The sequence below is a fragment of the Podarcis cretensis genome (assembly GCF_951804945.1).
Source record: "Podarcis cretensis genome assembly, chromosome: 10".
NCBI classification, from domain to species: Eukaryota; Metazoa; Chordata; class Lepidosauria; order Squamata; family Lacertidae; genus Podarcis; species Podarcis cretensis.
The window spans coordinates 38,398,800-38,515,288 of NC_137179.1; the positions used below are offsets into that span (position 1 = coordinate 38,398,800).

Below are 116,489 nucleotides of genomic sequence, written 5' to 3' on the forward strand. Positions count from 1 at the left end.
GCGCCTTAGCCTCCCCCCCACCCCTCCCCAGGGAGACGCTCGTGGCAAAGTCAACGACCCGGAGCCCGCCGGGCCTCATCAAACGCCTCAGCCCGACCCACATACGTCATGGAAACAAGCACGTCAGGCAACTCCGACCAATAGCGGGAGGTCGGGGAGGCGGAGAAAGCGGCACGCACCGCCCCTTCGGGCGCCAGTGCCAATAGGAGGCTCCGCCCTTTCTCTCCCCCGCCTGCCCCCCCTCACCCGTGAAGGCGCCGCGCCTTCAGACCCCCGCCTCTTCCTCCAACCCAAGCGAGACCCTGTCACGTGACGGGGACCGGGGAGAGCGTGTGAGTGAGTGTGTGAGGGGGGGGTCGGGCCGGTTCGGAACCTGGTGGCTACCGTCGCTTTGGGGAGGAGGGCTCGCCTGAGGAGAAGCGGGCGAAGGGACTAGTAAGTGGCCGACCCTCGCGGTGGAGAGCGAGCTAGCGAGCGAGCAGCGGAGAGGGAGAGCGAGCCGGGCCGCCTGTGGCTGGGAGGCGGCGAAGGCAGCGACTCCCTCCCGCGCGGCATATGGCTCGGCGAAGGGAGCCGAGCGCTGCCCGCACGCCTGCCTGCCGCTGACTAGCGAGGGCGAGGCGCTGCTGCTGGGGAGCTACCGCGGAGGGCGGGGCAGGGCGCCCGGCTCCCTCCTCCTCCTCCCCCTCCCTCCTTCCTTCCCTCCCTCGCTCCGGCTGCTGCTGCTGCTGCTGCCGCCACCTCCTCCTCTCTCCCTCCCTCCCTCCCTCTCTCCCTCCGTCCCCTCCCGGTCTCAGGCGGGCTTGGCTGGGGCTCGCGCGCTCTGGGGCGGGGTGGGGGGACCCTGTGCAGCAGGCAGGCACTGGAGGTGGAGGCGGCGGCGGCGGCGGCGCTGGCCGCGTGTGGGGCTTGGCGGCGGCGGCGGCGGCGGACCCTGAGGTAAGAGGCGGAAGGGTGGGCAGCGTGCGGCCGGGCAGCCCGAAGAGAGGACGCGGCGAGGGCGTCGGACGGGGCACCTCCGGAGGCGCAGGTGGCGAGGCGCCGCGGAGCAGCGCAGGTCAGGCGGGCTGGGGGATTAGCCTGCCGGAAGGAGGCGGCCGCGGGGTAGGGGTGAGGGGCAGGAGACCTGGGCCCTGCCCGCGCCCCTCCTTCCCACGGGGAGCTCACGCCGGCCGCCTCGAAGCCAGGCGCGGCGTGACCTTGAGGGCAGCCCGGGAGCAGCGCCTCCGGCCGCCCGCCCGCCCGCCCGCCGCCTTCTCGCCGGGCCGGCAGCTGGGCGAGGGAAGGGGAGAGAGCTCTCCCCTCATGCCCCTCCGCTTGGTCAGCGTTCATCTCCCCGTCCGCCGACGCGCGGCGGCGGCGGCGGCTGCTCTTTAGAATGGGCCGCCGGGCGCCCGTTAGGTGAAGGTGCTTCTTGGTCCCCGGTTTGCTCTGCCGGGCTAAGTAGCCGGGATTACGCCGCCGCCAATGCACGGCATTATCATCCTCGCCAGTCTTGAGCTTCTATTTACCCGCCCTGCGGGGCGCCCAGCCGCCCAGCCAGCCTCTCTCCTCTTGGGGAAGGGAGTCGGGAGCCGGAGGCTGGCGGCCGAAGGTCCTCCTGCTCCTACCTGCTAAGCCTGACTTCTTCCTTTCAAGTCGGGGGTTGTGGTTGGGAATAGAGCAGAATGTCAGGTTTCTCTCTCTCCCTGCACGAGCCCCTCTGTGTGGTTTATCACGACGTTAAAGTGATTTACTAATGGCTTAGTTGCATGTGTCGCTTATGAACATTTTGGAAGCGCCCTCGAACGCCGCGTGGGCCGGCGAGGCTGACCAAAGCAGCCTCCCCGGGGCAAGCGTCTGTATGTGAGGAAGGTGGCGTTAGGATTTATCCCATTTCATCGAAAGTTTTCGTGACCCTGTCTTCTCCGCCAAGTGGTATTTCTAAGCTTTGGATGTGACCACCACGTGAGTTCATGAAGATGCCTTCACGGTGCCAGTAGTGGGATGAGGTGTGGGATTGAGGGGGAAGAATGCTGCATGTACTTCATAGGAAGAAAGCGCTGCCTGTTTGCCACTCTACTACCTGCCCAAAGGGAACTTAGATGGGTGACCAGGAATATCTTCACATTCATCTTCCAGACAGCTGGCACGTATACTTCCTGGATGTAAAAAGTTGGATATAGTTGGAGGAAAAACTTTTGTGAGCATGAGCAACTTACCTGGAAACTAACTGATAAACGTTTGGAGTATCTGACCTTGTTGTTGCCAATTTGTACCTACTGTAACCACTCCTAATGTAGAAGACTATGCTGGCAAAGATCCAGTTTCATTAAAACAAGGTAGGAGGTTCCTGGTTGAAGTACCTATCTCTTCTTGGTCTGCGGATTTGATTAAATTCTGTTGTAAGAGTCTTGAATAATGCCATTTTCCCTTGTGCTATACTTATCCCCCCACCCCCACCCCCACCCCTTTGAGATCTTTAAGATAACTGAACTGCTTTGCTCGCATTCTACGAATGCAAGTATAGGAACTCAAGGTATTTGCTGATTCACAGAGTAGTATGCCTTGCCTTTTATCATTGTAAATCAAGCTTAGGTTGCTCATCCATTTAAGAGTTGGTGGCTGAGACTGGGAGCCTGCAAGTCCCTGGTTGAAAATTTATCTCTGCCATTAATTCACTTGTTGCCCTTAAAACATGCCTCTATTATTGTAGTCTCAGCCTACCCCCTGCCAAAGATATATGAAGTATGTGAGGTTAATAATTCTTTAGCAATTTCCAAAAGAAACAGAAATGTAAAATATTACTATGCCATAAAGCAATCTTCCTCAGTGTGGTTCCCTACAGATACTGCTGGACTACAATCCCCATCATCTCTGACCATTGGCTATGCTGACTGAGGCTGATGGGAGTTAATGTTGGATGAAATTCATAGGCCAACACATTGCGGAAGGCAGCCATAGAAACTGGGGATAGATATGACGCTCACATAGTATGTGTATACAACCAAATGCAGATCCTGTGGCAATGAGAACAAAGCCAAGGGTGTCAAAAGGCACAGTGTAAGGGTTTAGCATCACTATGTAGAATTTATATTCATACAAGAGATACCATAGGAATACTAGAAATACACACTACATCCATACCCTATGTAGTCTCTTGGTCTTGGTCAACACCCACCCACCCACCCACCCATTCGCAGTTGATCTTAAATACTAATATTTAGTATTTTTCTTATAGTAATGCAGGCTAAGTATGAAAAAATAATCACACATGGAATAAGTACCTTTCAGTACCTTATGGTCCTTAACATTTTAGAACTTCAGTTCCAATTGTAGAAGTCTACATGATCATCAGATCAGAATTGACAGTATTTATGGCATAGTGGATGCAAATAGAAAAATGCGTTGAAATAAAAGATGGATCAAACTGCTTCTGAATTAGGTGCTGATCTATTTGTAAAACAGTTTCTTGTGTGGATTGATGCAGTGTTAGCAAAAACCTAGATGGCTGTCTTTATGGAGAAAGAGGAGCATAGCTATGTGTGTTGATGCTCTGATTATGACAAGGGGAGCATTTCATATTATTAATTAGCAGTGCCCCTTCTAATATTATAGTACTACTTTTTCTTAATAAGCTTATTGAGTTTATAACATTGCGTATTGGGGTCCCTCAGTTGTCTAAAGGAGACTGGGCTTGATGAACCAGTAATCTAACTTGGCATAATGCAGCTTCCTAAGTTTCTACAACATATTTCCAATATGAAACCCCATGACTGTTTCTGGTTAGCATGAACTCACTATCTTTCATCTGTCAAAGTTTAAAACTCAGAATTAGCAAGGTGCATGGTGTGTTTCAAAAATGACACATAAGCTACATGAGATCTATACTTATCATCTCTATAGTTATTTCTGGGCAGTACCACTGGTGTTGCAAATACTTTGTACTAAAATGTATGTTACCTTGCAAGTTGTATTTCTATTAAAATCAAGCCAGAGGGAAGCAGATGCCTTTGCATTTTGCTTCTATTTAATGGCTGTGTTCCACAGACTATAACTGCAACTGAATACGCTGAAATCCCATCCTTGTGTATTGCGAAATTAAGTAATAGCAAGCAGTCATTGGTTGTTGGGTTTGTAAATATAGATTATTTTAGGTGATCTGTTCTGAAATGGTTGTAGCAACCTCATTTATAAATGCTTCACAGGTGACAACTTGAGTACAGTGGCTCATTCCGAATGGTTTTTGACATGAGATTAAAAACAGATCTGTTCACAATGAATTGAAATTCTGTTTTTTGAAGGAAAAAACTTCTAGATTTATCTGTTGTGTTCAGCAATATTTCTTTTGAAATACTTTACTCATGCTACAGTTAGTCTTGGTGTGAAGATAGCAGGTGGTAAATCTTGTAAGATTCTAAAAACCAGCAAAAGTGACTCTCATGAAGATTTAAACACTTTATTATTGGGCACACATGTTGGTAGGTTATTGTCCAACTGCCTCAGGATCCAGTTTCTAATAAAGGCAAGAGACAGTGTTTCTTCTTGGATAGTTGGTAGTGATTGGACTATATATTTTAGGTGCGTGGTGCAAAAGATTAACCCTGTACATGTGAAAATACTTGTTTAATGGTTTAGTTTGCCTGCTGATAAGGCATGCTGTCCCTTATCCTTTGCATAATAAACCTATATATATAAACACACACACACATGGGTATGTGTGTGTTGCAGGTTGTAATGGAGACTTTTCGTTAAAATATAAATATTTTGTATGCTAATAATGGTTTCATTTTACCTTGAACACTGGAGTTTATGGGCATACACACCTTATACAACTGGTGATAGTAGTAGAAAGTACTTGCTATCCATGTGTGTTTGGATCTTGCAAATTGTGTCGTAATTCTATGTATGGTTACCTTGCAGTAAGTGCTATTGAATTACATTAGGAATTACAGTGGTGCCTCGCAAGACGAAAAACCCGCTAGACGAAAGGGTTTTCCGTTTTGGAGGTGCTTTGCAAGACGAATTTCCCTATGGGCTTGCTTTGAAAGACGAAAATGTCTTGCGAGTTTTTCCGACTTTTTCCCCCTTTCCCCCCCTTTTTCTAAGCCGCTAATAGCACTAATCCGCTAAACCGTTAATGGGCTTGCTTTGCAAAAACCGCTAGACGAAGAGACTCGCGGAATGGATTCTTTTCGTCTTGCGAGGCACCACTGTACGGTACTTCTGAGTGAGCATACATAGGGTTGCACTGTTGTGTAGTTTCTATCTAGGGAGGAGGCAGCTTATCTAGCACCAAAGATCACCATCATGCTACATATTATAAGTATAAAAGCTGTAGCTCTTATATTTCATGTAACTTCCATTTATCAGAGCTAATGAATACCTTATATCTAATCTGAACTGCATATTAAAATGGTGTGTGTGTATCTGTCTGTCTGTCTGTCTCAGTCAGCCATTTTGGATGCTGGCAAGGTACTGGATGCTGGATCATAGTAATAATAGCTGGCAGATCTTGTAGTCCAAAAGAATGGATCCAATGTTTAATCAAGTAGGAGCATAGGTTTGGGGTACTTTTAGAGTATAAGACAACTTACGGTACCGGTCATGGGCCTATAACGCTTTAAACATGGTTGGGACCTAGATAGTTTCCCCCCATGTACATAATAACCTCTTATGTTATGTGCTCTGCACTCTTATGGAAGCCTTTCTGAACTAAATTTAAATGGGTATACAGACACACATTTGTGGATCTCATTCATTTGGTACCTAGTTATGCTAATGTCTTGCCTGTTCATTCCTGATGTTGTAAAATATAATCTCAAATATACCATAAAATTGAAAAGCAGAAGTTGACAGGCCTTGCAATAGAAATGCAAATACCTTCGGAGTTCCTAACTCTGCCTTTTAAGTTTTGAAGCAACACTTACCAACTCCCTCCTTCACTTAACAGGATTCTTTCTCTTTCTCCCAGCTGCCTTTCTCTTTTCTTTTTACTTGTACCTCATGTTGCCCCACTTCTTCTGTAGAGCTGCTGCCCATACCTTTGCTTCATTTCTAAGTATAGAAAACATATTCTGTTGCTGGCTGCACATATACTCTCTTGTACTCCGGGATTTAAAGTGCCAGGAGTAGTTCTTCACAGTGATGGAGCAGTGTGCAGTTTTCAGCAAGCAGGTGAGTGGGAAATTGCATGGCTGTGCTAGGTGCTTTCATCCTGGACATCAATTCCTGTCTCCAAACTTGTGGTCAAGATGTTCAAGCAAGTAGATGTTCATATACGTTACCATGTCCATGTGGCATAATATATCAACTGTCCAGGAAAACTCATGTCATACACTTGTCCCCAGGAAACCTTTTGAGTCATAGATCAGACCGCCATCTCCAGTTGTGATGCACCTGATGCTTTGGAATAGGAAGAGACAACCCAGAGCACTGAGGGCTATTTTCATTTTTGTTAAAAGAGGGCTGCACAGCTATTTTAATTTCAGAACAGTCTGTGTCTGAATACAATTCAGTCTGCCAATCTTTTGCACATAACAGATTCTATCTGTACTCTTACCTATTAAAACATTCTCTCCCTATATTTCTCTCTCCACACATTGGAGCATGCACACTTTTCTCAACAGTCTGTTGCCATCTCCTTTCTACCTGGGGTCTCTGTGCCTCTACCTCTAATCCTTCTTTTTTCTTTGCACTCTGTGGCACTCTCATGTTTCCATACCAGCAGGTTTTTCTGCACACCCTTTCTGTTTTCCTTTTTTTCTACCGCAAAGTCTATCTGCACCTGCATCTTTTAACATTTACTCTTTTTTTTGTTCACTCTTTAATGTGCTACTCTGAGAGCTTGCTACCCATTTTTCTTTCTTGTACATCTACATCGTTGTTTATATCTCTGTGGTTCCATTGGTTTCTTCACTCACATATTTAAATCTATCTTTTCTAGGGTTGCCAACTGACCAGACAACCCATGCTGGCCTGTTTTCAGCCTTGAACAGCAGCTTCTGCAGAATCTAGTGAACTAGGCTGAATATCTTTACAGCATGCAAATAAACAATGGCACCTAATAATATCTGCCTTTAAAGGCACAGCTAGCCTGAGCAGTTGAAGAGCTAGAAACCCTACTTTCCCAGAATGGCAGATTAGACTTCCAGCAGTTCACATGGTGAGATCTTCATATAACAGGTAGAGCACATAGTTAAATTGATTGGTTGAAACACAATGGAAAAACTGATGCCAACTCTACTGAAAACTCTGAGCTTGGAGAAACACAAAACATAACTGAAGTGTGTTGATATGACACTGAAGCCTGGCTCACAAATAAGACTGCAAACAATGAGTTTTAGAATCTCCCTGGCAGTCCAGGGCTGTACATATCCAAGGAGTGGGATGTAGTTGGTTTGCATGATGTACATTAGGCAGGTTTTGCCACTGAAACGTGTCACTACACCCTTCCTAAGAAAGAGAGAAGGCTTGGAGAGTAGATCTTGCTTGGGACCTGTGGGTTTTAATTAATGTATCAGATAAGAATATTAGAACCTTTTTTCTCAGATCTGACAATCTTGACGTGTAGTTGTTTTGAGACATCACAAAAATGTTATACTTAAAGTCTTCTCTGATAACCCAACTATCCATTTGTGTCCAGTTAAAAACTATTGTGCCTGCCCCTTTTCATTTTCTCTAGTCTTTGAGGCCCTCCTAAGTCATACCGAGTTATTTCCTGCTTCAGTGTGTCAAGTGACTGTTCAACCATGATTTCCAGGTAGCCTTTGGCGAGTTGCTGTCTAATGCTCTTTTTCTACTGGAAGGCATCATGGAACAAAGCATATTTTGTCAGTATGTTGCATTTTCCTTTCAAAAGATTCCAAAGATCCAGAGACTGATGACAGATCCCTTCAATCTGAAGAAAGTACAGTAGTACCTCATTTTGTGACCGGGATCCATTCGGGAGCCCCGGTCGCTGGCCGAAAAGGACGCAGGACAAAGCGCACACACGCGGAGTGAATTGCGCTTCTGCCATGCGCGAAGCGCGATTTAGCACTTCTGCACATGCGCAAGTGGTGAACCCGGAAGTAACCCGTTCCGGTACTTCTGGGTATGCCACGGACGTTCAACGGAACAGGTGCTCGACGAGGCAGACGCTAGCTGAGGTACCGCTGTATCTTTCTGCAGACATTCACAGAACTTTTATTTTGCATGATAGCCAGCCACTATATGTGGTTGTCCTGGTGCCTGTCAAACATCAGCAGAGGCTTGTGGAAAGGGAGAGGCATTTTATGTGGCCGTCATGCTAAACTCCTACAGAAGGCATATGCAGCTTTTTACTGCTTTTTGCAAAAGCTCACCACAAACAGTCCTGCTTTCCACTATGTTTCTGCAGTTCATGGGTGGTGAAGGCAGAGGTGATCTTTATTAAAGGAGTGAGTTGAACCTTTCATCTTGCCACCTAATCCCTTACATTTTGTATTTTTCTTTAATAAGGTTACAATAAGCAACTTTTCAGCTTTAGCACCTCCATGTTAGAATACTTGTCAGTGGCTTGGTTAGCATATCACATTAAACCAGTGTTTCCCAATTGGACTACAATTCCCATCATTCTTGACCACTGGTCTTGCTATGTAGGGATGATGGGAGTTGTAGTCCAAAAACAGCTGAAGACCCAAGTTTGGGAAACACTCCATTAAATCATGGTTGGATGCTTTCCCTAAGGAAAATGCTATTTTATTCTAAGTATTTTGAAGACAGATGAATTCTGTTGGCTATATACGCTTGCACATCTTAAATTGTAGATGGTTAAAGTTTTTTGTGCTGGATTTTGTAATCAGGCTTGGTACTAAGGTTGGTTTTGTGTTGACTGCTACCTGAAAGGTGCTTCAATGACCATAAAATCTAAATTGGCAGTTTGGTCAATAGTACACACACCTGCTAAGGGCATTCTGACTACTGAGAGACTATTAAGTGGTACCAGAAATACATCATTAAAAACAATGGGTTTTTCCTTGTTAGCAAATTTATTCATACTTCATCTATTGACAAGTTCATGACCAACTATGATTGCTTTAATTGGGTTACCTGCCGTATACTATACATTTGAGAAAGCCGAGTCAGACATTTGGCCATATGTACATTTAAAATACTCAGGTTTCCACATGCCAGTTTAAAGCTTACCACTCCAGGGTTAGAGACAATATACCTCTGCATACCAGTTGCTGAGAACACAGCGGGGGGGGGGGGTACTATTGCACTTGGGTTCTGCTTGTGGATTTCACATAGGCATCTGGTTGGCCACTGTGAGAACAGGTTGCTGGACCAGATGGGCCTTTGGCTTAGTCCACTTAATAGTCAGAATTTCTACAAACGTACATGTATCAGTTATCATTTCTATCTCAATGTTCTCATGTATAGAAAGGAATGCCTCTGTATTGTATTTCTTGTACAGTATTTATAGATGATTGTAGTTAAGTTGTATACAACATGTTTAAATAGAATAAAGATGGCGCTGTTACTTTCCTTGCAATCGTAATTTTTGTTTAAGAATGCTGTTTATGTTACGCATTCGTTCTTTAAAATCTGCAGATTAATTGGAGGTACCTTTTAAATTTAATTGAACAACTATTTAAGGTTGTAGTACAATTTATACTGATTTGAGGTGATGTTTGTCTCTGACATCAGGGCCACTTAACACCTGCGAATCCTTTCATAACTCTTTTGTCTCTGACTTGCAGCTTAGTGTGTGAATTACTTCTGTTGAATTACTTTTATTGAAAAATAGTGTTTGAGGTGATAAGGGAACACTTCAGCATGCATTGCTTGATGTTGCAGTAATAGTAATGTACATGCATGTGTTGCTTGCCCTTAATCTCTTTCAGTCTTTAAAATGGCTTTTCTAAAATCAGACTAGTGTAGTCTGAGGAAAGAGCGTAGAATACCTGGGTAGGTATCAAATCCTGCTCCACTGTATTATCATAGCACACCTGTGAGTGATTTAAAACTTCTGCTCGAATCCTTATGCACTTTGTTTGAATCTTGGTTGAATAGCAACTTTTTGGAGTACAGGATGTGGCTTCTGTAAGAAAGGGAACTAGAAAAGTGTGTGTATTTGCAGCCATAGCTCAAAGCTCATCAGTAGTAGTAGGTACTTGAAAAGGGTTTCTTTGACTATACACCCTGTTGAAGCAGAAGTGAAATTTAATTTTGATTTAAACTGGATGGCTGTACCTTAGGGGTAGAAGTTTTCCTCTTGTCAGTACAAACATTTAAATAATTTGGGCTCTTTTTGACTCAAAAAGCTGTAGTTTAGAAGTGGTTTGGAGAAAGGAAAACTACCTTTCATGTTGAATGGATAAATTAAAGCATTATGGAAAGTTTCTGTGTTTGAGAGGCTGGTTAACTTTATAAACTTTGGGTAGGATACAAGTATTTTAATTGAAGGCTGCTTCCCTTTTAAAAGCAAGCAATCCCCTTCCTCTTTGTAGCACAAAGCACTCCCACCCCCCATTGCTATGCCCAGTGTATCACTAGTTCCCTCTGCCCCTTTCATTCCTACTTTCCTCAATGCTACAATAGATGGGTAGCCTTGTAAATTGGTCAAATATTGCCTATTGTGTTAGAGTGTTTTTAATAAGTTATGTCATAAAGCAAAATGATTTTTCTACCTGGAGATCTGCACCTTGTAGTGGCATAATGTGATGGAAAAGATAGGTGTAAAACCTGCCTGCTCACCAATTCAAGAAGAGTCTTGTGTTACATGCATTATTTAGGTGTAGGTGATCCTTTCCCTGTACAGTAGCACCTTGGCTTACATTACCCATGGTAACGTAAAATTTGGGTTGCGAAAGCGGCAAACCCGGAAATGTTTCGCCGTGCGTGCATGCACAGAAGCGGTCCCTCCAGTTGCGGAAACCTCGGGATCCAACTGGAACTCTGGAACGAATCCCGTCCGCAACCGGAGGTACCACTGTACTAGGTCGATAAACATGTTTAAAAGCCAACATATTTTTTTAAGGGCTGTTAAGTTTGCGGGTGGCGCTGTGGGTTAAACCACAGAGCCTAGGACTTGCCGATCAGAAGGTCGGCGGTTCAAATCCCCGTGACGGGGTGAGCTCCCGTTGCTCGGACCCAGCTCCTGCCAACCTAGCAGTTTGAAAGCACATCAAAGTGCAAGTAGTTAAATAGGTACCGCTCCAGCGGGAAGGTAAATGGCGTTTCCGTGCACTGTTCTGATTTGCCAGAAGTGGCTTAGTCATGCTGGCCACATGACCTGGAAACTGTACGCCGGCTCCCTTGGCCAATAAAGCGAGATGAGCGCCGCAACCCCAGAGTTGGCCACAGCTGGACCTATAATGGTCAGGGGTCCCTTTACCTTTAAGTTTGCTCTGAGGCCCTTAGGATAAGAAATGTGATGTGTTTATTTCATTTTAAACAAAACTCCTTGTCTGTGTATCACTGATAGCTGCAAATAGTTAATATCACAGCTAACCTGGGCTCATAGCGTGTCTTGTGGTTCTAAAGTGGTGCTTTAAATTCTTGACCATTATTGGATAGTTATGTAATAGTCAAATGACTAACCTGAACTTCAGGCCTTCTGTCTTGAAGCTCACTGCCCACTGAACCTCCTTGCTGTAGTTCCAGTGTTCGTCACACTGGTTTCCAGCCTTAAAACTACCTGCTCTGCACAACTGTCTCTGCTTCTACTGCCAACAGCATGCATGTCTCTGGTCTGTAGGCCTAGTGTGAAATCTTTCTCTCAAGTGTAGCTATATCTTTCCATATGGAAACTGCACTGTTCATGAACACTTTTCTCCTGGCAAGTTTTTCCTAAGCTTCCGGATGTTTGCAAACATTCCAGGTCATCACAGTACTCCTTTAATAGTCGGGAAGGGGTAATGGACAGCAACTGCTTTTAGTATATTATGGCTGTGTTTTAGAACCTGCTTCAGTAGTACAAATGGTGCTTAAATCAATATAGTAATTGCAATCTTAGGAAATGGAGACAAATGATGCCATCTAGTGAGACCTCATGTTTTCAGCTGAAGTCAGTAACTAGACTGTTTAATACTGGTATTCTGGCATGAAACAACATTCATTCCTACAAACTTGCTTGTTGCAGGCAAATCTGCTTTTAGTAACTTTAATATTTAGGTTGTGTATGTATGTGTGTGTGTGTGTGTGTGACATCTCAAATGTAGAAGCACTTTTGAATGTAATCTTCAGATTATTAAACAGTGGAACTTTTTAAACATTTGTACATGCACCAATGATGTTGCTAAGTTAATGCAATAATTTTTTCTTCTGATACTTAAGTAGGTGGGGAAACTGATTTATACAGCGCTGTGCGGGTGACGCTGTGGTCTAAACAACTGAGCCTCTTGGCCTTGCTGATCCGAAGGTTGGCAGTTCGAATTTTCACAACAGGGTGAGCTCCTGTTGCTCTGTTCCAGCTTCTGTGAACCTAGCTGTTTGAAAGTCTACCAGTGCAAGTAGATAAATAAGTACAGCTATGGCGGAAAGGTAAATGGTTTTCCATGCGCTCTGGCACTCGTCACGATGTCCCGTTGCACCAGAAGCGGTTTAGTCGTGCTAGCCACATGACCTGAAAAGCTGTCTGCAGACAAACACCAGTTCTCTCGGCCTGAAGCGAGATGAGCACTGTACCCCATGGTTGCCTTTGACTGAACTTAACCGTCCAGGGGTCATTTACCTTATTATACCTTATAATAGGATATTTGCACAGGAGTCTTTAGCTTTATTTCAGTCTTGACATTTTTTTCACTCAGAAACTGAAATATTTTGGTTGGTTTTTTTCTAGTTCTGTATACAGGTATAATTGGAATCACAGGAACCCGTGTAGTCAAAATACTTGCACAGAAGTTGGTAGCTGGCTGCAGTTCTTCACACCCCCTTGAATACTACTGTGAAGATTTTCCTGGTCTTGTGTGTGGCTTTGAAGGGAATGTAGGGCAGCCTTCCCCAAACTGGTGACCTTCAGATGTTTTGGATTATAGCCCCCATTAGTCCCAGAGGAAAAACCCTGAATTGCACATAATTGTGTTGACTTGGAGTTCCCAAACTGTGACTTTTTGCTTAAAGTTAGTGAAACATTTTAAAATGCAGCCTTTGAGGATCACTGCCTCTACATTGCTGAAGTTTCATAGTACAGTGGTACCTCGGGTTACATACGCTTCAGGTTACAGACTCTGCTGACTCAGAAATAGTGCTTCAGGTTAAGCACTTTGCTTCAGGATGAGAACAGAAATTGGGCTCCGGCGGTGCGGCAGCACCAGGAGGCCCCATTAGCTAAAGTGGTGCTTCAGGTTAAGAACAGTTTCAGGTTAAGTACAGACCTCCGGAATGAATTAAGTACTTATCCTGAGGTACCACTGTAGTTTGAAGGGATAGAAAATAAGCAAAGAAATGAGAAATGGATTAGTACTCTCTGGTGGTGGTTACTGATCCACACGTAAAGAAGTAGAATACTTCTGATACCACACATCCTAAGTATCTAGCTGGGAAATAAGCCCTAGCAATATTTATCTATGAGGGTTTTTTGGGGGGGTTATGTCTGTAAATTAAGCACAGGGGTCCAGTCCCAAGCACACCTGCCTTTCCTGAAGGAAAGATGAAGTGGGGAGAATGCATTGCTGGGCATTGATCATAAGGGACTGACTTTGTGGTTTGGACCTGTATCGCCAAGGCTGTTGGGGTACCTGCCAAACTAACTCCAGCATTTCATGCTTTGTAATTAATAGGTGGTGGTTGTTTAGTTTTTATTCAGTTCTGCGACTTTGGTGCTGAGACTGAGGCTTTCTTCTCTCATTGTGCTCACCAGTCAGCAGAGTCACACTCGCCTTGCTGAATGTGGCCAGCAGTTTTGTTGATGCCTTTCTTAAGGATTCATATTTTGAAAGCTTTCAAAAACATCAGTGGAACTTGTGAAACGTTAAGGTTTCGAATTCATGGCATGTGCTCATTTCACATGACAGATACGTTGGTGTCCTTCAGTTTTATTATGAGTTGAAATATATTGTACAACAAGTAACAACATTTCCCATACAAATTAAAACAAACAAACATAGTGTTAAACATTCCATTTTCTACACATGTCATCCGTTATAAGAAATCTTCTTAAAAGCTTTCTGTCAAGTAAACAGTGTGTGTGTGTATTATAAAAGTCATTTCGTTACCCCAACCTTTATTTTCAAAAATATACTATACTGACTCTGATCATGTTAAATCATGTGTGTTTGCCAGTTCTCTGTAGGGAACATGTGCAACAAGCACAGAAATGAACTTCCTTCCCACATTTCAGCCCATGCAATTTATGTCAGTGGATTGACAGATGGGTGGGGTTTTTTTTGAGGGGGTGGAATAGCCTGTAGGGGCTGCAAGACCTGAGGCCTGCAGCCTGGAAATTCTCCACTGCTGCATTAGTTGTTGTTAACCTTCTGTTTGCTTTCTTTGGTATAGCAAATGTAATTAATTACTTATAGTTCCCAAGTAAATAAAAAAGTTCTATCAACTATTTTATTGAAATATAAGAGGTTAACAGGATATAAGGTGCTCACAAGAAGAGTTAATGAAAATTGTTACCAATGTCTTGATTTAAAAATAATTAATAATGATAAATTAATCTAAGGTGGTACATCATAGAATCATCTATTATAAAATCTACTTATGTTATTAGTTATATTAACTTCCCACAGAAGTAATAAGAGATATCTCTAGATCCGTTTCTAAAAAGAGAAAAGCCTTATGTAATCTCTTTCAATACCCTGATTTTACTTGAGAGCAAGTAACACTCTTCAGGGTTGTGGGGAGAGTACTTCCTATTATCCACCATTTCTCAGAAACCAATGTATCCCAATTAAATCTTGCATTGATGCAATCTCAGAAAGTGGAGAAGAAAAACACCAATAACAAAACAGAACAAGGCAATCCAGGAAAATGCAGGTGTTCACCTGGTGGTGAACATTTAACCCATGATCAAGGTGTGTGGGAGATTGTTTTGAAGAGGTGTTGTTGGGAAGGACCATGCAATCCTATTCCTATAGGCTGTTTCTCAGACCTTTACCAAAATGCCTACCATTAAAGACATAAGAACCCAAACCAAAACCTCATCTGGTTCAACATCTTGTTCTCACAGTGGTCAGCTAGATGCCTATGGCAAGTCCATAAGCAGGACATGAGCATCACAACATTCTCACAGCAGCTGTTAGTTAGAGAATTGCCACCTCTTGATACTGGAGATACTTGATACACAGCTATCATGGATAGTAGCTCTTGATAGCCTTATGATCCAAGAATTTATTTAATCTGCTTTTTAAAGCCAACCAAGCCAGCGGCTGCCACTCTATATTATTGTGGCAAATTCCATATCAATAATGTGCTACATATTGCACAGTCTAACTAGGTTCTACGCAGAATAGACCCATTGAATTTGACAACCCTAAGTTACTTACTTTTTTTAATTTCATTGAGCCTACACTGAGGAGAACTGTCGTTGGATGCAGCCCTAAATCTGTACAACCTGTGCACAGTATAAATGTTAGCCTTACAGGTATGCAACTTTATTCCGCTGTTCTCTGGGTTAAAAAGTTCCATCCTACATTATATCCAATTAACATTGTTTGGATCTATTGACACCATGTTTTTGTAGCTCTTCCAGTATGGTCAGGGTACATGAAAATCATGTGTCCTCCAACAAAGTGGAAACAAAGCTGAACTTGAATTTTCTTGCCTCCAGTGTGTTCAGCACTGTTTACTGTGTCTTAAAATTAGACCCTCTGTAATACTTGTTTTGGGGTGGTATTTAAAAGGGTGATACAAAATGGCTGTGTTTACAGTTAGAACTTGCTAGGACACCTGTTCAATGCTTGGTTTCCTTCTTTGTCCTAGTTGCAAATACGACACTACAGCTCATCCTGTTTTTAAGCTCCTTAAAAGCCAGACTAGTTACTATACAGAATTCCATGTTGCTGTCTTCTGTTATCACTTAATCAAAATTAGCCTCTGCAGACTGCCACTTGAGTGTGGGAAAGGTGGATGAAGAGAGGGGAAAGAGTTAAATAGTCTCTCTAGCCTTGGCAGTCTGAGCAGAGAAAGGCAAGAGGATGGGGTGTTGGGGCGGGGGGGGGGGGCTTTTTTTTTTTAAAAAAAGTGGAACATTGTAGAGGAAATCTACATAGAACAACATGCAACATCTCACTCTAATCCTACCATTAGTTGCCTATAGAAAAAGTCTCTTGCTGTGATAAAATATAATGTTATCACTCTTGAGGTTATGTTTAAATCTGGTACAAACAACACACTTGTATACATGAATTTACTGGCTGCTGTTACCACTTGAAAATATTGTTTAGCTTGGTAGGAAAAAAATAGGAAGTCCCCAACACAGAAGTTTTAAGCTGTACTGTAGTGTAAAATTTCATTGATAGAAATAAGACACTTATCTGAGCTCTTTACGTTTTCCATGGTCAGAATTTTACTTATCAACCTGTTGGTGTCACATTGGACACACATCCATAGGTGGATCCTGATTACATCAGTAGCTGTGTATCACTGTGAAGGGTAAAACAAGGCCAACCTTCAGCTCTAGTTCAGAGGTCACCTGTTCATAGTGATCACTTAAAATATTTCTTGGAAATTAATTACTAGATGCTTAGATGCTATTATTCTTTCATGCTTCATCGGTTTACAGATGTTGCCTTTCTGTCTCTGACTCTTTTGTGAGTTTAGAACAGTGGTTCCCAACATTTTTTTCTGTGAACCACTTGGAAACTTGCTGAGGGTCTTGGCAGGCCACAATGGGTTTTTCTACCAGCTGCAACAGTTGTAATGCATTGTGTCAGATGCTGTATGATTTTTAATTGTCTTTTAATAGCTTGCTTGCTTGTTTGTTTGTTTGTTTGTTTGTTTATTTATTTATTTTGTTGTAATACAGTTTTCATGGAATTTAATTATACAATATACAAGTATTGAAAGAAGCAATAGAACACAATTGTAATCAATGCAAATATTTAATTCAAGGGATGCATATGGAACAGAAATGGGTGGAATTTATTGAAGAATTTGTCTGTAGATGGGATTGGTTGCAAAAGGCAAGACATCTGTGAAGCGGGTGGGAAAGGACTGAAAAGACTTCTACTCAAAGCACTCCAGATGTAATCTCTGTTATCTGCAAAAATCCCTTTAAACTTGTTATTATTTTCCCCTGCCACTTTCCCCTTCTAAACATAATTGGAACTTGGCTCTCTTTCTCCCTACACATCATCCTGTAGCAGTTCCCATGCCCCACTGAGGTCAGTGGTAGATATGCATAGGGTTACAGCCTTAGAAGCTTGATCTCATGCACTTTTATTCAAAAGTAAGCCTTACTCTTCTGTGGCAATTATAATCTGAGTCCTTTCTTCATGTGCCGCTTCCATGTGAGGTCTGGAGGGAAGCAACATGAAAACGGGCTTTTTTCCTCAGTGGTTCCCAATTTGTGGAAGAAGAAGAGTTTGGATTTGATATCCCGCTTTATCACTACCCGAAGGAGTCTCAAAGCGGCTAACAATCTCCTTTCCCTTCCTCCCCCACAACAAACACTCTGTGAGGTGAGTGGGGCTGAGAGACTTCAAAGAAGTGTGACTGGCCCAAGGTCACCCAGCAGCTGCATGTGGAGGAGCGGAGACGAGAACCCGGTTCCCCAGATTACGAGACTACCGCTCTTAACCACTACACCACACTGGCTCTGCTCACACTGGAATGCTCTCCCCACCGATGTTCATCTGGCACCATCATTATATATTTTTAGGCACCAGACAAAACGTTCCTCTTCAACCAGGCCTTTGGCTGATTAATATTCTGTGACTGCCACATCCTTGGTGCACAGGCACATACTCCAGAAGAGGGAGCGGGTGGAAAGGGCTACCGGAACTGATGTCAGTTGCTACTGCAACTAGAGTTGGAGGACTGGGTAAAATATGTTGCTACCTCTCCTCTGCTCTCATCCAGTAACCTTCCACACTTCGAAAATGAAATCAGTTTAGAAGGAAGGGTGAATGTGAGAGAAGGGGAATGTGAATTGTTCCACTAGCCACAGAAGAGTTGGGTTGCAAAACAGGTTATGCCTCCAACAGCATGCAGTGCAAAGCCTTAGAATGACTGAGGAGCTGTTGCTCCCACAGTTCTTCTCAGTCACAAAGAGGACCAACAGCATGAAGCTCATGAACTATAGTTTGGCAACCACCTTTTAGAACTTTTGAGTCATTTGGTTACTATAGCAACAGACATGGTGCAATTAAGATGCAGTTTACATAAAAGCGCAACCATAACAGTCTATAAAATTTCATGGACTAGCTAAAGTCAAGATGAAGCAAAGCTATGTATCATAAAACAGAGCAATGCACAGAACAGAAAAATAACAAATTAAGAGTCAAGATTCCCCCCTATGAATTACCTGAGGGAAGGCATTTCGGAGGGTATTTCAAAGGCCTACTTCTGACTTTTCTTCATATGGCAGTCTGCCAATAGTGAAAAGACGTCTCTGAAAATCTTAAAGATTGACTTGATCTGTATTGGGGGAGGTGGTCTGGCCTAATTAAAACCAAATTTGAAATTAGTATCTTTAATTAAATTGGCAAGCTGTGTAACGTAACTGGGTTTAAAGCAGGGTCAAAGCTGTAGTGAGTGGCTTCTGCAATTGTTTTGAGTTTAATTCAAAGGGGAACTTGTAACCTCAGCTTTATAGCCAGATGGGATTTTTGTAAAACTATTAACTTATAACTATTAGAAAATAAAACATGATGAAGAAACTTCTTTTCATTTTTTGTTGACTAGATCACAAACCCACTTTATTTTGACATTTCATTCTTACCAATAAGTTTAGAATTTTGTGTGTGTGTGTATTTGCATGTCCTGTATATTGCTGAAATCTACCCACCCTCAAGGGAACCTCTTGGTAGGACAAAAATACCATAGAACGTGTGTGCTCTCTCTTACTGGCTTTTCAAAAGTTGGTAACTAAATGTTCAGTTTATGCTGTGGCATATATTTACAATGATACATAATAGGTGACATCAGTGAGCTTCAATTTTGGTTATGCTTTGGAAGTTAGGAGACAATATATCTAAATATATATCAGCTAATAATATATGCTAACTAAAGCATAATAGAGAAGTTTTGTTAGTAATAAGATGAAGTGTCAGGTTGTTCAGTTTTGCCAATTGTAGTATTAGGTTTCAATGGAGCTTGGGAAGTTAAAGCTGTGTGCCAGCACTTGTTCGCTTCCACATTTTTAAAGGATGAAAATTCTTTAGAAAGCTGTGTACTTTTAAGATTTATATCCACTTGCTAATAGAAATCTAATCCTTCAAACCTGACTGTGTGCTCACTGTGCAACACAGTGCCCTTAAAACAGTTGCTATCTGCTCCCTCCCAGATGGACCTTTTTTATTTCTGAGGATGTTCAAAACACTCAGATGACTTTGATTCTAGTTTCTAGGAGTACATGAAGTCCCATTGGCAGGTGCTGTTCATTTTGCTTAGCATATGTGAAAAAGTTCTATTTTCCCATCTTGTGCAAACTTAATTCTGGGAAGGCAGTGTTCCTTTCTCCCCAGTTGAAATACAGGCGCCCACAATGGCTGAATATTCTTATATATTATCATCACAGAATTTTGCTGTTGCCAGCTCTGTCTACAAACACAGCTATCTTGAGCATCATTTGATGGAAAGGCAGAATACAGATCCAGCAAATAAATATATGATGTATGTATGAGCTAAATTGTACACCTCTAGTGAACGTGTGTTGAACTATTTGGGAATGTTATGGCTTGTACTTTTGTATTACTCATAGTGTAGTGAGAAGATTATTGGATGCTGTAAAACAGGCTTCCTCAACCTTGGCCCTCCAGATGTTTTGGGACTACAATTCCCATCATCCGTGACCACTGCTCCTGCTAGCTAGGAATCATGGGAGTTGTAAGCCAAAAACATCTGGAGGGCCGAGGTTGAGGAAGCCTGCTGTCGAGTCTCTTTCTCTAAAATAGTCTGAAGCGTTTGTCTGAACCACTTAGCTTTATTTGAATTTTAACATGTTGCCATTGACATCCTCTAAAAGCTGTTTGGTAGCTACAATTACAACTATGTGATACCTGTGCAGCTGCTCCCTGTTTTAACTACATTAAGCTGTAAAGGAGCGTGCATTACTCAGTTGATTTACAGATGAATGACTTGAAAAGATGCCTGCACTTTGGTATGGTATAGAAATTAACTTTTGTATTTTTGTCAGTTCTTGAATAGCCATGGTAAAATGTTTGATCACTTTAATGCGTTTTTGCTGATTTCAAGGCAATCAGTCAATGTACCTGAGAGTAATTGGATGTGTTTAGATGACCATATATATCTTGACTTAAATCACTGTGCCCTGGTTTTGGTTTTTCAATATTGGAGCTATTATTTGCATTGTATATGCATGGACTGTTTCTTGTGGGAAGGGATATATAATTGTTTGTTATATGTAGTTTTAGAAACTGGAAGATAAAGAAGTTAAACAAAAATATTTTTAGTTCCAAAGCTGGTAACCATTGCTTTCTGTTTCATGAAATATTGGACATTGTTTGACTGTAGTTGGTTGAACCAGCCCAAATGGATAATCTGGCAAGTCATTTGTTTGGAATGAGTGGGAACTTGCATGATTAACTTAATGGAGAATAATTGGATAAGTCAACATTAAAGTTGTATATGTTGCAACAAAAAAGCTGTGTGTAGAAACTACTTGCATTTAAACGGATTTCTCCACCATGCATGTTATTGCTCAGCATAAGTTCACAAAAATTGAAAATACTCTGCATACTGTTTGGTACTAAATTGTAATACATCAATTGCCTGAGAATACCTTTCTAACTAAAGCTTTCCTGTCTACCTACTGCAAGAGTTAACTATATTAGAGTGTTTGGTAACTACTGCGAAACGAAAATCCTTGTGCTGAAGGAACCGTGACTGTAGATCTATGTAGAATAGTAATTCAGATAAACATGCTAAATCATATCTGCATCAATTCAGAAAAAATGGTAAACCCACATTGTGATGCCTTGTTGGATTTTAAAGTCTAGTAGTTAAGTTATATTGTTCCAGGACAGGGGCATTTTTGGGTTGTTCATGGGTAAATGAGTTGCAGAGGTTCTGAGAGGCAATGACAAAACTGGTGCTGGATGAGAAAGGTTATTTGACCCTTATATACGTCAGTATTTATAAATTTCCATCTTTTTTGATGCAGAAATGGAAATATTTTTGTAGCTTGCTTACCTAGCATTTGAGTGTTTTTCAGGCGGTATTGACAACAGTGTTATCACTAAGTTTAGCTTTCAGTAATGTGACTAGTTGAGAGGAGATTACTGCACATTTTCCAAGTACTTCTGTTTTATTAACCTTGCTGCTTTGAGCAGACGCTACACTGGTATTCTTCCTCCAGGTAATCTTGATTCTGACTAATGTGGGAAAATATTTTAGCACCATAATAGAAGTGGTATATACCATAAATATATAGAATAAAATTCACTTAGTTGGATTGAAATGATTGCTCTTGGTAGAGGGATATAGTAACAGATGTACAGATGAACAGGGAACAAGATTATGGGTGACAAAAATACTTCATTTTGGATTCTTCAGGCTTACTATACTTTTTGAAGCTCTAGTCTGTGATTTTTAGGGCTAGAAACAAGTTAAAATATTAAAGCTCAATATTTGCAGTTAAAAGAATGGCAGTATAGTGTACCATATAGACATACAGAATGTAGGCAGCCAGCTAACTACTCTTGTAGCCTAATATGGATTTCGGAATTACTATATGCTACCATTTTTCTTCTTTGTTTTTGCTTATCACAATCTTAAGTCTTCTAAAGCATTGCCCATTGAGACAAATGCAGTAGCCAAAAGTAGTGCTTAAAAAGGCAGCAAAAACCTGAAGTGCTGGTGCACCGTATTGGTGAGTACTGTCACGGAAAGTACTGCTTACATCTTGCGCCTCCTTAGATTTTCCAGGAGCCTTGATCTGAGTACCAGCATCTTTGGGAGATAGTCATGGGATTGAACGCTTGGGTCTAAGAGTTCAATTTTGCCTTCACATAATTAAATTACCTTTAGGCTAGGATTCAGCAATTTTCAGTAGTGACCAAGAATGTAACTGTCCTTGCCCAGTAAAAAAAAAAAAGGTTACTTGGGCCTTCCTGGTTTGCTTTCTGAAATGGAAGCAGATTGATTTCAATCTGAAAACCTTCAGAAGTACTATAGGAGTCTAAACGTTACTTGGTGGAATAATGATTTCTTTATCGAGCACTTCAGGTTCATTTTGCCTTTGTAAATACTTACGGGACAATGAAAGATGTACACAAGTTTATTAATTTTAGTAGTGTTGATAATATCACATACCTCATGTCACCTTACTGTCTGCACAAAATAGATTTGTTCCATGAAACTGCCATGCTTCAGTAAGAATGATATAAGTGGCACCAAACGAAGGAGAGGTTATATAATTCATTCTATTAAATTGGCCAATGTTTACCAAATTTATTATTAAATTTCTATACTGCTCAGTAGTGGAATCATCAATAGAAATTGATTCATGTTTGGAAGTAATGAATAGGCTCTCATTTTTATTTTTATTTTTTTGTTGAAGTTGGCTGAAAACACTAATTGTGTTGAGACTGCACTGTGGCAGTCTTAAATGTTAATAAAACATTGTTTAAACACTTGTTGAGTAAGCAGTTGCATTTAGTAATGCTAGAAAACTAAGAAGAAAGCAAAACTAAGATACTATCTGACGGCTGCAATGTGGCGCTTCACAGATTTGTAAGGACTTTTGAGCTAATTAGATTTAAGCAAAGGCTTTCCTAAGATAATCACTTTGGGAGCCTTCTCTGGAGGAAGGCTGATAATGTGTAGCTGAAGGTCAAACCTACATAGTATTCTCCAAAGATTAAACTGTGGGTTATGAAATGAACTATTAGAATATTTCAATTCCTGAATGTTTCAAAAAATATTTTGCAGCTCAGACACCGGTGGTGGTGGTGGATGTTAAAAGCTTTTACTTTTCACCTACTTGTGATGGCACATTACTTCTAAAGTCAGCAAAATAGCATGTTGTAGTAGTACAATTCATTTGGGGAACACAAAGTTTGATACCTTTATGTAAGCTTGCAGCATGTTGTCATCAGAATTGGCGATATTGACAAGATGTGAAGCCAGGGTCTATGGATAGTGTCTGGATTCTGGTTAGCCATGAAATATATCTTGATTAAAATGACACTGCTACAAATGAAATTAGTCATTGCTTTTAAGGGGATCTCTTTTATCCCTATGTGGGAAGAGAGACATGATTTTAGAAGGGTAGTGTTGAACTTTAAATATAATATTGTTAACGTGCAGAATGTATGAGCTAGTAAGGCATAGAGGCAACTTAAGTATTCTAAGTCCTCAATCCTCACACACAGACGCACACTTCATCTCCCACCTTTGGGGGTTCCAAACTGCTACATCACTAAACATGTGCTACAAAGTCGACCTTGAACACCCTGTATCTTCCCCCATTCATACTTTATTACAATCACCTAGGTTGAACATGGATTCCTTAGAGTCCATCAGCAGAACTGTGTACACACTTCAAGAGATAATTTGTTGGCTCCACAGCTAAAGTAAATTCTCTCCAAAATAATAATTTCACAGCTGCTCCTGGTGTTTCTTCCATACTACCAACTGCGCAGTAAAGGCCAGCACTGTGATATTTGAGCAGAAATTCCTGTCACATATGCAAATATCTCTCTGTTCTGCATTAGTGTATCACTAAGCAAACCAGCTAAAAAGTAAACCTTTTTTGCTTTTTCTTTGACTTATGCTATGCTACAGTGTCAAAAAGAAAACAAATTACTGTTGTGAGTGGAGTAGTCTGGGGTACTTTCCAAGAGGTGGATTACTCTCAGTTGGGAACTATGTAAGGCAGCTTAAGTGACATGGTGTGGGCACTACCATCTCTGTGCCACCACTTTTGTCTCTCAAATCCTTCCAGATGAGATGCAGTAATACATTGCTTTAAAACATAATCCTGTTAAAAGGAGTAGTAAACTCCCCTTATACCTTGTCGATGACAATGGGGCATAATACCTAAATGTGCTGCGGAGGAGATCTATCTATCTTTCATAGCTGTGTTGCTCACACTTCTTTTTACGCTGCCTTATTACATGGAGACTGTATTTTTAGCTACCATAGCTAATGGTCATTGCTAAACCTCCATGAATATGACTTACCATTTTTAAAATAACAATAATAACAATATTTTTTTAAACTCTGTAAGTTCTGCAAGTATTGTTTTCCTGTCCTGAGCCTACTGCCAGTTAATTTTATTTAGTGGCCCTACTACTTCTGTAACCTTATAAGCCTTTTCCATGTACCCCCCCCCTTTTAGGTGTCTCTTCTTCAAACTAAACCATAGCATCCTCTTCAACCATTGTTCAGTGTAAAGGTACTGTAATTCATTGATAATTTTATATGTTCCTTTTTATGAACATAGAACAAGAATTGTACACAGTATTCTTAATGTGGCTGGACAGCACTCATCTAATGGCATTATGATATTATCTGGCATTTTAATTGCTTTCCTAATCATTCCCCAAACTGGATTTACTTCTTTCTCCACTGCAGCACATTAAGTTGATGTTTTCAGTGAACCTTTCAAAATCTTTTCCTGGGTAGTAAAAAAATCAGTTTTCTTGATGCGTATGTAGAGCTATTTTTTATTGTTTTGCATACTTTTGTCCTTTTGATCATACACTCTGCATATTTTTGTAATTTCTTGAAAAAATGTTAGATGCCTCCAGTTATATCGATGCTATCAGGCTGTCCCAATGTTGTTTTCGATCCCCAGAATCTTTTGTGAGCGCTGCGAATAAAGGGGTATTGATGACTGGTTATATAACTTGATAGCCATTACTGGGTGATCAAAGTTGCTTTCAATGTATTCATGAGCCAATCTGACACATTTGGCTGCCCTTGTATGACTTGTTGTGATCTCTAGTGGCCAATAGGAATGGAGTTATACTTAGAGAGAAATGTTATTCATCCCCACATTTAAGGGCTTGAGATATCAAATAGTTAAATCTGAATACAAAGGGCATTCTGTTAAAAAGTGTGCCAAGTCCTCTACTTTGGGGCATCCAGCTGGGCAATTTCTAGCCACACTATATTGAGTCCCATAGTTCCTTTCACCATCGTCAGCTGAAAGGATTAATCAGCTCATGTGAGCAAGGGGGCACTTTCCCAGGAAGAGCGACAAAATCTTTATATATTGTATTGGAGCAGCACCCAGCAGTCAGTTCCATAGTGGTCTGAAAATCGACTTCAGTCAAGTCATCTGGAGAACTGAGCACAGTTGCAGCCCATCATAATCAAGTGGGCTGATGAAAAGCCCAAATAGTAAAAAGTGCATACATCATAGCTTCTCAGGAATACCTCCTCAAATCCTCAGATACCAATAAAACCAAATTGAAGCCAAAAGACTGTCTTAAGCCAAAAGGTGATGGCCACTTTCTGGGTAAGCATTCCCACTGAATGAAAAGCCATCTTTAATTGGGCAATTTCCTTAGAATTGTTTAGGTCCTTAGAATAGATCTAGGTACCCCCAATATTTTGGATAAGAACTTATGTTGCACTGCTTGCAATACTGCAATGTGTGAGTGGGCCCACATGAGTGTTCCATACAGCATCCGGGAAAGTAGTGTTCTCCTTACAAAGCTCAAAAAAGTAGCTCCTGTCTTACCACCTGGTCCACAATTGCATACATAAAACCAGCTAAGCACATATAAGGGACGCGGGTGGCGCTGTGGTCTGAACCAGAGAACCTAGGGTTTGCCGATCAGAAGGTGGGCGGTTCAAATCCCCGCGACGGGGTGAGCTCCCATTGCTCGGTTCCTGCTCCTGCCAACCTAGCAGTTTGAAAGCATGTCAAAGTGAAAGTAGATAAATAGGTACCGCTCCGGCGGGAAGGTAAACAGTGTTTCCGTGCGCTGCTCTGGTTCACCAGAAGCGGTTTAGTCATTCTGGCCACATGACCCGGAAGCTGTACGCCGGCTCCCTCGGCCAAAAAAGCGAGATGAGCACTGCAGCCCCAGAGTTGGCCACGACTGAACGTAATGTTCAGGGGTACCTTTACTTTTAAGCACCTATAAATCAACTTAAAAACAACAGCAGCAGCATTTACATATATAAAATCAATTTCAAATCCAATAGAGATACCAGCTGGTATTACAATCTCCACTTAGAAGGTTTGTTGAAAAAGGAAAGTCTTCAGCAGGTGCTGAAAATACAATAGAGATGATACTTGGCTGAATTATATTTGGAAGGAGTCACAAAGGTAGTTGTTGCCACTCTGAGGACCTGATTCCAGCATCATGCACAACGGAACTCTTGATAGGATGGTATCTGTTGATTGCTGTGAGAGATTGATGTTGTGAGTGGTGTCTCTTCTTAGTATATGGCAAGTTGAAAATGTTGAAACATTTGAATCCTTTTGCATTTCTGCTGGGAGGAAGGTTTCTGGAGTTAATTTTAAGACTGATTATATCATATATGTTGTTCAGAGGTAAAATAGCTTGAAGACTGCCTTGCTTTGGTTAACGTGGCCTGTAAGTTAGTTGTTATTTACATAGCATGGTGGCTTATGGTAGCTAGAGCATGTCCATAAAGCAGGGGTCAGCAAGGTTCATCTTGCCTGGGCCAGATCAGTTCTGCGGAGATCCCTTCGTGGGCTGGATCGCGTGCGCACATGAGCACCCCCCCCCCTGTGATTTTCGGTGTCTGTGCAGACGCGATTTCCGGCACCGCGGAAGTGAGTCCCTGCTCCGCTCTGCACCGGTAGCTCAATTTGGGGTGGCTCGTGGGCTGGTCAAACGACCTCTGCGGACCACTTCATACCCCTGTCATAAAGGAAGCTCAGTCCTGACTTCAGCTTATAGCCAGAAGCTCAGGATATGGGTACAACTGAGTAAGCTGAGTGAGTGTGCTTTGGATCTGGAAAATCTCAGTGTAAAAGTATCTCCATGTTGTCCCCATTGAGTACCTTTAATTAATATTTTCAATTTAATGTAAAGTTATTCAAGTTGATACCAAGAAAATTAAACTGCATGTTGGTGAATGGTGAGACTAAAAGATTTAAAGGGTATATTAATTTGAGTCTTAAAGCGCCCTTTATTCAATTATCTTACTACTAAGAAACTTGAGCATTTCATTTCACCACCTTAGTGCTGCATTTGTTAACTCATTGAATTATTATTTATATAACACCATTGGTATGCTTGGTACATTCTGATGATTGAGAGGACAGATCGAGAGGCATTTACAATTTAAAATTTTGGCACAGTGGAAACAGGAAGAGAGGCAGGGCAAGCAATAAAGCAGTATGTAAGAGGAGAACCAGCAAGGGCAGCATAGCAGAGACCTATGGCTTAAAGAGAATAGAGAGTGTGTGACCAACTGATCAAATGATAAAGAAAAATGAGGACTGAAGATTTTGCTTTAAAGAGCAAAAGAACAGTTTTAGTGGCATGCAAAGAGTGAAAACCAGATGGGGGGGTCAAGAGTAGATTTGGAAGGGAAGTCAAAAAGTTCAGAGTAAACAGGCAAGCATATTCTAGAAGTTATGGAGGCAAAGGAAAAGGGGACTGGGGTGATGTGGAGAGGGAAGATGGCCTAAGGAGTGTTTTTATAAGGGAGAATGAATGCAGGAGGGAAAGAGCCAGAGGGCAAAGAGCTTGATTATGTGGACAAGAGGAATGATAATGGTAAGGGAGATAGCAATCAGGAAATGGGAGGACAGAGGATTAGTTAGGTGACTATAGTCAAAATAGTGGGTAGAGGGAAGAGTAGGAAGATGGGCAACTGGTAGGGGGCAGGAAGGTAGATTGGAAAGCTAGTTTGGTATTGAAGCCTCGAGGAGGCAGAGTTTTGGTAAGAGAACAAGGAGTGGATGGGTAAATGATGGGGTAGGCCTTGGCAGAACATCAGAGGTAGAGAAGATGCACTGTTTATCAGAAGTGTCATAGATGCATAGCAGCAGCTTAGCCAGATGCATAGCAGACAATAAAAGGCTGTGATGCTTCTGTGAGCAATGTTGAATCTTGTTGCTATGATCTTCTTTCTTTTGCAGATTGTATTCCCCTTTCATTTGGATTGGAATGAAGGAACCAACAATGGGATTGCACTCAAGATAACACTCCTGGAAAGGGTATCTAATGGCTTTCATCTTTTTTGGTGGTTTATATCTGCACTTTTGATGGTTTTCATATCTGAAGGATTTTCCTTTTGGAAATATTTCAAATAAAAAAAAATTGTTCCTCCTTGGAAATAACTTCTTCCTTGAACGCTATACATCATGGGAGACATGGCTAACAACTCGGTAGCATACAGTGGTGTAAAATACACTATAAAAGATTCCAATCATGGAGACTTTGGCATTACACTTGAAGAGCTTCGTGATCTTATGGAATTGCGTGCTGCAGATGCTTTGCATAAAATACAAGATTGCTATGGAGATGCACATGGAATCTGTACAAGATTGAAAACTTCCCCAAATGAAGGTAAAAATCTCAATTCAAAAAGTTACAAAATGTGTGTTCATTTATATGGGAAATTTATATTGAAAAATATTTAGGTCTGTATAGATGCATTCATTGTTTGCCTAAGATGTTTTACTGGCCAGTGACTGAAATTCCTGGCCTGGATCTACTATATATATATATTTTAAATTGTCTGTACATTTATACAATTGGACACCACTTAAGAGATAGTAACAAAATTTGGGACAATAGTTGTTGAGGTAGAAGAACATAATACATTTGATGTAAAATTTGACATTTTCATTTTTGGTTAGTCTTTTTCGATTGTACCAGGTTTTTAATAAGATGTTGATTAAAGCCTGCTGTTATCTTCCACATTAGTTTACAAGAAGTTTGTGAAGTTACAAATGTTAGACAACTTAAGGTGTTGTACATAAAAACTTTGTAGAAATATATATCTCAACTTCCTTGAATATTTAAGGTTAACCTAGCACAAATGCCTTGCAGCTTGCAGCTGTAACTTAAATCAGCTGTACTTAAAATCCACTCAGAAGTTACATCTTATGCTATGTCAATATTTAAGGGAATGGTTGTTAGAACAACACCTAGGGTTGTTGATAGGAGCTTCAAATTAAATCCTTTAAATCTTGCGTGTCTCCATGTTGGTAAAGGTAACAAAGTAAAATGAGCTGTTAAAGCAGTCTTCTGCAGCCAGGTTGGGACTAAAACTCCCATTAGTTATGCTGACTGGGACCAATGAGAGTTGTAGTCCTAAACCTCCAGAGAGCACCAGGTTTGGGGAAGGGGTTTCCTTGGAGCAAGAGGCACATGCACTGAATTTGAGGAAAACAGTGTTTATTTTTTTCAGTCTAGGGAACTTGTGTGTGTAGGCAATGAAACCTTAGTTTGTGGTATGTGTTTAAATATACTATTTTAAACATTTTCTTTCAAGGAAAAAATAAGATAAAGATTTAAATAAACCATTCAAGATACTGAGATGGTGCTTTTCTGCTAAACCTTTGTTTCCTGTGGGAAGGGTTTCACAACTACCCAACTTCTTAATATGTAGTAAAGCAATTAATTTGTCCAATGCCTATCCCAGCCTTTCCATAATTAGCAGGATTTGAAATGACTTTATAATTGGCAATTTATGTTTGGGCATTAAACAAGTTCTCAATGGGTGAAGACACTCAATGCCATCAGGTTAAGATCACTGTTCTTGTTTTTGAAATTCCACCAGTCACTAGTTCCCCCCCAAAAATGAGGAAACCTTTTATGTGCAATATTGCACTTCCAGCAATCCAAATGTTTTTCTGTAAACACTTCTAGTTTCAGTTGTGTTAATATCAGTTGTGTGCCATGCTGGATAACATTTTAACGTTCTTAAACTCATTGTTCACAGACTGCCTTGTTTCCCCTCAAAATTTGTGGAATCTGAAACTCCCTAAATGAATTTTGTTTGGGGCTAGTAGTCTGTATTACTTATTCAGAACAGCCAGAAAGACAAGACAAATGCAAAAGTGTTAAAACAGGTACTTTGTAAATCACAGAATTATGAAAATGAGCGGGCATATCTCTGAGGTGTGCTTGTTGTTTTTCTTGGAGCAGAGTGCCTCCAATGAGATATCTCTAATGTTTGGTTGAAAAGAATTTTGTCTTGAAATGTACAGGCACCAAACTCTGCAAGGTAGTATCTGTTTCCAGGTTCTAGCACCCTGCAATGCTTAGGTATCTTTTGCTAAACCCTTTTATCTCTATTGAATGGACCGTTGCTTTTGATGGTATAGTAGCCTGAAGGAAGAGAAGTGTTTCCTTTTTTCTGCTGCTAATAATTCCTTCTTGAATAATTCCTTCCTGTAGCAGGAAAAAAATGTAGTGATTGCTGTTCCAGCTTTTGTATTTTTCTTCCTTTTCTCATTAATCATTGGAGCAGAATTTTGAGACACAATGTGATGAATAAATATTGCTCCATTAAGTTTTATATGAAAGAGTAGGACAGGATATCCCAGCTTGCAGGGATTTCTACATTAAAAAGTGGGGAGAATCCTTTTTTTGTGTCTCTAATAATTGATTGGAAAATAATAGAATGGAACTTGTAAACTCATTTCAATAGGGATACAGAGTCTGGCCTGAATTGTGTTAAAAATATCATCCATGTTGGATAAGAAATGATTCTTGTGAGAGGGCTGTCAACTGAAGCTTTCAACTGAAGAGCTATTTAAACACCCAAGAAGCTTTCAGTAGTCATGGTGAAGGTTACCCAGTGAGTCTGCAACTTGCTTCTATATGTACTACACTCATCTTGAAATGTGGATGAGTATGAGGTCCAGTTGAATAGTATTGAAATACCACAGATGGGAAGTGATAAGATGTGTAAGGGAGAAACCTGGACTTGTTCCAGCTAGTACTGAACTAATGAATTAGCAGAAATGCAGAATCTGGCTCACTGAATGACTTGCTGAGTGATCCTTTCCTACATGAGAAGGATTAGTTCAAAGGTGAACCATGTAGATCTAATTGTTGAGGCCAGATATACAATTTCCGCTATCCTTAAAATAAAAATGTATTTGAAGCTTATGTCTTGGCCCTGCCTATTATTGCACTGTGGGCTTCTGTGTAATATGTAATAGAGATGTAGCTTTGCTTCCTCCTGATGTTCAGCATCTAGGTGGGTGTTGCCATGTTGTGCATTGTGGTTATAAAAATAATTACTTTTGTATTGGGAAAACAGAAATAGACTTCTGCTTAACTCTCGTGTTTGTTGAACTCAAGTTTCTTAAGTGACTAGGAATTTCAGCATATACTGGAATGATGTGCTCCAAAACAAATGCTTGACTTTCTTGGGAATTGCTTTGTTTGGACTCTGCAGCACATATATTTGTGGGGAAAACTCAAATAAAACCACTATTAGTCAAGTAACACTGTGGGTAGGAGAAATCTGCAGCTATCTTTTCTCCATGTTAGAAACGCCTACAGTAGAGTTCCACTTGATAGTGATACTGTAACTTCTAGAAAGCATAGGACATAAAGAGTCCTATTCCAAATACCAAAAGAACAACTGTGCAGCATATACTTAAGGTGTTTGTAGAATTACGTAGCAAAAAGGGATTTGTTAAGTGATGTATAGATAATGAAATTGCTCTAAAATTGTATTTTTCTTTTTAATATTTAGGCTTAAGTGGAAACCCAGCAGATATAGAAAGGAGAGCAGCTGTGTTTGGAAAGAACTTTATACCTCCTAAAAAGCCAAAAACATTTCTTCAGTTAGTATGGGAAGCACTACAGGATGTTACATTAATTATATTAGAAATTGCAGCCATAGTATCATTGGGCCTTTCTTTTTACCAACCACCAGGAGGGAATGAAGCATGTAAGTAAAGAGTTTGTTTCTTTATACTTGTGGTACCTCAAAATGTATTTCAGAGTTTGGGTATTGTCTGCCAGTTTATGTATTGGTTATGTTGTTGTTTATACCCTTCTGTCTTGGGAGACAATGGAGGCATGTGCCTTTGTGGGTGAAGTCAAACATCGGAAAGTTACAGCAGCTGCTGTGGCTGTAGGGACTGATATGGAGGAGACATGTTTGGTTGCAGCTGGGGCAGATGAAAGTTGTGCTGCTGCAGATGCAGCATGGTGCTTCTTTTCTTTTCTTTTCTTTTCTTTTTTGCACTCCTCCCAGCGGTCATTCCTCCTCTGGTGTGGTTACATGACCTGACTGTCTGTCTCCAGGCACTGCGGTCGTCTACAAGAGATTCCCACATGGCAGGCTTGATGTTGAGCCTTCATGTCTCATTTGCAGTAATCTTTGTATTGCAGAATTGGTCTGCATGAAGCCATTAAGTTGTTTTATTGCTTCATATTATAATTGCTTCATAGTACAATTGTATGATAAGCAAATTCTGGTTCAAGTGCTGAGTAGAATGACTTCTAGTCAGCACTTGAACCAAATATTTAAAGTTCTGTCACGATGTATTTGCTAAGAGATTGTTGTAATTTTGAGGTATACTCTTTAATTTCCCTAAATATAAGGTGTACTCAGATTTCCTTCCTGGAGCGAACCTAAGCTCATGCTCTCTCTTCCTTGCTCTCATCAAGAAGGAGAAATGTAAATACAGTGGTACCTTGGTTTAAGAACAGCATAGTTTATGAACAACTTGGATTAAGAATGCTGCAAACCCGGAAGTAGGTGTTTTGGTTTGTGAACTTTGCCTTGGAAGCAGAACATGTTCCACTTCCTGTTGAGTATGTTCCATTTGTAAATTGAGTCCTGCGCTGCTATGGGAAAGCATGCCTTGGTTTAAGAACGCTTTGGTTTAGGAACGGACTTCTGGGATGGATTAAGTTTATAAACCAAGGTACCACTGTAGTTAAATCGAAGAATTGGAATACAGGAACTTCTGGCTCTCACACTGAATTATCCCTTGAGAAAGGAACCAGAGCAAGAGAAGTGGGGGCAGGCTCACTCCTTACCAATGAAAAGGGGAGGCTTTTTTACTTGTGGCACCAGTGTTGTAGAATGCTCACCCTGCTGAAATAAGAGAAGCCCCATAAGAGAACACCCAGTATTGGTGTTCCATCAGTTCCTAAAGGCATAACACTTGAGGCAAATATTCCCCTGAACAGAACTTCTGATCGTATTCTTTTAGCTATATTTTAACTGTTCAGTTGTTATACTTTTTAATGGGATTGCATGACTGCATACTTTAAGAATCTTTTCATGCTCCATTCAAGTTGTGTTGTGCATTGTAATTATGTATAAAATTTATAATTGATATTTTTAGTTGTAAACCGCTTAGGAGCTTTTGACACAGAAGCAGCATATAAATAAGCACTACTTCCTGTTCTTCCAGTAAAAAGCAAATGTTGGCATAAAACCAATCTCCTAAATTGTGGGTCTTAACAGTTTAACAATTGTACCAAGGCTGATACATTTTTTTCAGTATTTTCCACACTTTAACATGAAATCTTGATGACAGGATAAGTGTCTCCAAGCATGCAGTGAATGTGCACCATAGACTCTGTTTAGAGATTCAGATTTCAGAAGTTACATGGTGACTACCATGGCAAAGGCTGGTGCGCTAAATATGACTGAACTGGCATGCTAGTAGTTCAGATAAGTCATCTTGTCACTTGTCCTTTTAAAAATTAACTGTTGCCCTTCTTAAAATCAGTGCCTACACTTTTTTCTCTTTAATCTCTTTTGCCTTAGATTATGGTTTAGAAGATCCGCTAAACTGAGCTTCCTACATGTCTCCAGCATCTTGCATTTCTGTACATACCTTTATTTTGTGTATTGTTAGATATGGTTGCTTTTTTCCTGGGGTGGGGTGGAGTGGAAGTTGTGCCTAGCCATGTAGCTCTAGAGAGTCCTCACAGCTATTTACAATAAAGCATAAGCACTCCTATTAACTTGATACAACCATGCCCAGGCATCAGAAATCATCCTAAAATGCTTGCATTGTATATTGCATAGCAACAGCAGCAGCAGGCAAAATGTTTTGCGGGGGCAGGGGGGCTGGCAGTATTGTTTTAAAGCCCACTCATTGAATAAAGGCCTTATTTTGCCACAGATCTGAAGGGCAGCAGTGGGAAAGGTTTCACCCTGTTTCTAGAAGAAGAGACTATGACTTCGGCACTGGGACAGCATGCAGTAATACTGTTGAAAAGAAACTACTGCTCATACATTAATCTGGTCTCAGAATATGTTTGGAATAGGGTCGCTCCTGACGATTTTTGGGTGTGGGGAGAATCATTTCCTTAGGTCAGTTGTGAGGAACTCATAGCCCTCCAGATATCATTGGACTCATGCTCCCATGAGCCCCAGTCACTATGGCCAGTGATCAGGGATGATGTTGTTATAGTCCCACAACATATGGAGAACTACAAGTTTTCTACTGCTACTTTGGGTAATCTGGACCAAAGCTATTTACAGCTTTAAAGGTTAAAACTAGCACTTCAAATTGTGAACTGAAATAGGTTTGAAGTCACTGCAGTTGTGCCATTACAGGTGCGAATGTGTTACCAATGGCTATGTAATGCACTGCTGCTTTTGGAACTAACTGAAGTTTCTGGATGTTATCTGAATGCACCCATATGATGGCCTAGTTTAGACAATCAGATAATTGATTAATAAATCTGGATGTGCACAACCATCATGCACTCAAATGTACCCCTTTTGCTTCCACTTCTTTCTTTGATCAAGTGGAAAAACAAACCAGGCAGCTGCAGTTAACCATGGCTTTCCATTATATGTGAACCAAGAATTATGGTGTTAGTGACCTCTGAAGAACCCAGGATTGGATCACATGAATGGGCTATATGAGATTCATGCATATCCTGACTTTCTAAGCCAGGATTTGATTAAACGTGGTAACAGAGTCTACCCTGATGGTTATCAAAGCATGTTTGATGAAGCAAATACTGTCTTCTATGAGTGGGTGTAGTTGGCCTACAAACCTAAGAAGGTATAAAGCATTCTTGGCTATGGTGACTAACTGAGATTCTAGGAATAGCATCTCTTGCATGCTATTCAAGGAAATTAAGTCCTCTCCAGAACTGCTGGTTCCTACATCTGTAGGAGCTATCGTCAACAATAAAATCAGTCTAGCCTAGATTTCTTTATCATTTATTATTCCTTCAGTTCCTTTTATCATGCATTCAGTTGTTATCCATAGGTACCATTTAAAGAATTTAGTACCTAGTGGATCTACCAAAAAGGAGAAATAGGATGTAATTACCCCCCTTTTTCATATTACAGTATCTCTCAGTTGTTTCATGTAAATTTTAAAAAGTATGACAGAAGATGGAACTTTGTAGAATATCATACAGCATACCTCGCTCCGCAGCTGACTCCTGCCTGATAGGTATTGAAGTCACTGTAATAAAGTGTAACTTCTAAGCCATGACTTCGCAGGTTGTCTGTCACACTTAGACAGAACAACAACATACGAATTTATCAAAGCAGAAGTTGTCTTAAAATTAAGTAGCTCAGGCTTCATGTAGGTTGATTTAAATGGTTTCTCTCCTCCCTCACAATTATAGTTCAAGTACTGGATTCTTGCATTGTTTTCTACTATATTGCAGAATACGGGGGAAAGTATGGAATTTAACCAATAACTTGTTTATTTGTTTTCTACCTAAAATTTTTATTACAAAAATTGAAATTAATGGACCTAACAATCATGCTCATTAATTTAAATGGGTTTATTCTGAGTAAAACTTAGTGAATATTACCCTAAAGTTTTTCCCCATAAACTAGATTGTATTTATCAGCTGCAGCCACCCCCCCCCCCCGCTGGATGGGTTTGTTCTTTTATATGGAATTAATGATGAAACAAATTTTGGTGTGTGTTGTCTTTGATTTAAGGTTCTGAGAATGGTGATTTGTTTCCTCCACCAACCGCTATGGCAAGTGATCTGACTAAATCATGCAATGTCAAGCATATCACTGTGCTCTTAATGCCTCTCAGGAACAGTGTTCTAAAGGGGGGGGGAGATGAGAGAAATCTGTTGTATTTAATTGATAAAACACTACCTAATTTCTAGCTGTTCCCAATTACGTAATTTGATTCTAAGGCCGCTTGTTTTTGAAAAATTCAACTTGTAAAACACAATGAGCCTTAGTTTAACAAAGGCTTCTCAGACAGCTGAAATGCAGCCTTTAGAGTTTAATTGGAAATTTGAACAATCTTTCAAATAATTTTATAATTTAAGAATAATTTTTAAACTTAAGAATGCCATAAACAAAAGGGGAGTGAAATCTGGATGGGGTATTTCCACCCACTCATGCCACTGGACAAGAAGATGCAAATGAGCAGAAGTCATCTGATTGGGCCAGAGGACCTCTCCCCAGTTCACTTCCTGCTTAGCTGCACTGCAGGACATCTGTTCCCCACCCTGTCTTTTTACTAAGCCAGGGTGGGGTAGCAACTGGATTTTTACCCTTTCCTTTGCTTTTATTTTACTAACCCATAGTGTAAGTGAACCTCACTTAGGCCATTGCCAAAAGGAAACCAAGGAAAAAGCATAGGCATGGAAGAAATGGGCCAGATGATGTCCCCAGCAAATAATCACAAACAATAGTAAAGCTGAAATGTGTCACCACCTCATTTGCAAGAGCAGGGAAGGCTATCATCATAATTAAACCTAGTGAATGGATTTGTCAAAACCTGTCCTAGCCTGAGCAGGTGATCCACAAGTATACTGTGCTGAATGGTTTCAAAAGCTGTGAGATCCAGGACAATCAAGTAAAAATTTCTTCTCAGGTTGACCCAAAACTCATTTATTTGCAACATTCCTGTACTGCCAAATAAAACATTTCTTCAGGCAGTTCACACAAGTTAAAACCATGAAGTTGGTTTTAAAATAATAAACAGTTAAAACAGCAACATAATGAAACCAGCAACAGAAAACAAATAGTGCAACACGTTTCAGTAATAAAACAAACAAAGAAAGCCTGGGAAAATGAAAGGTCATTACAAGGTGTTGAAAAAGACCACAATGTAGGTAAACTCCTGGGGGTGGAAAGTTTCCATAATGGGTACCACTACTGCAAATGCTCTTACCCTTGTGGCTTTCACTTCAGCTGATTTGGCAGGGACATATAGAAGTGGGCCTTCAGGTAATGATCCTGCAGGTAATTTGGCTCTAAGCCACTTGGGACTTTAAATGTTAATACAAGCACTTTGAATTGAGCTCAGAAGCAGACGAGAGCAAACCCCACAGGAAGTTATCAGAACATGGATGACTATAGCAAGACTATCTTTGTCCGGATAATATCATAACTGGTATATCATTCTGAGCTGATAAAAAGGTTCTCTGAACTACCAAGGATGCATGTGCATTAAGAGACAGTGCTGGATCCAGGAACACCCTCCAGACTGTGCTTCTGTTCCTTTGGGGAGAATGCAACTACCTTCAAAACAGATTGTGCACCACTCAGCTTGTTGGATAGACCACCCACTAATAATATGTCTGTCTTGTCTAGATTGAGCTTCAGTTTATTGCCTCTTACCCAGTTCATTACCATGCCCAAGCACTGATTTGTAATGTCCTTCCTAACCTAGTTTTGATAGAAAGGAGAGAAACAACAAGAAGTCATATGTATATTGGAGACATCCAAGGCCACACCTACAAATAACCTCAGCCAAAGAGTTCCAAACAGGCTCAAGACTGAATTTTAGAACTGAAACATGACTAGCAGTTCTCTTGTTCAGGCATTCCCATCATTACCCTATCCTTGGGCAGAAAGTAATCTGACGTGGATGATGTGTTTAAACTTTGAACCAGATATACATGCACTGGAAAAAGATAACATAATGAATGTACTGCCCATCAGTGTACCTTTTATGTCAAACTATTGCCATTCTTCTCACATCTAGAGTTCTGCATGAATCATTTAATAGATAGTTGGAGAGTTTAAAAACATACCCATTCTCTCTCATTTCTTTCTTCTTTGACATCAGTTGAGTCAGTTCTTTGAGCTAAATAGGACTATCCTTTGTCAAAACTTCAAAATAGACTTAATCCACAAAAATGAGTAATACTGACGTGACCTCCACTAGTGGGGGGGGTGTGTGTGTGTGTGTGTGTGTGTGTATCAGACTTATTCATGGTGAATATTTTGCTGCAAAACATGAAAACTTAACCACCTCTCTAATTTGTTATATACATTCTTTTTATCCTTGGCTTTAATCTGTTAGAACCTAGAATATATTATTGGACAGAATGGATCAGACTCTTATCTTGAAATAAATGGAAGAGATTCAGGGGCGATGTTCTTGGTTGATCAAATTTGCTTACATATTGATCCATAAATTTTGTAGTACTCTGCCAAGAGTTGGTCCCCATCATGCTACCTTTTTATAAGCCCATAGCTGCTAAAAAGTGAATATGGGAATCTGTTACATGCAACGGAAAAGGTAGAAACTTTAAATCCTATGATCACAAGAAAAGAAATTTAAGTATTGATGTAAGCTCTGCTACCAGAACTTTTAGTTATGGACTAGACTAGTGGGCAAAGGTGTAAGGCCCCTGTAGTGGGCAAAGGTGAAAGGCAGGGAAGCTCTATGCAGTGTGAAAATCCCTCTGTTTTTCCCAGCCCACTTCTGCTTTAATTGTTGAAAGCTCCAAGCCCAGCATGAGAAGAAGGGGGAAGTTTAAGGATATTTCTCCAGAAACACCCACACACCCTGCGTGGGCATAGATACCTTGGCTGTGTACATACCAGAGACTTAATGCACATGTGTGTCACACGGATCTGATTGTTCCGTGTGTGCTTTTGCTGACATTCATCTACACATTTGAACTCTCTTAAGTATTTTTATTGTCTACACCAGTGGTTCCCAATTAACTCTGTTCTGCAGACCCCCTGTTTTTGAATAGCCAAGCCATGGACACCCTACTTTTGAAAATGTTATGGTAGTTTTTGTTATGTAAATGGTGCTGTGGACCCCTTGGGGTCCGCAGACCACCAGTTAGGAGCCACGGGTATGCACTAGTGTGGTGTGCTTGATAGGATGTATTCTCACTGTGAGTTGTTGTCCCCTCCCCTCAATTAGTACTTCCTTACTTGTCTCAGAGTTCCAGAAACCTGAGGTCCATTGTGGGTATGTGCACAGGTAATTGTTTACCTGTGCGTTGAGTAATTTTATTTTTATTATTGAGATGCAAGTTTTCCCATGTACTAAACTTGAACAAGCTGTGAGTTGAAAAGAATGTCTGTTGGACCACAGTGGAAACACCAAATTATATTGGGGGGAATGTGGACTGCCACTTGGATGACGACTGAATAATGTGGATGACATGAAAAGTATGCTCATGTGGAATGCATTGAATGCACTTTAAACTGCTGTGTATATATAACCCTTGTGGACTGATACATTTAATCTGAATAATCCTATAGCACTTGTAATATAGTGGTAGGATACCACTGTCATGGTAGCCTAATTGCAGCCACATAATAAGAACATTAACCATATTTTTAAAACTCAAGCTTTGTTGTAACCTTAGGAAAGCTGTCAAAGCTAGTGTGCATTTGATATGGGGCCTAAGTCAGTATTATTGGGTTTCTTGTGTAATAAAGTTTGGATGATAAATTTCAGTTTTCAGATTAATGCAGAACAATATTAAAATTTGAGTATGCGATACTGATTATTTGTTTACTTTTTCCAGTATGTGGAACAGTAGCAGCTGGTGAAGAGGAGGATGAAAGTGAAACAGGGTGGATCGAAGGAGCTGCAATTCTCCTGTCTGTCGTTTGTGTGGTATTAGTCACAGCTTTCAATGACTGGAGTAAAGAGAAACAATTTAGGGGATTGCAAAGCCGCATTGAACAAGAGCAGAAGTTTACTGTCATCAGGGGTGGCCAAGTCATCCAGATACCTATAGCTGACATAGTTGTTGGTGATATTGCACAAGTAAAATATGGTAAATATACTTATTTATGATGTCATCTCTGGTAACTTCTTATTGAATGTATTTTAAAAGTACCATTTGGGCTCTTTCTTTTTTAGGTGACCTTTTACCAGCAGATGGTGTACTTATACAAGGAAATGACCTCAAAATTGATGAAAGCTCACTGACTGGAGAATCTGATCATGTTAAGAAAACATCTGATCGAGATCCTATGTTGCTCTCAGGTGAGTGATCAAATGATAGTGAAGAACTGGGCATGAGGTATTTTGGAAACTGGACAAAGTTTCCTACTTCAAGAACTAGGTTATGTGAAACACTGTCTTTCTAGGTGACATCATGCTAAGATCTAGTACTCTTATGTATTATGTATCATGCTTTTAACCTTCTCAGGGCTGGAAAGATGGGTCTTAACAACAGGTAGGATTTCAGACATACAAGCATCCTTTAATGTGATTACTTTAAGCTAGTGTGCATCGCTGAAATGTCTCAACTTTCCATATTTATTAAACACTGTTCATAGGGTAGTTTTATTAGACTCTAGTAATATGGATGTGGTGACCCCCTGAATTAAGTCAGCATGCCCTCATTTAGCTCCTCATCAATGAAATAAAAGATGAAATTATTCAAAGCCTGAAGTGAGTTATATTGTTAAGACTGCAGAAGTACTGCAGAGTGTTCCAGCTGACAGAATTCAGTTGTGCAAATAGGCAGCTATTGTTTTCCACTATACCCCAGAGACTATGCAGATTTAAACTTTATTGCCAGTCTCGAATTAACTGATTCACTATCTTATATAGTATAGCCATGAACAATAACAAACTGAGCGGTCTCCTGAGCATGTTGCTATTTCTCAGTGGCCCTGTTTGGCTATATATCTGTCAGCACTCACTACCTGAGTTTGCTGTTGGTGATACTTACAGCTGCTCAGTTCAGTGCACTTGAGGTAGATAGGCATTATCTTTGCAAGACAGTGTATTTACAAATCATTTGAAAAATAATGGATTTTATTAGAATGCTACCCTTAACTAGCCTAATGGGGCTTGTCAGAGTGTGTATCATGGCCTAAGATTTAAAGTATTCCAGTAGAAACTCAGATGTGCTCCAGATATACAGGACTGATTGCAATATTTAGATATATTAGCGGCTTATGGGAATGCTGAAATGTGGTCTTTTCTTTGGAAGTTGTTTTTTCCTTTTGGAAACTTTCTTCCCTAATCAACTTGATATCATGCAACACGTTATTATAATACATGAGTGTGTTAATAGTAAGAATGTTATGTTCTGTCTAATGCTACACTGCAGTTTTGTATAACTGTAATAAAATGTCTTATAAAAAGCAGTTCTAGTGTAAAGGACTTTACTGGAGAGCCCAACTTAAAATCCTCCAGGGGCCACTTTCGTTTATTAACCCAGCACGACTGCATGGCAGCTGCATTAACTACTAAAAAGCATTTTTTGCTACAGTTGTAACTCTGTTCAGTGCATTCTGCTAATCCCTTCTTGGCTTTGCTCCCATAGTACTGTTTCTTCTTTCTCTGACCTCTGTTAAACATCCCTCCTTCTCTGTGTGCCCCATAGCACATGCTGTGTCTTCACCACTACAAGTGTGCAGCCCATCTGTTTCCCCACTTGCAAGTGTCTGCATAACATGTTACCAACTCATTTTTCTCCTTTCTGTACCTCTGCAGTTCACAACCCATCTGTTCATTCCTTTTCTTTCAGCATTTGCTCCATTTCTTCCATTTCATCTCACCCCTTATGTCTGATCTATTGTGATTGTGCAACAGTGCACAATACTTTCACTCCCCTCAGCATATGAATTGCTGGGAAACAGGTGGACAAGGCAGCCTGGCTTGCTGGCTAGATCACTAGAACAAAACTCTGAATCCAGGAAGGGAGGAATAATACAGGCATAATATGGCAGATTTACTCCCATCTTACTTCCAGCTTAGATAGGCCTTGGCTATTTCTACAAATGTGGAGAAAGGTGTTTATACAATGGATTTTATTTTATTTTGAGAGAGATATCCTTTCAGAAGGTACATCTCCAAGAATCTCAAACATTTCTTTCAGCTGCCCCATCTCACATTTAATACCCCCCCCCCAAAAAAAAAACCCATAGGGAATGGGAAAGTAGTTAAAGGAGAAATTGGTAGACAGGTGCAGTGGAAGCGCTCATCTTTTCCTGCACCTTATCCAAAGCAGTTTTGGGCTACTTAAGGGTGCCCCACTATAGTGCTGGCAAGGAAGGATCAAGTGCATGTGCCTTTGGTTCTTGGCCACATTCTTAAAATATTGTGGTCAAAAACCAGAAATGGCTACACTAACTTTTCATTCCGAAATGTGTGTTTAGTGGTTCTCCTACAAGAAGAAAGTACAGTACAGCACTATATTTTACATCAAGTGTGGAGAATCTTTGGCCCTCCAGATGTAGCTGAAATAATAATAATAATAATAATAATAATAATAATAATAATAATTTCATTTCTATAGCGCTTTATATTTTTAAGAAAAAACTCTTACAGATATTTACAGCACAATAACATATTAAACAAAACAATCTAGAATAAAACATAAGCAACACAATTAACAGGAAACTAACATCATAGATTTGTAGCGTTGGAAGGGATCCTGAGGATGATCTTGTCCAACCCCCTGTGATGCAGGAATATTCAGCTGTCCCAAAGATGCATGAGTTTTAGTGTTGCACATCACATTGTTTGTAATTTTGTTGTTCAGTAGATTGTGCAACAGCATTCCGTTGGTGCAAAGCATTTCACCAGTGGAGTCACTTTAACTTAGTGTTGCATTGGATGCATCCCAGTGCATGTATGTGTGCATGTAAACTTGGTAGGCATGCATCTTATATAAGCACAAATGTAGCCCACATGTGGATTGCACAAATCCTGCTCACCTGCCAGCTTATTTTTCTGCAGCCTGCCCCCCATGTGACTTTCCTTCAGCTAGATTTGCATAGGAGGAGCTTGGCTGGGGCAGCAATAGTTGCAGGGGGGTTTTCAGAATGTAAAGGGTAACTGTTCTGGGTTTACTTGTGCACTCCTTTACTCCTAAAATTGCACACACACCTATTCCCGAAAGATTGTTAGGCTAAATTGGGAGTAATCCTATGTATGCTGCCCTGAGAATGTAGTCGAAAGGTGGCTATGAAAGGGGGATATAAATGCAATAGTGCCAGTTTTTAGGCATTTACCAGTGATCTTGCACATCAGCTGTATATTGGCTAGCCAGTAGCTGGCTGTTGGTAGGCACAAAAATTTCTAATGGCTATAGTCTGTCTTAATGGTTTTTATTGGCTTAGCGTTTCTTGGGTATTATAAAACCCTTTACTTCTTTATATTTTCTGAATATCCTTTATTGATCAAAGGTGTGTTTCTGCTATAGGAAATTAATGGAAGTATTGTAACAAGTTTCTCGCTAACTTGTAGCTGAAGTCTGTCTGGAACTTTTCATGAATATGAATGCGTTCACATTTCAGGTACTCATGTAATGGAAGGTTCTGGACGAATGGTAGTTACTGCTGTAGGTGTAAACTCACAAACTGGAATTATCTTTACCTTGCTTGGTGCTGGAGGTGATGACGAAGAAGAAAAGAAAGAAAAAGAGAAAAAAGACAAGAAAAGTAAGCATGAAGTTTTGGATGGACTTTAGAGATACATTTTGTAGTTGGCTTCTCTTCTGTAAGTATGTCTGCAAGTGGTGTTGACCATGCAGAATGACAACATAGGCAGGTACAAAATAACTACATAGAACTCCTGCTTCCACTTAGTCCATTGTCCAAGCGGGTAAGTTTGAAAATTAAATAGTCAATTTTGTCTCTGAAGTCTTTCAAGTTAACATTCCCAACTTGCTTCTGCTGACACTTCATTACTCACTTAATACAATCACTCAAGTGCTCTTAACAGTATCACAAAAATAGGATGTGTTAAGTGAGGCCTGTCTGATATTAGTAAACTCCATAGATTATAGAGTGTTCACTCTTTTATACTAAAGGAAAAAACATGAATGGTTTTTTTTTTTTATTTGAAGAAAGGCCATATCATTTGTTGTGTCCCTTTTGAAGTTAACCCTCTCCTCTAGCCCCTGAGTTTTTTTTATTCTTTATTTTGCAATACCTATACAGGTAGGTATAATACCACAGCTGCCATGGAGGACAGTATTCAGATATTGTTTAAAATTACACTGCTTCACCTGGAAACTGATATTCACCTCTTTGGTGCACCTCATAGATGACCTGGCTCTAGCTCAGAAAAAGAATTTTTTTTTAGTGTGAACCTAATCAATACTGAGAAATCTCTCTACATTTGCTTGAATTAATGTCAAACTCACCTTTACTAATCTTGATATGTCAGGACTTGCATTAATAGCAATACTATAATGTGAGGAGGTTCAGGGCTGTATGCACTCCATGCTTGTACTGGGTAAACCAGTAAAAGGAGTAGCAGAAGCATTTCTTCTCATTTCATTTGAACTATAGCTATAAAAGAACCTCATTTGTTATAATCATCCCCCACTTCCCCTGTTCCTCATGAATACAGTAACAACTCCTTGAGTTTGGGGGTAGAGGAAGATTTCAACTTTTGAGCTTATAACTACAGTGGTACCTTGGTTCTCAAACTTAATTGGTTCTGGAAGTCTGTTCCAAAACCAAAGCATTCCAAAACCAAGGTGCACTTTCCCATAGAAAGTAATGCAAAATGGATTGATCCATTCCGACTTTTAAAAACAACCCCTACAACAGAAATTTAACATGAATGTTACTATCTAACAAGACCACTGAGCCATAAAATGAAAGCAATAATAATGTTCTGTACTATAAAATAAATAAGACAGTATTGTAGATGATAAAAATTAAAATTATTATTATTTTCTTACCTGCACTGATGATAGTCATTGTTTGGATGGGGGACTTTTATCCATTTCCGCAGTCACACAATCAATCAATCAATTAATCAATCATAAAACGAAAAACAAGCCACAGTCACAAAAATGAAAAAGCCACACAAACAAAACGCAAAAAATAGCAAAAACAAAAGCACCAAATATCACCTCAGAACACTGCAATCAGAAACGGAAGGCTTTAATTACAATTGGGGGGGACTTAAATTAGTTGTGCAAGGGTAAAACGGGATAAAAAACCATTATTACGATGAGGGGGGGCTTAAATTTGCCGCACAAGGGTAAAACGGGATGAAAAAATCCTTAATTACTATGCAGGGGACTCAAATGAGCTGCACAACAGTGAAAACGGAAGCTTAGGAGCACGTTCGGCTTCTGAGGCAAAGTTTGAAAACCCTAATACCTACTTCTGGGTTTGTAGCGTTCGGGTTCTGAGTTGTTCGGGAACTAAGCTGTTTGAAAACCGAGGTACCACTGTACATATGTATTGTAAGCTTACATATGAAACTAATCACCTTCCAGCTCCTGTCACAATGTTCAGAGGCATAAAATTCCCCCAAAGCATGGCACCTCTGAACAGTTGAACACTGTTACATTTAAAGAATTGCAGGCTTATTCTAAGTGAAATTAGACCTGAACATTCCAACTGTCTTCTGAAACACATTGGGATCTGCACCTTAGTATGAAGCAAGACATTATTCTAAATGTGTCATTAGCAATTATGTCAAATTTTTAATATTTAATACTAGGCACAGGGAGAGCTGAACTTCATGGGGAACGTTGCAGGATATTTAACCCTTTCTTTCACAGCCACAGCTGAAATGAAAATTGCCCCCTGCCACCAGTAGTGTCAATGGGAGCTTTTTTCCCTAAGGTAAATGGGGTGTGAGGAAGGATCTTTATTGATATAATGACTGGGGAGGGAAGGGTTAAGCCACAGTTCCCTGCATGCTGTGATCCTGGTGGCTATCAGCCCCTTTCCAACCCTGGCATTTAAAAGAACCTGATTTAGTTGCTAATACATTTAGTATGGTTTTAAATTGGTATGCATCCCTGAAGTCCAGAAAGCTACTCAATTACTGTGAACGAGCCTGCACAGCAATAAACGCTTACGCAGACTTCGCAATTATACGAGAAATTATAAAAAGTCTCCTCTTCATGCTGTTGGTGCAGCAATGCCCTTTAAGACTAGATAATTCAGCAGAAGATCTCATTATCCAAATCTAAAAGTGCTTTGATCCTAGATTTCTAAAAACAACTATTTTTTTATTGGCAGGTAAAAAACAAGATGGGGCTATTGAAAATCGTAACAAAGGTAATTAACAGTACTTACAACATTAACTTGATTTTTTGAGCAAGCCGGATTAACCATAACTTTTAGGCAAAAGTTGTGCATCACATTTTAAAACTATACATAGCTTAATCTTGCATCTAATATATGTAACTTGCCCTCACAATCTTCTGCTAGGATATATGGAACTGATGGGATTCAGCAAATGCCCCCTGCCAGTGGAAGCGCTGTGTAAGGACTTCCACTTGCACAATGGAACCTTCTCCCCTTTCTGCTGTCTGTACCCCAAAAAATTGGCTGGGGGGTGGTGGCTCAGGAGAACCCTTAGAACAGCATGTGAGGGGAAGGGAGGAACAATTGTTACTTATGGCAAGCTGCTTGTTAAAGCACAACATTGAATTCCTCCCATTGAAAAGGGACCACAGGCTCATGTGCTCCTTCCCCCAACACAGAGCTTAAACTGCAGTTAAGAATTCGATCAGTGCCAATAGTCACCAAAGTTAAAGCTAAGCTGGACTTTTGCTTAATACGGAGTTCTAGCTGGGGTTCCAAGTGGGGCTCACTCTCAGATGCGGCGGAGTGAGGATGTAATTCTGTGGCCTCCTCTCAATCTGACCATGGTTTAATAGCAAGTCCAAGCCAGTTGATAGTCTGAAAAGTCAGTATTCTATTGCCGTGTTCTGTGAGGGTATAGTACTGTTCTTATAAATGCAGGATTGTGTCTGAAAATGGCAGCCCACTGTCACTTTCCCTTAGTGTACTTTCCCTGTCTCTGCTTGTGATGTCCAGTCAGTGAACATTTCAGCAACAGACCCATGTTTAATATCTCAAGGCATTGTGCTGTAATAAATCTATTTCTCAAAGCAATTTCTTTCATTCTCTGTGGCCTGAGATGCAAATAACTGTATCCAGGGGGCTACAGATCTTTGTTTGCCATGGACCTCTCTCTTATGTACCCCAACCCTGTGGAGTACTCAGGGAAGAAGGGCAATGAGTAGTGCCCTTCGCCATTGTGCTGGACATGTGCAGAATGCTGTTTGTCTTTGTCTCAGCAGGAATAAAGAGAACTCCACTAAACACCCCTTGAGTTCTCTGAACTGGAGAAAAACCTGGGGGAAAGGATGCATGTATGCCTTCCCCCTGCATTTGACATGTGCCTAAAGCTAAGCAAACACCATTCCTTTTCCTAGAGTTTTCTGTAGTTTGCAGAATTTGGGTAATAGGATTTTTTTTGAGGCGTGCAAAACAGGCAAACATGGAGTAGGGAGTCACTGGTTGTGGATTTGTGGAAGTCAGTGGTAGTCACTAGGGTATTAAGTAAGTAAACATGATACATCCTGTTTAAATTTTGGAAATTTGGTCACATAAGCCAGTCTTGCTATCTATTCTTCACCCCTTTAATTTCAGAATATTAAATACATGCTGCTCTAGATATAGAATAAATGTCAATGACTAAATCTTTAATTTGAGGTTTACTCTATAGTGTTAGGAGTTGTGGTTTATCTATTATTTCCCCCCTTAAACTTAGCAAAAGCTCAGGATGGTGCAGCGATGGAAATGCAGCCCCTAAAAAGTGAAGATGGTGGTGATGGAGATGACAAAAAAAGAAACAATATGCCTAAGAAAGAAAAATCGGTTCTTCAAGGAAAGCTCACTAAGCTAGCAGTTCAGATTGGCAAAGCAGGTATGGCTTATTTAGTGTTCATCCTTAATGCCAGATTCTTAATGAACAAGCATTCAACTGTAGATCTTTTCTCAAACTTAACTTTGTATTAAAATTTTGAAATGAGTTTTTGAGACCTATTTTTAGAGTTTTGTCAATAATATGAATGATTAACTGGTTCTCATCTCTTCCTAAAAGGATTGCTGATGTCTGCAGTCACAGTCATCATTCTTGTATTATATTTTGTAATTGATACCTTCTGGGTCCAGAAACGTCCTTGGCTTGCTGAATGTACACCAATATATATTCAGTACTTTGTAAAGTTCTTTATCATTGGTGTTACTGTCCTGGTTGTGGCAGTTCCAGAGGGTCTTCCGCTTGCAGTTACTATCTCACTGGCTTACTCTGTAAAGGTATGTGTGAGAAACCTATGCTTCTGTGTGGTAGTACATTATGTAGCATAGATATATGTTCATAGATGTTTTTCCTAAGAAACTGGATCAATGAAATGTTTTTGAATGGTTTATCTGCTTGCTCTGTTGGTTTGTTCTGCATCAACCTATCTTTACAAACACTGTGGTCATAAAGTAATCACTCAGCATTAAATGTAACTCTTCCAAACACAAGGAATATGCTTGTTAAAATAACCCTTACAGTCGATGCATCTGTCAATTGATTTTAGCTTTACCCTCTGGGTACTAATTATAAAGCTTAAATATGGGATATCCATTGAATATTTATTATTGAGGAATCTCAACCTCAGCATGCACAATGACAAGTGAATTCTAAAAATGTGTTTAATGCTGTTAGACTGACTTAATCTCTTTTTTATAGAAAATGATGAAAGATAATAACTTGGTCAGACATCTGGATGCTTGTGAAACAATGGGAAATGCAACAGCCATTTGCTCAGATAAAACAGGAACATTGACAATGAACAGAATGACGGTAGTCCAAGCTTACATCAGTGAAAAACATTATAAAAAAATTCCTGAGGCACAAGCTATTCCTGAGAAAACCTTGTCATACCTTGTAACAGGAATCTCTGTAAACTCTGCTTATACTTCCAAAATCTTGGTAAGTGTGTATTGGAAACTATTGATTCAGTGGTAGAGTTAAAGCATCTCCCATTGAAACAATAGGTCTCATAACTTTTGAAGGATTGTTCTCATTTAAATTCTTCAGAGTTCTATAATATACATGTTTACTAAAGTCATATATGTCATATATGTACATTACTGAAAGATTACTAAGCTGATGGGAAAGCTTTGATCCTTCTGAATAACTATTGGGAATATACCATCTTTTTCCGTGTATAAGACTAGGGTTTTTTACCAAAAAAATAGGTTTAAAATTGGGGCTTGTCTTATATATGGGTAGTGCTGAGGGGTGTTTTCTTAATTTGGAGTCCCCCAAAATAGGAAGCGTCTTATACATGGGGAAGTCTTATACACGAAAAAATACGGTAATTAAAATGAATGTTAATATGATATTTGAGCTTCCTTGGCTAAATAATTTTTTGGCATTTGGTTTTTGAAATGCCAAATGGCTCTACATTGCTCTTCTCAGCTCTAATGCATTTTGAGTTGAAATGTATTTCCTGGGATAGAGCAATAACAATAAAAGCATAATAATAATTTAAAAGTTTGTCTATTTTCTGGATAAAATAGCATCAATTAATTCTGAAACTGATAATTTTATGCCTCGGCTTACTTAATTCATGGCTTAATTAGTTCAAATTTCTCAAGTACTAATGTATATGATCTACTGAAACTGTTCTGGAGTCACAAAGTTTCACTTGTCATTTTAGCTTTCTTGTCCTTTCAGTATTTTATCTGTTGCTCTGATTGGGAAGAGCAGTGAAATATGCAAGAATTGCCTTAGCAGACTCACCAAGCCAAACACCAACCATTCTCTGTGTGGCCTGACAGTGCTCAACACCCCCTGTTTTTGCAGTCTCAGGTAGGCAGCAAAAACAAGTTTATTGAGCAGCTTACAGAGCATGGTTAGTGAATTGAGTTTGGCTTTATGTGTTGTATTATGCAGGCCCACATACCTGCAAACTAGCAGTTGTACTGATTTAAGGACTTGTTTACAAATGACATTATCCTTTATTTTTGTTTGGCCTTGGTAAAAGGGCCATTCCATGCTGAACACCAAACTACAAATGTGTCTCTGTGTCTTGCCTGGTATTGAAATGTGCACCTGACCTTTCTCATTGCACCATTATCCTGCCAGTCTGTAAGAACTGACCCTCAGTTACTCATTGAGTCTAATTTAACAGCTTTCTAAGAACTAATATGACTCCTGAAATTGTCTCTGACTTTTAGTGCTTGTGCTCTGACTTGAAAAGACAAATTAGTAATATAAATTTTTCTATTGGTTGCACTTTATGAACATTAAACTGCCCCTAAGCAGTGACATATTCTTTAAAGAGGTGTGTAAGCTAAAATTTGCATCCAGTTTCAGCATATAACTTGCAAACCTTCAGCGTATGATTTCTGAGATGCTGAATTCTAAGCTGCTGCCTATTCCTTATTTCCTTGAACCAGAAGCAAATTCCTTCTCAAGGATTTATTCTGTCTTTCAGCCTCCTGAAAAGGAAGGTGGCTTGCCCCGTCATGTTGGTAATAAAACTGAATGTGCCTTGCTGGGACTGCTGCTGGATTTGAAACGAGACTACCAGGATGTTAGAAACGAAATACCAGAAGAGGCACTTTACAAAGTCTACACCTTCAACTCTGTTAGAAAGTCCATGAGTACTGTGTTAAAGAACTCTGATGGCAGTTTCCGGATATTCAGCAAGGGTGCCTCGGAGATAGTACTTAAAAAGCAAGTTAACTTTTTGTGGTCTCTTATCATGTAACGGTGTGATGAAATTCCTGAAATGGTACCTTCTGTTCCTTGGCCTTTAAGCACTGTATTTCTTCATTGTCCAAGTCAGGAGTTCTTAGAACTAGCTAATTTAGAAACCTTTCCTATAAGATGTTGGTATAGAGCTTACAACATAGCTGAATGCTTCATTGACCCAAACTTAAGCTAGTTACTTTCCAAGTCTTCGGTGAATACAAAGTTGCATTTTACTTTCATTAGTCATGTGATGCAATTACTACTTTTTGCTAGAGATTAGATATATAATCTTGTCGCTTAATCATAGAAACAGTGAAGTATTTCCTGCTTGTCTTCCCTTTAAGATGATAGTTTTCATTATCTGCCTATTGAATGAAATGTATTCTTTTCTTACTTTTTAATTGCAAAGTTTGGTGGTCAGTGAGGGCAAACTTGTTCACATGGACTGGGTGAAAAGGGAGCTAGAAACAGTCATTTTGCTTTTGCAGTTCAGGCTATTGTGTACTTTATCTTACAGGTCACACTGAACTGATTGCGGAAGATAAGGGGGGGTCTGTAGGAAAACATGACAATTCAGCTCCTGAACAGTTCCCTCTTTTGTGAAGACTTGTAGAGTTGGCTTGTAGCCTTGACATTCTTGTGAATATATGAATATGCATTTTATGATCTGCTAAGCACTTACCCTATATATAAAATATGACAATGCCAGGACTACAGCACCTCTTACTGGAACGGATCTTGCTACTCTTCTGAGCCTTGTCCTAATGTTTTTAACATCTGAGTGAAAACCTTTCCCATTTTGGGTGCATTTGGCTTACCTTTGACTTACCTTTGTTACTGCTGGGCTGTGAGATGCTGGCAAAGGGGAGCAGGATAAACTCCTGGGAGATACTCCTAGAACATGGTAGGAATGCTGTTCTGTGAATCCCTCCCCCTCCCCCACTTTTGTGCCTTCACTTTACCTTCCCTATCGCCACCACCAAGCATTGGCATAAAGATGTTCTCATACTGGGAGGTGGGATGACAAGGCAACCAAGTTCTTCATGAAATCTGTGCTGGGATGCATGTGTATCTAGCTGCTGCAAGATTTAGGAATATTTAATGTTAGCCCCAGAAAGTACCTGCGATGCAGATGACCTTTTTTATTGAGTGTTCTGAATCTTGAAAATTGTTTCTATTTTGTTTTCAGGTGCTTCAAGATACTGAGCGCGAATGGTGAACCCAAAGTGTTCAGGCCAAGGGACCGTGATGATATTGTAAAAACGGTGATTGAGCCTATGGCCTCAGAGGGACTCAGAACCATATGTCTGGCATTCAGAGACTTCCCAGCTGGAGAACCTGAGCCAGAATGGGACAATGAAAATGACATTGTCACTGGGCTTACATGTATTGCTATTGTAGGCATTGAAGACCCTGTGAGGCCTGAGGTAGGCGGAAACTCTTCATTAAAGTGTGTTTTAGAATATTATTTGCTAAAGTAATAACTTAATGTTCTGCCAGTGTTTGGAAACAATGTCATACTTTAATTTGAAAACAAGTGTAAGCATAAAATAATTCATGAGGCCTAACATAACCAAATAAAGATAAATTCACATCTTCATTTTGATTGGCTTGAGTTCGGTCTTCAAGTCCCTTTTGTGAGTGTAAAGTAACTGCTGCAGATGGTGTCATTTTTAGGGAAACATATCACATCCTGAATTTGTGTGAGGTGAGGTAGATCCCTCTGCCTCTTTAAGAACATGTCTTTATCCATGCTCCAATGCAATAGGTGGTGGTGGAAATCAGCTACTTTAAAAAAACAACCCTAATTAAATACCCCAAATGAGAGAAATATTCAGTATAAACGGCATGTGCATTTAATCTAAAAGTTACTAGACATTTGCAGAATTTTTCCTGCCCTGCTGTTCAAGCTTAAGTCGTAGTTCTCTTAGATAGCAAGTGAACCCTCATAAGTAGTCTGCTGTGGTACAGCGTTTGATAACAAAACTTGTGTCAAATGTCTGAGAATTAGGCTTTGTCTCAAAATGGCAAGAAACATTTTATACATTAGTTAAACAGGAGAATTCAGTCCCAGTCTCTCAGCCTTAAAACCTTTCAAAGATGGGTCACCCAAATGTTTTTAGTAGTAAGTGCATTTAATAAGTTAACTGTAAGCTATAGAAGCTTGAGTGTTACAGGTGCCCACTTGTTGCCATTAACACCCAAATATACATGATTATATTTGGAATATATGCCTAATAACATGATGATACAAAATTATCTATGGAACTGTGTTAATCCATATTATTTCAACTGAAGGACAATTTGAGATTAAGTAAGCAGGAGATTGGAGGGCAGAGAGTTGTGGATAAATAATGCTTTAAGCATATCCATGTAGCAAAGCTTCTTCATAAACTATTCTTTTTTCAAAATAAATATTAGGTACCAGATGCAATAAAAAAATGCCAGCGTGCTGGTATAACTGTGCGTATGGTTACTGGTGATAATATCAACACTGCCCGTGCTATTGCTTTAAAATGTGGCATTTTGCATCCTGGTGAAGATTTCTTATGCCTAGAAGGCAAAGAATTCAACCGACGAATACGTAATGAAAAAGGAGAGGTAAGTTTGGTTAATATTATTCTCTTGAATTTTGGTTTTTGAAAGTTTGCTTAGTTATAAAGCTAATCTAAATTATCTTTGCAGATAGAACAAGAGAGAATAGACAAAATTTGGCCCAAGCTTCGTGTGCTTGCAAGGTCGTCCCCCACTGACAAACACACACTGGTAAAAGGTAAATAAGCATTCTCAAATAGAAGGGTTGGCTATAACTGATTGCTTTCTGATTGGGTGTTAACCAAAGTATTTTAGAAAAGACTTGTCCAACCATTTATTCAAGGACATCTATTCACTGACTGGATAAAGGTCTTTAGGATCAAGAGGCCATATCTCTTGTTAATACGGTTAATATTAGGTCAAGGCCAAACATCAGCTCATGATTTGTATTTTGATGGTAATTCATATATCTGTACTTCCATTTTAGGTATAATAGACAGCACAGTTTCAGAACAGAGGCAAGTTGTAGCGGTGACTGGTGATGGTACCAATGATGGTCCAGCATTGAAAAAAGCAGATGTTGGCTTTGCCATGGTAAGTTTAAACTGCTGTCTACTGATTTTGATAAGTGCTCCTTGCTGAGCTGTACTGCCAGTTTTCATTGTGATGAACATTTGGATTTATACCAAAGGTTGAATACATCTAACTTACACTCAGCAGTGGCAAGACCAAAACTGATTGCAGCTCCCTCGGCTTTCTGTTAACCCTATTCTGAAATAACCTTGAAGAGGGAAACTGCATAAACTTACAATGTCCATATACAGGATTACACATGTATGGAAAGTGAAACAGGACTGCAGTTGGGTTCCCATCTGTTCACTGTGTCAATTGGGATAGAAGCACAACTTGATTTTTCAGCATATTATGTTGCAGCTTTCTTGGTGAAGGATGGGATGTGGAGTAACTTATGTCTTTGAATTTAAAATCAAAAGTAGGAACCTGAAGCTATTAATGTGGAGATGGCACAATAAACCTATGTTTTGATAATAACAGCTAAAATAGCTGGGATTCTTAGTTTGTGTAAAGGCATATAAAGCCATCATTGAGCATTTGGGGGGGGGGGAGCTGTTCTGAACGGATAGTGGGGGAAGAAGAAGTGGAAAATGGAATGTGAAGAAAACCTCAGAGAGAAATTTTGCTGTCGCTGCTTGAGGTCAGATTGTATGAAACTCACTTTTGGCCATTTTTATCTGAAGCGTGCTGGGTCATGAGAAGTTAATGTGGTTCATGCTAAGCTGATACTACATTTGAGCATTTATTGCTGAGATCAGGTTTCTTCTGTTCCTTTTCCTTGTCATAGTGGAATTGTGCCACTGCAACTAAGATGAGTGTAGACTAGCTTATCTCTTTAGAATTTGGTGTAACTTACATGACGCTGAACCATGAATGCTTCTATGTGTGTGGTTTTTTTCTTTTGAGTCTGGTTCATTGATCATTCCAAGAAGTAGAAATGAATTGGTCTTGTTGCTCTTGTGGGAGGTGAAGCTTTAGATTCCCTCCATACCACTCACATATGTAGTAGCATTTTAAGGTCACACTTCCTTTTTTAGTTGAATAAAAGGAGGGGGGTAGCTATGTTGCTGTTATGAAACATGCTTTATACTACCAACAGTTTTTAACACTAGCAGCTTCTCAGATTTTGTGGATCATAATCATTTGACACAAGTAGCTGACTACTTTCCTTGTTGGAATGATACATAAGGGACCATGCCTAGATTCCAAAACCTATTGCTTTCCTCAGCTAGAACTTGTGGAATTTGCTTAATGTGAATGGAACATTCAGGAGCTGTGCTACTGTGCCACCTAGTGGCTTTGGAGGTTAACAAAAGAGGCTTTAGAGCATCAGGCTATTTTCATCTAAGCAAAAAATGTGCAAAATGTTGATAAAGGGCAAATGAAGCCAAAATGTGCCATACTTACATTGTGGGTTTATTGTACTGGAAGAGCTTTAACTAGCTTATGTGCCATGCTTATGTGCCATCAGTAATCATCCCTAGTGGGAGCATATGAAATTCACTTTCAAGATTTGTTGAGTCTATGCATTGCAGTTCTGTAGTGAGTATGTTAAACTAAGACTCATTGTAATCAGACATTATTCCGCATGTGCAAAGGATTGGATTGCATGTTTTATTAAGTCAGTTAATATTAGTGCCAACAACTCTCTATCTCCAGATAGAAACCCAAACTAATAATTGTTGCAATTGATTTTTATATACAAATGCTGACAGTGTCTAGCCTAAACAATTGGATATGACACAATAGATATTCTTCTTACCATTTGATATTATTTAAACTTGCTATCAAGATAGTGCATCATAATAATAGCTTTTGTACTGAAATATATGTTAAAAGAAAAGGATGAGACCACTGGAAGATGGTAATTTTTGGACCAGTGTTTTCAGGACTTGTGTATGCACTTTTTAACTGCAATGTGTATAGCTGGAATGCTGTTCATCATGTTTTGACTTTTTGGGGATTTCTCTTTCAGGGTATCGCTGGAACTGATGTAGCTAAAGAAGCTTCCGATATTATTCTCACAGATGACAACTTCACAAGCATTGTTAAAGCAGTTATGTGGGGCCGAAATGTGTATGACAGTATCTCCAAATTCCTTCAGTTCCAGCTTACTGTCAATGTAGTTGCAGTAATTGTTGCTTTCACAGGAGCATGTATTACACAAGTAGGTATTATGTGTTCATTTTCAACTAGTGAAAATGCACACTTTGTATAAACTGATATTAGCTTTTTAGAGTGAATTTACTAGATGTATTTTTAAAAGCACAGTACCAAACCTCAATGGAGAAAATATTTAACTGCTGCATGGCTTGTTGGTTTCTAGGATATTTGTGTTTATGTATTAGGAAATGTATCGTTTTTATAGGATTCTCCACTTAAAGCTGTTCAGATGTTATGGGTAAATCTCATAATGGACACACTGGCTTCGCTTGCCTTGGCAACGGAACCACCCACAGAAGCTCTCTTGCTGAGGAAGCCTTACGGTAGAAATAAACCTCTCATCTCGCGAACAATGATGAAGAATATTCTGGGCCATGCTTGCTATCAGCTTGTGGTTGTCTTTACACTCCTGTTTGCTGGTAAGAATTCTAGATTCCTAAGCTTTAACTTTTTAGAAGCTAAGTGCTTGCTTTGTGACTGCTTCTCAAATAGCTATTTCAGTCTTCAAATGAACTCTTCAGTATTTGATGTTTACATGGTAATGCCTTACATGAAAATCTAAATCAGCACGAGATACTGAGAGTGTTAATCTCCCCTTCACAGGTGAAAAAATATTTGACATTGATAGTGGACGGAATGCACCTCTTCACGCACCTCCTTCAGAGCACTATACTATTGTGTTTAATACATTTGTTATGATGCAGCTTTTTAATGAAATAAATGCCCGAAAAATCCACGGTGAAAGGAATGTATTTGAAGGAATTTTCAATAATGCTATATTCTGTACCATAGTTCTGGGCACATTTATTGTACAGGTGGGTTGGTTACTGAACTTACTTGATAAAGAACTTTTTACTTTTTGTTGCCAAAGTTTCTCTCTCTCTCTCTCTCTGTATATACAGTGGTGCCTCGCAAGATGAAAAGAATCCGTTCCGCGATTCTCTTCGTCTAGCGGTTTTTTCGTCTTGCGAAGCAAGCCCATTGATGGCTTAGCGGATTAGCACTATTAGCGGTTTAGCGGATAAGCGGCTTAGCAGCTTAGAAAAAGGGGGGGAGGGGAAAAAACCCCGCAGGAACTCGCAAGACATTTTCGTCTTGCGAAGCAAGCCCACAGGAAATTCGTTTTGCGAAGCACCTCCAAAACGGAAAACTCTTTTGTCTAGCGAGTTTTCCGTCTTGCGAGGCATTCGTCTTGCGGGGCACCACTGTATGTATATGTTAGGATACAGCATCCTTAGCAGGTCTACCATAGTATGTAATTCGGCTGACATCTTTAGAAATGCTTTAAATTTGGAGATAAAATACAGGTGACAGTTAAGGTCCTTATCTCTGCCCATTGTTCTGATGAATTCATAGATCCAACACGATCAGTTAAAACAATTTTGTTTGGAAATCTGATCTTTTCATATGTGACTTAAATCCAGCTTCTAATTTCACAATTAGATGGGTATTATATTTGCATGTTAGATAAGATTGAACTTTTGGCTCTGATCCTGTCCGCTGTCAACTAAAGCTAAGTGTATCCATCTAAGAATGTGGCAGAATTAGTAATTAGTGTTTTGGATACCTGCACTGGAGTGTTAAATATGTTTGTATGGTTCCAAAAAAAATGAATGACTCCTCCCAGAACTGCCCTGGTAACTGCCCCTTAAAATGCAAATAATGCACATTCATAGTTTGTATTGATTTTTTTACTTCATTGCATTTTTCCTCCACTCATCTTCCCAAACGAAGCCTGGGGCAATGTACATACAATCCAACATAATAAAATAAAATATTAAAGTATCAATATAAAACTATAATTAAACAATAACATTCCAGGAAGCAGAGATAAAAATATCACCCCATCACAGTTTCCCGGGGGCTTCACAAATCGTGACCTAGCTGTCTACTGAAAGATGCCAGTGGTGGCGACAAACAGTAGACCAGATGCATTGGCAGAAGCAAGCTTCTGGAGGGCACTAAAAATCCAACAGAAAAATAGCTCAGAGTTTTATTTTCGGAATAGACGGGTCAAATATTTGGCGCAGCATAGCCAGCACTGACTTTTAAAAATAAAGTTGTGATAATATTTGTGATTTTTCTTAACAGATCGTCATTGTGCAGTTTGGAGGAAAACCTTTCAGTTGTTCAGAGCTTACAGTAGAACAATGGCTCTGGTCAATTTTTCTAGGAATGGGCACACTTCTCTGGGGCCAGGTAAGAAGCAACAGCTTTTTGTGCAGTTCACTTGCTGGAATTATCAGTGCTTCTGTTTGGAAAAATGTGTGTGTGTGCATCCTACACTCCTCCTATAGCAAGTGTGGTTTTCCCACCTGTAAGCAACTTGCTCCATTTCTCCCACTTTGAAGTTTTGTAGGGAACTTAGGGAAAGGAAGAATTTGCTAGCAGTGTCACTCACCTGATGGTAAGACTTCTCTCCGTGGAATGGGGAGCAAGTTTTTGGCAATTCTGTCTTCCTCCCTGCAGCCCCCCTGACTCCCTAAACCTGCTGCAAAGGGCTGGGGTAACCCTCTGGAGCATATTTAGGAAGGACACAATGGGGTGCAAGTGGGGGAAATCACAAAAAATTGCTTCTGTCTCCATTCACCTGATGCAGGCCATGCTGTCAGCTGAGTGGCACAGTTAAATGCAGCCAGCAATCTCTTTTCCTGCTGCTGTGAGTTGTCAGTTATTAAGCTGCCTTGGCTGCATCTATTGCTGCTGTGCTTTCTACCTACTGTTTGCCATAGCCTCCTTTATCTCCCTGCACCCCAGTTAGTCACTGTCTGTTCTGCTTTGTTAGAAAAGAAGGTTTCAAGTAAATGTTGTGGTCGGTGGGTAGGAAATTTCAGTTGTTTATCTGGAATTCCCAGAATTCCTCAGCACAGCTTGTGTTATAATTAGCTTTGACAAGCCTGTTAACTTCTTTCTCATGATTGTAGTTGATATCAACAATTCCAACCAGCCACTTGAAATTCCTTAAAGAAGCTGGTCATGGAACCCAGAAGGAAGAGATTCCAGAAGAAGAGTTGGCAGAAGATGTAGAGGAGATTGATCATGCTGAAAGAGAACTGCGGCGTGGTCAGATATTGTGGTTTAGGGGTCTAAACAGGATACAAACTCAGGTATGGTCTTGGAACAGGTAGGAGATGGTTAGAGATGAGGGGGTTATAAATCTTCCCATTGTTTTTGGCATTGGTTGGGGGGTAGCTATAAATGGTGTGACTGAACTCTTTGCTATGTGGTCAAATGGTTGGCTCTTTAATCCCTCAAATTCCTTCTTTACTTCATCTCTAAATGCGCCTCTTGCTTCTTTACCTGCTCTATAAAAGTGCCTTTTTTCTTTACTTTTTATATGTTTTATAGATGGGATGCTCCTTTCTCTTGTTCTCTCTCTCTCTTGCTGAGCAAGCTGTCACAATCTCTGATTCCTTGCAGATGGATGTAGTGAATGCTTTCCAGAGTGGAACTTCTATTCAGGGGGCTCTAAGGCGGCAACCTTCCATCGCCAGCCAGCATCATGATGTAACAAATATTTCTACCCCTACACATGTAGTGTTTTCCTCTACTACTACTTCTACTACTACTACTGCTTCTACTACTGTGGGGTGTGAGTGCGTGTTCCTAAGTGCATGAAATTAACATTTCCTAATTCACACACCTAACGTTTCATTCTCTTCTTCAGTCCTTAAATTCATCGTTAAGACTTTTCATACTTTTTCTCACAAAATGGAGTCCTCGCAACCCTTTTTTTTCGTAGAGGGCTACAACACAGGTGGAACAGTTGCAACTATTGATTTACAATGAAAGCTGTGAGCCTGCACATATTGTGCCTTGATTCTTGCAGAGGGGAGTTTAAAAAATATTCGGGAAACCGTTATAAATATTTGAGTATATGCCTTCAAAAATGACTGTTTGCAGGAAGATATACAATACAGTTCATTTAAATGTTTAAAGCTGGCAAATGTAAGTAACTGGCTTTCATATCCTTGCTAAAGGGAAGTACAAAACTTCAATTACAACTTTAGTATAGCTAGCTTAGTTATATTGAAAGTAACAACTTTGATTTGCAAATCCAACTTTAAAAATCCATGTTGGGCATAACTCATGCATAAAATATTGAGGGTTCATCATTTTGTAAGAGTAAATTAAGTAATTTAATAATTATTATTAATATTATTTATACACCGCCCATCTGGCTAGGTTTCCCCAGCCACTCTGGGCAGCTTACAGCACATAAAAAATTGTAAAACATTAGACATGAAAAATTTCCTGATATAGGGTTACCTTCAGATATCTTCTAAAAGTCAGATAGTTGTTTATTTCCTTGACATCTTATGGGAGGGTGTTCCACAGGGCGGGTGCCACTACCAAGAAGGCCCTCTGCCTGGTTCCTGTAACCTTACTTCTCTCAGTGAGAGAACCACCAGAAGGCCCTCGGAGCTGGACCTCAGTGTCCAGGTTGAACGATGGGGGTGGAGACACTCCTTCAGTTATAGTGGGCCGAGGCCGTTTAGGGCTTTAAAGGTCCACACCAGCACTTTGAATTGTGCTTGGAAATGCACTGGGAGCCAATGTAGGTCTCTCAGGACCGGTGTTATATGGTCTCGGCCGCCGCTCTCTGTCACCAGTCTAGCTGCCGCATTCTTTCTTTTACATGGGATTTCCTTCAAAGTTGCAGGAGTTCAGTTACTTACTGAGACTTGAAACTAAATATTTTCATTAATTCAAAGTAGTTGTTTCAAGTCTGTTACTTATATCAGGTAATTTGATGCATTTTGCCCCCTAGGTTATCTTGGCAACTATTTGTAAACCTCAGTTTGGTTACTTCTTCAGCTTTCTTCTTCTTGTGCTTTTTTCACCCACAATATTGCCATTGTATGTGCTAACTGCCCTCTAAAATTAGTAATACTTTAAGATGGAAAGGACGTAACTTAGAACTTTAAATACTTGGGTCAGAATGCCTCAAGCATGTGTAAGCACAATCTCTAGCCAACTTTGAAAAATACTTGGAAATGGAAAAGTGGGTGTTCTCCCCCCCCCCCAATAAAAGTGCCTGGTGGGTTTTTTGTTTTCAAAATAACAAAGGTGCCTAACTACATTGACATTGACCTGAGAAATCTTTCTTAGAAATACTGCTTCTCATGAAGTATTTGAGTGGCATGAAAGAGGGATGATACCCATAGAAATGGAAAGGCCCCACAGGCTTGTTTGCAAACTCTTGTAGTAAGAGGAAGTTTTCTTTGTCTGCAGCTATTGTCTTGATGTTGTGAGATTTTTATGTTTTTGGATCCCGATCCAAGAGTTTTATGTGCTTGAATTCAAGTATGTTTCAAACATCAAACTTATAGAAATTACATGAAATATTTGGCTAACATCAGATATTTCAAAAATAAGTAGAAGTGGTATTTCCAATAGTGTCCATAATACTGAAAGTGTAGGGGTGAGCAATTATTTCTGTTGCTTCCTATTGATAGTTTGGTGACGATCTCTTTTCTGAGAATGGGGTGCCTTGTCTTTCCCAGTAGACCAGTCTAAATCAATTTGGCGGTCTTTTGGCCTCCACATGCTGCTTAGCCCTATATGAATACTGATACAGAAGTCCAGGAATAAAAATGCATGCAAACTCACATGTACACAACATGCTTGCTGCTGTTCGTGTATTGAAAGGTAATGCCTCTTTCCAATATAGATCTTTTAAAATGGTCTGCAGTTGACTTCTGCCTAGTTTGATGCATTAGCTCAATAATTTTTTTTTTCTTGGACTTACTTTTCTTCTGATAGCAAAAGAAACCTTGTCGTGTTGGAAATGCAGAATTTTGGTGCAACATAGGGGGTGGGCTGACTGGGTATGAGATTCTTCTATGAAAAGGCATATCACAAGATTAGAATATAAACATTGAAGAGGAAACTTGCACAAGTCCCTTCCCTGAAACAAACTGATAATGTGAATAGATCATGTAAACATTATTTTCGCATAAGTTGTCTGACACATTTTGACCTAGCATTTGGTTATAGCTAAGGAGGTGATGCTTCAAAAATCTATAATCCTACTTAAAAGAAGTTATGGGTTTTAAAAATTGCTTATGTTTAAAATAGAATCTTGCCCCTTGGTTCTATATGTATTCTGACTAAAGAATGTGTGTTCTGGCATTCCATGTAATGAGGATGTTTTCATAAATGTCAAAGTTACGTGCAGTACAAGTGAAAACACCAGTCATTTTATAACACAGATTCTCAGTTTTGCAAAGGTACTATTTGGAATAGGATCAGATGGTTTATTTTCATAGCAGAAAAGTTATAATATAAATGTCATAATGGGATTATGATTTAGAAGATAGCATTACATTCATAGCTGTTCACAGTATTAAACTTCATTTGACAAACTGAGATGTACAAATTCTTTTCGCTGTAGCCTTTTCACTGTAAAACAAAATGAGCTGCAAAAAATATTGGAGGTCTTTTATCACTGCCCTTTTCAGTTGTTTGGAAGACTGTTACACTATAGAGTTTACGAAGGTTAAAATCTGTGTTCATAAATCATGGACCAGCTGTTTCATATGTCTGGTGTCATTTGAATGTGACTGTAATGCTTGTGTGTGTGTATATATAACATGGTTGAAATACATGATGTGTGGGGGAACAAATAACTGCCTCTTACAGATAGTATTTTATAGTATTTATATTTGTATTTCTTCTTGATTCTGCAAACTGTGATACAAATGACTATGCAAGTGTTCTGTGTGGTATATACTCAAATATTTACATTTGTAAAGGTTTTTTTCCCCTTTCTTGATATTAGAAAGAATGTCAGCAATTTTGAAACTGCTTACTATTGACTTATACTTGGACACTCCATAAATCCAAGAGACACCATAATTCCCAGCATGATTGAAAAGTAACTTCCAAAATTCCTGCCATCTTTATGGTCTCAAAAGTCTAATGTTTTACTCATTTAAATTGGAGTAGATTTTTCAGATTGGCTTAATATATATATATTTTTATCGCTTAGACCATGTTTAATTTAAGTGCAGCATCAGTTCAGCTTTGTAGGGTTTTGCATTTTTTACAGGGCACTTGACATTTTTATTCCTACTGAAGCCTGGCAGTGCTCTCCTGAAATGCTCTTCCATTTTTATTTTTATTTTCACAGTCTATTGCAAGTTCCACTGCATTACATACAAATTCAGTTCACTCATGTCTAGCTGTCTGTGGATTCAAACCCATAAAAACCGTATTCCCTTTAGAGCAATCTGCTGTATACTGACATTTACGCTTTTCATCCTTGCAGATCCGAGTGGTGAATGCATTTCGTAGTTCCTTATATGAAGGATTAGAAAAACCTGAGACACGAAGTTCGATCCACAATTTTATGACGCATCCGGAGTTTAGCATAGAAGATTCTGAGACTCATATTCCCCTTATTGATGATACCGATGCTGAAGATGATGCTCCAACAAAACGAAACTCCACTCCTCTTCCACCCTCTCCCAACAAAAATAACAATGCGGTTGACAGTGGAATTCATCTTACAACAGACTTGAACAAGTCTGCTACCTCTTCATCCCCAGGGAGCCCACTACATAGTTTGGAAACATCACTCTGATTGTAAGCCGAATGTTAATACATTAGCTGCATTGTAAAGAAACAAATTGAAACTGGGTCTTCTCACTCACTGAGATGGGCAAGATGGTATTCTTGTCTTGGACTTCAACAAGAAGATATACTTGTACGAATGTAGATTTATTTTTTTAAAAAAAGCTTTCTGCCAGACTTGAGGGTGCTTTTTTGGGGGTGGGAGTAATAATGAACTCTGACAGATAAACAGTAACTTGGTTTAAGTGACCTGTGGATCATCAGCTGTACTTAAAAATGGCCCTTAAGAATGTCTTAGCGGAGCTTTCGTTTCTTGTTCCTTTTTGAGGAGAGGTCTGGAAAGGGCAAGGGAGCTCTGGATCACTGAATTGATGATGATTTTTCATTTCTGCTGTTGGCTGTTAATAATTTGGATTATTTATGTTTATAAATGATACAGATCTGTTTACAAGGTTTGTAGATACTTTTTTGTTCCTGTTCATAGATGGGAAGCTTCCTTATAAATGATGCAGAAAATATTAGTCCATCAAATACTGCTGTATTTTCAGGAAAGGGTGTTTCTATTGAAACTGTACTAAATTTTTGCCTGCAACTTACCTTGTTAAATATTGTAGATAAAATTGCTACTACTAATAGCCAAATAGGTAACACTAATGCTTTGTAAAAACAAAAAACAGGGGGGAAAACCATGAGCAGTGGTGTTCTGATGAAGTTATGGCCTCTGTCCTAATTAGTTTCTTAAACATTTACTACTTAATGGTTTTGAAGCAACTGTAAAAAATTTAAAAATTGAGAAACTTACTGAATAACTTCTGTTCAGAATTTAGTAGAGGATTGTTTAATGCAGGACAATGTGATGGAAGTTGCTTGAAATACTTTTGTTATCTCAGGCAAAATGGATTAAATCAAAATACATCAGAACCTTAGTCCTTTTTGTTTTTGTCTAAACACAGTAGCTTAGTGCTGTCTTGGTGAACTGTGAGTGAAGCTGTTTATTTTTTCTGATCTTTAGTATCTTTACAGCATGAGGGCTGCTGGCATTTGGAAAGTCATGAGTAGGTAGCATAAATGTTTTCTTTTTGTTTTGAAATTCATTTGTAAAAAAATAAATAAATCGGCCCTTTTGTTAAAATAAATATGCGGCAATGTTTTTTACAGGATTCAGCATCTTTACAAATTGTTGTTTTTTTTAATAGATTTTGGTGGCTTCATTGAGAATGAAGTTAATGGAAGTTTTTCAAAAAAAATACACTGGGTGATATCCATCAGTGTCAGTCTGCTTTTGCAAGTGAGTCTTGCTTGTGTGATAGGACTTGAAACTCTCCTCCCCCTGCATGCCCCCAGAATCTGCCCCATAGGGTTAGGGGTCCCAGTGGAGCAGCTTGAGGGGGCATGGGAGGTGGCTACAAGGGAAGGGGAAGTCCTGTCTCATGTTGACTGGTGCAGTGCTGAATATCACTCACTGTTCTCATTGGTGCAACAGATGAGATTTGCGAATCAGGCTGGATATGTTCTCAAGGCTTAAAGGTCTAAATATTGGCAGCAAAATGTGTTCTCCTATAAGGTTACCCATGACTACTTAAAAAAGGAAACCAGAATTCTTGGACATAAAGTCAGGTGGCAAGTATTGACTATCCTTATAAAGCAGTTTTTTGGGGGGCCAAAAATAGTACAGGTAGCAAGAAGCTGGAAAACGTACACTTGAGTCTCTGAAAGCTGGATTTTTCTAAAAGCAGTGTTTTGTAACAATCTGTTCCTCCTTTTGGGATTTCTTTTCTGCATCTAAAGCATTTTCTCCTCCTGCAAGTCTTGGATACTTTTTTTTCTTTTGCCAGTGAAGCCAAACAAAGAGGAGAAGAATAAATAACTCAGATAAGTAGTTTGATGAAAGTACTGCTGAGTGGGAAAGTGAAACAGGACCCTTGACAGTAGCTCTTTGTGTGTTCTGAGTCATGGCTGAAGGCGCCCAGGTTTCACTCTTCAAAGCGATCTGTTTTTAAATCCTTTTGTAAGAGCTGTGCCTTTCTCATAAGGGAACCTGGCATGCATCAGCTCTGATGGTAGGTGGTGTTTTGACCTAGTTGGAGGAGAGTAGTTCTGGGGAAGCTAACCTAACAAGGTAAAGAGAAGAGAACGCACCATATATGTAGTGTGCAGAATTAAACAACTCGAGAATGAAATGGCTACACTTAAGAGTGCTTGAGTTGACATCATACTGGGGAGGTAATGCCTGAATCAAATGCATATTGTTTCAGTTTTTCAATGAAATGATGTACAAATGTTCAAGTAAAATATTTAGGATTTTGGTATCGGACCAACTCTCTTCAGTGGGCATATATAGCCATCCTTAAGGTTTTGCACATTGTATCCCACTGTCAACCACTCATTCAAATTTTATGAATGGTTTCTCCTAGTCCCTTCTGGAAAATTCACTATATAGTCACACTACATTTGTACTTTTATGTAACAGCTATTCCAGAGGTTCCTTCTTGTAAGTGGAGAGGAAATACAGTTTGGGAAGGTGACAATCTTGTAACCAGGAGGAGAGTGTTCCTGCAACAGATATAGATAAGTGAAATTTAACTGTTGAGATTCAATGTAATAGTACTTGTTACATTTTTACCTTGCTATTTGAACACAATCCTGGGTTTTTTTCTGTCTGAATGGTAGTCATGATTGCGCCCTACTGTCCAAAAATCTACTGTGAATTATACATTTCAGACCTTTTTTTGAGGAACTGTAGACTTTGTGTACAAATTATCCATTTTTATCCTGTTGACCAACAGTACATTGAGTCTTATAGCAAGTGTAAGTGTAATCTGAAATTGGGACTACTTGTTCAATAACGTTACTACTGTGAAAGCAACATACCATAACATGTTAGTTATCAATCTATCGTTGCCGCTTTTCAACTGCTGAGCCCCACATTGCTTTCTCTGGTTGTAAGGCTTTTTTAGCTTGCTCAATGTAACTTAAATAAATAAATGTGCTGTTTATCTGTCTCTGGATGGGGACTGAAATTTTTGAAAGTATTTATTTTATTTGAAATATATAACTTTATTCTAAATAAGCAACCAGCTTTGCATCTGTTTCTTAGAGTTGTGTGTGATGTGTACTGTGTTATTTTTATAATATGGAAACTTGTACAGAATTTCTGTTTGCAGAAGTTTTTTAATGACTTATGAATGCTGACTAAATAATGGAGCCACATTCAGGCCCACCACGAGACAGGCAAAGAGGTTACTGGTGTACAAGCTTTCTTTTTTATCAAGTCTCTAGCTCTTCTACAAAGAAAGTTTACAAAGTAAGTAAGTACTTAGTGATTTCTGTGAGATGAACCAGCCTGGCTGCTGCTGCCTTTCAGTGTTTTAGCTTATGAGTGAAGTCAGAGCTATGACTAACAAGTGAGTTGTTTGGATAGGCAATAGGAGGATTCCTAGAGTCCTAAAGAGCTGCTGTTTTTCCTCTCCTTTACTGCATTTCTTCTGCTTCTGTCTCATACTCATAGTCCTCTGAATCTCTATAGTTGGCCATTCCTCCCCCCCCCCCCGCCCTTTTCAACCAGGATGCAGTTTTGCAGTGGTGAGTTCGTGAGACATCAGGTACTCACAATAAGTGATTTTCTGCAAATACTTCTGTGGCTGTTAAATAATCTCTACTCACCCAACGGAAAGTGCAAAATGTGAAAACTTTGCAAAGTTGCTTTGGCATATCTCCTACTTAGCCAAACCACCAGGCACTCACACACACTCATTTATTTTATCACATTTCTCCCAAAGCAGCCCAGAATTCACTGCATAGTTGATCCTACAGTACAATGGTACAGCATACATATTTTCACATAAATACGTTTCTGTGTTTCATGGGCTTATTTTCAGGTAAATGGGTACAGGATTGCAGCCTAGGCTTTGGTTTATGGTTGGCATCAGAGGTAAATTATTATGCCATTAACAGCTGTGTGGCAGGCCATAATTAAACAGGTTAAGCATTTACTAGTATGGAAATAGAATTGTGAGGAAAGTTTCACCTGTTCATATTCCGTCAAACATGACGGTACAGGAGTTACCACAGATTTATGTTTGGACTCTCCACTCCTCACAAAAGAAGACACAAATTTGCATCTCACGCACAGCGTATCCAAATTTTATGTAAATATTTTATTCTTTTGTGAGTGGGTCAGAGAACTCAATCCACATAATTTTAGACCCAGAAAATCTGGTGAAGCCTCCGATTCAGGTTTAGCACCAGAACTAATTGAACTCGGTGAAAGTTGTTGCACGTGTCTCATGCTTGAAAGGGTCAAATTGACATTCTAGGAACTTAGAACATAGGCAACTCATTTTTCCAGGTATGTCCCCATACAAAAATTCTTCTGCTGCACCATCATTGGAATAGAAATTAGAAGACTCCTCCAGCACAGGTGAGCTACATGGATATGGTTACAATATCCAGTTGCTCAGCAGACAAGCTGGATTTCTCCAGCTGAGTGTTTTATCTATTGTAAATATGTCATGCAATACTGTAAACATGCCATGCAAAATGAACTTATAGTGATATGACACCTGTGGGCTCCAGTAATGACTAATTTAGAGCACTGCTCCTTGGTTTTTCAGCAGAATTGTTTTCTGCAGCAGAATTGTTTTTCTTTGTGCATAAAGAGCAAAACTAATTGTGTACATTAATACTATAAGCTAGTTCCAATAGAAAAGGGTAAAACTCATGACAACTTTCACTCAGTTGTCTCTGCATTGACCTTCTCATTTGTGCTTTCTCCATAAGATAGATAATTTTTCCTCTTGTTCTTTTCTTGCAGTGTTTAGAAATTCTAGCACTTTTCATAGACAACTAGTCTTTGATTTAGGATAGGCTTCCTCAACCTCAGCCCTTCAGATGTTTTGAGACTACAATTCCCATTATCCCTGACCACTGGTCCTGTTAGCTAGGGATCATGGGAGTTGTAGGTCAAAAACATCGAGAGCCGAGGTTGTGGAAGCTTGATTTAGGATCATAACAGATAGAATTTATCTAAGTACCATTAATCCAGTTATAGTCCCACATAAGCTGCTTAATTTGTCATTGTCATTTGTCACTGCTTAAAAACAGCAATGTATTTTCTCTGAAACCACATTCTTGCTTTTTTGTAGTAGCTTAAGTAATTTGCAAATAAAACACTGCAGGCCACAATGCAGAGCATCACAGCTACAGACATACTCTGTTCGTCTGAATTACTCACACTTTGAAATCAAACTATCATAGAATCACAGAACAGTAGAGTTGAAAGGACCTGGTGGGATGATCTAGTCCAACCTTCTGCAATGTTGGAGGGTATGATTCTAAACTCTTGTAACCTTGGCTTAGTGTCTCTTCCTATATATCTGGGCCAGATGTGGGCAATGTCCCACAGTATTGGTTGAGGATGTATTTCATTTCTCCAAATAATGGTCTGATAGAATTTGGAAATATTTCAATTTTGCTGATGCACCACTTACCTTTTATTTATTATTTAAAAGCCTTTAAAAACATATTTCAAGAAGTACAACATAAAACAGTAAACAATATCTTCTTGATACAAAAAATACAATATAAAACCAGTAAAACATACATAAACATATACAGGCAAAAATTCAAACAAAAAAAAGAACCCAATCATATGGATCAGGAACAGCCTGGGTAAAAAGAGATATTTACAAGACATCTGAAGCAACTGGTAGTTGTTGCTTCACATATGGCAGAGGGAAGGTATCCCTAGTACAGGAACAACAGAAGGAAATGCCTGTTTTGGAGTCATTGTAGTATGATAGTTCACCACAAACAGAATTTCTTACAGGTGTATATGGGGGCAGGCAGTCTTGCAGGTAATCTTACATTCGTTGACTATATTGGTGTTTGCAGTTAGTCTATGCTTTTAAGGCCTCGGCTGATGGAATGATCCTTGTCTCCCGTGGCATCATATTCTAAAATCTCACAGATTTAGTTCCCTTAACATCAGTATGAGATACTCATTAGACCTGCCCATTGAACTTTAGACACCTAAACTATGTCTAAAACAGCAGTAAGTGTCGACCCCACTTATGGTATATAAATTAGTAACTAGTGCCTTGGTTCCAAAGAATTTCATTCACGGGCATTTCTGCTTCCTTCCCATGAGACATCTCATGCTTTCAATCTGCTTCTTCTAAGGATCAGGAAATCCCTTGTAATGGTGCATTGAGGGGGGTTGTCACTGAGAAGGACTGGGTGGAAATTGGTTGTATCTTACATTCGCCCATTAGCAGAAGTGATCCTTGCAGGAAGCGTAGGACACTTTATAACATAAGCCATTTTATCTACCAAACTCATTCTCAGAGTGTGAATCATTTTTACAGATAATTCATGCTCTAAACAAGGTGGCGGGGGAAGCAAAATGCTTGAGAAACTCTGAGGAGACCCCCAAAAAGCAAAACAAAACCCAAACAGTGCAATGAGGGTTAGGGTTAGAAATTCAATTTTGTTTGCATTTTAATGAGAAACTACCTAATTTGTACCTTCCGCACTAGGTTGTGAAGCCGTCCTTTGAAATTTGCATTTCTCTGATTTTTACAATGCAGTTCTACAGCCAAATAATGTCTGTGTCATTGCAGACTTTAGTGAAGGCAACGTACAGCATTTACAAGGTGAAATTGTTGCAGAAATGTGTTCTGAATTTTTGTGAAGATTTTTAAAAAAAGAAAATTCAGAAATTGCTGTGGAAATGTGAAGAACTGAATCTGAGGTGGGGGAAAATGAGAAACCGAGAGAAACCTAAATTGGCAGATTTGTCCATCCCTAATGAGGTCTGAGCATGCTGTGGCCATAGAATGCTGGCTATTGGAGGGGTGGCGGTGGAATGGAGTATCTTGGAAAGGAGCCTGTGTGGATGGAACCTTTAAACAGGAAAATACAACACTAGAAGACTTCCTTGCTGGACCCACTTGTATTTACTGTGAATCCTGTGTTTAGGGTCCAAATGAATTTGACCAATGAATGTTATTTTCACTTAGCATAGCCATTGCTTTTTTATTATTTTCAGTAGATATTATGCTTTCCCTTTAATAGTCCCTATTGAAACATGCTACTTCAGTTTTGTGTACTTTTGTTATCCAGAATTCTTAATTATTTGCCTTGGAATTTAATATATTTCATCAAACCGCCGTACTTGGCCATCATTAATCTTGTCTTTATAAGAAGATTCCAGCTAAGTGTGGGCAGGTGCATTTGCATTTCTGTTCAGGTAAAAACCATGTTTATTTTTATCTGGCTTTGCTAATAACCATTCTTCTCCAGCTCTTAGAATAATTTCACATCTTAGGCATATTCTTGTTTTGCAGAATCGTTCTGGTAATTTCAAAAAAAAAAATCAGTGGTTTACTTTGATGCTCCAGGTTATGTGTGTGATAGTCACCTATAAATTGGTCTCGCACAGCCATGAAATGACACAATACACTTAGATGGTGTAGCAACATCTAGTAACTTTACAGAAGCTTGAACCTGGTGGGTCGATGTTTGGACTTGTCAGCTAATTTTAAACATTTGTAGGCTAGACAGCTTTCAGATTTTAAGCAAAACTGGAAACATTCTGAGAGTGTGGGTGGTTTACTCCTCTTTGATCAGTGGCCAATAGTAGTTCATACCACCAACTGTGTTAAGGTGTTACATGCTCCACCTCCCCATTTCAAACCTGTCAGGGCAGGGACTTAATGTGAGCTTATGACCCACACTTCCTGGGAATTCCTTGTTCATGGGGAATAATTGTAATCCCTGATCCCCATCATAATTGGGGATCAGCGAGTTCCAGTGAGTTACCTGCACCTGTTGGCGTAGGCAGTGACTGGCCCAAGGTCACCCAGTGAGGATTCAAATCTTGGTTTCCCAGGTCATAGTCCAACACCTTAACCATTACGCCGCACTGGCTAAACCTAACTTCCACGAGTTTAAAAGCAATCATCCTCAGTGTTTATTGCCCTGTCAAAGTCAGGTTCAGTCATCTCTGTCCCTAGACACTGGAAAATATTGGCACCTGGCCTTAGGTTTCCTAGACATTGCCTACATTTGTGCTACAGAAACGGTGGCCAACATGGTGCCCTCCAGATGTTGTGAATTACAATCCCCATCAGTCCCAGCCTGCATGACCAATGCTTGGGAGTGACTGGAGTTGTAGCTCACAATTTCTGGAGGGCACCATGTTGGCGATTACTACTATTAATCTCCTCTGAACCAGATCAGTAGCACATACTTAGGAGCTACTCTCTGACAAGTTTGGGATCAGTTGGGATGTTTGGGTGTAGCAGGACAGGATGCACTCTGTTGTGCGCATGTGTTTGGGATTATTGAAGTGGGGGGGGGATGGGGAAATGTTGAATATTTGCCTTGGAATTGAGGGTGGCAAGGGAAGATAAACTGGATTTGTAGGGGCGCAGAAACAGAAATTACGATGTGAGAGAAAGAGCCAGAATCTTTAAGAAGGCAGGTATGGCTATATTAACAATTGTGGCCCCGTTCATATGGTGCAATTCAACTTATTTGGATAACTGGCACTTCTACTGAGTTTTAGAGAGCAATTTCCAAATGTTGTAATCGTTCCTCCTGGGGGAGTTGCTCAACCCCCTTGATCACTTTCTGAAGCCTTTTGGAATTGCTCTCTCTATTGCAGCACACTTTAGAGAAGACACTGGCAGTTTGATGTTTACATCCTACTCTTCCTCTTGTTAACACCTCAGTAGATTCTCATCATTATCTTTCCCAGGTCATTTATCATTTGGTGTAAGTGCAGTTCTTCCTTGTCCTGTATTTCATATATGGACACAGCTGTATTATGGATATGGGGATCTTATCCTTTGTCTAATGGCAAATGATGTTCCATGAATACAACCCAAATGACAAATAATGCAAATACTCACCAACCTGGTTGGAGAAGAGATAGGAAAAAACTTTGAAACAAGTTGCTGCAATTTTACATTTGGGGAGAAAGGAGCTATAAATTAGGTAAAGGTGAAGCAATTTTGAATGCTTGAAAACCTTTTGTAGGGCTAGAAGATTAGCTACTTGTGTGTTTCTGATATGCTTGTCCTGTAGATTAGTAAATAAATAATAACGTTGCCCCAAGTCTCTAGCGCATTCTCATCCAAAGGAAATAAAATACTGTAGTATTACCCCTGAAAATTTCCATCTCTCAGAAATGTGGGAGCATGTTGAAGGGGAAAAACATGGATATTAATTCAGGAGAACTTTATTTTTAAACCTAGATTTTAAATAACATAAACCTTGCATCTTTATTCAAATTAGTGGGGTTTTTTATTGGTATAACATACAAATATAAAAAAAGTTTTCAAGTATGTATAATTAGTTTTTACAACAACAAAAGGAAGGTAAAAGGAACCATAAAAACTGCTGAGCAAATTGGAATTATTCTATAAATCACTAACTTGTTTCCAGTAGCCTGTATGGATGAATATCTGATTATTATTTACACTAGTAAAAATGAAGCAATCTGTTTACCTTCAAGTACAGTGATACCTTGGGTTACATACGCTTCAGGTTACATACGCTTCAGGTTACACACTCCGCTAACCCAGAAATAGTGCTTCAGGTTAAGAACTTTGCTTCAGGATAAGAACAGAAATTGGGCTCCGGTGGCGCAGCAGCAGCAGGAGGCCCCATTAGCTAAAGTGGTGCTTCAGGTTAAGAACAGTTTCGGGTTAAGTACGGACCTCCAGAACGAATTAAGTACTTAATCCTCCCAATGTACCCTCCCAATGTTAACTTTACCCTGTGGACCAGTTCCCAAATTCTTATAATCTACTTACTTACCCACCTTGAGAATAAATTATTTCTTCTAATTGTAACAGATTATTAAATGTATATTTATTGCAAGTATATTTACTTGCTCTGCATCCACTAATCCTACTATATCCTTGACATATCCAAATACATTTATTAAGGGATATTTTGCAGATTTGTACCCTGTTACCAAATATCTCTACTTTGGTACACAACTAAAAAAAACATAGTAACAGAAGTTGTAGTAACAAAGATAAACTGCAGAATTATATAGTGTGACTAAAGTACACAGGTGTTTAAGGAAACTTTCTTTTAAACGTGCATAATGTCTGCTATGGCACAGGTTGCCATATTCATCAGAATATTCTATCTCATTTTTGCAGCAACTTTGATACAAATAATTTGTATCTACAGTGGTGCTTCGCAAGACGAAAAGAATCCGTTCCGCGAGTCTCTTCGTCTAGCGGTTTTTTCATCTTGCAAAGCAAGCCCATTGACGGCTTAGCGGATTAGCGCTATTAGCGTTTTAGCGGCTTATCGGATTAGCGGATTAGCGGCTTAGAAAAAGGGGGGGAAAGGGAAAAAAACCCGCAGGAACTCGCAAGACATTTTCATCTTGCGAAGCAAGCCCATAGGAAATTCGTTTTGCGAAGCGCCTCCAAAACGGAAAACTCTTTTGTCTAGCGAGTTTTCCGTCTTGCGAGCCATTCGTCTTGTGGGGCACCACTGTATATTCATACATATCTTACATCTTTACTTAGAAATTGTTGCTTTTGTCCCTTTGTCACTACGCTTTCAAATTCTGCTGGATCTCTCAGAAATTATAATTTAGAAATATTGAAACAGGGTGCTGCTGTCCCATTTCATCACATGTAAGTTAAAAATAATGCATAGTGGTGAACACAGTTTTGTTCACAAGGAATCCTCTTGCATCTTGGCATGAAAGAGCTGCATTTCCCCCCCTGATCCTCTTTTCTTTTTGAAATGTATGGCATGTATGGCAAATAAAAGAAACTATGTGATAAATATTAATTGCACTTTTTTATAAAATGAACTGCACATTTAGAGAATGTAAACTTCTAGCTCTTATCACAACACAAGAATACATACTGGTTTTTCATTCACAGTACTTGGGCAGGAATGGTGGGGATCTATAAAATAATAATATTTGAAAACAGGCTATTTTTCTTCTTCTTTGGCTTACAACTGCTCTGTGCAACAAATGAGTGACACCAGAAATGAATCATTTGAAGCTGTCTTTCCTGACTATAAAGTCTGTGAAAGGCGCAGTGTCATTTTATGATGCAGCTATATGCTGTTTCCCTCTGATCACCTTAGGGTGCCTGCCTGAGTGGTCTCTTGCTTCAGTCTAGGACGAACCTTTCTAGACCTGTGCTGCCTGAACTCCCTTCCTTGTGAGACATCTGAGGAGGCGGAAGGAGACCATGTTGCAAAAACAGGATGCCTATCCCCCTAACATGCAGGAGGACTGTGGGCAGTGTTTGCTGGCAAGCCTGGTACAGGCAGGTATATCTGCAGCAGCAGCAGCAGTTCTCAGATGTTTCATGATCTTAGGTTAACAATGTATGAAGCAGTGAATAGTCAATGGGACTAGCTATGCATTGCTATGGAACCTGTTGGTGAAAGGTGGGTAATAAATTTAATAACGATGATGATTAAATCAGTGTAAATTTTCTAGGGTTTTTTTCCCCAGCATGCTTTAGGGAACTTGCAGTAAAATGGGTACTCTTTTTACTTTGTGCCCAGGTTGTTTTGGGAGGGAGGGAGGTAATCATTATATTAGGACCTCTTACTTCAGTTGCATAGCCATCGATCTAATGTTAAATTCATTTGAAACAAAATTTTGCTGTAGATGCATTGCCATTGCAGTCATGTGTGTACAGAAAGCCGCATACTTCTTTCTGGCAATTCTCCATTCAGAATGGGCACCCTGAAATCGTCCACAATCTGTACAAAAGAATTGGTGGTGTGAAAAGAGGTGGAAGTGTGCAATTCTTCACAATTTCATGATGTATTAATTTAAAGCAAATGTTGTCAAATGACATCTGAGCAGTGGAGGAAAGTTTTCCTGCTGAGGTGGTGACTTAAGTTTTGAATGGTGCTGTTCCTAAAGGAGCAGAGTCACCTCATCAAAATCCCATGCTGATGATTGTCAGCAGAAGGAAGAAGTGAGTACAGGAGTCTTCTGTGTAAGCTGACAGAGTGGTGGAACTTGACCAAGCTATTTCACATGACTTGCTGCTACAAGATGTTGGGCACCAAGCTGAGAATTTTCTGGAATTGTAGGGAAATTATAACTCCTTTCAATGGAACCCTGTGGGGTTCTGCCCTGTCCACAAGGGCAGATACGGTACTGCCACACCTTCAAAATATCTTCAGCCAGCCCCCTACCTGCCTGTCTTCTTTTCTGCAAGCAGCTGGGGGTGGGATGCTTGGCTGTCAGCTTCCTCCTCCTCAATCCCTGTAAAACTCACCATGGAGGAAGATGTGGACAAAGCCAGAATTAGTTGGCTCTGCCTGCCATTTGCTCTAGTTCCACCTGCTGCTGGGATCCTGAACCCTACCAGTCCGATCCTGCCACAGATATTTCCTGTGATAAAAGGAGTGAGGATCCAATGCTTTTTTGTCTTTCTCTTTTTTAACCTTGGATCCCCAGATATTGCTGGGCTACAGCTCCCATCATTCCCAGCCAACTCAGCCAATGGTCAGAGATAAAAGAAGTTGTGCTGAATCATCATCTGGGGACCGAATGAAAGGTTGATGAAGACTGCCTTAACTTGCGTAGGATGAACCTATGCTGCTTTTGCATGAATATATATTTTTCGTAAATAGTTTGGACTGCTTTAGTTATATGTGCTTTCTTTTAAAGCTTGTTCCCCTTCCTTCTCCTCTTCTACTGATTTAAATAAACATGATCTTTCTATTTGAACTCTGATATTTTGCCCAGCTGCAGGAGCTGCTCATGTTAATGTTACCCAACAAATTTGCTTTCCCACCCTCCAAACTTTCAAGGAGAGATGCTGGGAACTGAAGATTGGACTCTGGCTATTTGTAACAAGTCAGGGATTTGGGATAGTATCTCCATCATTATAACCACTCGAAGTCTGGATCTCTACACCACCTTTTCTTTTAGCTTATCAAGGACTAAATATAAGAAGCAGCACCTCCCAGCTTGCCCCATGGTGTGAGTGAGCTCTTTGTCATGCCCCACAAGCAGATTGCCTCTGTTCTTGGTGTAGTGAGTCTCTGAGTATGAACACCAATTCAGCCTCTCTAGCTGGCAAGACACTCGGGTAGGCTAACTACACTACAGTTTTAAAAACTTATATAATGAGCTGGAAATAACAAATCTTAATCTAAACCCTGCGTGCATTGTGACGGCCAAAGCAAACCACTGTTGCGATCACTTTTTTCTTAGTGTCAAAGCCCTTGTTCTTTCAGAAAATGACTTTGCGGCGAACTTTACCCAACTTAGCATGGAAATGGAAAATATAAATGTTAATTTGATTTAAGACATAATGGACATAGAATTTCGAGGGGTGGGTGGGGATTGCCACTCCCTCTCCCCAATCCCTGTTTGCATGCTTCTGCGCCAAGAACTAAAGAGCTGGTGCTATTTCTGGGGGGGAAACTGTTCCTGGTGAATTTCTGCCTTATAATTCTAGACTGGACAGCCACATTGTTAAGCTCAATGGCACAGCAACCGCTTTGCATGCAAGAGATTCCAGGCTCTTCCCACATATCAGAAGTGGGTGGTGGTGGTGGTGTTTGCATGCTTAAGTGAAAGAGAAAGGAAAGCCTTGCACATCCGTGATACCATACCTTTTAACTTCTCCAGCTTCCCCTGCATGTAGACATAGATGTGCATATGCACATATATGCATAGATGCGTCTGCATTTCCCCAGCGGGGGACTGAGAAAAAGTTGCCCCCCTTCCCAGATCCATGAAGTACGATTTTTCTGAACTTAACTGACCTAACGCCACTCTCACCTGTTCCTCAAACCGAAGCGCACCCGCTAGAAACCCTCTTTAGTCGGGGCCTACAACTCTTCCCTTCGCTTCTCTCCGTAGTTCTAGGTGACGTTTCTCCCTTTCCTCTTTGCGTTCTTCTCCTTCCCATTGCGAAAGCTCCGCGACGCGCGTGCCGTCACTAGGCAACCGCCTCCGCTTCCTTGGAGAGAGCCGACCCCTTTAAGGGCGCGTCGAACGCCGATGGCATGGATGGGCGAGCTCGGCTTCGAAAGGAGGCCGAGCGGAGCTGCTTCGCTCTCCGCCTCCTTCCTCCTCCCTTCCCCGCCTCGAGCGCCCGCGTATCTCCGCGGGTGAGGCTGGGCCAGCCTTGGGTCGGGACTCGACTGATATGGTCTGGAGAGCGGGGATTTTGACAGGGCCGCGGAAGGTGGTTGGCCGGGAGAGCGGAGGCCCCGGGAGTCCGATGGCGGCGGCGGCGCTGGTAGGAGAGTCTAGGGCGGGTCCCCTGGGCAGCCGGCAGCGACGCTGGGCATTCAGGGCGCGGCTCCTTTTCCCCGTCATTGTTTCCCTTGTCGCGGGGAGTTCCGTCGGCGGGTGTAGTGAACGAAGCGCGGGGGCTCACGGGAAACCCCGGGTTCAATCCGACCCCGCCCCCCGATGTCAGCAGAGCTGCTGGCTGCGATGAGCTGCGAGGGAAAATCCTCGGTTCTTTCTTCGTGGCTCGTAGGAGGTGCAGCATGGAGACGCATACAAAGATCTCCAGCCATTGGAAACGCAGCATTAAGATAAATTCAACAGTGTAAATGAATTGTGATGGATGTAATAATGGAATACTGAATGGTTTAGTTCATGTAAAATACGCAGGGATTTATGATTTGTAAAATGAACCGTGGAAAGAGAAGTCGTTGATATTTTAAGGATGTTTAAATGAGTATTCTAAATTGTAAAACAGAAAATTTAATAAAAATTATATATATATATATATATATATATATATATATAAACAAAAACAAAGATCTGCAGCCAGCAGAAGTTCATCTTTTGATCAGAAATGCGAACGACCGATTTGTTTTATTTTGTAAGACACACACACAAAATCTTCGATAAAAACTATTGAAAAAGAAAATAAATGCAAGCGACCTTGCGAAAGAAGTGGTGCCGCTTCAGCTGCTAGCTTGGGGTAGGAGTTGCACCAAAAGGAAGGAGCGCCTAGCCCTTGATGGATGGCTGTGTCCCCCCCCCCACCTCGCTCGCCCTCTGGCTTCCTCCATGCTTCCCTGCAAGAAGTGAATACAAAGTGGTGACGGCTCACCAACTTGGATGGCTTTTGAAAGAGCAAGTTCAAGGAGGATGAGGCTATAATGCTTCTGAAAACCAGATGCTGGAAACCACAGGAAGGGAATGTGATGTTGCGCTCAGGACCTGCTTGCAGGCTTCCCAGCGGGCATTTGGTTGGTCACTGTGAAAACAGGGTGCTGGTCTAGATGGGACACTGGCCTGATCCTGAAGGGCTATTATGCTCTTATGCTAACTTGAAATATTCATTATCCTTTCACTCACTAGCCAGAGAAGGAGGGCCGGTCATATTATGTATGTCACTGCTGTTGCTTGAAGTGCGGTGGGGAATCCCAGAACTGTGCTCTTCCATCCCACACCCCCCATGCACACCTCAGTTCTTGTTGCACATGACCACCTGGACAGGTACAGAAAGCCTTGCTGGGCAGAATCTTGTACCTTGCTGACTGGAAAGGTGCATTGATAGTGTGTGCCTAACAATGTAGTCTGACACATGTTTATTCAAACATTACTCTTTAGAAAGTTCTGTTACGATCGCACTACTGTATCTTCAAAAATGACTTGACCGGACAATTAGAGAGCAAGAGAAGGGAGACGATGAATAGAACAGACACCTTTATTGATTTTTTTTTTTTTTTCAGAATAGAAAACATGCTTCTACAGAGGTTAACACATTTATTTCATGTATTAAGTTTATTGTTACAAGGTATCATTGTTCTGTTTCTATAGCTGGCTTGTTTAAAAATAGAGTGAGAAGCCATAGAACAAGGCTTGGCTATAACTATGAGCCCTGGGTTTAGACAACGCACTAAGCCAAACCACAGCTGAGCTTGCAGCAGCAGGCATGGAAGAGGACAAAACAGCTGCAATCTCATTTCCAGGAGTTTTCATATTTGTGCTAAGTGTTATGTGCAAACCAGGTCTTCGACTCTTGTTGCACTAACAGCTTGATTGTGCTATTTGATTGATTGATTGATTGATTGATTGATTTAAGCAATTCAATGATCAGATTAGGTGACTGTTTAAAATAAATTTTGAAAACTACAGAAGGTTTTCTTCTCCTCTAGGAGGATCCGGTCTTGATCCGTCATTTTAAAGGCCACAAAGATGCAGTCACCTGTGTTGCCTTCAATCCAACTACTAGAGCACTTGGTAAGCTTACTTGTTGAAGCATAAATGAACAAATAATTTGTGTGGTCTGTATTATTTATTCAGCTTTTGCCTGTTGGGCAGTTGTAAAACCGAGACTGAATGCCTTGGAATTCTGCCCCAAATAATTTGTCTTCAACACTTCGGAGTTAAGAACTGTATTAACGGCAAATACGGTATATATTTCCCAACAAAAACGCCAGGTATCAAAATGAGAGCCCTCCCTCTGCATTTATTGGGGTACTTTTATTTGCCTTGATTGCAAGTTTGGGAGGGTAGTGCAAGTGTTGGGTAACTAGTCTTTTAAGGCTGTAATACTGTACACACTTATCTGGGAGTTAGTCCCATTAAACTCAGGAGGACTTATTGTTGGTAGATGTTTTTAGGATTGCACTATGGGTGACCTTGAGAATGCACTGTCAGGCTGTAAGGCCATGCACATTTTATTTGAGGGTGAATTACTTATTGAAATAAGCATGCATAGGATTGCTGCTCTGCAGTGTGTGCCACACCCTGTTTACTGAGAAACAATAAGCTAAGTTGAGTTCAAGGAAATGCACACAGAATTGCAGGCTTTGTTTCAGTTGCACTGGTTTTGCTTTGATGCCCTCCACCTTCTCTGGCAACTTAAGGCAAGATCCCAACACTTCTGAGCGTTTTGCAGCCCCAGGCCTCTTAATGCCTTTTGGGTGATTATCTAACCAAGGATAAGCTTATGGTATCACAGCTCCATGACAAGAGGATTTAACAGTGCATTTAACAATGGTCACCTTACAATAATGTCTTTGTAAAATATGCAAATAAGTGGTGACAACCCTATGTGCTTACCCATTTCCATTCTCCATCTAAACACTAAATAGGTAACATGGTTTGTTATTTGGCTGAATTCGCTGTGGAATTATTGTCCTAGATCTCAAACTAGAATGATTGGACTTCATTAGATTCTGCATCTTATTTTTATATCAGTTCATGAAATTGGTAGTAAAAGTAACTGAGACCTTTATGTTGGAACACAAAATTGATATCTAAGTGTGGAGCTTTATCATTATTTCTTGCCAGCTACCTCTTCTTTGGATAGGTTTCTTATGATATGGAACTTGAAGCCAAACACCAAAGCCTTCAGATTTGTGGGTCACTTGGAAGGTGTGACCAGTGTACAGTTTTCACCAGATGGAAACTTGCTGGCATCTGCTTCTCAAGATAGGACAGCCAGGCTATGGATTCCATGTATGTAAGTATTACTGAAAATTAAACATTTCCAGGGTTTTTGGTTTCTGAAGGGATGTTGGGCTTAGGCATTGTATTGCTTCCTCTAGTTCAGAGAGGCCAGATTCATATAATCATAGTTGGGAAGGTACCCTGCGATGTAGGAATATGCAGGTGTCCCATACAGGAATTGAACCTGCGACCTTGGCATTATCAGCGCCACACACTAACCAGCTGAGCTATCCACTTAGATTCCTTCAAGGGAAACCTTCTGGAGGTTGTATGCAAGTGGTGGGTGGGGCCAGAGGCAAATATGGGTGGAGCCATGGATGTTATTCTTACCTTTCTACAATAGGCTGTGTTCTATCCACGTAGAAGTCAGAGGCTTCTATATTCCACCCCACACACATCTCCATTGAGGCAAGCAAAATGCATTATGACAGTTTGCAGATACATTCCAGCCAGGCAAAAGCAGCCAAAGAGGCTGTTGGGTAGGGCAGGCAAAGGACCGGGTGTGGCCTAAGAGTCCCAAGGGCTAGACAGAAAGTTCTGGAGGACTCGATTTGGCCCTTGAGACCCCCAGCTCTGCTCTCATCTTCTGTACTTTGTGCAGAAGATTTTGGGTTTCGCACTGGGACGAAGCAAGGGAAGCTGTCTCTTTGAGGATACAAACTAGGTTTGATTTGGGTTGAGGGGTGGGGAAATTGGATTAATCTGTTATGTGGTTATGGGACTAATGCATGTGCAACATATTTTATATACAGCCACGGTGAATCCACACCATTAAAAGGCCATACATCAGCAGTCCGTAGCGTGAACTTCTCGTACGACAGTCAATTTCTAGCTACTGCATCCAACGACAAGTCTGTAAAAGTCTGGAGTGTTTACAGCCAACGTCTTTTGTTTACCTTATTCCAGCACACACACTGGGTGCGCTGTGCCAAGTGAGTGTTTGCATGCTTTGCCTTCTTGGTTTCTGAAAAGCAGTAACTTTTTTTTTGTCTTTTTAAAACAGCTTCACATGTCTTTTCAGTTCAGGATAAAATGGTCACTAACTTTACAAGCAGCAATTGATTTAGATGCTAGATGTCGGCGTTTTTAAAGCTGCGGTATATTTCTTTCCTTTCTAGATACTCACCAGATGGAAGATTAATAGTTTCTTGCAGCGATGATAAAACTGTTAAAATCTGGGATTTAAGAAACAAAACCTGTGTTGATGATATAATAGATCATGAAGGGTAAGCAGTCTTCATATATGACAGGAAATGTGGCAGTGTTGTAGTGACACTTGCAGATCTGCTAGAGGCCTCTTCAGTTGTTGTGAAAAGCAAAGTGTTGGAGGTGCAGCGCCATTTGCACTGTCTCCACGACCAATCTTCCAAACTCAGAGACAAGGCCCGAAGGGGGTTTGTCACTATGTTTGTCACTGTATTTTAAGGCTCTTCGGAGTAATCTACTGCGCTGTAACGTATTAGATGTGCTTCTGGTGTGCTTTAGTTTTCCATTCTGCTCTATAGCCATGTTTGGGCTATAATGAAAAGCCCTTGGTCTCAGATAACGTAAACCTAGTACAATCCAGTCTGCTGTGTTTAGATACCTTCCTTTACTACTTCTCTTTCCTGGAAGGTACGCTGTTTAGATATGGAACACATAATAATTTGGATGATGCCAAGTAGTAAGCCAATCCCTAGTTTTCCTAATTAGAGTTTGTTTTAAAAATAAAAAGCTTAGGAAAGAAATAAGCAGAGTATAGGCCAAAATGAAACACCAAGTATCGTTAAGGTAGCATAAACTGCACAAGCTAAGCTTACATGGTGGACATCGCTTGGGTTTTCAACAGTGAACGCAAAAACATCGCCAAAACTGTTCCATTTTTGTTGTGGGACTTGGGAGGTGAATGATTGACAGCTTGAGGAGCTCAGCCATTGGAAAGATGGCAGGGGATCAAAAGTATATGTTTCACATATTTGTGAAATTCAGGGCACCTTAAGAGGTGGGCAGAAAGGAGTGGTTAGAATCAGGGCCATTTTCCCATTGGGCAAGACTAAACAGACTTTAGCCTTGTCCTTGTGGGTGGAGTTGAAGTGCAGGAAATGCAATCTGTGTTTGTGCCTCTGTGATAGAGAAGAAAATCTCTGTGGCAGCAGTAGGATTTCTTAAAGAGGCATGCAGAGTCTACTTAGCTTAGCATGATGCTCACCAGTCAGAAACTCTTGGTGACAACATGCACATGCCACCCCATAAATGGAGGGAGTCAGTAAACTCACAATGATGAGCCCAGGCTAGGCGTGCACTGTGCTCCTAACCATCAGCCCCGCTGATACAGCCAGTATCAACAATTCCTCTTCTGCCACTTCCTAGGCAGGAGTTCAAATTTCCTCGAGCTCCAAAACTGTGTTTGCATGCAACCTAGTGCACAAAGAAAGAAAGGAGAGGACATTACTCCCTGAACAGGAGGCAAGCTGAGAGTGCACACAGCCATCCTGCGGTAGCCTCTGAGATTCAGACTCTTTGGCCAGGCAACCAAGAGAAAGGGGTAGGAAATATGACAAAGGCAGCCACAGAAAAACACTGACAGTAGTAGGCTCCAGGGGCTCACTCAGTGGGACCTGAGTTTGGGAAGCAGGAGATAGGAATTTAAGCAGGCCAGAAAGTCAGGGAAGCAACATCAGATCACTGCTGTGAAAAGAGGGACTTTCTGGCATGCAAGTGACCCCAGCATGGCTGTCAAGAGAAAGTATTGTATCTTGGCAAGGGGTATCTAGGTTCAAATCCTGCTCAGTATCTGCTAACAACTTCATTTTATTCTTTATGGAAACTGCTTTGAGGTTTTTTTGGGTTATTTTACAATCATAATACAGTGGTACCTCGGGTTACATACGCTTCAGGTTACATATGCTTCAGGTTACAGACTCCGCTAACCCAGAAATATTACCTCGGGTTAAGAACTTTGCTTCAGGATGAGAACAGAAATCGTGCAGTGGCGGTGCAGCGGCAGCAGGAGACCCCATTAGCTAAAGTGGTGCTTCAGGTTAAGAACAGTTTCAGGTTAAGAACAGACCTCCAGAATGAATTAAGTTCTTAATCCGAGGTAGCATTGTATAAGTACTATGAAATAAATAAACACAGGGCAATAGTGAGGGCAGACAGCATGGCTCTGAGTCCTTAGGATGTGATGGAAAACTCATTAAAAAACATGGGCCAATAAAGTAAGCCCAAGTGGATGGCATTGTTCTCGTAACAAATGACAAATCGTTATTTTTAATGTTTCCTTGTAGATTTGCCAACTATGTGGATTTCAGTCCTGATGGTACGTGTATAGCTTGCGCAGGCTCCGATCACGCAGTGAAGATCTGGGACATTCGAATAAACAAATTATTGCAGCAGCACCGAGGTAAAAGGTTACTAAACCTCTTCCTTTCGTAATTTCTCTAAAAGCTAGTAGAGGTCTTAGTATCTAAGAATGCCGGCTGTGTCCCAGAAAGTTTCCAGTTACAATCATATCTCTGCTGCTAACTTTACTGGCCAAGCCTTTGTCTCTTATCTTTTACTTGGGGATAATAAAGCAGACTTGGCCTAAATATTTCAGAAGGAATTTAAATCTGGCATTTTGAGCATCTGAAAGCATACATTAATGCAAAACTAATATTTTAAAAGAGGACTGTTTGATAAGCATATGGCTAATATAGCAGCATGTAATTATATAAATTGCATGAGCCATTTTAAAAGTAATAATAATAATAATATATTTTATTTATATCCCGCCCTCCCCAGCCGAAGCCGGGCTCAGGGCGGCTAACAACACCAAAACAGTGCATGTTCCCTTATCTTCCATTTATGCTGTTGCTTCGGTTTTATTTGGTGTCAACACTGCCCTTGAATCAGTATGGGCTTTTTCTTGCCCACTAGATCTTCTTGAGAAACATATTAGTTCAATCTGTAGACTGCCCAGGGTACCATTCTAGTAAATTCACATTTAGCAAAGTCAAAATGCTGACACAATTTCCACATTAGGGTCATAGTAAATGACGATCACCAAAACACTGAGTGTGTAAATCTGAAAAGATGGCAACTGTATAGTAATTATAAACCATAGAGGACCACAATGCTTGGAATTAATATCCCTATCACTTCTTAAGCTCATTCTGTGGCCATGTAAAATCTGCAACCTCTCAGCCCTATTTTACTTTATAGGATAACCCATTGTATGCTTCTAGTGTCAGTGGTCCCCAAATTTTTGGCTGGTCTTGGTAGCTAGCAAAAACTCGCAGACACAACCATGCCCTTCCCCCAGCTCCCTCTGATTCTACCCTGAGCTTTAGAGAAGCACAGTCCATATGCAGGAGCAATCCCACACACCCTTCCTACCTCCAAGAGCAGGAGAAAGGTAGGGGCTTGTCTGTGATACACTGTACTGTAACTTGGAGTGCCTCCAATGCACGGTTCAACCATAGGAAGAACTCCTCCTCCTCTCCAGATTGAAGTTTAGGGGGAGGACAGGAGCTTGCCAAACATGCCACAACAGGGAGGGCTACCCAGTGTGTTTTGTGAATTTGTGGATCTCTCATCTTGGAGGAATGGCAATATATAAATATAAAAATAGACTCAATTTTTCTCATACGGTCCTGCATTGTAAATAAGAAAAACAAAAATTAAAACGTGTAGCCAAGTAGTAACATGCCTTTGTAAAATTAGTTACGGTTGCTATATATTCTTATAGTTTAATAGTCTGGATATTGCTGTTTGTTTAATGAAACGTTCCTTTTTGACCAACATGTTCTTTCTGAAACTTCAGGGCTCACCCAAGCTTCCTCAATACTGCACCTAGAAAGCATGGGTCGGAGTTGTTTTCTGCTTGTCTTGCCGTTTCCCCCTAGAAAACCTGCTCTTTTGCGCTAAATCGGAGCAAACACCAGCTTGCAGAAAACCTGGTTGATGTTTGCTCCAATTCCGTGCTAGAGATCAGAGTTTCCCAGGCAAAAGTGGCAGCACAAGCAGAAGTCTGGATGAGCCCTTAGTCTTGTTGATCAAGGCTTTAAAAAAATCCATCTGCTTTCCCTCAATAAGAACTAAATGTTCTTGCTACTTTAAGCCACAGGATGGCAGCACAGTAGTGTAGATAAAAATCACAAGTATCTTTTTCAATCCCCTAATAAAGTAGATACTTTGAGCTTGACCTAGGAGAGGAAAATAAAATCAACTTGGGTTTCTATGCTCTGCTTTTCTTGCATTTGGTCGTTAAAGGGGGTTTAGATTTTGAGCTTCTTATTCTCTGTACCCAAAGACCCATCCCTAACCCTGTAATCATTCTTTGTTAGTGTGTGGAGATTCATTTCTTTCAGAAGCCAAAAGCTCTTGTTTACTCATGTTATATGATGCATTTTGGGATGCAGGTGGCGCTGTGGGTTAAAGCCTCAGCGCCTAGGGCTTGCCGATCGAAAGGTCGGCGGTTCGAATCCCTGCGGCGGGGTGCGCTCCCGCTGCTCGGTCCCAGCGCCTGCCAACCTAGCAGTTCGAAAGCACCTCCGGGTGCAAGTAGATAAATAGGGACCGCTTACCAGCGGGAAGGTAAACGGCGTTTCCGTGTGCGGCTCTGGCTCTGGCTCTGGCCAGAGCAGCGATGTCACGCTGGCCACGTGACCCGGAAGTGTCTCCGGACAGCGCTGGCCCCTGGCCTCTTAAGTGAGATGGGCGCACAACCCCAGAGTCTGTCAAGACTGGCCCGTACGGGCAGGGGTACCTTTACCTTTACCTTTATGATGCATTTTATTGTGTACTACCTGCAGCAGAGCCAAAGCCTATAGGATTGGCTCACACAGCTGATGTCGGCTCCAACCACCAGCGGATGGGTAGCAGAGCTGGAGCTGTCTGGATCTCTTTTGCATAAGCAGTACTTGCAAAAGCTGAAGCCTCAGGCACTTTAAAGCACTGTGCGGGCCTCTTTGCAAGCTCTGTGTGGTGCTTTGAAGTCTCAACTTTGAAGCTTCAAAGGTCCTAATCACCTGATGGCATTGGGATGTCAGGTGATTGACAGGTGGGTCCACAAGGCTAGATCTAATATGGATACTTCCCATGGGACCCAAAAAGTTCCTCGCCTCTGGTCTACAGGCTCCTTCAGTTAAAACCAGGGCAGGAGAATCCGAAAGTACAGCCATTCTCTCAGAAACCCATGTCAGATCCCTTACACATGGTTTGAAACCCCTTGAAAATGGGTGGTTTTCCAAATCATTCATTTAACCAGCCTTCTTAAAAATCGTTTCTAGACAGCTGGTTCAGGGATTCAGCTGTAAGATCTGGACTTTTACCCTGGAACAGTAAGCAACATTTTCCCCTCCAGATGTTGACAGACTCCAATTCCCATCAGCCTTAGCCAGTATAGCCAGTGAACGTGAATGATGGGATTTGTGGTCCAATAGCATCAGGTGAGCACCACACTGATTATCCCTGCCCTGGAGTATAGCAAGCAAGGCAGCATCTTCTTTGAAGGGCATGCCCAAGGACTAGATAACTTTGTGCCTTCTTTTCCCAGCCTACCTCTTGAATACTTTGGATTTGTGAGTCACAAAGCTCTATTATTATTATTATTATTATTATTATTATTATTATTATTATTATTATTATATACTGCCTTTCATCCAAGGATTGCAGGGAGCTTTACAATTTAAAAACACAAAAATGCAAAACATAGTAACAAACAAAATAATACCCACCCCCTATGACACAAACAGTTTAAAAGGCCATGGGATGTTTAGGTATCCAAGGGCCTAGGAGAAGAGGAATGCTTTTTCCTGACACCTAAATATATGTAACAAAGGTGCCACGCAAGCCAGAGCATTCCACAAGAAGGGAGCCACTGTAGAAAAGGCCCTGTTCTTGTGTTGCCGACCTCTTGCAGAGGAGGCATAAGGAGAAGGGCCTCAGTTGATGATCATATGCCTCCATCTTAAGCGGCACCGTTAAGTGCATCTGTTAACAACTTTGTTTGCAATTCTGCAGAAGAGCACAGGGTTGCTGGGTTTTGCTCAACAGAATGAAGCAGTCCTAACCAAAATGCAACACAAAAGGAGAAGCAGCTGAGAGGGAACTATAGGCACAGTTTAGGGCAGGCATGGCCAAACTTGGCCTCCAGCTGTTTTGGGACTACAATTCCCACCATTCCTGACCACTGGTCCTGTTAGCTAGGTATAGTAGGGATAATAGAGTGGCTGTGAGTCAGGAAAGTTAGAGGCAGGGATAGGTAGAAAATATTTTAATGATTACTGCAGAATTAAAACAAAAGGTGGTGTTCATTAGAGAATGAACTTCATTTATATTGATGAATCAGTTTTCAGCTGCACTCTTATGAGCATGTATCTGGGAGTAAGTGCCTTTGAAAACAATTCTCAGTAAGCATCCTGTGGATTGCGGTATTAGCCAGTGCAGATATTGGCTCCTTTCTTTGCCATCAAAATCTGAATTCTTTTTTACTTAAATCAGTTCACAGAGCCGGCGTGAACTGCACGTCTTTCCATCCTTCTGGCAACTATCTCCTCACAGCTTCCAGCGACAGTACTGTTAAGATTTTGGATCTTTTAGGAGGAAGGCTCTTGTACACGCTTCATGGGCATGAGGTAGCATGTTGTTCTCTCTTCTACCCTCTTGCTTGTTTGGGCTTCTAAGGACCCCCTCATACATTGCTGTTTTCTTGAAAGACATAATTGTTTCGAGCGGAAACACAGAGTTACTGGAATGTGAAAAGTGTGGGAATGTATGTGCTTGGGCTGTGAATACAACCATTCAGCAGGTGTATCTTCGGCTGTTTTACTTCACATGTTACAATAAAACGGATTTCCTACACTGATTTAAGGCTAAGAGAACTGAACTGAGTTACACAGGCCTGGTTCACACATCAAGTGAAGCCAAAGGGAAGATAAAGTTTGGTTTAATTCGAATGAGCAGTGTGCTAATGCAGGTTGCTGATTCTGCAGGCACTTCGCTTCTGCTGGAAATCAGAACCTGGGCTTAATCATTTATTAAATTTCTATCCTACTTAGTGGCCTGGATTTCACCAACCTGGTGCCCTGTAGTTTTTTTATACTACCTGTCACAGCCAGCCATGACTGCATTAGTTCACACAGGACTTGAGAGATGAGCCGCTATCACAGGGATGCAGCCACCGTGCAATTCGGAGTGGTATCTGCTTAGCTGAGTCCTGAGACAGCCCAAACAGAGTTGAAGGGATAGAAAAAGTGAGGCTGGGTGTTACCAATGTGTTTATCTGATCTTCCAATTTGTATGCAGTCTTGCTCAGTTCTGTATATCATTTGAAACTGGCCTAGAGCTTAGAATGAAGCTCAGTAGGACTTCACAGGGGATAGGGTAATGAACATCATACGTGTTTTATATTTTTGTTTCAAAGGGAGCAAAAGGCCATGCTAATGAATGGCTAACAATGTTATGGTCTCAATATAAACTGCATTGTAGAAGAGGAGAGGGGCTTAAATGTAATTTCTGCCTGTGACACAGGCAACATTAATCAAAAATTCTTTTTTTTCCCTTTTCCTTTTCCTTTTTGCTTTGAGTTGACAAGTTTAAATGAGACATCAACCTCAGAAACGTTTAAAGCTTCCCTTCAGATGTCTTCTAAAAGTCATATAGTTGTTTATCTCTTTGACATCTGATGGGAGGGTGTCCCACAGTGCGGACACAACTGCTGAGAAGGCCCTCTGCCTGGTTCTCTGTCCTTTCACTTATTTCTGTGAGGGCCAGAAGGCCCTCAGCACTAGACCTCAGTGTCCGGGCTGAATGATGGGGGCAGAGACATTCGTATACAGGAATAGGAAAGATGATGGGCAAGAAAAGGATAGGCATTATTATGGAGGGGAGGAGGAAAATATATTAAAATTATAAACACTATGAAGTCTTTTAATTTTATTTTTAATCTGGCTTCTTTTCGTCTTTTTGACTAGGGACCTGTTCTCTCTGTAGCCTTTTCAAAAGGTGGAGAAACATTTGTCTCTGGTGGTGTGGATGCACAGGTTTGTTAACGATTTTGATTTCTTAACGTGAAACATGATTTTATTAGATGCTCTAAACAATTAAGAGTTTACTGTGTTTTATTAATACTTTCTTAACAGTCTTACTGACATTATTATAATTTGAGCCTCTGCCCCTTTGTTTGCGCATCTGCGAGGTCTTGCCTTGAGATGCCTCCCTGCCTAAGAGAGGCAAAGTATTTCGCAGTATCTCTCCTGTGTCCTCGTGCCAAATGCAAGGGCCACAAAACCAAAACAGTAAGTGAGAGTTAAACATCAGTCAATATTTTTATTTATGACTTTTTACAGGTATTGTTCTGGAAAACAAACTTTGATGCATTTGAATACAAGAAAGTTCTTAAAAATCACATGCGAAAATTACATGGGGATGAACCCCCTCACCTTCTTGATATTTACCCTCGATCACCTCATCGCCATGATGCAAAACCACAATCTGTTGAGGTAAACATTATGGCTTCTAACCTCTAACTATTTACAAGTTAGCAAGTAGTGGCCTGCAAGTGAGACCTGCAGCAAAATATTGCTTCCTGGAATGTCAGCCAACCAGTCTCTCTTCCAGGCTATTCCATTCCGTTCCCTCTCAATCTACTCTTTTGCAGACCCTGAGGTTTTATATGGTCCATTTCCCCATGTTCCTAAATAAGCCCAACAAAAACTAGCTTGTTATCAAATCAGTAAAGAATTAATGTGTTCACCCGGGAACTCAAATCTGTAATCATTGAATCAGTACCAGCACAGACCCCAATATTCACCCCTCCCTTTAATGCAGAAATGTACAGTACATCAGTTCAAGTCTGGTTTTTTCCTTTTGAAAATAATTTTTATTTGGTTTTACAAAAATAAAGTTATAACAATACCAAATGAATGTCCACATTTTGAGATTTCTCTGAATCGCCCGACTTCCCCCCCATTCCCTCCTTGGGTCTTAGTGTCAACATTTTCAACTTCATGTTATTTCGTGATCCATGTTTTGTATCTGCCCATATTGTCCACAGTGATTGTTACATTACAAGTGTTATTAAAATCCTGCTAATGTTTTTATCTGCTTACAGTGGCCTCCTAGATATATTACAATTTTTCCCCATTCTTTCTTAAAGTTTTTGTCATCTTGATTCCTGAGCTTTCTGGTCGGTTTTGCCACTTCGGCGTAGTCCACCAGCTTAGTTTGCCATTCCTCTTTCGTCGGGACTTTGTCTTCTTTCCATCTCTGGGCTAGTAGCATCCGCACAGCTGTCGTTGCATACAGACAAAGTCTTTTCTAGTCCTTTGGGATATCAGTACCTATAATTCCTAATAAAAAAAAGCTTCTGGTTTCTTTAAATAAAAGTTATTTTATACATTTTTTCATTTCATTATATATCATTTCCCAGAATGCTTTTATTACTTTACACGACCACCACATATGGTAAATGGTACCTTCTTTTTCTTTACATTTCCAGCAGGTATTTGTACTTGTCTTATACATTTTTGCTAACTCAGGTAAAGGTAAAGGTATCCCTGACTGTTAGGTCCAGTCACGGATGACTCTGGGGTTGTGCACTCATCTCACTCTATAGGACGAGGGAGCCGGCGTTTGTCCGCAGACAGCTTCCGGGTCATGTGGCCAGCATGACTAAGCCGCTTCTGGCAAACCAGAGCAGCGCACAGAAACGCTGTTTACCTTCCTGCTGGAGCGGTACCTATTTATCTACTTGCACTTTGACGTGCTTTAGAACTGTTAGGTGGGCAGGAGCTGGGACCAAGCTAACTTACTAGGAGTCAAATAGATCAGTACATATCTTTATCAACTAAATAAATATTTGTGCACAGGTGTAGACAGAGAAGGACAGAAATACATGCACACATGCAAAAAGAAGGGAACAGTGTTACACAGTAAAAGGCAGTCACCATAATTGTTGGGTTTATTAAGTATTCCCATTAATGAAAAATAACACCTTTTAATATGGCTATTCTATATTTACCAACTGTAGATGATTTATAATACTCTCAGCCATCTTCTTGATGCCGAGTAATAATGCTGATAGGTCATGTCATGTTATCATTGTATCATCATCCAAGATTCTGTATAGTATAGGATAGCTCTATATCATGGGTAGGCAAACTAAGGCCCAGGGGCCGGATCCGACCCAACCACTTTCTAAATCTGGCCCGCGGACAGTCCAGGAATCAGTGTGTTTTTACATGAATAGAATGTGTCCTTTTATTTAAAATGCATCTCTGGGTTATTTGTGGGGCATATGAATTCGTTCTCCCCCCCCCCCCAAAAAAAATATAGTCTGGCCCCCCCCACAAGGTCTGAGGGACAGTGGACCACCCCCACCCCCCCACTGAAAAAGTTTGCTGACCCCTGCTCTATATGCTTTCCATAAAAAAAATCTATAGTTGTCATCTAAGGCAAACAGACACTAGATGGCACTAACATTTAAGAATAGTTTGCACAGCCAGTATGAGATATATATTTTTTCAGAAAGAATATGTTTTTAAATACTGGAAATGTCACACTGTGTCCTATAGTTTCAATCTTACCTGGGCAATATATGTGATGAAGGACCAGGATATGGATTAATTTTACAGCCACAGGCAAGAGATTACCATAAAAAGTTCTCTGGGCCTCAATTTCCTAAACTGTTCAGTTTCCTTCTGCCATTCTTTATTTTGCACCCACATGCACACACCAGTTTTGTAAAACTGTTTTAAATCTGGTGACTTGGAAAAGAGAGTTAAAATAGCTTTATTATCCAGAAGCTGCTAAAATTTGGAAGCTTCGGTTGGTACCAAATGCCTTAGCCCCTCTCCTGATAAGTTAAATGAATACAGGAGCGCATGGACCCTGTTTGGCAGTTATCCAGAAGCTACTGCACTAGATTCCTCTAGGCTTTGTGAGGCCTTGCTTGAAGTCTCAGCCATGGAAGAAGTTGAAACAATGTCAGGTTAGAATGGGGCTTTCCAGGCTGATTGCTGCACTGATAGTGAGGTGTGCATCTGCACATAATTGTTGATGTTTAAAAATTTATGTCGGCAAGCTTTTTAAAGGTTTTGATGTGACAGAGGGATATTTTAACATCATGTCATTGATTGTGACTGATCTGTTCTTGACTGTCTCAGATATATTTTAGTGTGTTTTGTGTGATTTTAGGATGCTTTGACACGGTGAGAGTCCTGCTGTTAGCACTCTGCATTTGTGGATAAGGCTTCTGACAGACATTTTTTTACTTACCATTTTTAAAAGCACTGGTTCATCTTAGAAGCAAGAATGTGGCTTATAACTAGTAATTGCTCCAAACACCTTGAGGAGAAATCCAGTTACCTTGGCAGAAACCAAGTCATACAGAAGAAAATTGTGCTGTATGTAAATGGCTGCTACTAACTGAGATTACTAGTTGAGATTCCTACATTAAAGGGGGTCCCTTCCAACTCTTCAATTCTGTGATTTTGATACACATTTAATAGTTTGACAATGGGAATATTATCTTGACATGTGGTCTTTCATCCTGTGTCCATTTTCTGTAGATGAAACAATCATAATATTTTCAACTCTGATTTTCAACAGATAGATCCCAGCTATGACGTCACAGATATGCAAACACTTGACCCTCCTGTCATAGATATTACCTCACCTTCTGTTTTACTGGTAAGTTTTCCAAGGATGAATTACAAACTAAAATATAATCCAAACATTGATTCTAATACTTTTTTTAAATCCAGAGCAATTAAAAAGCTGTACATATGTTTGGATAGGGTTGACTTCCAAATCCTGCACAGCATCTGGTACTCATGCCTTATTTATTTCATTACAGCCAAATTACAAGGATATCCAATGCTACAGATTACCTTATGCCCAAAGGCTCTCTTTCTGTTTTGATGTTGCTGCTTCCTAAATACTTTGATTTCTGATGTCCATGCCTCAGCAACTATATATTTCAAACTTTGGGTATATTATTCTCAGATTTCTTATTATGTGATTTTTGTAGACCATCACCAAAAAATGCTGCATACTAGGGTTTTTAATTCAGCCCTGTGAGACTGTTGCCAAAGATGCCAGGGCAAGAGCTGTTGGTGGCTACTCTGGTTCAGTGAACTACAAGTATGTAAAGATCTGCTCCACTTCTGGGTGAGACCTCCCCTTTGTATACTGCAGCTAGGGAGTATTTTCTTGACCAAAGGTGTCACTTTGAAAAGACAAATAATAGTGACCAATAGATCCTAGAGATCTAGAATATGTGTTCTGAATTAAGTGAAAATGTGCACCACTGTGTTGTTCATTAATAGTCTTTACCAAGCGCTTTGTGTGAAAGGGGGATTTATTTGTTGCTGCAATAACACCTCGGTGGTTCTGTGGGATTTGGGCATGGACGCTCACTCTGTATTCCTTTCCCATAGTACCTTCATAGTGTATTTTACTTGTGAACTGTGACATCCTGCCTCCATCACCAATTCTCTCCTTCACACCTTCTCATTTCCCCCATTTTTCTGGGAATCGAAGCTGTGACCATTATTCTCACAGCTGATTCTGAGGCATATATAAAATTCCTCACAGCCATCTCGAACAACTGCTTCCTTCCTCTTCCTGTGGAAAAGCAACATTCTCTGAGAGCTGTACCCTGAGGAATGCAGAAACAGCGGCAGGCCTTTCACACAGGAAATTACTACTCTAGCACTCTCAGAAAGTGCTTCTGTCACTTGGACTGTCTGCCCATAATGAGCTTCCTGCTGACCTACAAGATGATTTACTACTGATCTCAATGCCTTTGCCACTCCGTAAGCATAACCAGCGGCTAATGAAGCTGGCAATCAGCAGTTCTGTAAATCTGTAACTGCCCTGCTTTAAACTTGAATGTGGTAGGCACACATATCTTTGGCCAAGCTTGTTCAGATTCCATCAAGTATGGTTAGGTAGCAAATTGTGCCTGCTTTCCAAAGTGGAAAATATTGTTGCGAATCACGGAACCCTTTACAAACAATTTTACTTTTTTAACATTAAATGTAAACGATTTCTTTTTTAAGCATTCAATGCCTATAGCACAAATAGTTGAAACAGGACACAGAAGGCTTCCATCAGCCATCTTGATGTGCCCCATTGAAATCAAAGGAAGTCAGAGAGAAGCAGTGCTGGAACTGAATCTGGAGCATTGCCCTTGCTCTAATTGTATAGCTGACTCTTTTAGGAATATTTGTAAGGCCCATTTTTCTGGGGGAATCAAAGCACGAGCCTCTGCACAACAGCCCATGCTTTCCTCTTCAGTGACAATAGTACAGTACCCTACCTAGGTAAAGGTAAAGGGAACCCTGACCATTAGGTCCAGTCGCAAACGACTCTGGGGTTGCAGCGCTCATCTCGCTTTGCTGGCCGAGGGAGCCGGCGTACAGCTTCCAGAAAGTGGCCAGCATGACTAAGCCACTTTCTGGCGAACCAGAGCAGCACACGGAAACACTGTTTACCTTCCTGCTGGACCGGTACCTATTTATCTACTTGCACTTTGACGTGCTTTCTAATTGCCAGGTTGGCAGGAGCAGGGACCGAGCAACGGGAGCTCTTCCGTCGCGGGGATTCAAACCACCGACCTTCTGATCAGCAAGTCCTAGGCTCTGTGGTTCAGACCACAGCACCACCCGCGTCCCTACTTACCCACACATAATATAGATGGGTGGTGATAAGGGAAATAACCTTGCCATTGCAGAATAACCATGTGTATGTCTGCCTGCCTGCTCTCCTTTTGGAAATCTTAGATATATGTGCATTACACAACGCATATGGGAGTGCACAGCCTTCAGATGACTTAAAAATGAGTAGGATATAGCTGAGCCAAGGATAAATGTCACATACACGATGGGGAGCGGGATGTCCATCCCCCCCAGTCGTTGCAAATTATGCCACCAAAAACACCCATCCCCTGAAAATGGGCACAGTCAAAACAGGAATGTGTGTGTTGTATTGACCTACAAGCGTGGGCGCAGCCGGGGGCGGGAGTGGGGCAGCTCCCCCCCATCAATAAAATTCAATAAAAATACATAGCAAACTGAGGTTTTGCCCCCCGCTAACAAAAGGCCTGCCCCCCTAACAAAAATCCTGGCTACGCCCATGCCTACAAGGTGCAAAAACCTGTTGCATTTCCCCCTTGTGCATGTTCCAGCTAAAGCTGAGCACTTTAACAGAACAATTCTATGCCTGTTTTCCTCTGAAGTCAACCCATTGAAACAGCATGGCAGTTTAAACTCTCTGGCTGGATTGTGTCCCTATGTTAAGAATGCAGCCTTGAGGAAAGACATGCAGTCTGTGTTTGGTAAATGAGAGACATGCACTTGTTTGAACAAAAGGCCAAAAGGCTCTTGGAATCTAAGAGGGTTCACTCTCTCTCTCTCTCTCTCTCACACACACACACACACACACACACACATAGTGGTGTTATGAAGGATGTGGGAGAGAGTGGTAAGATTCTGGGTCAAGATAAAGCTAAGGCATAGAAATTCAGTGGTTTTAGAGTAGGGCCGTAATTACAATTGAAAACTGGTTCAGACAAACTGCAATCTTTTATGGTGTAGCAGGAAAGAAACCAAGCTGAGCCTGTGAATCTGGAGGTGCTGGATTCAAATCTTGCCTCTGGCTCAAAAGTCACCAGGGGTTTGACAGACCTACATCAAAGCAGAAGCTAACAAAGTATTTAGCTTCAGAAGGGTGACCTTTCCCTTGCTGTCACTCTCCAGATGCCATGCATTCCTGACCCTGTAGTGGATGCTCATTTCCTCAACACACTATTGTCTTCCCCAGGCCTCTGAAGAGCTATCTGCTATTTGCACATTTATGCCTTCAAAAAAACACATGTTTAAATCACTTTTCTCAAAGAAAGCTTGTACAATCTAGAAAAGATCACCTGTGATATCTCAGGCACCGAGATAGTCGGTGCTCTTCACTGTCCCTTATTCTTCAGACTAGCAGAACTTGTTCCTCCTGAGCTTAGTCCCACACATGACAACAATATGTGTGCTTTCCATCAAAGAGTCCCGATGTTTTTGTAATGTACATCTAGAGTTTTCCTTCCCCTCGTGCCTTATTGCCCATCTCCATCTTGTCCTTCCACAATTTGCAATAAGGTTAGCATTGTTGTTCCCAGTCTTGCAGAGCTATTGCAAGGTTTACCAGGGTGATTGGATGCAAAACAGTGTGACCATTCAAAATCCCTATCTATGCAAAATATTATTTCAACCTACAACAAAATATTACAGCATATCATCTCTGCACCCCGCAGTGGTAGTGTTCTGTTCAGAGTACCTTTCTGTGAATTGTTAGGAACTTGAATTGTTAGTAACTCCACCTTTTCCATTTTTTAAATTTCCAGCTGACACTCAACATTCCTTGTTGCTGGATTTTGGTGTGTGTGTGTGTGTGTGTGTGTGTGTGTGTGTGTATATATATATATATATAGCAGCAGAGTGCAGAAAATTAGTCTGGTGAGACTGCTGGTAGGAAAAAAAGAAGCTTAAAAGTTTATTATTCCTTGTGAACAAAGCCATTCTGAATATAAGCTTGCATGCGGCAATCATGGAATCATTATGCTAACAAGAGAAGGTCCAACACTCAGCTTTTGTAGCTGGAGTCAGTCCAGGTGCTGTCCTCCCAGGCCAGGTGAGGGGAAGCCTGCAAGGCAGGGAGCAGGTCTTTCAGGACTTGCAACCAAGATGGCTCACTATTAAGAGAGTGTGAAATTGCTCCCTAAGTATTCTCTGTGTTTCAAGTGGACCACAACTAATCATTTTTGTAAGGAAAGGAAATGTTCAGTCAGCATTGGTGAACTGTTTAGCTTGAAGTAGATTCCATATATATCAGTTCTGCACCATTTCAGACTGAAAATCCAGTTGACATAGATGGTGTATTCATGTGGTATGTCCTCTTGTACATCAAAGACAAGATAGGGAAGGCAGGAAGGAGGGGTAGAGCTTGTTAAGCTGTTTTTGGAGAAGGTGCTAGAACTCCACACCAGGAAAGAGATAGGTTGCTCTGCACCTTTGCCAAAAGGCCTCACTATAAGGTCTTAACTATGGTCTGAAAAAACTTGCTGCAAATAAAACTTGGCTCATTTTTATTTTGATAGCAAATAGTGGGAATGTTTCAGCGGTTTTGAGTTATTCGTCCTTCTCATTTTAAGAGCTTCCTGCAGCAGCTGTTTGCAGGGACACTGAAAACCAGCCTTTATGACATTTCTTTACCCCTCTCTGTAGAGATCATATTGTTATTTTTGGCACCTCTGGTCTTCACAAGAATTTTTGTAGTTTATGAAGGCACTTGTATGTTCTCCTTCCTGAAGCATTTATATTTAGAGTTGACATCCAGTCAGGGAATTTCTCACCTTTGGGAGCCTAGAGCCTGAAGATTTTAGTCTCTGGTGGTGCCCTCTCCCCCCCCCCTTTTTTTCTTTTTAAACTCAACCTGTTTTGCTGATAGATGAAAATTCAGCTTGCATTCTTAAATGTAAACTAAATTTAGCATATGAAAAGGTCATGGAAAACACTGGCTTAATATAAAAATGCAATGTTTTAACATTCATATCTACACAGAAGTATAATTTTATGCAAGTGATTATATGCAACCAATACCTACACATTGCTCTAATAGAGCACATTTCTTCACTGGGGTAGAAAATGCCTTGTTCTCTCCAGCATCTCATATTTGGGGCATAGCTTGACACTGAAGAGGATGGGACAGGTTAATCAAGCTCACAGAACTAGTGAATATTGGTATTTCCTGCTGTGCGCATCTGCAGCCCTTGCGCACACCTGTAATAGGCTAGATCTTTTTTTCCTGTGTTAAAAATGCTAAGCGATAACCATTGATTTACGAACTATTCAGTAAGCTTCCTTTAAGACCATTTGCAGTCTGAAGCACAACACTCATGGGGTTTTCTATATTTCGCACCCCAAACCCAGATCTGTCAAACAGACCATATAGACCCACTTACTGTTCCAATCAACCATGGCTGAAAAGCAGCTGCTATTTAATGCCATTGTAGTTGTGCTAAATATAGCACAGCTGTCAACCTCAGCAAATAAATAAATAAAACCAGCTTCCCCAACCACAGCTGCAAAGGCAGCAACTGGGGAGCTGAGTTTATTTCCCTTGCATATGTTATCATATAATCAAGTCAATGAGGTTTTATTTTTACTTTTTTCTTGTTCTGAATTGACCTAGTGCCCTCCAGAAGCTTGATCATGCTAAATTAGTAATAATAACAAAGTGAGCTGTGAAAATGTTGGTTTCATTAAGGGAGCTGGTAATCCTGTTAGTCTTGCCCCTTGGGGGGGGGGGTCCCTGCATTGCCACAGATTTACAGCTCATTCCTAGGGCTTAGGCTGCAAGAATATATGAGGCGACTTCTACTTCTGTCTCCCTGGGAAGCTTTCCTTGAGTACTTATCCAGTCCCTGTTTTATAGAATTAGGCAGGGTACATTTGTGCCAGACTTTGAGCTTCTGTGGATTATGAATGTAAATAGAAAGCAGTGCACGTTTTAAAAGTTGGTCATGTTCTCTCTCTCATCCACTTCCCCAAAGCAATAAAACTTCACTGTGTGTGCTGTGTGTGCTATGTGTGCTGTGATGTGCAAAGAGGACTCAAGGAGGACTCAAGTCCTTGTGTTGTCCTGCGCAAAACAGTCTTTGTAGTGTAAAGCTAGTAGAAAGATCCTTAGGCTTGGCCTTTTCTTGAATCATAGGATCAGTCTGTTGAATCACCGAGACCATATAACACCGGTCTTGAAAGACCTACACTGGCTCCCAGTATGTTTCCGAGCACAATTCAAAGTGTTGGTGCTGACCTTTAAAGCCCTAAACGGCCTCAGTCCAGTATACCTGAAGGAGCTTCTCCACCTCCATCGTTCTGCCTGGGCACTGAGGTCCAGTGCCGAGGGCCTGAGGGCCTTCTCGGTAATGGCACCGGCCCTGTGGAACGCCCTCCCATCAACTGTCAAAGAGAAAAATAACTACCAAACCTTTAGAAGACATCTGAAGGCAGCCCTGTTTAGGGAAGCTTTTAATGTTTAATAGGTTACAGTGGTGCCCCACAAGACGAATGCCTCGCAAGACGAAAAACTCGCTAGACGAAAGGGTTTTCCGTTTTTCGAGGTGCTTCGCAAGACGAATTTCCCTATGGGCTTGCTTCGCAAGACGAAAACGTCTTGCGGGTTTGCTTCCTTTTTCGTAAAACCGTTAATACCCGGGGAATCCGCACTCCGCAAGACGAAAAAATCGCAAGACGGAGCAACTCGCGGAACGAATTAATTTCGTCTTGCGATGCACCACTGTATTGTATTTTAGTGTTTTGTTGGAAGCTGCCCAGAGTGGCTGGGGAAACCCAGCCAGATGGGCGGGGTATAAATATATTATTATTATTATTATTATTATTGTTATTGTTATTAATTGAACATAGTAAAACACCTAACCTTAAGAGAGTAGTTTTTATCACTTCTTTTTTATAAATTGAAATTTTATTATTCTGTATATTCAGGCATTTTTCTGAACTCTGTATCAATCAAGGGAATATGAACTTTAATTGAAAACTCTGTGTTATACTTCAGAAACTGACGTGTCCCATCCCTGGGTAACATTGTACAAAAGTCAGGCATCAACTAAAAGCCTAACCTGCTTAGGGTGCAGCCCACCAACTCTTGCTGCCATTGCGATTCCAGTAGGTTTGATAGGGTTGCTGGGATGGAATACATAAAACGTACATAGTAATTGCTTTCTTCCACAGTCACATGGGGGTGGTGTTACCTGATAGGTTCAAGGTATGTGTATATATATATATATATATAATACACACACACACACACACACACACACACACACACAGTCATACCTTGGAAGTCGAACAGAATCCATTCCAGAATTCTATTTGACTTCCAAAACATTTGAAAACCAAAGCTCAGCTTCTGAATGGCTGCAGGAAGCTGCTGCAGCCAATCGGAAGCCGCGGAAGTCCTGTCAGACGTTCGGCTTCCAAAAGAACATTAAAAAACCAGAACACTCATTTCCAAGTTTTGATTGTTCGGGAGCCAAAATGTTTGAGTACTAGGCTGTTTGAAAGCCAAGGTATGATTGTATATGCCTTGAAGATAGAGACCTGCTCTCTCATTCTTTGTAAGGTGTCATGAATTCAGATGGCACTATAATAAAGATATGGTTGGTTTTGACACTTCAAATGTGTGAAAAAAGAAAGTAATATCAAAGGACTAGAACCAAATGGCTACAAAGGAAGTAATATGGTAGGAGTAATAATAAATGATTACAAACTGGCTATTTGTATTTAGTTTGCTTAAACAAAATTCAATTCAATTATCGTCATCTGGTTTTGTGATTTAATAAACTATTAGACTGTCGAGTAAAATGCATAAGCTTCCTCCCAAACAATGCAGTCAGATATACTGACATTTATTTCTATAATAGCTACTCCTTAAGCATATATCACTGTGAAGATCTAGTTCTTAATGAACTCCCATATTACGTATCTAGTCTGTTCTTAAATAAGAGGTAGAGTGTGTGTTTTTCATCTTGCATGCAACAGAGCAATGCAAAAAAGTTCAGCATCCGAAGGCAAACTGGGAGCTGGCCATCCTATTTTTAAAGTACATGCCTCACCAACGTCATGATTCATTAGAAAGCCTATCTTCAAATCCTTGTTTGTCATGAGATCATTCCTGGTATTCCACAGGAAGCTGTCAGATATGCTTTATGTGTGTGATGCCTGGCCAGAGATTAAATGCAGATGGTTTTTGAGTCGGATAACATGGCATGAACTTTCTCCAGAACACCATGACTTAGTTTATTTGCAGGCAAAATTCTTACAACTGATATACTTTGGAGTTAAATAGATTCTGTTAAGGCTGTGCCTTTGCCTTTGAATTGTACCAGTGTTTGATGTCATCAGCTATATGGCAGATCTACATGGAAGAAATTCCTTCTTGCCTAGATTCAGAGAGAGCAGCACCTGGTCTCTTTGACTAGGTCTGCTTGATGTATCTGTCAAATGGCAGGGACACTGACTATAACAAGCTTTGTTCAGGACTGCTGTACTGAGGTTTTTTCTACAATCAAGCAGTATATCAGTTTTACGAAACAAACAAATAAATAAGAACTTAGCCTTGGTTTAATGTGGAGAAGAGAATTTGTTTCTCTGTGATGCTTTGTGATGCTAAATATTTGGCTCTATCTTTTTAGCTTTCATCATTTAAGCTACAGAGAATTCATTTTATGTTCCTTTTATTTCCATATGTGTTTCAACATACATACAGAATACCTCTGCCCCCTACCCCTACAACCTTATTTAAGAAGAGTCCTGATTTGATTTGATTTTGCATTGGAGTCTGTAATAACCTCAGCCCACTTGGCAGGTTCAAATGTTGCCACACTCAAGGCTGGAATCTGCCGAAACTGCTTCCATGCAGGAAAAACGGCTTTGGTGCAGTAACACTTCTAACTGTGGCTGAGATCTAAAGAGCTACTTGAGGTGGCCCTGAGAGCTTGGGCTTGCCTAGTAGGCCCCTCCAACTCATAAAGAACTTGCTTTGCGACCTTGGGAACCAACCCTCAAGGGCATGCAAAACTAGGCTTCTAATAACTGTGTGTGAGTTCAGTCTCATGGTGAGTCTTCCTGCTAGCAGTCACCAGGGAGATTTATTTTGTAAACCACTTCATGATAGTGAAAGGCTACAAGTAAAATACTTCTGGGAGCTTCCAGAACAGCAGAGAATAAAAGAAAAATGAATACGAGTTATTAAAACTGGTAAGTCCTTTTGGGGAAATGTGAGAGAGAAAAGATGCAGGCTGAGGATGAACCTCCTCTGTTTTTTTGTGAGAACAGGTACAGCAGGGTAACAACTGCAGTTCTCAGGTTTGCTTCCCGAAAGGGAAAAAAGGATGCTGAAGATTTTCAAGCTTACCACCCTCTGCTTTTCCTTTTAATCGAAGACAAAGCCAAGTATCCCTTTAGCTCAACCTTCCATGCAACAAGAGAGAGTGATCATGCAGCAAGATGGAATGAACACCCAAGACATGCAGCAGCATTCAGTTTTATCCTCACCAAGAGCAACAAGGACAAGTTTGGAAGACGGAAGTAAATACATTGCGCACACCATGGATGAGCCAGTAGGCATTTCTCCAGTTTTGACTAACGCCTTGGAACACATTGTGGAGCAGCTGGATGTTCTTACTCTTGTGAGTAAATCCCCAACACCATTGCATGTACTGGATTGCCTGCAAGTAAATAATAAATCACTAGGCTTCTTGGGGCTAGTGGTGAAGCAACAAATAGCCCTGTTCCTCCTTCAGGGGCCAGCTGGGCCTTGCGTTTGGTCTAGCAGGACTCTTCCTGTCTCCTTACGCCTCTGGGCCCTCAATTCAAAATTTATCTATTTTAAAGATTGATATCCCAGCCTTCAAAAACTTTCTCAGGTGGGCCTACGCAAATGGTAACTCCTTCACAAGTTCATTGACCTGAGGCAGGCTACACTCGGTCTCTCTGCCTCAGCCCTTCATCTGTCATAAATGTATAATAATACTATCTACAGATTTGTAATAATTACCAATATTATGTTTGTGAAGTAGGACTTCTGGTCAGTCAGCGAAAGAAAATGCATATCATATGTCAATGCCAGTATAGATGTATTTCTGAGATATTGAAGGAAGTAGAAGCACTTTAAATTTAATAAAAGTTGCTACTCTTTATCAGATGGATATGCCACCATAATTAACATACCTGAGCTAAAATAGTGTCGAAAAAGAAGTTTTCCACAATAAAAAAAAAATGCTCAGCCCAACGGATAACAAATTCCTCCCCACCCCAATTAGCAAATGCCTTAGTAGATTGATCTACTGATTTAAAACAAACTGCTTTATATGTGAAGTACTTTGAGCTCCTAGAAAAAATATATCAGCTGCAGAATAAAAACAATAATGGGTGAAATAGAGGATAATTGTATTAGATAAAAGTATGTTATATAAAGCAGTAGGTATAAGGTCAAAATTTTAAGAAAAACATATTTTGAAACTTAAGTAAATTTGTAAAACTTGCGAAAAGAAAAAAAAATGACCAAGAAAAAGAAAAAAATACATCCTTTAGTCATTTTTGTTATTGTCGATGTAATTAAGGTCTATCAGAGCATTACCCAATTTCTACTAGTACCCGAGAAACACAGAACGTGTCTTACATGGTGTGTTCAGATCCACAAAAACTTGCTCAACACTTCTCAGTAACACCATTCCTATCAATTTAATGTGTTCTACAATAGAGTGGAGAATATATTTGAAAGCAGATATCACTGAAAAGTTGGATTCTGATACAACAAAGTATTTCAGATATTTGTGATGTCCATCCAAGTCCTTTCTGAAGTCCCTTCAGAACTCACAATATTTACGTGCCAAGACCTGAGGACCCCCTGAGAAGGGGCTTCCAAGGGTACGGAGGGCGTGTGTCTCTCATTCTTCCCCAGCTGCAGTCTCCACATCACATGCCTTACCTGCAGCTGTTTAGGGCTACACCTGTTTGGGGGAAGGGAGAGATTTGGAAAAACCCTGGCATGTGTGCAGAACATCTCATGTGGCCCTTTGGGTATCAGCTTTGAAAGGGGAACGCTCAACACTTTAGTTTCCAGAGTTATAGAAGCTGGAGGCTTTATTCTCTGAATCAATACTCTAGTCTGATACAACTGAATACACAGCACATACAGGGATGCTCTGCCAGAAAAAAATAAATTGGATTTTAGAGTTCTTCTCCAATAGTTGGTTTTATTTTGATGCTGAGACCATGATGTGTTTAGCACGGCAAAAAAACCCATGTATTTTTAAGGTTTCCGCGAGCTACTGAAATGGTGGAATATCTGAATCAAATCTTGCAGTTCTCTGGTTTCTTTAGTGCATTAAGAGAAGTTATTTTGTAAATAAAACATTACGATCAATAACAAGCATTTGTTGCCCTGTTCTCCTAACAGACTGTCTCAATCTTGGAGCAGCGCCTGACTTTGACGGAAGATAAACTGAAAGAGTGCTTAGAGAACCAAGAGAAACTGTTACTCTCTGTCAGAGATTGAAAATAAACAATGCAAATACATTCTCAGGAAGACAAAACAGTGACATGAAGCAAATAAAATGTGCCTCTTTGGTGTAAGTGATTTCCCTAAAAATCATTGATAACATTTTGAACATGTAATTTTGTGTGTGTGCGTTTGTTAAATATATATTTGTGTTTTTCTGAATATCCAATCTGTTTTCTGATATTTGCCCATCCTTTACATGCTGAGCACAGTTCAAAACTCTGCTGATCTCCAGTGTGCATGTTCTCCAGGTGCTGGCACAGTATCTGCCCCATTCGTTTCCCATGCATCATGGTGCGAGTTCTTGTTGATGTATGTAGGGCATTCCTTAACTCACGGGAAAAACGAGGTTGCATCTTGCAGCAGAAGGTGCCATATTCTATACCCAGCATTGTCAGGTAGGAAACCCTGGGAAGCCACTACTAGTCAATACTGAGCTAGATGCACGAGCAGATCTGAGTTAGTATAAGACAGGGGTCAGCAAACTTTTTCAGCAGGGGGCCGGTCCACTGTCCCTCAGATCTTGTGGAGGGCCGGACTATATTTTGGAGGGGGGGGGAATAAATGAATGCCCCACAAATAACCCAGAGATGCATTTTAATTAAAAGGACACATTCTACTCATGTAAAAACATGCTGATTCCTGGACTGTCTGTGGGCCGGATTTAGACAGCGATTGGGCCGGATCCGGCCCCTGGGCCTTAGTTTGCCTACCCATGGTATAAGAGCAGGAACAATGTGGCATGCAATAATGCTGCAGTGACATCATTTCTGCACCAAATAGAGTGTTTTCTCTTTCCCCTTGTTTGCCTTAAAGAGGAGCAAAATAAGACAAGACTTCATACCAGGTTGTTAGCTGGAACATTGGCCATAATTCTTGCTTCCCCAAATTTCTTTCATTCCCCTAATGACTAAAGTATTCAAGAGGAACTGGATAAATGGTCTTTAGTTCAAGGATGATTATTGCACATAGGGTCAACAGAAAAGTCCTTGGGCTGGGCGCCACCAGACTAAAAGGAGCTTGCATGGAAAGGCTGTACAAGTTGCATGGAAATCACACTCACTGACTACAGGAAACTGAAATCTGTATCAACTTCTTAACCTTATGGGCTTGAAAAGTGCTCTTTTGTGTTCTAAATCTGAGATTTCTTTGCATATGCCCCCAGATTCTTCTTATCACACATGCACAAATTATGTATGTATTCCTTTGGGTTTGTTTGTTTGGGCCTGGAGGCATTGTAAAGAGAAGATATTGTAGAATAAGGGGTGTGTGTTGGGCTTCTGCCTGGATACACTGAAGTTCAGACCTGTGTTCAACAAAGTGCCAGTGGCTTCAATAGGAATGGTTGTCATCAGGGAAGTGAGGGTGGTTTCATCATGACCGCTTTTCTTCTGTAGCTGCATTGCCACCCATAGAAGCAGCAGCCTCTGTTTTATGGCAGAGGGAAATGGTAGTGGAAAAACAGCAGTCTTGAAGGTTTTATAACCCCCTCACAGATTGGGATGCAACATAAAATATATAATACATCATAAAATCTGAAGAATCAAATGGCAGCAATGTGTCAGCTTGCATTGCAGCACCGGCAGAGCGACAAAACATCTCCAGTCAACTTAAGGAAATGCCTCAGTATGTCCAGTGCTACAGGGGTACCTCGCAAGACGAATGCCTCATAAGACGAAAAACTCGCAAGACGAAAGAGTTTTTCGTTTTTTGAGGTGCTTCGCAAGACGAATTTCCCTATGGGCTTGCTTCGCAAGACGAAAATGTCTTGCAAGTTTGTTTCCTTTGTCTTGCAAGTTTGTTTCCTTTTTCTTAAAACCGTGCATTCAGGGGGTGCAGTTGCGACTTGACTTCGAGGAGCAACTCATAGCACGCGGTGTGGTAGCCTTTTTTGAGGTTTTTGAAGACTTTGGTGATTTTTGAAGCTTTTCCAAAATCCGTGCTTCGCAAGACGAAAAAATCGCAAGACGAAAAAACTCGCAGAACAAATTAATTCCGTCTTGCAAGGTACCACTGTATTTTTCTAGAAAAAGAGGTGCTGGAACTCACCATGAATGCGTCCCTTGTTCTCTAAGAATGGCAATTGTGCCTACCTGAGAGGTGCTGGAACTGAGTTATTGTGAGTTCCCCCTGGAAAAAAAGGCCAGTTATGTCTCTACAAGTTGCTTAAAGCTCATCACTGTTGGAACCAACCAAACTGTGAGGGGAGGGCATTCCACTGTTGGGGTGCCACTATTAAGAATGTCTTCTCCCATGTCACCCCAATGACAAGCATGGCATTGTTGGAGGGTGTCTCCAGTCCACTTGATCTCAAGGAGTTGGCTGGCATATATAGGGGAGGAGGAGGTGATACAGCAACTGCCTTCCTGGGCCCCAAGCCATTTACGGATCAACACAAGTACCTGGCTTGATAGTTAACTGGCAACAAGCAGAAGAGGCCAGGGGGGAGGAGCAGCGCTGCAGGCCTGGTCTCCAACAATAGCAGTTCTGGAGTAGTGTGGCGAGCGCAAGGCGATAGGGATGCCCTGGCGGAGTTCATCCTACAGATGCGCCCACCGCAACCTTGCTGCCACGTCGCTCCCACACCACTCCAGTAAGCAGCAGCACTTCCAGGAGGCCAGGTCCATGGAACATGCCTTGCCCAGCTGTTCTTGGTAACCGGTGCAATTCCTCAAACTGTTGTACAGTGGTACCTCGGGTTAAATATTTAATTTGTTCCGGAGGTCCGTTCTTAACCTGAAACTGAAACCTGAAGCACCGCTTTAGCTAATGGGGCCTCCCGCTGCCGCTGCGCTGCCAAAGCACGATTTCTGTTCTCATCCTGAAGCAAAGTTCTTAACCCGAGGTACTATTTCTGGGTTAGCGGAGTCTGTAACCTGAAGCGTATGTAACCCAAGGTACCACTGTACCATATTTGCCACTAGCTGCTACTCACCAGCTTTACCACACTATTCTGCGCTGGTTGCAGCTTCTGAACCAAGCCCAAGGGACAGCCCCACGTGAAGCACATTGCAAAAAATCCATTTGACAATGTCCAGAAGCACCCACCGCTGCCATTTGTATGTAATGTGTAGTTCAACCCTTGCTTTCAGCCACTTAGGACGCTTATCAGTTTCCAGATGTTACCATGAAGAAGCTTCAATAAGGAGGCCATAGAAAATGGATCAGGGAGATAAATGAATCCCATAAACTCCTATCCAGCTTTAAGAAATCAGAGACAATGCCAGGAGCAGCGACTGAGTCATCTTTTCATAGGGTTGTGCTTTATCTTGCAAAGCAAAGGTACCTCCAGCTAAGGTTGTTTCCCAAATCCTCTGTGTAAATCCTTTTTTCTTTGAGAAGAGATAAAGGGGGGAAAACAAAAGAGGAAAGGCTCAGGAACCACCTTGATGCTATTTAATTTCCATTGAAGCTTTTCCAACCCTTGATGGTCGAACCTGAAAGCTTTACTGTCTTTATTGCTTCACCTGTATTGAATATCAAGGTCTGTGGCAAGATAAATCATTTAGAAAGCACAGCAAAGCATGTTCGCACCAGACGGTTGTTTCTGGGAGCAATTGTGTCAGGGAAAAAGTTCCGTGAAGTTCAAAAGGTGCTAAAGCATCTGTAAGCTGGGGGTTTTTTTTAAGTAGGTAAACTCCAGCGGAGGCACATGGAACAGGCCTGCTGCTTCATGTTCCCTTCCCTCCTCTCACATCTCTGTCAACAAAACATTAAAGCTGCCGGCCCCTTTGAGGCAGGAAACAGGACAGACTGTGGCAGGTAGTATTTCTTTCTCGATGAAAACATCTGTCACGCTTGCAGTTTTGTTTTGTTTTTTGAATATATTTTGGGGCATATATTATGACTAGAAGGATCATCAGGCTTGGATAGAAGTCTTGTTTTGTTTTTTTAAATGCAGATATAAAATGTAATATTCCCAATTGACTGCCAAATACTAATTCAGTTGCGCCCAAGGAGTAAACTGATTGAGTGAAGCTGGATTTGCAGTTGTATGCAGTGGGCAGATTTGGGGACTTTGCTGCGGAAATGCTTTGATTTGTAATTGTAATTTCTCCCAATCATTAGATCCTAATACAACAACAAGAGTTTGTTTTTAGTTGCCACCTTCTTATGAGGAGATGCTCTTGAGGTCAAGCAAATTCAGCCATTGTAGAAAATTAGGTTTGTGTCCATAATCTGTTCCATCTCTATAATTCTATGGCCTAGTTCACCGCTGACCATAGCTGTGGAGGGAAAGCATTCATGCATTATCACATATATGTTGTGTGCGCACGCACAACACCCTGAAAGTTGTTGAGCTTTTTTATTTTTCAAAAACACCAAAAAAATGCAATTCTCTGATCTAAGATCCAGAACAAAGTGCCGCCTGGCTACATTGCTTGGTAGGTGTGCCTGGAGCTTGTGGGCATTCTGTCCACACTTGTAGATGGAATTATTTAGTCAAGTATATGACCTAGACAGGACGCAGGTGGCACTGTGGGTTAAACCATAGAGCCTAGGGCTTGCTGATCAGATAGTCGGTGGTTCGAATCCCCACGATGGGGTGAGCTCCCGTTGCTCGGTCCCTGCTCCTGCCAACCTAGCAGTTCGAAAGCACGTCAAAGTGCAAGTAGATAAATAGGTACCACTTCAGTGGGAAGGTAAACAGCATTTCCGTGCACTGCTCTGGTTTGCCAGAAGCGGCTTAGTCATGCTGGCTAAGCGTGTACAGCCGGAAGCTGTGCGCCGGCTCCCTCGGCCAATAAAGCGAGATGAGCGCCGCAACCCCAGAGTCATCCACGACTGGACCTAATGGTCAGGGGTCCCTTTACCTTTACCTAGTCCTCTAGTTTCTGTCGGATTGGGAGAGTATTTGTTTCGCCATCTTAAGTTAGAATGACTGTAGGGTTTCAGGGTTTTTTTCTTTTCAACCCTCTATGCCTTGAGACACGATGGAAGGAAATGAGAGTCTCTGTTTTGGAAGTAGGTATGAATGAATGTTAGAGAGTATTTGGAACATCTGCCTCCGGGTGGCTATTTTCATCCTTGCAAACAATCTGCTCAGTGAACTACAAATTCTGCATCTTGTTGTCAAAACTCATTTGCTCGCTGGAGTGAAAAATGAGAGAAATGGCTCTTGCCATTTTTCAGAAGCAGATCCGGTAATGCTGTGACCATCATGTGCAGAATTATAGGGCTGGAAGGAATGGAAGGTCGTCTTCTTCAGTCTCATGCCATAAGCTGGGGTTCTCTACATGTTTTTTCATACTCCCCCACCCATGGAGTAAACTCAGGCTATAGTGTATCATAATTGATCTCAGAGGGGCATTAAGACATGGTAGACTGTATTGATCTTCATGACAACACAACCTTTATATGTCACAAGTTTTGTACAGGCCTCTGTCAAACTCACTCTCCTCAGTCTTTGGCTTCAGCTATTTGGGGCATACAGAAGAAGGGAATAACATGCCTCCTATTGTAAGATTATTAAAAGCTGTTTAGAAGCCATTCCCCAGTTGTGCTGCTGTTGGGTTGGGTTAACAAGAAACAAACCTTTAATTACCTGCTGTATCTGTTGCGCTCTTCTGCTTTAACCAACCATTTAGGATGTGCTCAGGCAATTATTCAAGATGGGGTTCTCTAATGTAACAGAAAGCAATGTTCAGGAAGGCCCATATTAGTAAACATATGGCAATAGAATATTTCCTAGTGCTCTCCTGTGAGCACTTTCCTTGCCACAGACAGTGCTCTTAACAAGAGAAGTATTTTTAAGGTTCATCGAAATGGGCCAGCTCGCCCAATGTAACCAGAGGAGGCTCATTAAGTTGAGTGCAGCTATGCCGCTTTTACGGTGGTATTAATTAGAAGAATATGTTTTAATTAGTGGGAATCTTCCACGATACGTAAGCAAGCCTCCTCTCACAAGCTTATTCTTAAAGCCCACTTTTGATCATGCTTCCATTTTCAGTAGGTAAATTCACTGCCCAATGAATTGAAATGACAGTACTAGAATGTTAATCCCACACTATCCAATGAATGTCCATGACGCTAAATGATGATACAGCAATTTTGTACATGGAGAAGCCACTGGTGATGCATGTTAGCATGACAACTGGACTTGTGACACATAACACAGGTCTGCTTTATGCCTGCCTGTGCCTGTAAGTGGACCCCTGTCTCTTGTTCTGCATTCTGTGTAAGTGATAAGTGACAGCTCCCCTTGAATACACAAACTGAGAAATAGGCCTCATTTGGCAGAGAGATGCAGAAACCCTGTGGTAGCAGATGCTCATTCTTAAACCTTGAGGATGGCGCTGACCATTAGCAACAAAATAAACTTGTGTGCATACTTTGTCATGTATATTAATAACATACAGTGGTTACCTCGGGTTACATACGCTTCAGGTTACATACGCTTCAGGTTACACACTCCGCTAACCCAGAAATAGTGCTTCAGGTTAAGAACTTTGCTTCAGGATAAGAACAGAAATCGGGCTCCGGCGGTGCGGCAGCAGCAGGAGGCCCCATTAGCTAAAGTGGTGCTTCAGGTTAAGAACAGTTTCAGGTTAAGAACGGACCTCCGGAACGAATTAAGTACTTAACCTGAGGTACCACTGTAATCAGTTTTCTGAGGGCAGCTCCTCTTGTAGCCAGAATCATATAATTGTAGAGTTGGGACCCCAAAGAAGCATCTAGTCCAAACTCCTAGAATACAGGAATCTCAGCTAAAGCATCCATGACAGATGGCCATCCAACCTCTGCTTAAAAGCCTCCAGTGAAGGAGAGTCCCACTGTCAAACAGCTCTTGCTGTCAGAAAGTTATTCCTGACGTTTAGTCAGAATTTCAGATCTTGTTACTTGAAACCATTGGTTCAGGTCAAGAGCATGAGAAAACAAGGTTGCTCCATCTTCCATGTGACAGCCCTTAAGATATTTAAAGATGGCTTTCATTCTCCTCTTTTCCAGGCTAAACATACCCAGCTCCCTCAACCATTCCTCATAAGGCTTGGTTTCCAGACCCTTGATCATCTTGGTTGTCATCCTTTGCACACGTTTCAGCTTGTCAATAGCCTTCTTAAATTGTGATGCCCAGAACTGGACTCAGTATTCCAGATGTAGTCTGAGCAACGCAGAAAAAAAGTGGTATTGTCACTTCCCTTGATCTGGACATTATAGTTCTGTTGATGCAGCCTGGAATAGCATTAGCTTGTTTTGCTGCTGCATCACACTGTTGATTCATGTGAAGCTTTTGGTCCACTAAGATGTCTAAGATACAAAAGAAGAAGATAGCAGCAGGGTCATGAAAACCCAAAGCTTTGCAGATTTCCCCCCCACTGGGAGACTTTAGAGAGCAAATCCTCCAAACAGTTCAATGAAGAATGAGCATGCTGAGTGGGCATGGAATGCCAAGTGCCACTTTGGAGAGAGAAATTGGGGAAATGAGAGGGAAGGTGGTAGAATGGAGTATCCTGGAAATGGGCAAGGCTGTTTGGCCTAGGACCCTGGACAGGAGCTCTCCACCCTGAAACCTTTTGAAGGACCTGCTTGTGATATCTAGTGGTGATCAAGGATGAAGTGCTTCCAACATCCTTTGTTTCACACTAGAATCAAATACATTGACCTTAAAAAAAGGAAAAAGAATAGTTAATGGGTTACTAAGGCTTAAGGGTTTTTTGTCTTTACTTTAAAAATGTGTCAGGGCTTAAATATTAATGACATTGTTTCTTGTGGTCTAATGAGGTAAATAAAAATCTTCAACGTCCTGCAATAGCAATCAAGCTATTAGGAAGAGGAAACGAGCAGTCTGGTTACACAGAACATATTGTACCTTTCAAACATTAACTATTGTTAAGTGTCTGTTGCCCCAGACACAGTGGCTACAAGGCACAGGAGGAGAGGTAAATTCGACCCCGGGGAACATCATTTTAACAAGCCATTCCTTAATTCAGAGACGTCTGCTTTCCCCCACTGTCTCCCAGAAACCATTTGAAGCAAACCATTTTAACTGACCAAAGGTGGTTTCTTTCTATGCTCAGAGAAGTGAGGTACTTTGGAAGCAACTTAGAAGGGAATATTTTGAGGCATAACAGCCTATATTTTCATGCTTTACTTTGCTGCATGTTTTGTGATTTTACATCTCTCCTGGAACATCTCTCACCAAAGAGTACTTGCCCCAACCTGGATTTAGGCAACCAGGGAATCCTCCTTTTATCATACCATTATATTGTATTATTTCCTCTTAGCCAAATACAAAACAAAAATTCCAACAGTTATAAAACAGTTTGGGAACTGTGACCCCAACGATGCACGGTTTAATGAACATACAAGTGGAAAATTGCCTTAAAAGTCTGACAGAGTTGTATCCAGTTTCAGAAGAAAGAATCCTTTAAACTGAGGGGCTTTGTTTAAAAAGTAGGTGGAGGGAGGAGTCAGGAAAGTCCATTCCCTTCAGGGAGGTTGGGTACTATTTTAAACCACTACAAAAGAGCTTCAGCTACAAATGAAGACAATGGATTAGAGAGAGTATGGAAATTGGGAGTCTTGCTGCAGTAATCTTGATCATATTGATTCCTTCCCACCTACCCAGCAAGAAGCAGTCCAAACAGTTTCACCAGATAGGAAGAAAATTTACATTCTTACTGTTATAAACCAACTGATAAACACCTGGCAAAATCCATTCAGTCTAGCAGGCATATAGTACAGTACAAGGTTTGTTTAAAACATGCCAACTTCATATATACCAGTTTGACTCCTAACTGGCTATGATTACCCAGGAGAGAGCTACTGAGGTTGTGACAGACAGCTTACTGAAAATGGCAACTCAGAGAACAGTTGCAGGGAAAGAAAGGAAGTTTGATATTGGGAATTGTTAGGGATGGGATGGAACTTGCCAATGTCATGGTCCCTTTATAAAAAATGTAGAGTGCAGCTGTATTTTGAATACTCCTGTTCTCAATGCCCCAGCTAAAAAATGATGCTGTAGAGCAGGGGGTTGGGCGGGGGCAGGGAGATGCTCTCTGGGCTCAGGGCTCAACCCCAGGTGGGGTCACCTACCACCCAGCATGGCCATATCAGGGATGATGGGAGATATAGTCCAATCACACCTGGAAAAGGTACAGAAAGGAGCAACTTGGATAACTGGGGAATTGAAGTATCTTCCCCTCATTGAAAGGTATATATTGGGGGGGGGGGGCGCGTGTTAGGCATCAATCCAAAATGTGCTTGGTAGGGAGGAAGCCCCTTTTAAATAACTGTGATTTATTCCAAGTAAACATGCATAGGTTCGGGCTGTATATATGGAATGGGGGGGAAATGTTAAACAAGGAGAATGTGCTAAGATGTTTATGAAATTATGTATGGTTTTGAGACACCCATGTTGGTCTGACCCCTGACCTACAATATCAGGCATTTTGGAATCTGAGGTGGGCCCCCTCCACACCAGGGAAGAAGCGTTGAGGGGAGATCTACATTGGGAATGAAAATCAACATTGCGGCCTGCTGCCCCTGTGGATCCTGTGACCTGAAGTAGTTGCCTCAGCTTGCCTCTTGGTTGAGCCGGTCCTGTGCAATATTCTCACTGGACTATTTTGCAGGATCACTGTCAATGTTCTCAGCCTGCCCTGGGACAGGGAAGGGGAAGGAAGTCTGTGTTGTAAATTTGTACTGGATGACACCTGGGCACTGACTGAACACCATATATTGAGCTACAGAGAAGGTATGAATTTGCGCTATAGTTTTCTTAGCATAGAAAGAGAGAGCAGCCAAGCTGCAATCACTTTAATCTACTTTAAACAAAAGTCCTATGGATGGTTTGCGTTCTTCTTAGTCAAACTCAGTTCTGTTCTCTGCGTTCTTTGAATTCCCTTAGATAAATGTCAAGTGGGTACTTGCTATTTACAAAGAAAGTCATCTTAGCACTTTGCATGAAATTGAAATAAATGACCAATTTCTCCCTTCAACAGCTCTTTCTATCTCTTCCAGAGCTTAAAAAAAAAAAAAAAAAATAGGTCCTCTTCCCCTGGTGAAACTCAAGGTGATAATGGCTGCAGTCCTCTGCACACTTACCTAGGAGTAAGCAGTGGTGGAGCTTCATGCTCCAGTGGGGGGTGGAGAGCAGGCAGGGGCAGGGCTGGTGCGTTCCCCCCACACCCCTCTTCCTCTGCCATGGGAGTAAGCTGGATTGAATACAGCAGGACATACCAGTACTTCTGAATATATCAAGCAATGCTCTATACGCTGAAGATCATTTGGGTGATCATTCATTCATGGGCACATTGAGACATCAAGACACAAACGCTTGTGACCACGGCTGCACATTTTTCAAGCTCTTATTTCATAGCTGATTTCAAATATTTTATTTGCTCCAAATTGCCAGAAGAGCGTTAGTCCCATTGTGCCTGCCTTTACTACTTCTGGTGCTTGTGATTGACACTGCTTAAAGTTGGGCCGTGTGGGTGTGCAGCTATGAGATTAGCATGATTTAAATAAATTAAAAAATCAAAGTAAAAGGACTTTAGCTGAGCCATGAAGATCTGGTTAATAAAGGTATTCTGGTGCACAATTGCGTTTTTTGTGGTTTTTTTAATATTAAAAAGAGCAGTAGCCTCTTTCCATCAATGCCCCTAGCACTTGTAGTCCTCTATGCCAGGCACGTCCAGCAGGTAGATCGTGATCTACCGGTAGATCACTAGACGTCTGTGGTAGATCACTGGTAGATCAGTGGCTCCCCCCCAAAGAAGCTGAACAACTTTGGCTCCCCTAAAAAAAGCTCAACATTTTGGCCCTTCACCCCCCCCCCCAGAAACAGGCCTTCCCTCCTCCCTAAAAGAAGCTCAACAAATTTGACCTGAACCACACAAAACAGGGCTTCCCTCTTCCCTGAAAAAAGCTTAACAGATCACTGTAGATCACTGCCAGTCTTTAACTCTGTGAGTAGATCGCAGTCTCTTGGTAGTTGGCCACCCCTGCTCTGTGCCATACTCCATGCTGTTTCAGCAGATCTCACAGTGCCAAGGAGAAGCTTGGGCAATGGGAGTTCTGCATCAAAAAGGAAGAATGGGTAGAATTCAGGTGCCCTGCTTGGTGTAAGCAGAAGCCATTCCATCACCATTAGAGATAAGCCATCGTGTCTAGCCACTTTATTTATTTATTACCAATTCATATCCTGCCATATTCAAGATGGCTTACAATCAATAATAATAAATGATTGTTTTGGGGAAAATCCAGAGCTAGAATATATGGGTGTCCAACAATCCAATAGACCTCTAGTGAGGGAGATCCCAGTCACCTCTCTGCAGACTTGCTTCAATTGCCCAACTGCTGCTGTCCCTGAGAGGTTTCCACTAACATTGCCAACAGAATCTCAGCTGTAACTTTAACCCATTAGATTTGACCTTCTGGAGCAGCAGAGAA

General features: G+C 40.8%; 2 protein-coding genes across 14 annotated transcripts; both read left to right on the forward strand.

The window, feature by feature from the left end:
• Positions 1-261: 261 nt before the first annotated feature.
• ATP2B1 (ATPase plasma membrane Ca2+ transporting 1) lies at positions 262-66,549 on the forward strand. 11 transcript variants are annotated; one of them, XM_079993444.1, is made up of 24 exons: positions 321-435; positions 2,122-2,321; positions 24,419-24,475; positions 28,154-28,583; positions 31,735-31,932; positions 39,735-39,989; positions 40,076-40,201; positions 43,474-43,617; positions 46,171-46,209; positions 47,714-47,869; positions 48,047-48,261; positions 48,683-48,925; positions 50,439-50,680; positions 51,888-52,125; positions 53,120-53,299; positions 53,384-53,471; positions 53,721-53,827; positions 55,782-55,973; positions 56,175-56,388; positions 56,573-56,784; positions 58,061-58,168; positions 58,894-59,076; positions 59,390-59,476; positions 63,243-66,549. In XM_079993444.1, the coding sequence occupies exons 4-24, from the start codon at positions 28,379-28,381 to the stop codon at positions 63,555-63,557; spliced, it is 3,747 nt and encodes a 1,248-aa protein (XP_079849570.1). In that variant the 5' UTR covers positions 321-435; positions 2,122-2,321; positions 24,419-24,475; positions 28,154-28,378; the 3' UTR covers positions 63,558-66,549. The 11 variants fall into 11 exon arrangements, with proteins under 11 accessions (XP_079849575.1, XP_079849576.1, XP_079849567.1 ...); XM_079993447.1 differs by lacking the exon at positions 2,122-2,321 and having other exon boundaries at positions 370-435; XM_079993448.1 differs by lacking the exons at positions 321-435; positions 2,122-2,321 and adding an exon at positions 922-939.
• A 10,997-nt stretch (positions 66,550-77,546) lies between these two features.
• Positions 77,547-105,257, forward strand: POC1B (POC1 centriolar protein B). 3 transcript variants are annotated; one of them, XM_079993461.1, is made up of 12 exons: positions 77,547-77,686; positions 79,700-79,784; positions 80,841-81,012; positions 81,752-81,931; positions 82,118-82,225; positions 84,266-84,381; positions 88,464-88,597; positions 89,936-90,004; positions 90,311-90,463; positions 93,573-93,653; positions 102,976-103,221; positions 104,994-105,257. In XM_079993461.1, the coding sequence occupies exons 1-12, from the start codon at positions 77,582-77,584 to the stop codon at positions 105,090-105,092; spliced, it is 1,548 nt and encodes a 515-aa protein (XP_079849587.1). In that variant the 5' UTR covers positions 77,547-77,581; the 3' UTR covers positions 105,093-105,257. The 3 variants fall into 3 exon arrangements, with proteins under 3 accessions (XP_079849587.1, XP_079849588.1, XP_079849589.1); XM_079993462.1 differs by having other exon boundaries at positions 77,683-77,817; XM_079993463.1 differs by lacking the exon at positions 77,547-77,686 and having other exon boundaries at positions 79,704-79,784; positions 80,860-81,012.
• The last annotated feature ends 11,232 nt before the right edge of the window (positions 105,258-116,489 follow it).

What these genes read in the sequence shown, in the direction of transcription:
- ATP2B1 (XM_079993449.1), top strand. Translation starts at nt 28,379, where the DNA reads ATGGGAGACATGGCTAACAACTCGGTAGCATACAGTGGTGTAAAATAC. An exon ending in TATTGAAAATCGTAACAAAG is followed by an intron (nt 46,210 to 47,713) that starts GTAATTAACAGT and finishes CCTTAAACTTAG; the next exon opens with CAAAAGCTCAGGATGGTGCA. An exon ending in CACTGGCTTACTCTGTAAAG is followed by an intron (nt 48,262 to 48,682) that starts GTATGTGTGAGA and finishes TCTTTTTTATAG; the next exon opens with AAAATGATGAAAGATAATAA.
- POC1B (XM_079993461.1), top strand. Translation starts at nt 77,582, where the DNA reads ATGGATGGGCGAGCTCGGCTTCGAAAGGAGGCCGAGCGGAGCTGCTTC. An exon ending in ACACGCTTCATGGGCATGAG is followed by an intron (nt 88,598 to 89,935) that starts GTAGCATGTTGT and finishes CTTTTTGACTAG; the next exon opens with GGACCTGTTCTCTCTGTAGC. An exon ending in CTGGTGGTGTGGATGCACAG is followed by an intron (nt 90,005 to 90,310) that starts GTTTGTTAACGA and finishes GACTTTTTACAG; the next exon opens with GTATTGTTCTGGAAAACAAA.